General features: G+C 51.3%; 39 protein-coding genes and 1 non-coding gene across 44 annotated transcripts in view; 17 read left to right on the top strand and 23 right to left on the bottom strand.

Moving 5' to 3' along the window:
* Window positions 1–2,487: 2,487 nt before the first annotated feature.
* PV06_02748 lies at window positions 2,488–6,265 on the bottom strand. 2 transcript variants are annotated; one of them, XM_016403470.1, is made up of 4 exons: window positions 4,801–6,265; window positions 4,537–4,746; window positions 4,069–4,482; window positions 2,488–4,005 (listed from the first exon to the last, which is right to left on the bottom strand). In XM_016403470.1, the coding sequence occupies exons 1-4, from the start codon at window positions 5,050–5,052 to the stop codon at window positions 3,583–3,585; spliced, it is 1,299 nt and encodes a 432-aa protein (XP_016267367.1). In that variant the 5' UTR covers window positions 5,053–6,265; the 3' UTR covers window positions 2,488–3,582. The 2 variants fall into 2 exon arrangements, with proteins under 2 accessions (XP_016267367.1, XP_016267366.1); XM_016403469.1 differs by having other exon boundaries at window positions 2,488–4,482.
* Window positions 6,266–11,482: 5,217 nt separating this feature from the next.
* Window positions 11,483–14,705, bottom strand: PV06_02747. Of its 2 annotated transcripts, XM_016403468.1 has the most exons (9): window positions 13,996–14,705; window positions 13,826–13,941; window positions 13,718–13,771; window positions 13,638–13,657; window positions 13,511–13,584; window positions 13,256–13,458; window positions 12,485–12,625; window positions 12,007–12,171; window positions 11,483–11,948 (listed from the first exon to the last, which is right to left on the bottom strand). In XM_016403468.1, the coding sequence occupies exons 1-8, from the start codon at window positions 14,579–14,581 to the stop codon at window positions 12,103–12,105; spliced, it is 1,263 nt and encodes a 420-aa protein (XP_016267365.1). In that variant the 5' UTR covers window positions 14,582–14,705; the 3' UTR covers window positions 11,483–11,948; window positions 12,007–12,102. The 2 variants fall into 2 exon arrangements, with proteins under 2 accessions (XP_016267365.1, XP_016267364.1); XM_016403467.1 differs by having other exon boundaries at window positions 11,483–12,171.
* Window positions 14,706–15,053: 348 nt separating this feature from the next.
* On the top strand, window positions 15,054–16,405 carry PV06_02746 (uncharacterized protein). The gene has a single exon (XM_016403466.1). It carries the CDS (start codon window positions 15,223–15,225, stop codon window positions 16,141–16,143), a length of 921 nt encoding a protein of 306 aa, XP_016267363.1. The 5' UTR covers window positions 15,054–15,222; the 3' UTR covers window positions 16,144–16,405.
* On the bottom strand, window positions 16,339–17,754 carry PV06_02745 (uncharacterized protein; the record flags this gene model as incomplete). The annotated part of the gene is made up of 2 exons (XM_016403465.1): window positions 16,339–16,613; window positions 16,746–17,754. The coding sequence occupies 2 exons, from the start codon at window positions 17,752–17,754 to the stop codon at window positions 16,588–16,590; spliced, it is 1,035 nt and encodes a 344-aa protein (XP_016267362.1). The 3' UTR covers window positions 16,339–16,587.
* Window positions 17,755–18,765: 1,011 nt separating this feature from the next.
* PV06_02744 (uncharacterized protein) lies at window positions 18,766–20,651 on the bottom strand (the record flags this gene model as incomplete). Its single annotated transcript, XM_016403464.1, has 5 exons — window positions 18,766–19,030; window positions 19,102–19,841; window positions 19,897–20,299; window positions 20,346–20,508; window positions 20,555–20,651. The coding sequence occupies 5 exons, from the start codon at window positions 20,649–20,651 to the stop codon at window positions 18,766–18,768; spliced, it is 1,668 nt and encodes a 555-aa protein (XP_016267361.1).
* A 1,738-nt stretch (window positions 20,652–22,389) lies between these two features.
* On the top strand, window positions 22,390–24,839 carry PV06_02743 (uncharacterized protein). Its single transcript, XM_016403463.1, has one exon. The coding sequence runs from the start codon at window positions 22,494–22,496 to the stop codon at window positions 24,270–24,272; it is 1,779 nt and encodes a 592-aa protein (XP_016267360.1). The 5' UTR covers window positions 22,390–22,493; the 3' UTR covers window positions 24,273–24,839.
* A 13-nt stretch (window positions 24,840–24,852) lies between these two features.
* On the bottom strand, window positions 24,853–27,734 carry PV06_02742 (uncharacterized protein). The gene is made up of 2 exons (XM_016403462.1): window positions 25,652–27,734; window positions 24,853–25,552 (listed from the first exon to the last, which is right to left on the bottom strand). The coding sequence occupies exons 1-2, from the start codon at window positions 27,543–27,545 to the stop codon at window positions 25,521–25,523; spliced, it is 1,926 nt and encodes a 641-aa protein (XP_016267359.1). The 5' UTR covers window positions 27,546–27,734; the 3' UTR covers window positions 24,853–25,520.
* Window positions 27,735–28,287: 553 nt separating this feature from the next.
* On the top strand, window positions 28,288–29,529 carry PV06_02741 (uncharacterized protein). The gene is made up of 2 exons (XM_016403461.1): window positions 28,288–28,739; window positions 28,808–29,529. The coding sequence occupies exons 1-2, from the start codon at window positions 28,565–28,567 to the stop codon at window positions 28,867–28,869; spliced, it is 237 nt and encodes a 78-aa protein (XP_016267358.1). The 5' UTR covers window positions 28,288–28,564; the 3' UTR covers window positions 28,870–29,529.
* Window positions 29,530–31,193: 1,664 nt separating this feature from the next.
* On the top strand, window positions 31,194–32,177 carry PV06_02740 (uncharacterized protein; the record flags this gene model as incomplete). The annotated part of the gene is made up of 2 exons (XM_016403460.1): window positions 31,194–31,464; window positions 31,600–32,177. The coding sequence occupies 2 exons, from the start codon at window positions 31,194–31,196 to the stop codon at window positions 32,175–32,177; spliced, it is 849 nt and encodes a 282-aa protein (XP_016267357.1).
* A 227-nt stretch (window positions 32,178–32,404) lies between these two features.
* Window positions 32,405–32,851, top strand: PV06_02739 (uncharacterized protein; the record flags this gene model as incomplete). Its single annotated transcript, XM_016403459.1, has 1 exon — window positions 32,405–32,851. One exon carries the CDS (start codon window positions 32,405–32,407, stop codon window positions 32,849–32,851), a length of 447 nt encoding a protein of 148 aa, XP_016267356.1.
* Window positions 32,852–34,114: 1,263 nt separating this feature from the next.
* Window positions 34,115–34,260, bottom strand: PV06_02738. Its single transcript has one exon. It is a non-coding gene; the product is annotated as a tRNA-Val (tRNA).
* Window positions 34,261–35,171: 911 nt separating this feature from the next.
* Window positions 35,172–37,263, bottom strand: PV06_02737 (uncharacterized protein). The gene is made up of 2 exons (XM_016403458.1): window positions 36,196–37,263; window positions 35,172–36,143 (listed from the first exon to the last, which is right to left on the bottom strand). The coding sequence occupies exons 1-2, from the start codon at window positions 36,787–36,789 to the stop codon at window positions 35,388–35,390; spliced, it is 1,350 nt and encodes a 449-aa protein (XP_016267355.1). The 5' UTR covers window positions 36,790–37,263; the 3' UTR covers window positions 35,172–35,387.
* An 897-nt stretch (window positions 37,264–38,160) lies between these two features.
* On the bottom strand, window positions 38,161–38,993 carry PV06_02736 (uncharacterized protein; the record flags this gene model as incomplete). Its single annotated transcript, XM_016403457.1, has 1 exon — window positions 38,161–38,993. One exon carries the CDS (start codon window positions 38,991–38,993, stop codon window positions 38,196–38,198), a length of 798 nt encoding a protein of 265 aa, XP_016267354.1. The 3' UTR covers window positions 38,161–38,195.
* A 48-nt stretch (window positions 38,994–39,041) lies between these two features.
* On the bottom strand, window positions 39,042–39,997 carry PV06_02735 (homoaconitase, mitochondrial; the record flags this gene model as incomplete). Its single annotated transcript, XM_016403456.1, has 2 exons — window positions 39,042–39,938; window positions 39,971–39,997. The coding sequence occupies 2 exons, from the start codon at window positions 39,995–39,997 to the stop codon at window positions 39,042–39,044; spliced, it is 924 nt and encodes a 307-aa protein (XP_016267353.1).
* A 540-nt stretch (window positions 39,998–40,537) lies between these two features.
* On the bottom strand, window positions 40,538–42,795 carry PV06_02734 (uncharacterized protein). The gene has a single exon (XM_016403455.1). The coding sequence runs from the start codon at window positions 42,436–42,438 to the stop codon at window positions 41,005–41,007; it is 1,434 nt and encodes a 477-aa protein (XP_016267352.1). The 5' UTR covers window positions 42,439–42,795; the 3' UTR covers window positions 40,538–41,004.
* Window positions 42,796–44,373: 1,578 nt separating this feature from the next.
* Window positions 44,374–46,092, top strand: PV06_02733 (uncharacterized protein). The gene is made up of 2 exons (XM_016403454.1): window positions 44,374–44,980; window positions 45,195–46,092. The coding sequence occupies exons 1-2, from the start codon at window positions 44,477–44,479 to the stop codon at window positions 45,870–45,872; spliced, it is 1,182 nt and encodes a 393-aa protein (XP_016267351.1). The 5' UTR covers window positions 44,374–44,476; the 3' UTR covers window positions 45,873–46,092.
* Window positions 46,093–46,136: 44 nt separating this feature from the next.
* On the bottom strand, window positions 46,137–48,522 carry PV06_02732 (uncharacterized protein). The gene is made up of 2 exons (XM_016403453.1): window positions 47,632–48,522; window positions 46,137–47,583 (listed from the first exon to the last, which is right to left on the bottom strand). Exons 1-2 carry the CDS (start codon window positions 48,335–48,337, stop codon window positions 46,634–46,636), a joined length of 1,656 nt encoding a protein of 551 aa, XP_016267350.1. The 5' UTR covers window positions 48,338–48,522; the 3' UTR covers window positions 46,137–46,633.
* A 613-nt stretch (window positions 48,523–49,135) lies between these two features.
* Window positions 49,136–50,691, top strand: PV06_02731 (uncharacterized protein). Its single transcript, XM_016403452.1, has 2 exons — window positions 49,136–49,655; window positions 49,716–50,691. The coding sequence occupies exons 1-2, from the start codon at window positions 49,403–49,405 to the stop codon at window positions 50,126–50,128; spliced, it is 666 nt and encodes a 221-aa protein (XP_016267349.1). The 5' UTR covers window positions 49,136–49,402; the 3' UTR covers window positions 50,129–50,691.
* Window positions 50,692–51,253: 562 nt separating this feature from the next.
* On the top strand, window positions 51,254–53,667 carry PV06_02730 (uncharacterized protein). Its single transcript, XM_016403451.1, has 4 exons — window positions 51,254–51,983; window positions 52,040–52,195; window positions 52,247–52,369; window positions 52,420–53,667. The coding sequence occupies exons 1-4, from the start codon at window positions 51,849–51,851 to the stop codon at window positions 52,915–52,917; spliced, it is 912 nt and encodes a 303-aa protein (XP_016267348.1). The 5' UTR covers window positions 51,254–51,848; the 3' UTR covers window positions 52,918–53,667.
* A 9-nt stretch (window positions 53,668–53,676) lies between these two features.
* On the bottom strand, window positions 53,677–55,401 carry PV06_02729 (uncharacterized protein). The gene is made up of 2 exons (XM_016403450.1): window positions 54,708–55,401; window positions 53,677–54,603 (listed from the first exon to the last, which is right to left on the bottom strand). Exons 1-2 carry the CDS (start codon window positions 54,855–54,857, stop codon window positions 53,932–53,934), a joined length of 822 nt encoding a protein of 273 aa, XP_016267347.1. The 5' UTR covers window positions 54,858–55,401; the 3' UTR covers window positions 53,677–53,931.
* Window positions 55,402–56,788: 1,387 nt separating this feature from the next.
* Window positions 56,789–58,466, top strand: PV06_02728 (uncharacterized protein). Its single transcript, XM_016403449.1, has 4 exons — window positions 56,789–57,202; window positions 57,260–57,548; window positions 57,603–57,812; window positions 57,866–58,466. Exons 1-4 carry the CDS (start codon window positions 57,021–57,023, stop codon window positions 58,169–58,171), a joined length of 987 nt encoding a protein of 328 aa, XP_016267346.1. The 5' UTR covers window positions 56,789–57,020; the 3' UTR covers window positions 58,172–58,466.
* A 736-nt stretch (window positions 58,467–59,202) lies between these two features.
* Window positions 59,203–60,871, top strand: PV06_02727 (uncharacterized protein). The gene has a single exon (XM_016403448.1). The coding sequence runs from the start codon at window positions 59,322–59,324 to the stop codon at window positions 60,546–60,548; it is 1,227 nt and encodes a 408-aa protein (XP_016267345.1). The 5' UTR covers window positions 59,203–59,321; the 3' UTR covers window positions 60,549–60,871.
* Window positions 60,872–61,398: 527 nt separating this feature from the next.
* Window positions 61,399–64,324, top strand: PV06_02726 (uncharacterized protein; the record flags this gene model as incomplete). The annotated part of the gene is made up of 16 exons (XM_016403447.1): window positions 61,399–61,548; window positions 61,613–61,666; window positions 61,722–61,916; window positions 61,976–62,029; window positions 62,090–62,164; window positions 62,219–62,299; window positions 62,361–62,477; window positions 62,542–62,620; window positions 62,676–62,796; window positions 62,851–62,903; window positions 62,965–62,972; window positions 63,034–63,104; window positions 63,177–63,431; window positions 63,515–63,579; window positions 63,674–63,937; window positions 64,010–64,324. 16 exons carry the CDS (start codon window positions 61,399–61,401, stop codon window positions 64,099–64,101), a joined length of 1,734 nt encoding a protein of 577 aa, XP_016267344.1. The 3' UTR covers window positions 64,102–64,324.
* A 5,026-nt stretch (window positions 64,325–69,350) lies between these two features.
* PV06_02725 (uncharacterized protein) lies at window positions 69,351–72,097 on the bottom strand (the record flags this gene model as incomplete). The annotated part of the gene is made up of 2 exons (XM_016403446.1): window positions 69,351–70,670; window positions 70,739–72,097. 2 exons carry the CDS (start codon window positions 72,095–72,097, stop codon window positions 69,351–69,353), a joined length of 2,679 nt encoding a protein of 892 aa, XP_016267343.1.
* A 5,700-nt stretch (window positions 72,098–77,797) lies between these two features.
* On the top strand, window positions 77,798–78,218 carry PV06_02724 (uncharacterized protein; the record flags this gene model as incomplete). Its single annotated transcript, XM_016403445.1, has 2 exons — window positions 77,798–78,100; window positions 78,153–78,218. 2 exons carry the CDS (start codon window positions 77,798–77,800, stop codon window positions 78,216–78,218), a joined length of 369 nt encoding a protein of 122 aa, XP_016267342.1.
* Window positions 78,219–85,314: 7,096 nt separating this feature from the next.
* Window positions 85,315–88,004, bottom strand: PV06_02723. Of its 2 annotated transcripts, XM_016403444.1 has the most exons (3): window positions 87,210–88,004; window positions 85,652–87,136; window positions 85,315–85,549 (listed from the first exon to the last, which is right to left on the bottom strand). In XM_016403444.1, exons 2-3 carry the CDS (start codon window positions 86,977–86,979, stop codon window positions 85,453–85,455), a joined length of 1,425 nt encoding a protein of 474 aa, XP_016267341.1. In that variant the 5' UTR covers window positions 86,980–87,136; window positions 87,210–88,004; the 3' UTR covers window positions 85,315–85,452. The 2 variants fall into 2 exon arrangements, with proteins under 2 accessions (XP_016267341.1, XP_016267340.1); XM_016403443.1 differs by having other exon boundaries at window positions 85,652–88,004.
* A 141-nt stretch (window positions 88,005–88,145) lies between these two features.
* PV06_02722 (uncharacterized protein) lies at window positions 88,146–89,128 on the top strand. The gene is made up of 2 exons (XM_016403442.1): window positions 88,146–88,428; window positions 88,522–89,128. Exons 1-2 carry the CDS (start codon window positions 88,377–88,379, stop codon window positions 88,857–88,859), a joined length of 390 nt encoding a protein of 129 aa, XP_016267339.1. The 5' UTR covers window positions 88,146–88,376; the 3' UTR covers window positions 88,860–89,128.
* Window positions 88,970–90,900, bottom strand: PV06_02721 (uncharacterized protein). Its single transcript, XM_016403441.1, has 3 exons — window positions 90,456–90,900; window positions 89,822–90,400; window positions 88,970–89,766 (listed from the first exon to the last, which is right to left on the bottom strand). Exons 1-3 carry the CDS (start codon window positions 90,737–90,739, stop codon window positions 89,550–89,552), a joined length of 1,080 nt encoding a protein of 359 aa, XP_016267338.1. The 5' UTR covers window positions 90,740–90,900; the 3' UTR covers window positions 88,970–89,549.
* Window positions 90,901–91,265: 365 nt separating this feature from the next.
* PV06_02720 (uncharacterized protein) lies at window positions 91,266–93,432 on the top strand. Its single transcript, XM_016403440.1, has 2 exons — window positions 91,266–91,567; window positions 91,621–93,432. Exons 1-2 carry the CDS (start codon window positions 91,444–91,446, stop codon window positions 92,469–92,471), a joined length of 975 nt encoding a protein of 324 aa, XP_016267337.1. The 5' UTR covers window positions 91,266–91,443; the 3' UTR covers window positions 92,472–93,432.
* An 840-nt stretch (window positions 93,433–94,272) lies between these two features.
* Window positions 94,273–96,388, bottom strand: PV06_02719 (uncharacterized protein). Its single transcript, XM_016403439.1, has one exon. It carries the CDS (start codon window positions 95,926–95,928, stop codon window positions 94,846–94,848), a length of 1,083 nt encoding a protein of 360 aa, XP_016267336.1. The 5' UTR covers window positions 95,929–96,388; the 3' UTR covers window positions 94,273–94,845.
* A 1,703-nt stretch (window positions 96,389–98,091) lies between these two features.
* PV06_02718 lies at window positions 98,092–100,862 on the bottom strand. 2 transcript variants are annotated; one of them, XM_016403437.1, is made up of 3 exons: window positions 100,615–100,862; window positions 98,840–100,538; window positions 98,092–98,784 (listed from the first exon to the last, which is right to left on the bottom strand). In XM_016403437.1, the coding sequence occupies exons 2-3, from the start codon at window positions 100,466–100,468 to the stop codon at window positions 98,539–98,541; spliced, it is 1,875 nt and encodes a 624-aa protein (XP_016267334.1). In that variant the 5' UTR covers window positions 100,469–100,538; window positions 100,615–100,862; the 3' UTR covers window positions 98,092–98,538. The 2 variants fall into 2 exon arrangements, with proteins under 2 accessions (XP_016267334.1, XP_016267335.1); XM_016403438.1 differs by lacking the exon at window positions 100,615–100,862 and having other exon boundaries at window positions 98,840–100,567.
* A 2,212-nt stretch (window positions 100,863–103,074) lies between these two features.
* Window positions 103,075–105,207, top strand: PV06_02717 (uncharacterized protein). The gene is made up of 2 exons (XM_016403436.1): window positions 103,075–103,582; window positions 103,657–105,207. Exons 1-2 carry the CDS (start codon window positions 103,187–103,189, stop codon window positions 104,323–104,325), a joined length of 1,065 nt encoding a protein of 354 aa, XP_016267333.1. The 5' UTR covers window positions 103,075–103,186; the 3' UTR covers window positions 104,326–105,207.
* Window positions 105,190–108,467, bottom strand: PV06_02716 (uncharacterized protein). The gene is made up of 6 exons (XM_016403435.1): window positions 108,294–108,467; window positions 108,139–108,233; window positions 107,981–108,087; window positions 107,666–107,933; window positions 106,719–107,611; window positions 105,190–106,668 (listed from the first exon to the last, which is right to left on the bottom strand). The coding sequence occupies exons 1-6, from the start codon at window positions 108,376–108,378 to the stop codon at window positions 105,606–105,608; spliced, it is 2,511 nt and encodes an 836-aa protein (XP_016267332.1). The 5' UTR covers window positions 108,379–108,467; the 3' UTR covers window positions 105,190–105,605.
* Window positions 108,468–108,671: 204 nt separating this feature from the next.
* Window positions 108,672–111,389, bottom strand: PV06_02715 (uncharacterized protein). Its single transcript, XM_016403434.1, has 6 exons — window positions 110,623–111,389; window positions 110,368–110,540; window positions 110,234–110,317; window positions 109,832–110,180; window positions 109,384–109,782; window positions 108,672–109,334 (listed from the first exon to the last, which is right to left on the bottom strand). The coding sequence occupies exons 1-6, from the start codon at window positions 110,669–110,671 to the stop codon at window positions 109,201–109,203; spliced, it is 1,188 nt and encodes a 395-aa protein (XP_016267331.1). The 5' UTR covers window positions 110,672–111,389; the 3' UTR covers window positions 108,672–109,200.
* A 4,191-nt stretch (window positions 111,390–115,580) lies between these two features.
* Window positions 115,581–117,456, bottom strand: PV06_02714 (uncharacterized protein). The gene is made up of 3 exons (XM_016403433.1): window positions 116,932–117,456; window positions 116,225–116,875; window positions 115,581–116,168 (listed from the first exon to the last, which is right to left on the bottom strand). The coding sequence occupies exons 1-3, from the start codon at window positions 117,256–117,258 to the stop codon at window positions 116,061–116,063; spliced, it is 1,086 nt and encodes a 361-aa protein (XP_016267330.1). The 5' UTR covers window positions 117,259–117,456; the 3' UTR covers window positions 115,581–116,060.
* Window positions 117,457–117,674: 218 nt separating this feature from the next.
* Window positions 117,675–119,835, top strand: PV06_02713 (uncharacterized protein). Its single transcript, XM_016403432.1, has 3 exons — window positions 117,675–119,137; window positions 119,184–119,360; window positions 119,415–119,835. Exons 1-3 carry the CDS (start codon window positions 117,947–117,949, stop codon window positions 119,679–119,681), a joined length of 1,635 nt encoding a protein of 544 aa, XP_016267329.1. The 5' UTR covers window positions 117,675–117,946; the 3' UTR covers window positions 119,682–119,835.
* On the bottom strand, window positions 119,495–120,209 carry PV06_02712 (uncharacterized protein; the record flags this gene model as incomplete). The annotated part of the gene is made up of 3 exons (XM_016403431.1): window positions 119,495–119,905; window positions 119,962–120,126; window positions 120,175–120,209. The coding sequence occupies 3 exons, from the start codon at window positions 120,207–120,209 to the stop codon at window positions 119,788–119,790; spliced, it is 318 nt and encodes a 105-aa protein (XP_016267328.1). The 3' UTR covers window positions 119,495–119,787.
* A 290-nt stretch (window positions 120,210–120,499) lies between these two features.
* Window positions 120,500–122,947, top strand: PV06_02711 (uncharacterized protein; the record flags this gene model as incomplete). The annotated part of the gene is made up of 1 exon (XM_016403430.1): window positions 120,500–122,947. One exon carries the CDS (start codon window positions 120,500–120,502, stop codon window positions 122,945–122,947), a length of 2,448 nt encoding a protein of 815 aa, XP_016267327.1.
* PV06_02710 (uncharacterized protein) lies at window positions 122,884–124,024 on the bottom strand (the record flags this gene model as incomplete). Its single annotated transcript, XM_016403429.1, has 1 exon — window positions 122,884–124,024. One exon carries the CDS (start codon window positions 124,022–124,024, stop codon window positions 123,164–123,166), a length of 861 nt encoding a protein of 286 aa, XP_016267326.1. The 3' UTR covers window positions 122,884–123,163.
* Window positions 124,025–127,803: 3,779 nt separating this feature from the next.
* Window positions 127,804–128,481, bottom strand: part of PV06_02709 (uncharacterized protein) — a 2,298-nt gene continuing 1,620 nt past the window's right edge. Inside the window, exon 1 of the mRNA XM_016403428.1 lies at window positions 127,804–128,481. This exon is cut by the window's right edge and continues 1,620 nt beyond it. Coding sequence (XP_016267325.1) covers window positions 127,942–128,481 — 540 coding nt within the window. The 3' untranslated portion in view covers window positions 127,804–127,941.

Below are 128,481 nucleotides of genomic sequence, written 5' to 3'. Positions count from 1 at the left end.
ATGAGTCTTACACAGCTGGGGTCTCATCGCTGACTTGGCCATTGTCAAATCTTCCTGTGAAGATGAGGATCTGAAGACAAGAGGGCAAAGGCAAATGGTCTCGATTTACCGATGGATTCCTGTACTCGACACCTTTCATCCCTAGCGCCTTCTTGATCAAGCAGTCAAGTTCTGTGTGGGCGTGGGTATAGGGCTTGCCTATACAGCAATAGGAAAGTCACTCGCAACATACTCACGCGGCGAATTTGGGCAACTTCCATCGGCCACAAAAGACCAGAAGAAATGCTGGAAACCCTCTGATCAGATCTGTCATACCAGATGTGTCCACAGTGCTTCTAATCCACCAGCCCATCACTCCACCACTACCACCCAAGGAGCTCCGACAAGATTCCCAGAAGAAACAAGACCCAGGCGACAGAGGAGGACGTTTGCTCTTGCAGGAAGTTGACCAAAGGGTTGGGATCAAGGCGGGTATTTATACCTAAAAATATTCCATGCTGGCTCATCAAAATCGTTCTGTTTTGGTATGTGAGCTACTCCCTACGGGGGCGATAACGTGGAATAGTGTCGTACGGAACCTAAAACACGATAGGCGGTTGGTTTTCGATTTCATGTACGCCGACCCCTTTCGATTCTAGCTGAAGAAACCCAGCCATCCCTTGTCAGCATCAGGCCTGGCTCCTGCCCTATTCCAGAACAACGACATGGGCTTCATGGACGGGACGTGGATGAAACAACGAAGGAAGAAACGGCAGCAAAGAGTTGGTGACCTCATAACTATACGCCCTGAACATGTTCGGTTTTGGCGGATCAAAATCGCTTTGCTTATGGTGGTGAGGTATGTGAAGGTACTCTCCAATGAACGATGGCGCGTGCAGAGTACAAAGTGTGCAGGCAGACGCGAGAGAAGGCAGAAGAGAAGGTAGTAAACGAAAAGCGAGGATTCGTGGGGAATGCCTGCAGATATACGTACTCCCAGGCCTTGCTCGATGCTGGCTCATCAAAACGCCCGAACAAGCATACCCAACTACCGTCTGTATGACGATGACACCTGATGTGTTTCGACAAGTACCGGCGACGCGGAATCAACAGCAAGCAAGAAGTGCAAGAAAGGAGGGGGTGGGCGATTGTTTCCACTCCAGGCCTCATAGCATTGAATTTCTTTTGCAGATCCTGGCGCATCAAAACACCTAGCCCGGCTTACCATGTAAGCATGAGACCTGCTCTTCACGGTCCAAAGAATGTGGCTCTGCGTGGGAGTATGCTGGATATTGCCCCTCTCAGGTGGACGGGTATCTTGATGCAATGTGAGTTATTTTTTCCCGGTGGCTTTGAGGTGCCCGGAGGCGTTTACACCATACAGGGATACCACAACCAGAAGAATGTATACTCTTGCAGACAAATGTTCCCCACGATCATGTCCAAAGCTCTGCCAGCCACATCAGTGCTAACAACAACGTTGCTGTTCGATGACTCTGTGCGGCATTTAGACAGATGGAGCCCTGTGCACTTGAGATTGAGGTCGTTGATCAGACGACTCTGGCACCATTCGTGCCTCCATCCACTATTGGTCTTTCAGTCCCATTCGCATTACACTACATTCAGGAAGAGCTAATAAGAAGGAAACTACCGTATCATTGAAATCAAAGGATCTGGCTGTTCCAAATCGATCACGAACGAAGCCTCCCTTTTTACCTGTGGGTATCCAGGATGACAATTCGACAAGCCTCCGAGGTCAAAGATCTGTGATTGATCGTTCTCTCTTTCAGTGCGTGTGGGATTCCTGGTTTTGTGTGGTCTCCTTACCTTTGGACCAATAACAAACACGCTTCATGTCTGGTCCTCTCTCTCTCTCACGACGACAACGACGACATCACAGTAGAAGGAGTTCTTTTCCGTGATGGCGGACCGCACTCAGTACGACACACGAGATCGCAGTTTGAGGAGCTTTCTGCAAAACTCTTGGAGGACCTTTCTCATTCGTATTTTTTTGTCTCGGTCGAAGTTGAACGAAGTTCCGAAAAAAGCCGCGTCAGATCAGAGAAGCCGCGCGCAAACAGTACCTTCTTTCGGTCTTGTTCAAAACAGCAGATATATTTTCCGGGAGGGTTGGGTTTCAAAAGCAGCGGACCAAAATTGATTCAGCTCGATTGAGGTCCTCCTAGGATAAAGGGAGAAAAGGCAAAGGCATTCGATGCGAACCGAAGCCATCGTCGTCTGTGGTGTGACCCAGTCAGTACCGCTCTCCACAAGATGATACACACTCGCTGTTGTGGATATGTTCCTAATTCGCAAAAAGATTGGGGTTTTCTTTTTGACGAGATAGAGAGAGAGAGAGAGAGATGGTATTCCAGGCAGTAAGATTACCAAGTCAGTCTGGCGGAAAGCATATAGCGGTGCTTTCAACCTTTGCGAACCTTTTATTCAAGTTCTCTAATACGGCATTCACCCAAAATCGACATTTTTCGTTTTTCCAAAGTCACATCCCTTTTCTCATATATAGATACTGACAGTGGTCCACGATTGATCATTGATTGGATGCATCATCTCAAGTCATCATCACCTCGATACCTACCGCCTCGGGTATTCATCGATGAAGATCAAGATTTACACGGAAAAGGTTGATGCAAATTCAAAAGAACCGTACACATTCAACTATTACTTTAGACAGCTCAAAACGGACCCTGTGATATGTGCGCGCGCAAGCGTTTGCTTCTTGTTGGTATCGCGTCCTTCGTTGCCCGTGCAAATCCCCAGGGGCCTACAAAGTCCAGTCTGATAAACTTGATGGCAGCTCGTACTGTCCCGCCCTTCATGGACTTGTAGACCCATCGCTCTGTCTGTCTCTCCGTCTTGGTCACTCCCTATTCTCTTTTGCCATTAACTCCCTTCCAACTCCATCTCGCATCTCCCCAACCTCGACTGATGAGCTTTCTGACCACCTCTCCACCTGAAAATCTTCTGGAACAGAGAAAAAAGTCCTTCTAGAACCTCAGCTGTACAGGAGGGGGAAAGGAAATGAAGTGGTAACTATGAATACAGCGAAAGTGACCTGATCCCACCATGATATGCGCAGGCTCGAAAGGACCGTTGACAAAAAACCTCCCATAGTACACAAAAACAAAAACATTCAATCGCATAAAAACAGGCAGCCACCCGAGTTACATTTCATTCCACCGTTCGCAGTTCAAAAGAGAGGGCTCTGATTGCCTGGACCACTGCAGCTTTGCCCCGCCGCAACCGATCGAAAAAGATTTTGCTCAAACAGCCACCCAGTGGGTATCCATTGAAAATCTAGCCTCCCATAAGATTCGCTGGCGAATTTCGAGTAAAGACCGATTGTTGTGGGGGATACAAGAACAAGGAAATAAAGGAAATGTTGGGTTGCCCCGAAAGTTGTATCTTTTTGGAATCGATAAGAAAATAAGGTTGACAAAAGTGTTGGTTGGCGTATGATGATGACCATACGGGAAGATCATAGCAAATTCATTGCTTGCCGGTTTCTGAGTTGATCAACCCTCGTGTGTTGAAGATGCTCCATGCATCTGGGAATTCGTTCGACTTCGAACTCGATTAGACCGCTTACTTCTTGCCGTCGAGTTTGCTCAGCATTTCATTGTCGTTTCTGGCCCGTTGTTCAGGAGGCACTCCTGCCGCCGAAGGGTTGCCAAGCATATCGTGCACCTTCATGCTCCGGTTGTTAACCAAACTGTTAGACTGACCTGGTGGCGGAGTTCTACCGTCATCGTGAACTGGTGCATGATGAGGCGAGTTGAAACTATGTGCTGATTGTGGCGTCAACCCCTGTGACGGTGAACCTGTGCCCTTTTGAGACTGGGTGCCGTTGGCGTAATGAGTTTGCGGCTGAGGGTGAGATTGATAGCTCATGTTGGAGGTAGCAGGTGACGTCGGGGCACCACTGTTGGGAGCATACTCGTAGCTACCGCTGCTGTTGGCACGAGAATCATATGTGCTATGACGAGGACGAGAGTTGGGATGAGGAGACTGAGACGAATGAGTGTTCTCGTTATGCGGGTCATCATCAGGAGGGGGACGCTTATGACTGACACGATCATCATGTTGGGCCGGTTGAGCCTGCCCCTGAGGGTCATACGGGGATCCAGCCGGGGGGTAGGGAGCCATGCCGGGAGGAGGGTAGGAGGAGTAGGGCTGCGGAGGAGGATATCCATGGGATTGAGGTGGAGGATAATTGTACGTGGGTTGTCCATGAGGTCCGGCAGGTCCTAGGGGTTGTCCGTGGGCACCATACAGCATTGGTTGCTCTCCTTCACGGGGATAGTGTCCATTACGGGCGTCCGCGGAGCCGGCCACAGGCGCGCGAGCAGCATTGGGTCCGTAGACGGCGTTGGCAGGTACAAAGGCGGCTTGTGAGGACACCGGGTGGAACAGACATTGCTGATTGAAGCGCACGCAATTCTGACAGCGGCCATCGGGTGAGCTATCGTAGCCTGAGCAGCGAATCTATCCTCCGTTAGCCGGTCATACTTTTCACATCGTCGTCCCTGGAATGCTCACCTTTCTCTTTCGGCAATATTTGCAGGCTATCGCGGTACGTTGCCGCGGTGCCGCCGCTGCGGGAGGTGGTGGCGGAGCATAGTGCTGCGGAGGATAATAGCCTGGGGGAGGATATGGAGGGGGAAGGCGATAGGCGTCGGGGTGCATTGGCTGAGGCGGCTGTCCGACATCAGACCTGGGCGGATAGCCATAACCTTGATGTTGAGGATCCTTGACAACGTTAGCGGTGTGTTTGGTGCCCCGTTCTGATCGATCTCGACTTACCGGATAGTGAGAAGGAGGCGGATACGCAGCATGCTGAGGCGCCCACGACTGAGGAGGAGGATATGAATGTGCGGCTCTTGGATCCGGATACTGGCCTGGACGCGCTGGGTCTGGCGGAGGATACGAGCTGCGGTCGTCCCTCACCGGCGGTCTCGAGGGAGACTGCGCGGCGTAATAACTACCTTGACTCGGGTCGTCCGGAGGGGGGTACTGAGGACGTTGGGCATCCCTGGGATCGGCCATTTGCGCCATGATCAACGATGGTGATGGGTGAATAGAAGAATCCCAAAGGAAAGGTTACACAAGGCCAGGAAGGAACCGAGGCTAACGAAAACCGGCAAAGAAAGGACCGTCGAGGCGTGGGGTGAAAGAGTCGGCTCCCAGAGCGTTTCGCAAGGAAAGGTTCGAAGGGATATCGACCGCAGAACCAGCTTGAGGTCGACAGCAGAGGAGAGACGCGCAGTCGCAAGCACTGCACGGCAAGGAAACAAAAGGTGAGGAAGAAGAGAGTGCTGCTAGGGAGCGTGCGAGGCGATCGACCCCCAGATATTATTTGCTGAAAGGGCGAAAAAGTTTTGGTCCCAAGTCGCGGCCCTGGCAGGAGAGATGATCAGGTGTTCGTGGGAGGGCGGATGACGGGAGGGGAGAGGTTGGCTGAAGAGCCGTCTTGGTGGTGGTGGTGGTGGTGAGGGAGGAGGAAGGGCGAGGGAGGAGCGGTAGCGGTGGTCTTGAAGATGCGGTGCGTGCGTGAGAAGAGGTGAGAAGTCGAGGTGAGAGTGGACGGGTCGGTGAGAAAGTGACAAGCTGAAGGATGACGATGATGGGAAGGAGAAGCGGTCGAGGAGGGATGATTGGAGGTGTGATGAAAGGCGGCGGGTGGATTGTTAAGCTGCGTGGCAAGGTGTCCGGCGCGGCTTATAGGCTGCTGGGTCGCCTCAGGCACCGTCCAGGGAGGCCAGGGAGGGCCAGGGAGGGCCAGGGAGTGTCCAAGGAGGGGACCCTAGGTGTCCCCGGTAGCCTGTGGGAAACTTTGGGTCCTCTGACCGAGAGGGGGGACGCTAGGCTGTTGGCGAAAAGCTGCTGTACGTCGGCAGCCGTCTTCTGGAAAGGCTAAACGCGTTGGAGGGAGTGCGAGTCCTTCGTCAGAATGCTACGAATAATAGCTCGTACTGCACAGTAGGGCTTTCCCGGCGAGTCGGGAAGGGAGGGCGGTAGCGCAAGCAGGCGTGTGCCTAAGCAAGGGGTTTATCTGCACTGCCAAAGCGGCACGGCACAGCGGAGGCGATGATGTGACCTCTGCTGCGACCACCGTAGCGTAGCAAGTCTGTGCTCGTCCCAACCAAGACTACTGCTAATAGCGGCGCGCACTGGGCACGGAGGAGAGACAGGAAATTGCTGGTCTGGTGTGTCTTGCGCGAAGCGATTGAATAATGGTGGTGTTGAGGGTGGTGATGGTGATGGTGATGATTGTCCTTGTGATGAGCCTAAAATTTTCGATAGGCGGATAGAGCCAAAAACTAGGCGTGGGCCAGCGCTGGCGAAAAGTGTGTGGCCCCGGGATGCCGCAAAAATGATTCCCACTCTAGCCACTAAAATCTGCTCCACCGAAAAATCAATGACTTGAGTGGCACCTGCTTAGGCTCACTAGTGGTCGTTACTTCTGGGCTGAGGTGAATGCCCCGAAAGAACACGTTCAGAAAAGAGGGGGAGAGAGGGCGCGTTGAGGGTGCCTGGCTAGAGACGCAGCTTGCCTTGACCGGACTGATGCTCTCTCCTCTCCTCGAGGTTTGATGAATACTTGGCTTGTACTCGTCGGTAGCTGCTGGTACCTCGTACAGCGACGAGGTACTCTTACGGAAATCTCTCCCTTTCCCTGCCCTTGTGCTGCGGATGTGTCACTTGTCAACCCCGGCTTGTGTTCGGCATGGATCGCGCCCTGTGCAACGATGATTTGTCTTTCTGCCCCTCTTTCCCTCTTGATCTGGAAAATTCGGCGACGAATCTGGCGAAAATGGCAAAGGGGACCCCCTTGTGGCACGATTGATACTTTATCTCTGACAGCGACACTAGCTGCTAGATGTACGCCTGGCAGCTGAAGCCGTAGAGTAGGTCGCAAGCCAAGATGGGAAGTCAAAAGGAGGACGCTTTGGCACCTTCTGATCCGGCGGTCCACAGACCAATGCAGTACGACAATTGGATCCGGGCGTCGAGAAGGAGGGTGTGTCCGTAACGGGAACGGCAGAGAATAATTGGAAGCTGTGTCGGTGCTGGCAGGTAAGCTGGCAGATACAAAGCGCGCAGGGTCCACTTCGGGACCAGGCGAGGGCGCAAGGGCGGATGCTGGGCGTGGAAGCAGGTTCAGAGGACGAGGGGTTCCGGATGTCAGTGAGGGTCGGAGCTGGAACGCTGCAGTTGTCCAGGATATGGTGGGAAGATTTGTGTACGAGTGCGTGCCCTGGGGCCCCGAAGGCAAGATGTTGTACTGTACGAGTGGGATTCGAGTAACGAGCAGCAGCTCAATGGCTTCTCAGCTCACTTCGGTCGCTCTCCGTCGCCAACGTGCGAGGCGCATTGCCGTGTCCTCCACTGCGTAGGGTACCGTCTGGATGGCAACGCACTAGGTTCGTCCCTATGCTGGATCCCTGATGCAGTGCAAGTGCGTGCTGAAGAAGGCGGGACGCCCGTGTTCGCGGCGGCTGCTTCTACAATCGATAATTGGCCGGTGCTGGCAGTCGCTAGTCTCACCTAACAAGACGCTGAGGGGTAAATTCAGGTCGTATACGGAGCATGCGGTCGCAATAATACCAGCTTCAGTCGCTCTATTGGTTCGCATCAATTTTTCTCGACGTCTTGCTGTTCGTGTAACTTCCCTTTAGGACAACCAGAAAGCCAGTCGTGCTCCGGGCTTTGAGAAGAAAATGTCTGTTCGTCCGGAGATGAGTGCTCTTGTGGCGGACAATGCTGGTTCCAGAGTTACAAGCACACTTTTTGCAGATCGCATAAACCTGCTCCGCCAAAGGATCTACCTTCCTTGCTACCGAGTAGGCCGTGTTGAGAAGAATGTTGAGTGCCCGCAAAATTGCCGTGAGGTTGTTGATGGTTGTTTTGCTTCGGTTAACTGCTACGAGGACAATCCTGGCTACGATACGGAGTAAATGAGACAATATCCTCTTCTTATGCAGTCAGCGGACAGGATACGGGGGTCATCGCTAGCAGACTGACTACCACAGATTAGATAGGTAGGCATTATTGTACCATATAGTACTAGGTACACCCTGGTTCGGTGGTTTCTACACTTACATTCGTAGTTTCTGTACGAAAGATGCGGATCTCGCCTATAATTCAGCGGTCGGCGTTTTGTCGACGCCTCACAAAAAGACACTCTCACCAGAGACGAATAACACCGAGGATATCGTTTCCTACTGGAGTTCATGGATGCAAAATCAAACGATAGGTAGGTGGTTTGAGTTCGCTTCTGAAGGGCAGGGAAGGAGGGAGGAGCGGCCCTTTCAGAACGTGCAGCATGCATATCCTGGATATGCAAGTACTAAGGCATCGTAGGTCAGGCAGTTAGGGGGTAATGATGGGCCACCAGACGAAGTACCCTCTCCATTTCTGCACGCATCATGCACGCTGGGCCGGGCTCCGCAGGGCCTTACGGTCTGGCAGAAGTCTCCAGTGGCCGACGAGAAGACGCGTGACGGGGTTTTCTTTGCTGGCTCCATATTACGGATCGAGATTCCACGCCGTCTTCCATGCTGGCCCAAGCGAGATAATAGGCGGCGCCAGTCTCTTGGGTCACCCGAAACAGTATCGGGGAACCCAAATGTCAGTTGGTCTGTAACCTTCGCGCGCAAAAAATCCACGAAGTATGGGCGACTATCATCTAGCACTGCTGATCCCTCTCACTTACAAAGTCTGTCTTGCTAGCCGACAACGGCCGGCTTCGCGCCCGTGGAGAAGCCCATCAGCAAAACTGTACTCGTACGGAACCTCACACTCTCATTGGGATGGATTGCGAATGCGATGAAGGCTTTGATGCGGGTCGAGCTTTGAGGTACTTTGAAACTCAATGGCAGTCGTCATGACTTCTCGGCTCCTCAAAGGTGTGCGAGTATTGGCCCAGAAGGCCACCCACATCGAATGGGCAGATTCTCTTTCCGTAGGGGCTGCCGGCAACGATGAAAGTGTGTGTCGTGTCAGCTTGCACCATCCCTCAGAAAGGCAATTTTGTCGCTTGCCTTTCAGCGCCGGCTCCGTTCACTTGTGACCTACCTCTTTCGACGTAGGACAAACCAGATATCACTCGCACCTTGTCACTTGTAGATTGTGCCCCGACCCAGCCTTGATCATTCTAGCCGCTTCCTCAACTAGACTGGCTTGGGCCGCAATGGACTAGTTAATACAATCTGCACTGTAAGGTGGGCGCCTCAGGATGCAATTGGCGGTGTGCCGAGATGAGGTTAGAAGGCTGCGCCATTTGACTCAAATCCCCAAACACTGCAATAATAAACGGCGAAGAGTAGCGCGCTTCACGCGAATGATGTCCAAGTCCAGTGGCCCGACTCCATGTAACCACGCATCATTGTCACTTGACCATCAGGCCGCTGTCGACTCTTGCATATGCATGCATGGATGTAGCCGCTCGAGAGCTGCGATATCTCATACCCCAGTCGACCAGCTGCCACTTAGACCCGCCTTAAGAGCTGGTTGTGTTGAGAGGAGGGGTTCATCTGCAACTGTCTGCAAATGTTGTGGGATTGGACGGGCGGATGCGGGATTGTCCCTTGCAAGCAGTGATCCTAGTCTCCTCTCTGCGAGCTTGCGTCTGATCACTGAAGGACCGGTCAGAGGATGCCGCGTAATCCTCGGTTCCCCCATTCAATCGCATGCCTTCAAACTCAACTTGCGAGTGTCGGGTGCTTGAAGGGTCTATTGTGCATCACTGCTGGAAACCTCTTGGTGCACTGGGTGTAGCCAAGGTGTGATATGGTAGCACAAGTCGGTGTTCTCTTGAATTTGGCTTGGAGACGGCCCGCTGGCGGCTGGCAGGTTCGTCGTTAGGTGTTGATTAAAGGATCGCGGAGGGCCTCTGGCTGTGAAGCTAGCCCAAGGGAGAAATTGACGAGGCAGTGCCTCCCACCGCGCAGGCGAGGGTGAGGGTCGGCTCTAGCCGCAAGCCCGCTGGGCCATCGCCCGCCTAGGAAATCTCCCCTTTGCAGCATCACACCAGCAGTCCTCCTTGCATTTCTCGTCTCTCCAGTCCCGCTAGTCCCGCAAGGAGCGCCGACAAACTCACAGTAAGTTGGACATTTGAGTCATGATCGCCTTCCTGAGGCCAGCCAGCGATGGCAATGTAGGACAAGGTTAGCCGGCGCGTGTCTACGCATTAGCCCACTGCAATGTGGCAGAATGTCATCTAGTTTGAGGGCATGAGACGGACGATCTTTGGTACAAGCCACATGCTTGATGGTTGCACCCGTAGCAGCAACGGCGGTCAAGAGTCTGAGAAAAGGCGTGCACGTCGTTCATGCGTCCAGGGCGAAGCGCCCCTTCGACACCTGTCGGCTATGCACGGAGAAACGGTAGCCAAAATGTTGAGATGGTGTGTACAACATCGGCTGCCTACAGTACAGAGTTGACCCATCCTCAATCATGCCATGTCTTTCCTGCGCTTTTACTGGCCAAAGAATGTGGCTTTCGCCATGAGGGTGTGCCCTATCGCTTTACGAAACCCAAGGTGTTCATGAGAGTGTTTGCAGGTGGGGCGGTAGACTTCCTGCTGTCGTCGAGTTGGAAGTGTAGTGCGCCCTGTTCGGGCTGCTCGCAGGGTTTGGAGGCACCGCCATTGGCACTTGGGGGCGAGGCGACGGGTGTCACAGCAAGGCACCCTGGCGGGACAGTTTGGGCGGTCTGTGGAACATCAATCGGATCGCATCTCCAGCGGGCCGGCGCCGGCGCTTCGATTTCGTGCAGTTGATGATACAGTAGCCTTTGAAGTTGGCCCAGCTGACCTCAAGGGCTACAGCAGTGATCATCCCCCTCGAAGTCTCAACGCGCTGGACCAAACTGCACCCCGTAATGATTAGCTGAGGCACGCTCTTGTAAATCCCAGTCAAATGAAGATCATTCGAGCCAACGGAGATGCTCAGTCTGTTGCTTACTGCATGTCCCTTGCTGGGTTAAGAGTTCCCTTCGAATCCAATTTGTCAATACTGGGAGTTCTTTGACGTATTGAATTCGTTCAGAATTGTGTAGATGGTACTCCCTACAGGTACTCCGTGCATACCTAGTCTGTCCCTTGCTTTCAAGAACAAAACCTCCCTGGGCTCCCTGGAGGCGGCTCGGTTCGGCCAGGCACTAGTCCAATTCGAATGAAAATCACGGCCACTTTTGTCAGCCTATCAGCATATGTCACATGACAACTCGTTCATGTCAAGCTAATGTAGGAGAAAGGGAGTGTGGTGAGCATCTGCAGATGATGGACAGTAAGGTACCTTCAGGGATGTACAGTGCAAGATGCAAGGGCGGAACCGCCCCGCGAGACCAGGGCAGAGAGAACGATCCTTTTGTTGGTGGGCTTGCTTAATGCTCACCGCTCGCCGCTCACCCGCTCACACCGCCTGGGGGAGCGAGGGGACAGTCATCATATGGTTGGGGGACTGGTGCACTAATAGTATCCCTGTTATTGGTGTGGTGAATTTTGTCCTTTGGAGCTGCTGACTCGGTACATTTTCTGCTGATATGACACGAGCTGTGCTACTCTTACTCGTATATTGTGCAAAGTGCGCTACTGACAATCATTGGTTGCGTTCCGCATGTGCATTCCTTGTTGACGCCCGACAAGAACCGCATCGGTGTGGCCATTGATAGATGTCACTTTCACTAGCAGTACAGTAGACCAGATTTACCATCACGCTGTCAATCGCTAACAGAGATTCTCACTTCTAGGTACCTTGGCGTTGCAACAACACTCCAATGCAGACATTCTTCACAATTGACATCATTGACGACAGTGCTAAAGCACGGAGCAACCTCCTGAATCCAGCATCGTGCGTACAACATATTTCTCTTGCTCCACCAGCCATGTACAAACAGTACAAGTACAAGGAGGTGTGGAGCTGGAACGTGCGCCCTGCACCGGAGGACTGCCAATATAGTACTTCAGCACGAGCCTGCCTGTGCTCAAGGATACACCCTCCTCACCTACAGTACATATTCCCCAAACGGACACCCATCTCTTTTTGGGGTCAAGGTGAGCCTCGCAGTAATGCTACATCATCGAGTCGATATATCGCCCTGTCACTCATCTGTACCATCGCTGCCTGTATCATGGCTGTCGGGCATGACAACACTATTGAGATATGTGACCTGTCGAGAGAATGTAAGCCAAAGCACCGTCACCAGTCATGGAAAAGTCTCCTGAAATAGGCCTGCAGAGATGATCATGGTGGGGGACATTCTGCTCGTCCAGAAACGCCGCCTAGAACCTATTCCGGGTCATTTTTGTCGCAAAGTCGAACCACCGGCTCAGCTGGCCCGGGTCATAAATGGGGCGCTTCCCGACAAAGGAGGGAACCGTGTTCCATGTCTATTCAGTCTTTGATGGAGACGGAAGCCACCCTCCTGGTGACCTGCGGGAATTTCTGGACGAAGACGAATGAGGAATTGAGGGTGGGCTCACAAATGGTTCCAGCACTCCAATCAAGTCGAGGATTGTTTGCAACCCTTGTTCCCCAGTGATCTTTTCGTCTGGTATTGACTTGCCGAGCGTGAAATTACGCAAGCGAAGCAATTCTATGTTAGGATGGTCTGCCTCGTATCCCTGCAGAAAGCAATGGTCAGCGAAGCTCGACAAGCCGGACACTTGCGAATGAAGGCCACAGAATCTGGGCCAAGAGTACCCTCTTTCACGAGATTGGTACTGAGAGCTGCGCAGTTAGGTATGAGGGCAAAGCCATCAGCCGCCCGAAACGCGGCTGGGAGGGGTACGCTGCACTTCTGCCCGCCTCTTAACTCTTCCCGATTGATGATCCTTCGGTAAGTTCGGTGACTGTGCTTCCACGTGTGAAATGCAACCTGACGCCACCGCCTCCGGACGGGGAGAGCTGGGTCCGGTTGGACTAGGGGGTGCGATGACTCGGAAAACTTCGCTAGAGCAGGCTCCCTTTCTGGCGGTACACCCCTGCTCTGAGGGTCATGTGGCTCTACTCGTCCCGAATGGAACCTCTGCTCTCCTCTAAGAGTATTGTCCAGGCGTCGAGATTTGTGTTTTTACGTAGGCGACCCAACAGCACTGTTTTCCAGGCCTGGCCCCGAAGAACACAGCCTCTGCATCCGAAGTCGCCGTGCAGCGAAACGGAGTACAAGGGATGCACAGACCTCGTGGACCAGTCGCTACTGCAGCCACCACGTTGCAAGCGAATATGGAGTTTTGAACTGACTGTTGACGTACCTTTGGCTTCGTTTTCAAAGCATTTTCCGAATTCTGAGACGCAAAAGCTTTCAACACCTTTTTCTCGTCATTCGGCGCCCCCGCCAATATTTGCTTTCGCATTTGAGGGTCCATCAGAATCCGCTTGAGTTTGTGAGGCTTATTATTTATGTCAGTCCTCAGGAGAGCCAAAGGCTGTGCTTCTGGATGCCAGAGTCCAGATCCTGCAAGGACAGCAAGTCAGCGCGAGTTTGTGATCCAGGTTAATTGCCATACCGACGATGCTTCTCCCTCCAGGCTGGATCTGTACGTAGTAGCATGCATAGGGCCCCTTTCGTCCTGTTCGAGACCTTTAAAAATTAGTATCTGCCTCATTCAAGCCCGCAGATCCAGTTCAGATTACCATGCTGCCGAAAAGTGTGGCTAGAAGCAATGTCAATTACACAAGGCACGTAGAGAGACAGGCTTCGCGACCAGTCGTACCTTGTAAGGGGTGGGATCAGATGAGAATCTAATATCTCGATATATTCTGAAGACCTGGCACAGACTTGTGAGTGGAAGCGACATGGAATGGGTTCGTGTCAGCCTCACAATGTCCTTAGGGGGCAGTTCAGGGATTGTCTCGTCAATTTCTGCAATCCTTTCCGTCAAAGTTTCTACAAAGCTTTCCCAATCTTTCCATGATTGCCGGTAATCGGGGTCATGCACTGGCAATCGTTGTTAGCATGAACAGACCCTTTTAAAATGGAGGCATCCTTTACTCTTGAGCCATTCTCGGTCATTGTTGTTCTTGAGATCTTTCAAGAATGCCATTGTGTTGGGGTGAATTCTCTCAGGCACATATTTGATGCCCCCGTCTCCTCTGGGTTTCGGCTTTTCGATAAACACTTGCTTCCCTGGCCCGAGGCCGGTCGACACTCCAGGCCTCCAGAGCTCAGTGTCCTTTTTGAGAGCCGGCGAAACAGACGACCCGACACCAGCGCTGGGCCTCTTGTTAGTCTTTCGCTTTGTCCGTTGCTTTCGTTGATCCTCCTCCGAGTCTGAAGCATCCTCAGATTCAGGTTCGCTTTCACTGGCGTCCTCTGCGGCCGATGTGTCGTGGTCCTCATAACCAGAGTCCTCGGCTTCCTCGGGGGACAGTGCTCCAGCATGGTCAGAATCGCCATCAGTCTCCTCGAAGTATTTACTCTTGGTCGGCGTCGACTTTGTCTTGGATGCCGACTCCTTGAGCCTTTTTGAGGTTCTGCTGCCAGGCGTTGCGGAAATAGGTGTGTCGGACAAGTGTCGTTTGTGGGAAGTTCTGGAGCTTGGGGTGGCCCCAGAATCCCTGGGTTTCCGAGGAGGCATGTTGAAGGTCCTACAATATTCCCAAGGTGTTCCGGAGGTGCGACACCAATGCTTGTGTTAGATGTTTGAAGATTTGAGTCAGCGATGAATGTTGATTGATAACGAGGGTCGTGGTCGTGGCCATAGGCACCTACTCTACTCCGTACCTCGGGCGACCAAAAACGCGTCTCGACAGGGCGTCGTGCCTTGATGACGTCAGCATATTCAATTGCACTATTCTTTCGCAGTATCTACGAATACCCAGACAAGTCTGCTGGGAGAGTTGTAGCAGTATATTTGGTGTTTGATGGTACTACTCTGGTAAACTCACCTCCTTAACTTGTCAAACATTGTCTGAACGGCACCTTTCTCAGGTCGAACCAAACGAACACAGCAGCGAGGAACCGAGTGCTCACGTGACTGCGCGTTAAAGTGGTGGCATATCCGATGCTCGTCCCACAGTTCGAGTAGAATGTAGAGTGATTGCTCCGTCCCCAGTTCTCTTCTGGATCCTGCCGTAATGCCATTGATCCTGGGCAGGTCCGAGCGAACCATAACTTTACCCTGTAACATCACATCGGCGGCTTCACTTTGCACTTTCTCAATGTCCTTTCCTCATGGCGGCGAGGAGGCAGAAACCCTCACAACCTTGACGAACAAACATGGGAGGATCTCATCCCAACCTACCATCTGCCCCTCAACCAAGTCGAGTATTCTTTGACCCATTCAACTCGTCCTCCACCGGGCACCAACGGGCGGAAAATCGACTTTCGGGGAGCACCTCATGGCGTAAATCGCGGTCATACAAACTCAGTCACCAGTTTCGAGACACGAGTGGACGAGGTGGCGAACAGCACCTGTCCGACCTCGTCGGCGCAGGGAGTGAAAACTTTGGCAAAGATGGGAGAAAAGAGAATGGAGACTGGGAACCCGGTGCCCCTGGACTGAGAGAACAAGGGTGGCAAGACATTCGTGGGCTTTGGGGAAGCAGTGGAAGAAAACGACCCGACAGGAATGTGGAAGACGAAGGACATGAGGAAGAAGATACTGTTCAGGCTCAGAAGAAACTTCGGACGCCAATACCTCACCTGGAGGACCCATCTCAAGGTTATGCAGATGACGATGATGATGTACCGAGCGACATTCCCTCCTCCACGGCGAGGCGGCGAACACCCAAGGGAGAGACTGAAGAGTTGTCCCTGCAAACACCACAGATCTTCCGCAATCTCAACATGTACCTCAATGGGTCAACGGCGCCCTTGATCTCGGACCACAGGCTCAAACAACTCTTCTCGCAGCATGGTGGGAACACATCTATTGCGCTTGGGCGTAGGACCGTCACACATGTGATCATCGGTGCCGACTATGGGGGTGGGCTTGCTTCGGGAAAGATACAAAAGGAAGCAACACTCGTGCGGGGCAAAGGGATCAAATATGTCACTGCGCGATGGGTGCTTGATAGCGTTGAGAAGGGGATAAGACAGCCCGAGGCGAGGTATGCGCCGAAGAATCTCGACGGAAAGATCGGAGGGAGTGGGCAAGTAAGCGTGAGGAATATGTTTCTGAAGGGAACGACGAAATGACTCTTAGTCAGGCAGCCGAAACGCATGGTAAGGGATGGAGACACCTCTCTCATACACAGACCTTCACGGTCTACGGTTTAAGCAGGATAGTTCACGTTTCACGTTTCACGAATGAGGTACAACAGGACTCTAGCGTCACGATATATGTACGAGACATGGATTAGAACGGAGTATTCAGTATTGAGACATGGGTCAGAATAGAATATCCAGTTCTTAAGACGGAGATTCAGATACAGAACAATGACCGAAAAGATGATTGGCAATGTTTTGACAAATCCAAGGCGAAACAAATCTGTAGATCTTGAACATCAAAGGTTACAAACCGCGATAAAACTCCACACCGTCGTGACGCGAAATCTACCAGTTCCAAGTCGAATGTGGTACTCGTAGTGGATAGATACAATTCGAAAAGCCCTGTAGTCGTGGAGAAAAGGTATTCTGATATCAATTCGTGCTCAAGTTTGGCCATTCTGTAAAAGAAGATCAATCAAAGGTCAGTCAGTCATCAGCGATTTGAAATTTTGACCAGGGAGGTCCCGGGTATGATTTTTCTCCCCCGACTTTGTGACTGGTAGAGAAATTTAAAAAAAAAAAAGACTTACCAAACCTCGTACGCTCACCGTTCCTCTTGAGGACCGTGACTCGATCACCGACCTTGATCTCCGCCGCACTTTTACCCTCGGGTACCTTTGCCAGGAAACCGTACCGTCCAAAGACGGGTGACCACTTGGCTCCCGGGTCGACCCGTCTGTCCTTTTGTAATTTCTTGAGGATCTTGCCCGCCTCCCCGGCGCCGACCTTGCCCGTGGCGTAGTCCACGTTCAAACTGTTGCACCGGGCACAGTTTTGGGTGAGGACGAGTTTTGCCGCGGCGGCGTCGTCGCCGACCCGCAACTCGGCCCAAAAGTCTTCCTCCCACTCACCCTCGGCACCCGAGACGATGATGTTGGGTCGGAACTTGGATATGTCCATGACCTCTCCTTCGGGGAGGCGGCGTTGAGCATCCTCCCAGCTCTTCTCGCTGACCACCAGGTAAGGGGCCACGTCGGCGAAGGAGATGCCTTGGTCGACCCCGTCGTACATTTTGTTGGAACCGGTGATGGAACTCACCAGAGAAGTCGCCGTCGAGGTCAGACTTCCCAACCATCCCCTACCGCCATTGCCGTTACCATCGGCAGGGTCGTTGTCTCGTCGTTGTTGTCGTTGCTGTCCCGCCACGTTCGGTGGCATGTTTCCCAACACTTTTCTGCTGTTGGACCCGATGTACAGAAATTTCACCTCGTATCCGAACCTGTCGCTGAACCATTTGTTGTAGTCACCTCCCAGGTCGAAACCGACGCAGGGGGACGAGTGCATGGTGATCTCGACCTGGTCCAGACCCGCCGTGTCGGGAGTCAAGGAGACACTAAGTTCTTCGGAGCCAACCTTCTGTCCGGGTTTGTCGAACGCGTGGTCCAGAGAATACTCGACAATCACTTTGGTGGGGTTCTCGGGGTCGTCAAAGGCCGTGGTGAATAGGCACATCTCGGTCTGGTGCGCGATGTGCATGTTGACTCCTTCGTCTACCTTGTAGAGCATAAAGCGACGGTCGTGCGGGAAACCGGTGTACATGGCCGAGAAAGACGGGAGAGATATCCCTCGAAGTGACTTTATAGGATATGTATAAAGCTGGTTCCATATGGAATGGTCAGTCCAGAAAGATTACAAGCCACAACAGACTAGGGTATCTAGGTAAGTGAAATGCGAAGGTAGATCTCGAATCGAGAGACCATCATAGAAAAATATGATAAACATGGAAGCAATGAGATGGGACGAGGAGTATTGCAGGGTCAGGTCGTTTGAGGCATAGTCTGTATATCCAAGAGACCGAGGAAGTATTAATAAAAGATTCATACCTGCTTGACGTGCATCTTGGTCGTCGCTGTGTCTGCCATGATGAGTTGCTTTATCGTTTGGAGGGATTATATCCGAGTCCGTCTTATCTCCAGTCTAGAGAAACAATCGAGGCAACTTCGCTTTTCGCAGTCTTTCATCAGAAGAAGAGCGTCAACAAGTGTGACTGCCGGGATGCAGCAGGCTCGTCGTTGTCTTCGATGTCTACTTCGTATCTCAAATGTCTTTTGCGGAGATGCGCGAGGCTTCGCGAGGGGCAAAGTTTCTGGGTTTGCTGCGAGTATTCGTACCCTACGGCGCTGGTGAAAGGCGAAAAAGGCAGGATCTGTAATGTTTATTTGTTACGAGAGTATACAAGTGAAATGAGATGTAGTTGGAATACAGAGCATGGAGGAGAGTGAGTTGTTGGACGGAGTAAATAGTTACGGACTGTTCAAGCGTCAGCTCATCAGAATACGATCTCGACCCCGCACAACAAGGGCACATTAACCTAGGTTACGACTTGGAGGCTGGAAGCGTATAAGATCTTATCAGACAGTAAACAATAAAACGTCAGAGAAGAATGCTTTGATGGTTTTCTATTCAAAGTACTATTTCAGTCTAGCTGCAGAATCTGTCCAAGCATTGCTACCAGTACTGCCTTTCACATGAAAAGCCACTTCAAAATCTCGTTGAGAGATCAGTCTCGAGAGCTAGGTTGACCAGGTGCCTTGGATCTAGTACTGCTTTTCATGACTCTTGAATCTTGCGGAAGAGTGGATTGCGGGCAGTGAAACTTCGGCAGCGCTTCCCAAAGATCCACATGGGGATCGTGAGAAGGAGAATGAAGATGTGGACACCGCCAATGATCGAAAAGACTTCCAAGGGCCCTTGATTCGAGATCCAACTAGAGATGAAATAATTCATTCCGAACGAGTAGATGTTTCGTAGATTGATCGAGGCAAATGCTTCTGGAGCCTTGTTTCGGTGGCACTCGGTGATGTAGCCATAGATACTGGATCACGTTAGCATATCAAGCCGGGTTTGATTTTTTATTGAAAAAAACAGAGAATGATCAAAACATACCCAATGTTCAAGAACGACATGGAGAAGTAGATGATGCCGTAGAGCACGACTGGACCCGCCCATGGAGCTTCATTCTGCAACGTAGCACCGAACCCAAAGAACCCTACCACACCCAAAACGAGAGTGAGGACGTTCAAGGCAAGACGGAATTCGGGCTCGTAAATGCCGTTGTTCATTCTGGCAAGCTTCTTGACAGTCCAGTCGTTGAGAGGACCGGCCATAAACCCAAGTAGGGAAGCGATCAATGCAGCAATACTGATCAGTCCGACGTCCGAGACCGAAAAATTGTACGGAGGCCCGGTGAACAGTTGTGCCAACACACTGATCATGACCACGAGCCAGGACGTCGAGAGACCGTAAGTGATGAATCCGTAGAGCACTTGAGGGAAGAGAAGCATGCCAAACGGACGGAAAATGATCACAAGCAGATTCTCATCCGATTCGATGCCTCGCACGGGTCTCAGTTCTTCCCAGAATGTGTAGGGCTTCTCGTCGGCACCGGTGTAGATGACCTCGGTGTGAACTTTGTTGCCAGTCTTGGTCTTTTCCAAGTGTTCGGGATGCCCGCCCTTGACGACCTGAGCGTCAATAGCATCGAAGGTGTGGTCGTGTGTGCCCAGGTCCAAGTTGTATGCCGGGTCACGCTGGTAAACGGTCTCGGGAACGAAAAAGAAGATCAAGATGATGAATGCGCCGTAGAAGCATGCGCAGATGCCATATGTCCAATTCCAGCCAATGTCCTATATGACATTAGCATGCGAGCGCCGATGGGTGTGGGATGAGTCAAGACTTTACCTGAATAATGTAGCCAGAAATAATGCTAGCGCCGCCTACACCGATGCTGAGACAGAGGCCCCAGAAAGCGAGCCGCAGACCGCGTTCGTGGACAAAGTACATATCTCCGATTATTGCCGTCGTGAGAACTTCAAACGGACTCATACCAATGGCACCAAAGATACGACTTGCCAGGAGAGAGTGATAGCTGTGTGCAAAGTAACCCCAAACTGAGGAGATGAAAAGAATCAAATTTCCCAGGATCATGACGGGTCGACGACCAAACTTGACAGAAAGTGCGTTGGTCACAAAGCAACTGATGCCAATCGCAAAAATGGCCCAGCCGAGGCCTCCATTGAGCGTGTTGTAGGACATGTGCCATTGCTCGGCCATTTCAGCAAATCCTGGAGAAATCATAGGTCCCCTGAGCATTGTCAGAAAGGATCATCATGAAACCAGACATGACTTACCAAGCACCGACAACAGCCGTGTCAACAGAAATGATCAGCAAGGCGAGGTCTTTCTTCCATCTTGGCCAGTTGAGAGGATCTCTCGGCGAGTCACTTGGCTGAGGGACAAGAACAATATCCGCGTTACGACCAGTGCCGTGTTTCAGGTTGCTGGTGTCACGACCTCGGACAATCAGCAAATATCCTAGCAAAACCCTCAAACAGCTTACCATGAAATTGATGATGCTGAGTGTCCAGCATGTCAGCCAGCAAGGCTGTGCCGGGGACATGCTCGAGTTTGTTGTCATCTAAGACACCGAGTCCCATGTTGTCTGATTGTCGTTGTGCTTTTCGATTGGCAGCCCAGAGACTAATTGTCGAAGTGATCGTCTCAAGTCAGACGATTTCGAATGAAGCCAGATCTGAGCTCTTTATAGAACCTGCACCCGATTGTTGCGGGGAGGTCGGCAATGTACAAAGGCGCGAATTGCCGCCAACAAAATCCCGAAATTGAGGGAAGACGCGATGAATGAGATCTGCCGTTCAACCTGGCTGGGACAACTCCGTATCCCCAGATGCTTTCCCCGGGCACAGTTGGGGGCAGGTGGACCGTAGCCATAGATGGTAGGTGAGGGTTGTAAGGCGGGCACTTGTGTCCCGTGCAATAAGATCCCCGGTGGCAGGGTAAGTAGCAAATGCCGGGGTCTGAAGTCTGACCAACTAGAGTCGTTTTGACTGCATATGGGACCTCCTTGAACAACCCCATGTTCGGAGGGTCCTGCAAGTCTGGTTGAGATTGATAGTTGCTCCTGTGCATGATTGGGTAGAAACTAATCTGATATTGGAAAATGCGTGGCAGAAGTCACAACAAGCGTGGATGCACAATGAGCTAGACCATTTCCAGACAATGGATATAGACGTATCAACGTTGGCAATTCTTCAGCTCCACAAAGCCCCTGCCCTGCCATAGTCTGGGGATTTGGGGTGTCAGAATAATGACCGAAGGGAGAGGTGGGAATTTCCCAAGCGTTTATACAATAGTTTGTGTATGCACAAGGGGTGCACTCCATTGCAGCCATACGATGATCCGAGGTTCGCATCGTCGCCTGTAATTCGAGAACGTATCTGGAGAAGTGCAGAGTGATGAGGGCAGGGATGAAGGATTGACAAGACTCGTGTTTAGTCACCGGCATTATTTCACACCTTCATTCCCTGTCTAACACTCGTGGTGTCCTGGACAAACCCTACCTGAGATCGGGAAGCACTGAGGCGAACCGCACCTGCATCGTTATAGGCCAGGCGATGCCTGATGGACACACGTGGTCTTTTGTGATCAATCTTGTATAGTTGAGTGGAATATTGGATGCCGGAGGATAACCATCCGCTGTCCACCTCCAACATATAGGGTCAGCACAAGGGGCTTGTCTTGTCGTCCTGAGCAAGTGACGTTGGAAGCAGTAGAAAGTGCCCGGTCAAAGAAAATGAAGCATTCTGCCACTTAGATGGGAGGCAGGACCGCCTGCCCGTGTTCGAGACCAAAGGCAACGCTTCCTGTTGTGAAAGTCCATGGAAGGTTTAGACGCAGCGTGGATTTCAGGGACCAGATACGCGTAAGCTGGTGCTTCGTTTAGTACAATCGGCAATACACGTAAGACTTTGCCATTGATGAGGTGGCTGTCGCTGTTCGAGCTGATTCTGCCTTCCTCATCTCACCAGCTTGACAGAAAAGCAAACACTGTTTTGCAAATCCATACGGGGAGGTGGTCATTTACTTCCAGAGTCCCAAATGATCCTGATTTACCCTTCACCATTGTCAGGCATGTATGTCGTGCGTGTTAGACTGACATATGATGGACTGGCATCTATTGAGCATACACTTGAATGTGAGTTCCAGATATGTTCGAGCGTGGGAGGAATACAGTGAGATGAACGTGTTGAAGGGGCGAAGTAAGGCTCAATACGAGAACAGATCCACTGATAACGATAACCCGAGTCACGTGGGTTGCCATTAATCCGGTCAGCGACATTTTCCGTTTTCGCATCGGTGACAAAAGTTGAAGAATCTCAAACCGCACGCGCAAATTCCACCTTGTTCTGACCTTTCCTCTCTGTACTGCACTGTGTTTAACTTGCAGTACTGTGCTTCATTCCACAGGCCTGCAGCAGGCAATGAAGACGCCCTGGGCGCCTTCCCGAGACCTGCTCCGCTTCCTGCGTACTCAGGCAAATTCAGTCTTCATCACTCCCGTCGCGCCAACACGGCCTCCCCATTCCCGGGCCTTGTCCACCTCTTCCTCGCGATGCTCTCGCTTGCAGACATCTTCGGTTGACGATATATGGCAGCGTCAACGCGATCCTTGTAAAGCCCTACCTGCACCAAGATGCGCTCCCCCGGGTCCTCTGCAATCTCGAAATGCCAGCTCTGGCAGCCACAGCCCAGGGTTCTGGTTACGCTGGTTCCGTCGGAGGCAAGCGGCCGTGAGATCGAAATTACCACCAGACCCTCCAGGAAACAGTTCAAACTACGACGAGACCTCAGCTCAACTCTTCAATCTTTCACGAGCCTTGTCCAGAAACCAAACCGGGGCAGATCTGAAACTGCGATGCACCGAATTCGATGCGAATGGTTCTGTCACTATGGTCGCGGGAGAATTCAGGAAATCTGAGCTAATCGCAAAATACGGCCTCTTGCCTCGCGATCTTCGCAAGATTGACTCGTCCGTCCTCCCACACATCCTTGTTCGCCCTACCGCAATACTCATAAACCTTCTACATCTTCGAGTCTTGATCCAGTCCGATCGTGTTCTTGTCTTCGACGCATATGGCAGCACAGACTCATATACCCAGTCGTTGTTCATGTATGACCTGGAAGGCAAATTGAGACAAAAGGCGGATCCCAGAAATGGGTCTACGTACCTTCCCTACGAGTTCAGAGCTCTGGAAGCGGTGCTCATATCCGTCACTTCGGGCCTCGAAGCTGAGTTCGCTCTGGTCCGTGATCCCGTGGTTCATATTCTACGCGAGCTTGAAGAAGACATCGATCGAGATAAACTGAGACACTTGCTCATTCATTCCAAAAAGCTGGGTACTTTTGAGCAAAAGGCCAGGCTTGTGCGAGATGCAATTGATGATCTTCTGGAAGCAGATGACGATCTCTCGGCTATGTACTTGACGGAGCGGAAAGCTTCCAAGACTTCTCGGCCGGAGCATGACCATCAAGAGGTGGAAATGCTGTTGGAATCTTACCATAAAATCTGTGACGAGATTGTCGAGATTTCTGGTAATTTGATCAACAACATCCGCAATACAGAAGAGGTTGTCAAAGCGATCCTCGATGCAAATCGTAATCAGCTCATGCTGCTCGAGATCAAGTTCAGCGTCGGCACTCTGGGATTGGCCGGTGGTACACTGATTGCTGGACTCTATGGCATGAACCTGAACAACTTCATTGAAGAGACCGATTGGGGGTTCGGGACAGTCAGTGTGGTGTGCTTTGCCCTGTCCGCTGTCATTTGCGTCTATGGAATGCGCAAGCTCCGAAAGGTGCAGAAAGTCCGCATGTGGGGCGAAGGATTGGACACAATGGGCCATCGTGCTCGCATTGGTAGTCGTGGCAATTGGCATAACGAAGCCTTCGAAAGTCAAGCCCATCGCGCCGGCAGGTTGAAAGGGGGTGGCATCAACCTCGGTGGCAAACAATCCGGTCCCGTCTACTGGCCAGGCATGGAAGGACTGGGCGCACACCGGCTACATGCTACAGGGACGAACCCTTTCGGATCCGGAGATGCCGCCGACACCACCGGCACGAGCCATGAGCCTCAAATGACGATTCAGGATGATGTGGAAGACGTCGAGGCAAAATGGAGGGAAGATTCGAAGAAGCAGAAAGGTTTAATGACGAAGGATCATCACCATCCCACGACTCACCACACACCCGGAAAGAAATAGACCTCTGTTGGTCCTTTCTTTCGTACTTCGTACACAAGAGGCGTTCTTCTGACATCTGAGGATCCTTGCCCACGGGACGAATACTCACACGACACGAGAACGGCGAATGGCAAACGAGTGATTCCTCCATCCCCTGCTCTTGTACATTCGATGCACTTTTTTCTCCCCTCTTGAGCGTTTTTAGCGTTTTTGTGACGAGATGATGGGGTTCTGTGGAAGGGGGCTAGCATTTGGACTCTTGTACATTTTTTTTATTCCAAAGAGTCATGCCTTTGCCATCAAAAGGCAGGTCAGATACGGAGCACCATTTGACTCGCTCCCATACACAGACTGTGTACTCACACATGTACATAGATATACCACCACCACCAACTTGATGCAAAAGTCTTGCTGGCGTTGTCTATATCGCCACTCGAGACTCTCTCTTTCACCCCGCTCTCTTTATCAGAGGCTTTTACATACTCGGCACCCGTTGACGGTAGATATATATCTAGTACAGTGAAACAAAGCAATTTACGGAGTACACTTTTCCCTTGAATTATCCTTCTACAAAACAAAAAGCGGAAGAAACTCTTGTATGCCTAGGCAAGGGTAATGGAATACTGGGAATATCTTGTATCAGGCATTGTATATTAGACTGACCGGTCGCTCTGCTTTTTTGTTCATCTGTTTTTTCAACAACGCTCGCTGAGATGCTTTACCTCTGTTTTTGGGGGTACCTAGCTAGGTGCCACAACAACAACAAACCACCTAATTACCTTACCTGGGTACCCAACAACGCAAACAACCCCACGATACCATCACCACAGGTACCATGGTATCCAAGTCCACGCATCGACCACGCAAAGTGTAAAAACCGGTTTGGTTTGGGTCTGGCAACCCTGCCGCGCGTTGTCGTTCATCCCACACTACCCCCAGTGTTGGATTTGCCTGGTAATGGTGTGTTTGCCCATACCTGCTTTGGACGTCCAGGGGGGCAGAGACAACTTGGCATTCGTGTTTTTCCGCGTCGTACCCGGGCCCTCCTTTCCTCTTTCCCTCTCTGTCTCTGTACGACGAACATCCCCCGAGTCACATTGGAAAAGTAGGCCGAGTTGAAAAGGTCCACGCTTCGTGCAATGGAGCGGAGCCAGAAGATCCTCGACACGTGTGCCAACTTTATAAGGAGGTGGGGATGATCCCAAAAACCCATCGCACTTTCGCACCATCAAAGTCATCTTGTCCCCGTCCTCGTTCTCGTCCAACGGTTCACCAGTCGTCGTCGTCGTCCTTTTCATCGTCTATGCAAAGTGAGAATGTCAGCGAAGATCTCATATCGTGTATACATACAAAAGCAATAAAATGTATCCAGGACAAAAAAAATCGGACAGGCAACTTACCACTACCGCTGACTTTCTTCTTCCTCTGACTAAGGGCCGCCGCAAGTGCACCGGCAAGGCCACCCTGGCCACCATCACCTGCACCAACTGGACTTCCTGGACCAGCTCCCGGTGGAGGTGGAGCGGCCGATTCGGAGCCTGGAACCATGGCGGAAGAACGGTCTCGTTTCTCGTTGTCCTTAACTTTGCGTAGGCCACCGCCTCCACTTCCACCGGAACCTCGAATCGCTGCGAGCAGTGAATCCCGTCCGTCGCCGCCGCCAGATGGAAGAGATGGTGGAGGCGGGCCTGAACTTGCACCTGGCATCGGCGGCGGAGGAGGTGGCGGACCACCAGACGACGGCATGGGTGGTGGTGGAGGAGGAGGAGGCGGTCCGGACGACGAGGGCATGGGCGGCGGAGGAGGAGGACCAGAGGACGATGGCATTGGAGGTGGGGGAGGGGGTCCCGCCGAGGATGGCGGAGGAGGCACAGCTCGTGTGTTCGGAGGTGGTAGGGGCGGCGCACCACCGCGAGCTGGGGGCGGAGGAGGTGGTGGAGGGATAAACGCCGGGGATGGTGCGGGTCCTGGCGCTTTGGGGGGCAGCGGAGGTGGCATCGACTGCGGCATCGATGTATCCCTACTTGGTGGAGGCGGAGGCACTGGACCACGGCTCGGCGGTGGTGGAGGAGCGGAAGATTTGCGATCGCCCATGAAGGGAGGAGGTACTCTAAACATCCCCTGTGGCTCTTCATCGATCGGCGTCTTGGGCGGGCGGGGAGGCGGTGGAGGGCCTGGGTTTGCTACAGAGCCCGAAGAGGCTCGAGCTCGTCTTGGGGTGTATACTTCTGGACCTTCCTTGACGGCATATTTGCCTGCGTCTGCAATAGGTGGAGGTGCACGGAACCTGGGTTGAGGGCTGGCGACCGGAGAGGGCGTCCTTGGTGGAGGTGATGGTGACCGTGGAGGCGATGGCGCTCTGCCACCGACGGGCCTTCTGGACGGCGGTGGGGCCGGAGGAGGGCCGCGTTTGCTAGAAGATGAGGCACCCGTATTCTCTGGACTTATGCGTGATGGTGGTGCCGAGGGCGGCGGTGGTGGAGGAGGCGCGCGCGACCTTGTTTCGGAGACGGACGGTAAAGCCTGGGCAATTCCGTTGGCCATCTCCTCGGCCTGTTTCTGTTGGACATATTTCTTGATAAAGTCGGCATTGGCTGCAATCTGGTCCTCGGTGATGCCCATCTGGAGCAGCTCGTCCAGGATGGGCCGCCAGGTGGGATCGGCCAAATCGATACCTCCGGCGCCGGCACTGCTCTGCGGGCGGCTGCTGCTCGCGGGAGCAGGACTGTACATCGGCTGAGGAATGATGGATTGAGGCTGGGCCGCCTGTGGTATAGGGTTGGAACTGTGCCTGTGCCCTCGCAAGAAGTTGCCGACCCGACTGTGGTGTTTATGCGATGACCCAGAGATATGGACCTGGCCTCCTCCAGCACTCGAGGCAAAGGGTTGTGCTTTCGTCTGCTTGCTTGCATTCTTCTCCCGCTCGTCCATCTTCTTCTTGAAGGTCCTCGCCTCCTTCTCGTCGACAAACGACAGTCCGGCCAGACATTGTTCGAGTTCGAAGGAATGGAAAAAGGTTCGATCTTGATTGTATTGAAAGGTGTCGTAGATCTCCTGATCCCATATCACACCCCGATTCGCGGGGGAGACATCCACCAATTTGATCCAAAAGGTGTTTCCGACAAGATCATTGCAAAGGACGGCGGCGCCTTGTAGACCGGTATAGGTCCATCGGTTTCGATGGGGATAAGCGACGTAGAGTCGAGCGACCGCGACAGCTTGGATCTTGTTGGCAGCCTTGGGGACGGTCCGTTTCACGGTTTCTTTGTCAGCATCGGAGAGGATCGATGGCATTATGAAAAAAAAAAAGAGGTGGAGGAAGGATACGTAGTTGGTATGGTATGGCTGTTGATACAAGACCTCCAAAGTGTTGAAAGTAGCAAGTTGAAGTCGCGCAGCCCTGACTCTCACAAAGTAATAATCAAGGACCCTGTCACTCCAAAGGACTCACTTATTAGCTTAGCGTTGAGTTGGGCACTTCCGGTGGCCGAGCTGCGGGCGGCTGTGATTGCCCAGGAATTTAGGTATTTAATAAAGGCTCAGCCACTACGGGTTCGGTGACCTTTGATGGGTGCTTGGAATTTCCACTTGCCGCGTGGCTTACCAGGCTGCTTCCGCTCTTTACCTATTGTACTCCGTACATGTATGACCTTCTACGCCTCCCAAGAATGCCACTCAATAGGTGGCGACTCGAGGTATTTGCACTTTACAGAGAGTATCTTCCTCGGTATTTATGCTTTACATACGGAGGACAAGTACAATATTACGATGCGACTGTCGTACTGAATCGATCCCTTAGATGTCGATTTGATATCCTCATCCCGATTACAAGGAGCTCGACTTTGGGCACCTCTAGGGACGAACAGAGGGACGAACAGTGGGCATTTCCTCCCGGTCTCAGCTGCGAATAGGCATCTTAGGTCAAACAAAATAAACAGTTTAGGCTACCCCCAGTCACTCCATTTTTAATCAGGCTCACCAAGCACCTACAATAACTTAAATTACTTGTGGCTAAACAGTTGCTTTCCGTCTCCAAGTTCGTCATTGCTGCGTTCCCCCCCCGCACTCGATACGAACGAGGTCTTTGCATTTCACAAACGTCATAGCAAAAGAGTGACACAATGCTCAAACCCCATCATCATCATCGTCGTCACCATATATGTATTGTGCTCGTACCCAGACATGTCAAGAGAATCTTACTTGTTTTGAATATTTATCATCTCTGAAACAAACACCTGACGCATTTTACCGGAACAGACTTCGACGTCTTCCTTCTCACTGAATACTCCTCAAATCCCTCGAATCAAATCAACATGCCTCAACACCCGGCAGAAGAGACCGCTCCCTCCCACATCTTTGACAAGGTGGCCAAAGAATCTTCCGACTCAACCGCTTCTGATGCCCCTCTGCACAAGGAGAATGAGCAACCCGTCAAGCAGGCCGCTTCGGCTCAAGACCACAAGGGCCACGGTCCTCAACTTTCCGACAGTATGCATGCACATCCCCCCCCCAAGGGCACTTGCATGGGATAACCCACACTGACGGTGCCACTGCAGACTTGCCAGAAGCGAAATCGAAAGACGAGTTAAAGGCAAAAGCGGCCGAGATGAACAAATAAGTGGTTCTTGGGTGTGATGCACTCATTACTGTAAAATAGCATGAAATGTCAGAACAAGCGCGGCGGAGCATAGCCCAGACCACGGCTGCAGCATGACCGTAGGAAGGGTGGCAGGAAAATATATACACAGGTTCTAATGACCAAAAGAAATTCATCATTGACCCTTGGTTCCCTGTTTGACCCATCTTTGATGAAGCGGAAAGTACAGAGGCACGACGAACAATATCCAAGGCCGGGGGCATCACTCCGCTATAACTGCCGAGTCAGCAAGTCGAACAAGGCATCTGAACGTCAACGCAGGACGCAATACGAGTAGTACAATGTCCAAGATATGTGGGAGTGTCAACTACAGTAAACGAACGAACCATGAAAGCAGACCGACATGCGCCCAGTGGACCTGATCAAATGTGCTGCTTGATCAAAATAGCCACTGCGATTGACTGTTCAGTAGACACTACACTCTCACTCTCATACGTCCTATCTTCGCACAAGTATTGTATCCTGCATCGCCAGATTCTGACCGTCATTGTCTCTTGGACCAACGAGCGAGCTCACCCATCGTGCCGACTGTATTCTTTTTGTGCTTTAGAAATACTAAGCATTTCCTTAGCATCAAGTGTTCAGAGCACTTGGAAAAGGTTCTGGGTTCTCGTCCCAGCTACTCCAATTTTTTTCCCTTCGTTTTTTGAGTTCTCTCGGTCGAAGAGACAATTTACTTGACTTTTCTGGGTTCTCGATTGTCACGAGTCTCTCACCCATCGCCGGGATTTTTTTTGATCCTCTCCCAGGCGATAATGAGTAATGACCATGTCAAATGCTATTCTATATCTCTATATGCGAAGTATTGTGCTAAAGTTCTACATATCTATCTATTGTGTCTTTTTCCATTCCGGAGCCTGTGCATGGCTCGATAGATGTACCTTTGGCAAAGGCATTATGTTCTCTTCACCACATTTCTTTTGACGGGCCACAGAAGATCACGTTGTAGACAGGACCAGGTAATTTGCCAGGAACAACTTGAGTATCTTTGAGTTCAAGTCTTCTTGTCTATATGTCAAGAACAGAAACCCGAAAATGTGCATCGACAATGGGACAGAAGCTGCTGCGCTCGGAATCGGCAAAGGAATTCTTCTTGACCATGTGGGCGGTTCTGAAGCGGCAATGGGGAAAAGAGCAGACGATCATCGTGAAGCTGATCGATTCAATTGAAAGACGCACCGGTTGGAATGTTCAATGGCAGATCAAAGACTTCGAATGTACCTGATTCTCCAGGCACACATCTTCACAGCACTGAAACGTTGGTTAAGCTGAATCACCAGTCAATGAGGAACTCTCTCGATTCAGCTACTATGCGTCAAGCTTCAGCTTCAATAACATCGCCGAGGACACTGAGTTGCGTGTAGGCAGTGAGACCTCGAGACTCAAAGAGCTCGCCTTGACACGACACCGTTTGATTCTGAGTGAAGCATCCCTTTCATACCTGACTCGCAACAGTCACTGTGGTTGTTCGCGCCAAGCCATCAGGCATTTGCAAAAACTACTTAAGGCTGGCCCATACCCAAACCTCGCACTTTTCTCATTCCTCAGCTCAATCATCCTCTCTCAACCAAACATCCTCTCCTTCCCCTCCGCAATGGAGTGGATGATGAGGCCGAAGAGGTTGACACTCAGCACCATGAAACCAGACCTTCCAGTTTCACGAAGACAAAAGCGCCTCCTCCGCTACCTCACAAGAATGGAGGATTCAACTCAGTATATATAATTAATTCTCACAGTCAGTATGCCCTGGAGGTTTTGCCTGCGCTTGTGGAAAGCTAAATTGTCCAAAAGCATACTTGAGCACCTCTGGTCGAAGAACTCCAGAACACTCTGAAGTCAGAAGCAGTCATCGATTTCGCAAAGGAATTCGATATGAATGTCGATAATTTCTTCGACTTCCAATTCCTCACATTCGTTGTCAACGACTGGTCGAAGACCCGCAAGGCAAAAGAACTGCAAGTCAACATGCAGCTCGGTCTGATCATAAGATATCACCTTCAGCAGTTCGACCCTGCCCATCAAACTCTCTGGATCCATTTGGATGAGAATCTTTTGAGACAGAAGAAAGCCATCACCATTCTGGAGATTAATATCTTGGGTTTCAATATTTTGGATTTGAACCATGGTTTGCAAGAATGATGCCAAATCTACCATATGTTCCAGAGAACTACTGCACCCTCTTGGTCAGCAGAAAGTGGTACGCAAAGCGTAGGGAAGACGGCGACTGGGATAGCAGAGTGGTCAATCTCATCAATTCAGATGGTTAAAACGAGTTCGACGTCGCCATGCTGATCGAAGCACACTCTGGTACGAAAGTCAAGCTCCAACATGTCGCCGACCCGCATCCATCGAGAAGAGCGACGCAAGGTGCAGAGAGCCTTGCGGTCCAGGCAAAAGGTAGCCCATGGATGCTGTTCAACAAGCAAGCCAGAATCTGGTACACTGACAACAACTTGCACCACTTGGAGTCTTTTGATATCTTCGAAGCAGTCTTTGCCGATGGAGATCACACTGCCAAGATGAGACTGAATGCTGTCCAACAGAGGATCCTTCCTGGTATTGAAAACACTCATGGAAAGGGAGTACTTGCATTATTCTGGACGAAGCAGTGACTTCATCCTCTCCGTCCATCTAATCGGATAAGGAGAACCGCAGCCCAATCAATCCTATGCCCCTGAAACGCAAGCGAAGTGCTATCTCAGAATGTCATTGCCACCATAGGCATACCAAGAACAAGTGGATTGGTGCTAGACAAGGCGTCTATTAAACATCTCCAGAACCGGAGTACGGGCCTTGCTCGCTTTGGACTCGATCTCCATCGAGCTTCTCATCCCAAATGTGTCTGCGAACCTATAATGCACGGGTTCTTCTTGAATCAACTGAGCTCAAACGCCTCTGCAGTACAAGACACGAAGTATTTCCATATCGTTAAGCGAGTTGTCGAAGCACTCAATGAGTTGAAGCAAAAACAAAAGCAGGGCGAGATTCGGTTTGTCGCCAGCACCTCTGATGGCTTCCTCACGAATCCAAAAGGCTTTTTCGGCTTCTTCGAACCTTATCGATCTCTCAACATCACCTATACTGTTTACGAGGGAGAGTTCGATCGTCCTCGAATCATGAAAGTTTTGAATATCCTTCGAGCGATTCAGGAAATCGACCAAGGAACAAAAACAAAGAGAACGATGAGCGTAACCTTGTCAGCCACACCATTGCTCACCTCTTTTGAAAAGCTCACGTGTGCCTTTTATCTGGCGTCTGAGCCAGTTTGAATCAAGATGATTCAAACTATATATATATATATATATATGTATTCGCTCGAGGCAACTTGATTACCGCGTGGCGTCTCAGCTCGCCGAAAGGTTGTTTACTCGGCTTATCGAGGTCCAGTCTCCAGTAGGAGAAGTCTACAAACAGTCAAGAATGGAGCCATATATCTGCCAGTTGGTCAGCGGAATGGCTTACTCGTCCAGGCTCAGCTCGACACCGAAAGCAGCATATGAGACTCGGAAAAATTTCGCCATACAGTTTCAAAAAACTGTCCAGAGTCACTATTCGTTCACGAAGGCAAGCAGTGTCGATGGTTCGATGGTCACACACCAAAGTCACCGGTACTGGGTCCAAGTACAACCATTTCTACACCATGACAACAAGCAGATTGGTCCAAGAGTTGCTCAAGAGCAAGAGTCCAGTACCCACTGCAGCGCACCCAACAATTGCCATCAGTCCCGCATATGCTGCCCAACGAGACCACTGCACGTCAATGCTCGCTTCCGTGGAGCTTCAGCAGCTGGGAGGTTGGGATCGTGAAACTGTCGGATGCATTGACGCCATGCAGAGAAAACTGTTCAACTTTGATATTGTCATCCTACCAAATTTTGAGGCGCCTCGGCCCAGGTTTCTTGGAGGATCTGCGACGTCTCACCGTCGACTGCTCGAGAGCTAGCAATGGCCTCCTCCTCGTCTCTTCCAGAGAGGAGATCAATAATGCGCGTAGAACCATCGACCATCGAGACGAAAAAATGTAAAGGCGACGTCGACGACCGAGCGACGGAGTACAGATGCAAAGTGATGTTCGAAAATGTCGGACCCAACTACCCACAGATCTCGACTATCTGAAAAGCTACGCCGGAGGAAGAAATGAGTAGGAAGGCAGTACTATCTAGTGAGGAGGATCATGGGATGCAATGGATTCAATGAACCCAAGGGATCCTTTGTTGTCATGGAGAGAGAGAGAGAGAGAGCCTACTCGAAGTACTGCTCGACGGTGTACACGGAGGCATTGGAATCGGTTGCTAGTCCACAGTGCGTTCTCGTGGATGTCGATTCGGTCTCAACCGCCAGATCAGAGAATGTAATATTGCTTTTTTGCGTTGCAATGAGAGACTCGGTATTGAGTATCAAAACCAAAATCAAATGGTCCAATTTCAAAGATTTTGCCTGTTGATAAGAGGAACCTCTTTTTTTTGCAAAAAAAAAAAAAAGCTCGGCTGTACTGCAAAGAATGAATGAAATCGGCAGGGGCTTGCCGTAAGGGTCGACCTGTAAGAAGGCTTGCTGGGCTGCAGTTGTAGCGAATGATCTCGTGTGTGCTCTATGCTGTCACGGCGCATCTGGCGGAAGAGTGGAATCGAGATGTCGACCAGGTAGGTGCATCTGGCAGGTGGTGCTCATGACGAACATCTTTCGAATTGGGCAGGGAGAGGTCTTTTGGATGAAAATGGTAGAGCAGTCGTCCATGAGCAGACATTATGCGCTGGTGTACAACTCACGGCGAAGTCCGAGGCCTGTCGTCCGGCATCGATGGACCGCCGTGGTGGTTGTTCTACCGAACGACAATGTGGTATTAGTTGTCCTCTGGGTGTATGCATCTAGGATAGGCACCCTACCCCAGATATTGACGACCTCTCTGTCATTTGGGCGTGGTGTCCCTCGAAGCATCATCGAGAGTACCGTTGGAATGATTGTGTATTCTGAAACTTTTCTGGCCGTGACAACCTAATATTATTTTACACCCAATTTAAAAAAAGAATCAGCTTAGAGTAGTACTCAATGTGACTAGTCATTACTCCTCCCTCATCGTCTACGGAGAGAATCAAAAAGAACCGGCGGTGGGTGAGAGAGAGACTCGTGACAATCTAGATCCCAGAAAAGTCAAGTAAATTGTCTCTTCGACCGAGAGAGCTCAAAAACTAAGGGAAAAAAAAACTGGAGTAGCTGGGAATCGAACCCAGAACCTTTTCCAAGCGCTTTGAACACTTGATGCTAAGGAACTGTTTTGAGGATTAGCTGTTGCTCTTGAGGTGGTCGAGATGGTGTTAATGCTTACACGTCATACCACTAGACCACAACCCCTGTGATCTCGAAGCTGTGATGGCTTGAGAGGACTTGTTGGAAGAAAATTCGCGACTTTGAAATATGATCATATTTTTGTGGTTTGTGTGTGGAGACTGAGACGAGATGAAAAGTGGGGATCAACTACAGTATCAAGTTAGACCGCTCGGGCCCTCGCTACTTGCAGCTATGGTGCTCCGTAGGTATTGTATAGTACACATGGGATATTGCTCAAGCATGGCAATATTAGTAGAATACGAAATCATAGTAAGACTACAGAGTACGTAATTGTAGAGCTTGCCAGTCCCGTGATGGTAAAAGCCCTAGAAAAGAGTCGCAAATACAAATATAGTACGGAGAAGGGGTGAGCAATGGCCGATTGAAACTACTGTCACTTACAAACAAAAATATAATTAAGTAAATATATTCGTGACAATCTTGCAAAGTACCTAGTTGACTCACCACCCGACAAAAAATACTTTTCAGTGGCCATGGTCCCCCCTCAAATTTTCCACTCCTCAATATCAATATTGAGTTGAATAGTAATCGACACCAACAAGGACAGTGACAACGCCTAAATCGAGTTACCTTGCAAAGAAGACAGTCTCTGCGTTTTATATCAATCGCCCCCACGTTGACGTGAATGTCCATCAAAGGCACGAATAGTAAAGACTTCCACATTTGCCACGGCGTGCACACCAAACAGATCCTTCACTACGGAATAGGTAATCAAGCACTTTTGGATGTTGCCGATTGCCTCGACGATGACCCGTGTGTCGATTTGCATGTGTGTGTCAACGGCGGCATTCGGTGTACAGAGCACGCCTATCCAAATGTCGAATGATGGTTTTACCAAACTACGTGCTAGAATCTCGGGTCCGCGATCGTGTCACTTTTCTAAATGTGACGAGACAAATCAATTCTGAACAAGGTACAATGTACAAAGTAGTATTACAGTGTATATAGATATATATATATCATCATCTCTAAGATCATCGCTTCATAACCAAGTCTTGAAACAGACACCAACAACTTTACAAAGATTCCCAAAAATCAGAGCCACTCCAAAAGCTGTTGCTGAAATGCAGATAAAAACTCGCTAAAACGCAGGACGAAAAATGTCACAAAAAGAACAAAACAGCTACAAATTACCCCAAACTGATGCTCGTCCCGGAGAACGTTGCGGTGCCGGACCACATGCCTCGTATCAGAGGTAGATTGACGTCCTTGACGGGTTTGCCGGTGGATGCGGAAATGGCTTGAGCCTTCTTCAGCTGCGCAGGGTCGTTGTTGATGGTCATGTGCCCGTGAAAGACGACCAGGTCGCCTCCGATGAGGATGTCGAGGCCGCCAGGGCCGACGAGATCGGCGTCACTGGTGACGAGGAGAGGCCGGTTGCATCGCGTGTACGGTCCGTGGATGTCACTGGCGGTGGCATATGAGACGTCGTACTTGGGCGTCGTGAAGCAGTTGCTACTGAAAAAGAGAAAGTATACGCCCTCGTCGGAACGATGGAGCGTGGGGGCCTCGATCAGTGGGCCGTCGTACACGTCCCGGTCGAGGATGGCGACGGGGTCACCAATGTGGGAAATACCGTCGGGGCCGACTTCCTGTAGCATGAGCGGCGTCGGCACGATGGGTTCGACGGTGTTGCCACACGAGCCGCCGTGGCCGATGGAGTTCCCGTCGACCTTGTACACGACGTACCGTTTGTTCGTCGACACGTCCAGAAAGCCGTCGGGGTCGATGGCACCGCCCTGGGTGGTGACGTCCGGACAGGCGAAGGGCTGGTCCTGAGGGATGTAGGGTCCCAGGACATCCTTCGACACCGCCGCGCCGACGCAGTGGTGCGCGGTACTCCAGGTGACCTCGTCAGCGTAGTACAACACGAACGAACCGTCGTCCTGGTCACACGTTAGAATCTGGGTTTTGACGTGGCCGGAAATTAAAACGCACCACCTGAACGACGTCTGGCGCCCACACACGAGCGCCCGTCTGCCACGCGCCTACATCGGGCAACGCATCATGGTGCTCCAACAGCGACCACGTTTGATTGTCTTGGGACGTGGCAACTTGAACATGTACCATGTCCGAACCGACACCTCTGTTGTTGGTCGCAAAGGCATACGAGACGCCGTCCACGACGATGATGGCGGGGTCCGGAAAGTTCGACGAGACCAGGGGGCCCATGACTGAGGCGAACGGACCTGACGCGGGGTCTGTCTGTGCGCCGGTGAGTTGTGGTTCCGGTGCTGGGTCGGGAGACCGAATGACCGCGTCGCGCGGCCACAACGGCCCCAGAGAAGTGACGGCCGACGAGGCCAACAAGTACGCGGGTATAGCGACCATGGCGAGTATGATAATCTTGGTGCGTGTTGAAAGTGTAGATTGCCGTCGCTGCTCAGTATATGCGTGTGGAATGACCGACTCTTTGTGTAAAGAATGTGTTCCAAAGCCCTGACCCGGGCGACTGGGGTGAGGAAGCAAAGGCTGTTTTTCCAAAATCCCTTCCGTGGCCGCCGCCATGGTGAAGGGTGGGCGGTTGGCCATGTTATAATGCCCAGGGGTGGATCTGAAGTGGTGTTTGTCGCGCCAGGCCGTGAACAGCCTCAATCGTGTGGTAGTGTTGGCGGGTTGTAGACCTCAGGGGTCAAACATGTGTCAGGACGCAGGCTAGAGGAGGAGGCTCGATTGGGTGCGTCAGGGTTGCCTAGAACCAAATGGGCCGGGTAACCCTCTTTTGGACGCCACGATGGTCTCTTTGGCACGGTGTAGATTGTACCGGAGATGGCGACAGGACTAAAAATCGATCGTGAGGCCAGACTTGTAAAGGTTGAAATGGTGAGACGCGACACATGACGGCGCTGAGATGAGGTGAGTGTGGATTCGAGCTCGGATGAGATTGCTGAGGATGAGGGGTTTTGGTCGGTAATAGGCTCTTGTATTGGGCAAACATAGCCTCACATCGGGCTACCACACGCAACGTACGGATAGGGATACCTAAGTAGGTACCTAGACAACTCGACACCATGACCATCCCAAGAACTTCAGAAAGTCTACAGGGTATCACGAAGAGAAAAATTTGCCATCCTACAGTCACTCTACGCTTGACAACTGCGGGCCTGGGAAAAATGGCTGGACACAGCCTCAACTATACACACGCACCCCCGGGGGCTGAACCCTTGGCATGAGAGTACTTCGTATGTACTCTGTACGAGCATGACCTTGGGTAATAGACTCTAGGTACGAGTTACATTGGTACTATTTCGCATCCGTACCATGTGCGAGGCTCTCTTACAGTAGTTAATCTCTTCAAGCGAGTCGACTTTGAAGTCTAGACTTCATGTTGACAGTTCTTCTTCCTCGTAGTGACAGCGGTTGTTGTCACGGACGCTCCTCTTCTCTGCTTGGGCACCTCAGCTCGAATCAAGGGCCTATTCTTGTCCTCAACGACGGTACGGATAGAATCACATACTGACTGCACTCTACAACACCAAATACCCCTGCATCGACAACGCTGACTGTGACACGAAGATACCCCCGCCTACGACTTGCCAAACACATTGACCCTTTTAACACTTCACAAACGTAGGATAATTTTTCTTCTTATCATCACACATCCTTTTTATCTCGTTTCCTGTTTAAGAAGGACAACGATCGGGATATTTTAATATATTGCCCTGTCGCTTGAACTTTTTCATCTTCTACCTCTACACGATATATCTTCCTAGTTCCTACACCCGCCAGATGAGATCTCCTAATTCTACCATAGCCCAATCCATGAGCACAACATACGCAACCGTAAAACTGCAAATATATCCTGACGTGGACAATTGGCGGGTGATTTTTTTAACCGGCTAGCCTTTTACTTTGTATCGTCCTTTAATTCTCTCCTCGTCAATCCTTAATGAATGGATGACCCTATGACCTCCCAAACATCACAGACCATAGTGTGTCTAAGCTGCAGCAATCTCAATCTGAACCCATCTCTCAAGGCGACCTTTTGGCAATGATCTCTTGGACGTTGGGAGGTAGTTCACCAACCTTTTCTGTCCACTTTTCCCCCCTGGGCCTTCGGTGGCTTCGATTTGAGATTCCTTCACATCCCAGACCAAAGTCCAGCCAGTCCTACGACTCAATTGTTTCTCACGTGGTGTTGGGGGATTCGGCGGAGGAGAATCCAAGCTCTGTTGATTCTCTTTGTTCCCAGTTGGCTCAGTAACCTCTCCACCGACTTTGGATCCCGGGAGATCCGAGAATGTTTCACGAAGTCGAGTGACCAGCTTCGGCATCTCCAAGCCCATCAGAGCGTTGTTGACACTGTTTCGAGAAAAGATGTTGCCAAAGCTACCGGCAACAACCAAAGGAATTTCCTTGGCCAGGATCGCCGTGGCAGCTTGCTCACGAGAACTGCCGCAGCCAAAGTTGAATCCCGAAACCAGATCGTCGCCGGTTTTCGAGAGGGATGACAATTTGGGATCATAATTCTCCATGCAAACCTCGGCCATCTTCTCGACAGGAACATTGTCCTGGTAAGTGTTTTTACCCGGGTAGATGCCGTCAGTGTTGATATTATCGGCATCGCAAAAGACGATATCTCCTTCGACACGTTGGGGGAACCCAGGATGAACCTCGGTCGAGGAGCCTGGCGCGACTTCAATGCCTTGTTCACTGCCGAAATTTTGTTTACCGGCTTCGATCATGGCATCTAGCTGGTCAATGATTTTCTGGAAAGCCTCATCCGCGGTGATCATTCGATCCTCCTCTTTGATGCCGTCGCCTTCACCTCTGGCCACACCAGTCTAGCCCTCGGGCCGTTCGTACCAACCTGGGCCGCTGAGCTTGCCCGTCAAAGCACTGGCCGCGACCACCTCGGGACTGGCCAGATATGCCTTGGCATCGGTGCTAACCATGCGGCCTTTGAAGTTGCGATTCGTGGCACTGATGCCGACCTCGCCGGGCTCGAGAAGTCCGGTCTCGAGGCCTATACATGGACCACAACCCGCAGAGAGAGTGATGGCACCGGCACCAAGGAGAGTCTGCCAGTCGCCGGCCTCCTCGGCTAGTTGCTGTTCAGGGAGCGAGGCTGCCGCAATGTAGAACTTGACCCCTTCCGCGATCTTGGGTACCTTGCCCCCGTTGTTTTCGGCGGCGTCCTTGAAGACCTTGGCAGCCGCAGCCAGGTCGGAAGCCCGTGAATTGGTGCAAGACACGAGATATGCTTTGTTGATCTTGATGTTCTGGTCTTCCAAGACGTTGAGAGGTGTGGCCACCTTGAGCGGATTGGGTCCAGACACGTAAGGTGAGAGAGTGTTCAGGTCGAGATAGAGTGATTTTGCGTATTGAGCGCCTTTTTCAGCAGTAAGCTGGTTCTCAAACAGCTGATCGAGTCTCGGGTGCGAGAAACGCGGATTACCTGCGCGTCCTTCGGACGTATCTAACGCGGACATTGTAGCTTTTGCCCTCAACCAACCTTGTAGGACCGAATCCATAGGGAATAGTCCGGTGAGTGCACCCCATTCGGTAGTCATGTTTGCAATCGTCAGTCGGGCAGCAACAGGCAGACTTTGTAGGGTTTGTTCTGACCCGGCGAACTCAATGGCATGGTTGAGATTATCGTCCTTGTCGAACAAACCACAAAGTGCCACGATCACGTCTTTGCCCGTGACACCCTTTGGCAAGGTGCCTTTGAACGTCACCTTGGCTACTGGAGGGATTTGCCACCACGTACGTCCGGTGGCCCAAATGCTGGCGGCATCTGTGCGCACGATGAATCGCAAACTTTGAAGCGAGAATGCGCTGGGAATGAAGACCACCACCGGTTTATGCGCCGACCATAGCGAGATCCTTTAGTTTCTTTCGCCTGCTCGTCGGCAGGACAGCTTTGGTGTGTCTTTCTCACCGACTACCACACGGGAGACGTCTTCTGCCTCCTCTTGTTCGTTGACAGAGGTAGCATGCGCGGCGCTCAAAAAAATCCTTGGGCGGCCTCTAATAGTATACTACAAGTGAGCTCCGATTGGTGTTTGGTTGTCCCTGATCCGATCTCGCGGCATCACGTGCCGGCACCATGACTTGGGGGAATAGGGGCGGCCCAGCCTTGCAGAACAATGTGGCTTTTGTGGAATTGATTGAGATATCTTGGGTTGCCTGTTTACTGCACGAGGCTACTTGCCGCATCTGTGGAAATCTTACGCTTTGATATTTGTTGCAGATCTTGTAATATTTCCCCCCTGCAACGAGTAGCCAATATGCGCCCCGATCAGTTGATACAATGACGCTGTACGTTAAGCACCGACGTGGTCAAGTTTCGCATTCAAGGTTTGCCTCACATGCCGACAAGGTTGGGACTTGATACTGGAAGGGCAATTGGGTCTTTCGTCAAGAGTTGACATTCATAAGTCCTGGAAATGACTATCTGCTGCTGGGGTATAATATGCAAGAGTAATTGTTGGGCATACTCATTTTGTGTTGTTCTGACCCAACGTCTCTCATTCGGGTTCTCAGTGACTCTTCATCAACTCGCGGATATTTCCGACGTAGTTGAAAGACTCTGAATTGACCCATATCGAACAACGACAAGATTGCAATGCTAGTGCGCAAGAAACGAAATTTCAAGCTATATGCAAGATTTCTAGGATCACCACACTGACTTCCTCCGCGAAATATAGTGAAAGTCTTCACACTCGCATCTTTGGTGATTCCGATGACGGGGCAGAACAACCAGACAAACCCCTGGTTGGTCTCGAAGTGCAAACTTCAAGATCATATACGACCAGGCATATCTCCACCCCAAGCACTGCCGAAATTCATGGTATGCTTGATCTTTAATCTGGGTTCGTCATCTGGGTCTTGCGTGTGTGGCTTTTCTGACGCCTCTGCACTTTTCATTTCGTCATTGTCATCAGACAAAGCCGTTTCGTATCTTGAACGCACAGCCGCTTCTTCTGAAAGCATGGCATCGACTTTTTCGAGGAACGCATTTGCCGCCTCTGACTTGGCACTGGAGTCGAGCATGAGCGGACCTTGAAGACTGGGATCATCCTCTGCTTCATGTTGCGGTTCGGGCTCAACTTGTTCAGGGATCGCTTCTTGAGCCTTTTCCACTGGATCGGGAATGGCCGAGGAAAAGGAAAAGTAAGAGTCGGAATTTTCTGCAGGCCGAAGAGGCGGTCTTTTCGTGGGTGCTGGCTCTACAGGGTTTTCTTGCTTGGGAGTCAAGTTGTTCGTACTGTCAGTGCCCGAAGACAATGTGCCATCGAAAGCCATCGGAGTGTGACCGGCATTTCTTTTCAATTTCTCATCTAGTGGCGAGAGCAGAGACTTGACATCAACCTGCAATATTTCGTCGAGAGGTCTCTTTGGTTGCGGGGAGGGCGTATGAGCAGGCGAAGCAAACTGTGGACTGGTGATTCCCGTGTCGAATGTTGAGGCCAAACCAGCCGACTTTAGAGTGATGCCGTCGAGAGTCTTGTCTACCTGCTCAACGGGTACAGGGACGTTCTCAACCTCCTTCTGAGTGGTTGGAGAAATTTCCTTGGACAGTGATGGGAACTGTTCGTTCTCTGAGATGCTCGGTAGGTGTCCGGCAGTGTCTTCGTGCGAGAAGACTCTTGTTACGGGAGGAAGAACCTCAGGGCCTTGCCAGATTGGAGGTGCTCCACCGCTTGAGTCTGACGAGGCTCTAGCTCGATTGCTGGTGCGTGACAAAGGCTTGATCTCTGCTCTGAATGACCGTAGGCTTGCGTCCGAAGAGTCATTGCTCGACCTCCTCTTGGAATCCCGGCTTCTTGACAGACGTCTTTCCAATTCAGAAATACGAGCCTTGAGTGCAGTCCGCTCTATATCCCACGCTCTTCGTTCACAGTCGTGCGCCTCTCTCAACTGATTGTTCAACATTCGACACTGCTCCATGTACGCGGTAATGTCGACTTCTGGAGTTGGATTCGTCATCTGAAAACCATGCTTCGGTATTTGACTCGCGGAGGGAACAGGGGGTAGTAATGGGACGGTCGTGGTGGCTATAGAATGACGGCCTTGAGGAAGGAGTGACGGCGTTTCCGAGAAGCGAACACCTTTGGAGGTGCCATTTTTCAATGGGTCCATCGAGCCCGAGAGATTTACAGGGGAGAAATTGTACGGGTCGTGTTCAAGAGCGGGCGTTGGGTCGAAGGCGTGCGTTGGTGAGCGTGGTGCCATGTGTTCGGGACGTTCCCAGACCGGCGAAAGGTTAAAATTGTATAATTTCGAGTCTAGAATGGTTGGCACAATTCGACGACCTGTAATGAAAAGAGCGTGTGTTTCAATGAAGAGGAAACGTCGACATTCGAGACGTGATGAGTGGTTAATTGCCGAGGTACTGAATAGAATTATACAGATGGCAAGAAAGAAGTAATCAGAATTGCTAGACGAGATAAATGATGCTGTTCATGATCGATGTAGATTAACTGGTATGGCCAGGACGATGAGGTAGACGTAGAGAAGGGAGCGAGTGAAGAGAAAGTGTGTGGTGGTGCGTTGTGCGTGTGGCAGGCGCAGTTTCGGCGATGTAGCAATTGGAGTAAAAAGATTGGAAGTGACGATGCCTTTGTCAGTGGTCAACTTGCCTTCCTTAGGTACCAATCTCATCGAGAAACCCAATGACGTCGGTGCGAGTGATACTAAGCCATGGACAAGCCCGGCTAAGGCATGCAGGGTCTTCTTCGGGGGCGTTTGTTGGCTGTGGGTATTTAGGGGCCCAATGCCTGAGTGATGACCCCCGAACAGAAGCCTAAGCAGCCTCCCAGAGGAAAACGAACCCGGAAAAGAAGCCTCTAGTTGGTAGAAGGCTGCTGCAGGGGCCGAGGCTGGTCTCCGCCCGGGACAACACTTACTGAGATACGGCAGTACTGTATTTATTGATTCCAGGCACGGCAGGAAATTATTGCTGGGAAATCCCTGGTCTCTACGGCTGATCTTCCGGGAGATCTAAGTTAACTTCTTAGCAGGCATCTCACACGCTGTCGAAAAATACACGACTCAAATATCACTTCTTTATTCGGGTCTGAGAGCCTCGCCAACATTGTCTACACCGCACATACCAGCAAACCCGCGCGTCTTTTGACACGTGGGACTCCCCTTGCATATATTGGAGCATCGTACGAGGACGGAGGATGCCTTGATGCCCCTGCTGACGACATAAACCCATTATCTGCAGATTGTGCCACCAGGGAAGAGGCCCACTAGAGATACAGACATCCCTTGTCGATGGCTGATATGTTGCACGTCCCAGTCTCGCGGTGAAAATTTCCTCGCGTACAAGGTTCCATCACATACCGCACATGTCTTTACTGATTTTGTTGATATCTACCTTGTCGGGCCCGCTGCGAAATGCAAGCCGAAATTTTCTGTCCCTGGCACCGAGTTGGGTATCCTCGCAGTGTCCAGCAATGGCTGTTCGACCCTGGATGGATGGTTTGTTCCACAGATCTTGATCTTCAGGAACAGCCAAGGCCAATCATGAGGGTTGCTACTAAACAAACATCCATACTCCGTAGTTGCCGCATATCACGAGCCCAGACTGAAAATTCATCCTCTCAAGCGGCAGACTGGGTTTTCTCTGCTTTCGAGCGTGTGTGATTTCTCCGCAACACTACTGAAGTATCTGGAGGAGTTTCTCGAGTCGCAGTAAGACAGTGATGCGTCGCGGCCTGAGAAGATGAATACCACAATAAAAACCTGTAAGAATGTCACATGTGATGGTTCAAAGGCGAGCAGAACTGTAGACCTCGCAGTCAGCCACACAAATGCTGATTCCTGAAACAATATCCCAGGACTAGGATGGTAATCGCTCTTCGAATTCACCCAGGCTTATTTGCCTAGCAACATCTATGGGGGGGCGGCACCCATGCTGCAGAAAAAAACACAAGGACTACGCACAGCATGTGCATGTGAGAACTATCTCAGATATAGGCCCAATAAATGTCGCCAGCTACGGTTTCATTGCACACGAGGCTCGACAAGGTGAGGAAGGAGACTGAAAGAAAATAAGTATCCACGTGATCACCTTGTATCCGGTAGGTTTGCCGGACCCTGAGTTTCTCAAGCTCCATGAAATTTGTCCGACACCTTCTGTAGAACGCACCCAACAAGAAACCCATACTAAACAGCTTTCCTCCGTCAAAAGAAAGAACAACAAGGAGAGGTGCAATGTTATGATAAGTCGTTACTGTACATTAGACTCAGACAAAGATTAGCCATGCCTCCTCGAATACCTCCCTCGACCGCATCGATTGCTATCCCTATACCCTCCGTCCACACACACTGCAAATCATGTTTCAATCGCGCCTTTTCCTCCACTCCAACTTCCCAAACACGGCTCCGAGCTGAAATGTTTGCATGGCTGCAGGGTCCCGGCGCAGTCTTTAAACGGCCTCTTCCCGGGTCAACAAACTACCTGTCGGCTTATGACAGACGAGGAAATCTCTTGCGAGATCGCGATGGACAATCTGGTGCCTCACCAGACGGATCTTCTGAAAATACTACCCGCGCCGAGTCGGAAGAAGATCTGAGGCCGTTCCCACGAAACTCGCATTTCATCTCACAGAGTGTATTATCAGAGGAACTACAGCACGAAATATGGCACCGTGTACAAGTGCTGCAGAAATCTGTTCGACAGGTGTCGGTGGAGATGGGGGTAGATATGCGCAGAGTTGCTGCCGTCGTGCGGCTGATAGAAGTCGAGAAGAAGATGCAAGCAGAGGTACGTTTGACAAGCTCTTTCTCATTTTTCTTATTGCCTGCGTCCGACCTTCTATGATGAACAACCAAATCGATTAGTCTTCCAGACTTCCAAACATGGTGATCTAAACAAAAACAAATTACAACTCTCTGAGAAAGAAACAAATCAATCAGCCCATTACATGACAAACGCTGCTGTCTGATACCGAAGCTGACCTGATCTCTTCGATTTCCAGGGCCAAGAACTCGCAATACCGTATGCCAAAGCCGTTCACTCAATGGTGCCAGTCAACAGACTCAACCAGACGACGCGGAAGCCGATGGAGCCACACGAGTCCATCAACGACCTCGAACAACATCCCCTCACTTTCCCCCAGCTCTTCCACCCTACCTCTGAATCTCGCGCGTTTAACCGTACCGATGCGGGTCGGGTCTTCAGTGGTGCGCCTCGATTGCCGGACGATCAGGACGCCGGACAAGGAGGCAAACCTGCTCGAGAGCCCTGGGAGGACACGAAGCCAGAGTACGTCGGCAAAGCAGGCCACTCTCACCCCATTTTGAAACCGGCCGATGCGCGTATCCCCCACCCTCAAATGATCGCATACGAAATAGACAGGCAAAATCCCGAGCTTGCCGATGAGCACCGGGAGCGCCAACGGCTACACGCCCAGCGTCTCGAGGAAGACGCCCGCAAGAGAAAGGAAGCCAAGGAGTTGAAGGCCCGATTGGAAGAAGAGAACAGGACTCGCGTCGACACGGGCCGATGGCAATTCATCTTCACCAACGTCGCCGCCACGAGGGAGGGCACCAAACTGGACGGCCGTGGCACCAAAAGTCCCGGATTTCGATACGGTGTGCCATCCCAGGAAAGGAAGAAGGGACAAGTCAAGATACCAACAAAGGTGGAGGTCTAGAGTTGTCAGTTGCACTCTTGACTTCATTTCCACTTTGTCTGCATATACTATTATACACCACTGGGCAAATCTGTATATTTTGTACTGTATTGTATCGTCAGGTGAGAATTAGCACTACCATATCCTGTCCATGTACATCAACTACAACGATGCAAGAGAATGTATCAAAATTCCATATGCGTCGACTGTAGTCGAGACTCCCAGTGCCTTCTGAAGGTCCGATATTTCAAACTTTGTAAAGTCTTGAATTAATTAGTATTCATTTTGCTTGGTATTTATTTCGTATATCTATGCGAGGACTTTGTTCCATTTCATGAGGACCTCGCATGCCTTGCATCATGGGCCGTAGCTGTAACGCATACCCCAAAAATGGATTGTTCATTCATCCCACCAGGTTTCATGGTTCGTGGGCGCATTTGCAAAAAGGTGAAAAAAGTAGCCAGCCAACCACCGGATCCATCCATCCATGAGGGTATGCACGGAAAAGCCCTCCCCTCTTGCCCAAAATCATAGCATCGTGTCCGTATTGACTCCTCAAGAGTCAGGATGTGCCAACTCTGAATATGAAAGTACCCTAGGGTGTTCCCACCATCAAAAGTGTCATGACGCAACTGGCGAGAGACAAGAAGATGGGATAAGTCTGACTGGTTCTTGATTGTCAAATAACTTCACGAAAAGCGAAAACGAAAACAAGAGGGAAAGTGTTCTCGAGACGCCCTAGACGCCGATCGGTGACACACGGCTCCCATCCCATCCAAATGTCATACCTCCTCGACGTACTTTTCGCTCTGTGATGACGGGGTCGTGCCCTTGTTACCACCCGGCTTCGCGAGCAATCTCTTCTTGGTCAGGCCTCCGCACAGGGAGGCCTTGATGATCGGAAGCGGATCTCGCGCCTCCGGCAAGACGAGAAGGATGAACACGACGGCCACGCCCGCCGTGGCGGGCAGGAAGCCGTACAGGTAGTGCGCGGCCGGCGCAAAGTCGTGGGGCAGGCTGAAGATGGCGCACGCCAAGGCAAAGGGCACGTATATCAGGGCGATGATGGTCAAGTACCGCGAGTAGTCGGCTTGCCTGGTGGATTCGAACTCGATGGACGCCAGGGACGTCGTATCCTGCACCTGTGAGACCGCGAGGATGTGCTGCATTTGGCTGTCGCACTCGGCGCGGTAGTGGTGTAGGTCGATCAGCAAAGCGCGGTAGTCGTCGTTGAGGTCCGAGTCGGCGCCGACGAAGGACTTGATGCGGGTGAGGATGGGTTTGTACCGGCTCAGCATCGAGTCCAGGGAGATGACCTTGTCGAGGATCCTCTTGGCCCTCTGTGGCTCGAGCGCGAGCGCCGTCGAGATGGGCTGGCTTTCGAGCGTCGACCGGATGTACTCGAAAAAGTTTGTGCATTCGCTGGCGGCGATCTGAAAGGCCGGCCGCATCAGGTTGAGCATGTTTCTGTCGGAGGGGTTGAGGAGTCCGTCCCGGGCCATGATGTGCCAATGTCGACAGAGATCGTCGAACGGGTTTGGGCACATGGGACGAGAGCCACACGCGCGGAAGTCGTGAGAGTCCTTGCTGCCCGGGCGGCGCATCTCGATAAAGTCGAGATATCCACCCTGGTATCCGGATATGTCCATGCGTTGGGTGTGGGAGTACGCCCCGAAGCTCGTCTCAGCACCGAGGGTGAAGTGTGTCATGGGCGGGTCCACGAGGACGACGCCTGAAAAGGTTAGAGACGACCAAAGAGGCAAGACAGAATGGTACTTACATAGCCACGGTTCCAGTGATTTCTTCATGTAGAATGATATCTTCCTTCGAGCAAGAGCGACCTTGTGTTTGCCGTATTTCGAGCACACCTCCACTCGTCTCCGGTAGTTGCCCTTGCAGTAGAGCTTATCGATATCCACATCCTTGCCGCAATTGTGCGCAACAAAGGCACATGGGTATTCGATGGTGAAGAAATGTTTTTGATGTCGTTGATTCTGTGAGGCCAATGGTGAGGACGTGTTGACTTCCCCTGTGCTTCCAATTCCATGATCTGCAAGGTGAGAGGCAAAGAATGCCGGTTCAATGTTGAGGAGGCCGCCGAGCGTATCGACCATTTCGGGGCTGATGTTGTTGACCATGACGATGCGTCCTTGTACATTGGACGGTGTGGTGGACGTGGGCGTGGATGGGGTCTTCTTCGTCCATTCTTTCAGCAAAACCCTGAGTTTCGTGGTGTCGGTCAAATCTGAGGTCCGAAAACTTGATGTTCCAAACTCCAACAAGATTGTGGTTGCTCGTTGGGGTCGTGGAACTGCTGGATTTCGAGCTGCTTCCACCCCCCACCGAAGATAGTCGTCCAGGCACGCGAGGTTGTGGAAGCCGTGACTTCGTAAAAAGCATACATAGTCTGTGTAAGTCCAGCGATGCGGATCTGGTGGTGCCATGGTACACGTGTTACAGCCTACGGCGGCATGGTCCGAGGGCATCGAACTTGAGCTCGGTGCGGCCAGAGAACAATGCGGGTACCTTGACGCTTCGACGAAGTGCGATGTGCTTTGGGCTTGCTAGTCTGAGATGAACGACTTGCAGCAATAACAATGACAATTCTGCACAATTGGGACTATATGCGAGAACAACAAAGCCAGACAAGAGGAGGTAAAACCGGTTCCTTACGGAAGAGACGAACCCTCAAAGCTGCTTTCTCGAGAGCTGGACGAAGAAGTACCTCGAATACGGACGGCTGGGAAACATGGTGTGTCGTCGGGCCTGAGAACAAGCCATGATTGGTCAGCCTTGACAAGGGTTCCTTGTATTAGTGGTTTGTAGCTCCCACGAGCATCAACTGAGGGAGAAGACAGCTGCGATCCATCAAAGGGCCCATTTGTCGCTGGAACGTCATCTTCGATCAGTCCTAACTTGGAGAGCGGGCAACGAAGAAGCTTTGGCTATCCTGTCAGAAGCTCTTGATAGTCCTGGAGTAGCTCCGACGTAGCGAGAACGCTTCCTTTGCAGTAGTTGGCAGATTCGCCCTTTGGCTCCGACAGGTTTCGCTCTTTGGTCAGCATACAGAGCTGTTTCCTGCCACCAGGAACGGCATTCATGGCGCCACTCGCCTAATTACGACAAATGAGGGCGTTGAAATCAGAGGGCGGGGTTATGCACAGTGCGACAGCCCCAGCCACCGAAGTAGCATGTCATCAGCTTGCGTACGACGGAACAGACTGAGACATACGTTCATCGCTCCAGTCTGCATACGTATTCGAGAAGGAGAGGGTAATCGATGGATCTGAAACTCGCACAGGCGAGCATGGTTTCGCATTGATGCAAGGCGAATGTCAGGTTCTTATTTGATTGTCACGGAATACAACAGGGAATTATTTATGGAGATGGAGAAAAGTCCGACGCCCAGAATGGAGAAGTTCGGGGCGTGTCTCCGATGCCTCACTGGGACGAAATAACGGTTGCCGTGTTTGATGTGTTTGCACTCCTACGCCGTCCTTCCCACCAAACATTTCTCCTGCGTTGGATTCAGAATTGTTGGCGAAACATAAATGGCTACCGACACAAAAGATCCAGAGGCTGCGGCCCGCGCCACACTCGCACTCCTGGAGACGCGCCTTCGTCATCTGGAATTCTTACTAAAGGGTACCACTGATCAAGATGGCATCCCAGAGCCAGCGACAAGCCCAGCCCACGGAAAAGACACGGTTTGGTCTAGGCTCGATCATCTCGAAGGCGAATTCGAACGACTAAAGAAACACAGTGGGGCTGCAAGCACTATGATTCGTGATATTGAGCACTTGTGTAGGTGGCAGCAACAATGCGAGTTGCGCAATCAACAAGTCGGCTAACATCACGCTTTAGCATTCGTCTATCCAGACTTGTTTGCTTCCACATTGTCGGCCAGCGAAGTGCCCCCCAAATCCCAAGATCTAAGCACCCTTGCCTCGATTGTCCTTGCGCATGCGACCTTGTTTCCCGAGACAGCCTCGAGACTCTCCTCCTTGCAGACCTTGCAAATTCCTCCCGCCGAACAAAGCTCGGAATTACTGTCTCTGGTCCCACGCCTCGAACAGTGCAACCGAACCGAGGAAGAACTGGCGAATGAAGTACAGGTGCTACGTGAACGGAGTGCTCGTTGCCTCGAATGGTGGATCAAAGTGGGCGTTGTAGGAATGGGTGACTTGTGGGAAGACTGGGAAAGAAGAGTAGGCGAAGTCGAGAAACACCTGATCCGCTGGGAACGGCGAGCCAAAGAGGAACAAGGATATCTCTGATCGACGAGCTATGATCTGTTCACGAGATATTTTTAGTGATCCGGGCATCTTGAGGCCCTGGTGGCATGATTCGGGCAAACACAGAAGAATTGTTCTTTCGCCATCAACAGACTGCATCTGGGTCTGATGACAGGCTTTAGTGGGTGTCGAGCGATAGCACATCAGGAAGGATAATCCGGCAGTCTGCCAGTCGATATAGGTGTTGCTTCGTTAAACCAGCATAGCCATCGTGAGTGCATGGCTAGCCCGCCAATGGGAACATCTGTGCCGGGCGCAGATCATGCATTCGCATTGGAGTGAGCAACAGAATGATGGGGGGCGTGCAACAGCTACTGTAGGGCTCTTCGGAGGATTTAATAAATGCACTTCGAGGAGTCGTTGTTGATGATCGATGGCTGGACCACAATCTGTCCTGGGGTTCTACAATATGGATAGCTTGGGTTAGCGTTCCAGTGCAGGATTGCGAGAATACTGTACATACGGAGTACAGGACTGTGAGCACGGGCTGGTGGCGCCCTGCCAGGGGGTATTTGGGTGGAGATGCGAAGATTGGTCGAGAACCATGTATCGACGGTGTCCACAGCCATCAGGGGGCCATGTCGCGTCGTGTCCAATGGGTGGTGTCAGGACGCAGCCCAGTTTCATTAATGAGGACAGCTCCGTCTCGCCAACGGAAAATTAGCCATCCGAAGGTGAGGAGGCGTCGACAGCGTCTGGAGGTCAATCCTCAACGGGCATCTGGAAATGGAGATCTATTCTATGTAAGCATCCGTCGAGGTGAATGAGCATTGTCGAGTGTGTATGGCAGCCCTTTGCACAGCCGTGGTGCCACCCAGCGCTTGCTGGGCGCATGGCCTGTGCTACTGCGGAACAAGCGCCGGGGACATGCGACATGCCATTGAGCGAACAGGGAGATTGAATTGATGTGAGCGGACCTGGAAAACACTACACTTCTTTCTCGCGGGCATATTCGCATGGTGTGAGTACGAGTACTCCGTAGAATACTCCGTAGGTGTGTTGAAATTGTAAATCTGGAGACAACGATCTCCCGCTTGAGGGGATGAAACGTGCATGTTGCAAGGCTCCTTAAGGCTTAAGTTTTTAGTGGCCCCCGACACGTCTTGGGCAGGCGTGTTTAGGGTTGAATCCCCTGCCCTGGGCGCCCTTTTTTCCCTCGTACAGGTGGGTGGGTTGGCCTCCGTCCTCTCTCGCATCCAGTCGCACCAGTCTGCGTCTCTTTCCGTGCCAGACTTTCTCGCTCCCATTATTCCCAGTCCTGTTCCTCCTCCTGAATACGAATCCTCATTCCTCAAACCCTTCAACCTCCATATCCACGCTCTTTCAGGCACCACTATTTGTCAAACAACACACTTTTTTCTTTATTCTTGTCGATCGTTACCACTCTCTTTGTCGTCATTCTACGCCTCTTCTACCTTGGATCGGCGACTGTGTCGTTGGCATCTTTATTTCCTTAGCTGACTCCAAAGAAAGTCGACTTCGACCAGCCAGCCCACGCCCTCACAGACAGCACTGCACACGGACACAGCCCTCCAGCGCCCGGTCCTCGCGCCACCCAGCCTGCGCCTAGCCATCACCAAACCTCGTCCTAGTCTTCTTCGATCAACACTCTTCTTTACTTCTCGAACCTATCTTGACAAAGAAACAAAAGTACCTAGTGTAATCGACCGCGACGAGAAACCGCCGACCTCGTCGACCCTTCATGCCCTCCTACGGATCACTGCATTCTCCCTCCTTGAAGAAACACAACATGTTGGAAGCTCGAAGAGGAGGCAGAATCGACTTCGGTCATATCATTGGCGACCCTTTTGCGCTGGCCACGATTTCCATCAGCTTGGTAGGTCTCCTTTTCCGCTCTCGTGTCGAACGCGAAGCTGACCACTTCTCTACCAGCTCGCTTGGCTCATTGCCTTCATTTCCTCCATAATTGCGAACGTGCAAGATCCGTTCCCAAAATATGCTTGGTGGACGGTTGCCTACATGTTGTGCTGCATCCTAGGTGTCGCGTTTGTCTTCGCAACGAACTCCAGCAATATCTATAGCATGGCTGTATGTACCCTATTTTCTCTTTCCTGGTGGAAAGGTATTGACGTGTTTTAGGTTGTTGGATATCTCGCAGCTGGTCTCGTCATGACGACCTCGGCCGTCAACTCGCTCGTCTATCAGCCTCAAGGTGCCATGGAAGCTGCAGCTGCAGGCCACATCTTGCTTTCAATGGTAGCTGTAAGTCACCCTCCCGCGTCAATATTGACTCACGACTAATCGTGACCCAGATCATTTGGATATTCTATTTCGGCTCCGCGCCTCAAGCCGCCCACCGCGAATTCATTGACCAATTTGCTCTGCATAAAGAGGCGAATGGGTTCCGAGGCCCTGCTCAGAACATGACGAATGCTTATGACCGCCCACAGACGACAGCATCGGCACAGCCGCCTCAGATGTACACGTCCGCCCAGTTGAATGGCTTTGAGACATCATCCCCAGTGTCAGGATACCCTGGCGGACCGGCAGGCGCAACGCGAGCTTCAGCACAACCCATGAACACGAGCAGCACCCCTGCTCCAACATCCGAAGTCGCGCCTCCAACGGAATACCCCTACCGTGCAAAGGCCATCTATAGCTACGAAGCCAACCCAGACGACGCCAATGAGATCAGCTTCAGCAAACACGAAATCCTCGAGGTCTCGGATGTCAGTGGAAGATGGTGGCAGGCAAAGAAAGAGAATGGCGAAACAGGCATAGCCCCTAGCAATTACTTGATCCTGTTATGAGGTCATGCATGTCGACTTTGAAACACTTCTTACAAGAGATGGACACGACAGGTGTCGGGCACCATAATGCAGGACCCTGCACCTTCTAACGACTTCCTTTGATGATATTGCACTTCTCTTCTTTTGCACAAGGTCTTCCCGAAATAAGTCACCCCTGTTGCTTTGTTGTGTTCCGACATGTCTGGATTCACCTCCACCGCGACGAGATACAACGATGCTGGGGGGCCGCCATATTAGGCAGGGACAGCATTGATTATTTCCTTTTCTGGCTGAACTACGATGAAATGGGTGTGAAATTATCCATGGACCTGTACAGGCGTCCCGGCGCAGCCAAGCCGGCGGCAGGCAGGCAGGCATGGTTTTGTTTGAGGTTACACAGGTTACTGTCGGAGTGATTAAGCGGGTTTTTCTTGGTTGCTTCGGGTTTGGGCATCTCCTCGTCTCCGCTTCTTCTATCCAGGAGATCATCACGGCAACAGTGTAGCAATGATTCAGATTGTTTCCAGGAGCTGGATTTGGTCCCTTTGGAAATATGCGCTTCTCGTGGGAGCAGCTTCTAGGGAGGTCTATCGTGCGGAGCAGTCCGAACAAGGTACACACAGGCGGTATCTAATGGAGTTTCAGTTGGATGAAGGCACTTGAAGGTCGAATATGCTATGATAGTTGAATCATGGGTTTTGAGAATCGAGTCATACAGAGAGAACAAAAGCAGAATACAAAGATCAAATCAGCAATGGATTTCAAACTGAAGTTTTGGTAATTTTTCTCTAGATGACTCCCAATGATGGCCTAAGAGGCCCAAACAAACACAAACTTCTTGACCATAGTACACCCCCAAATCCGAATAGGCCCTCCTTGAGAAAATATTGCATATCGCTGAAAACGCTTCGACAGTTATAAAGGGAGAAGAGGATCAGCCAACAGAAGGTGAAGGGATGGGACCTCGTTTCAAACGACACATGAGACTACCACCACTACTCGGGCACCCGAGATTCCTATTTCCCCCAAAAGGTATCACCGACCGGGCATCTGATGATTCCCGTAACCGGTGTACGCGGTATTGTTGTAGTCTTGTTGTATCCCCAGGCCACTGTGGTTCAGGGGGCTCTGTGGCTGCACGGACGGCATGTGGACAATCTCTTCCTGCTCCTGCTGGTGCAGCGGCGCGTATTGGTCGTCGTACTCGGGCTTCTGGTAACCGTACCCCGGCCGTCGTCCTCCTTCGTCCTCCAGGTCCTCCTCGTCGGTCCGCATGTTGCTCGAAAAGGCGTCCTGGGTCTGTGCGGAAAAGTCGTTTGGTGGTTTCGAGTCGAAGTCGGACCCGGGGAATTGGGCATTGTCGGGCATCATGCCGGTCCTCTTGAAAGTCATGACGGTCCGGAGGGAGAAAAAGGCCGTGGCGACGAAGAGGATCATCTCAAAGACCCCAAAGACTATGATGGTCTCGCTGAGTTTGCAACGGCCGGGGCTCCCGTACTTGAAATTGTCGCAACCCGAGGCGTCCTTCTTGTCCCCTTTGCCCTTGCCCGAGGCCACGTACGAGGCGACGGCCGCCCAGGCACTCAGCCACAACACCACGGCCAGACCGTCGACGCAGGCGAAGGCGTAGACGTTGGCGAACCGTCGAGCTCGAGACCACATTGGTACCATGACTAGGTAGATCAGAATGGGGATCGTGAGCCAGCACTGCCGTCGGAGGGTTTGTCGTTAGTTTTTTTTTGTTCGGGATCGAATTGCTCAATGACCAAACCCGTGTGGAGGGAGGGGGGAGTGTTCACGGCGATACGTACCAGGCCAAAGTACCAGCCTACACGACCGTCGGTCGTTCCAGAACGAGTAAGGAGTGCTATCGTGAGGACCCATGCTAGGAAGAGGACTGCCGTCTGTGCGATGTGGATGTATGTTTTGATCTTGCCATGCTGATCGAGTTGTAGCCTCATGGTGAAAATGGAGGGGAAGGATCAAGGACCGGTGGATGGGAGGTGTAGTAGCTGGTCGGTCAATGGGACCTGCGGAGGCCAAAAAAGGGACGGGAGGTAAGGTCAAGGACAATTGTGGTTGTGGTTGTCCTGTTTACTGTGGGTGCGGTTTGTTTACTCGTGGGGTAGATGGTCGACGTACGTATCTGCGGACTTTTTGGAGGCTCAAACGACAAGTGTGTGGTAGAGAAAAGTGGTAGTGACAGTAGGAAAAGGGAATGGGGGAAGAGACAAGAAACGAGGGAGGACAACGACGCTGTTAGTACACAACAAAAAGCTGACTGCGGCGTCCTGCTGCTTCAGTGAGGCTTTCCGGGAATCTGAGACGCGAAAGGTCTCTCGAGGCTCAGCCGCATCGTGGCGCGGTTTAGCGTCATCAATGCTTGCGAAGGCCACAAGGCTGAAGTTGAGAGGTGGAACCTGTTCCATGACGAATCATGGTTGACGATTGCTGACTTGGAAGCAAGCCACCTTACGGAGTACACAGGACTCTTTTTCAGCTGTCTATAATTGTACTCCATGTTCGGAATGGCAATGATGGAGTTTTGGATGATGTCTGTTCTAGCTCGGTTCATCTGGCACGTTGGCTGCACGGACCTCCTCCTCCTCCGCCGAAAACCCCTTGAGATCGACCACGGGTATTTTTATCGTACCTCGGGAGTATGAATATGACTGCACCTCATCTGTAGAACTCAGGTCACACACCTCCTTCTCCATGATATATAGTGAAACAGTAGAAGTGAAGATACCCCGGATTACCTACCCATCCTAGACATACTCACACTAAGTTCAGATTCAATTCCCATGGGATATATATCTAAACCAGTCAATTTTCCTTCAACAAAGAATCGCCTTGATGGCCACTTGAAAGACTCACCACGTCGAACCGCGACTTTGGCTTAAGTGGTTTGGAGGTGGGCTTATCCTTGGAAACCCAGCTTAGTGGATTAAACTTGGGAGTCGGCTAGGTTTCCATGACTACTGTAGTATCTCTATAAACAGGGTATGAAGGGGTCATAGTCGGGATAAGTATTAGGAGCGCCGACCGTTGGCAGACGGCGGTCGGGGCTTCGAATCTCCAAATAACTTTTTTGTCAAAAATCTTTTTTTCTTGTTTTGCCGGTGGTGAAGAGGGTGAATACAAGTACATCTTGAACCACTGTGTGCGCCTCACCATCTCCGCCTTGAGACTGTGCAACGCGGATGAAGGAGACACAACATGGGTTGCCAGCGTGGTAGTACTCGAAGATGCTCACATGGTAATCATCAGTTGGCATCCTCGAAGTCCATGTATAGACACGTTCGATTGTGCTTTGTGCTTTGTGCTTTACGTTAGGAGGAAACTGGGCGCTAAGGATGGCGAGGCCAGCAAGGCTGAGATGAGATGGACTAGGCTGTGACAGGTTGTCTTGCTGACACATTGGATCAAATGCTATGTGTATTTGCGGTGTCCGCCCTCGATCTTGCATCAATCCAGCTGTGAATATAGCATTACAACAATCAATGAATTCATCCAATTCAAAGTGAATGCGACGCAAAAAGTCATCACTCCGTGATTGGTAGTAATGGCAAGTGAATCTGTCAGGGACAAGATGTGTTCATGCACAGCAATTGTTCCTGCTGTGCTAGGTCTGGCGCTAAGATCAAAAAGGGAAAGTGAATTGTCACTGGCCTTTCGTCACGTTTCTCTTGGCCTGTGCAGCCGGTCAAACAGACATTCCACCGCCGGAGCGTCACCACTTTAACTGTTGAGTAGTGGCTCTTAGTGCCGTAGTTACCGCCTGCCCGTCACTGCTGGTTCGTCACTTCCCCAACGCTAAAAGGAGCGCACCGCAACTGCCGTCTAAAACGAGATTTGTCCTTGTTTGCCCAAATTATTTTCTCAGCCTGCGCAACCCCCTTGGATCTTCTTCCTTCTTTTCTCATCATCAATCTAATCATCCTTTCTGCTGATCAGAAACCCGAGCTCATCTTCATTCAAACCTCTTGAATCTAGGGCACCCAGCTACCCTTCCAACCCCTCGTCAACCTCCGATTCCCCAAGGCAGCCTCTAGCTACCTGAGTTATTTGCAATCCACAAGTCCCAAACACACATCAACAAATCCACTTGTGCCTCAGCCACAATGTCTTCTGCCGTCGACAACCTTGCCGAAAACCTCAAGAACGCCAGCATCGAGGATACCTCTGCGGCCAACAACGAGGCTGTTCTGGCTTCTGCTGCCGAAGGTCGTCGATTGTACATCGGGAATCTCGCTTATGCGACAACTGAGGCGGAACTCAAGCAATTCTTTGCTGGCTACGACGTGTAAGTGGCGAACAAAAACCTTTTTGTCGATCTATGAGTCTAACATTGTGTGCACAGCGAGTCAACTTCCATCCCCGTCAACCCACGCACAAACCGTCCTGTCGGCTATGCCTTTGTCGATCTGAAGACTGCTGAAGAGGCAGAGAAGGCGATCGAAAACCTCTCTGGCAAGGACATCCTGGAGCGCAAGGTCTCTGTCCAGCTTGCTCGCAAGCCAGACCAGACTAGCGGCGAAGGTGCCACCTCCGGTGCTGAGGGTGCTGAGCGCAAGCGATCTGCAGGCCGTGGACGTGGAGGCCGGGGTCGTGGCCGCGGTGGTCGTGCTCCTCGAGGCGCAAGATCCAACGTGAGTTGTCCCAATGGCATCTCGTTCCATACAATCTCTCTAACACATGGACAGGAAAATGCCGGCGCTGAAGGCACTGATCTTGCCGAGAACCCACTTCCTCTGACCGACGTCACCGCTGATGCCAACAAAGGTGAATCTACTGACCCCAAGCAAACCCGTGCTCCTCGCCCACCCAAGCAACGCGGCCCACCAGAGGACGGCATTCCATCCACCACCAAGGTCATGGTTGCCAACCTGCCATACGACCTTAGCGAAGAAAAGGTAGGATTCTCAAAGGTCCTTCTCCAATACGATTTGACTAACCCATTGTGCAGCTCAAGGAATTGTTCGCCGCATACGAACCCAGCTCCGCCAAGATTGCTCTCCGTCCAATCCCTCGCTTCATGGTCAAGAAGCTCCAAGCCCGTGGTGAACCTCGCAAGGGCCGTGGCTTCGGCTTCGTCACTCTTGCCTCGGAAGAGATGCAGAAGAAGGCAGTTGACGAGATGAACGGCAAGCAGATTGAGGGCCGCGAGATCGCAGTCAAGGTCGCCATTGACAGCCCAGGAAAGGAAGATGGCACCGAGATCACTGGTGAGAACGGTACCAACGGAACCACCGAAGAGGTTGCTGCTGCCTAAATGTCAATACATACAGCACTACCAGAGGTTCCAACACAAATGAAGGATCCGATATTCTTTTTAGCAGGGCATCTTCTTACTCAAAGAACACGGAAGGCTTAGTTGCCCTTTCCACCTTTGAAGGGTGAAGCTGGGGCTGAAGTATCGATTAGTCAAGTGAGGTTGATAGATCAGCCCTGACAAAAGTATGATTCTTGCCGACCAGGCTGTATCTTGCAATACCATAATATCACTTCTTGAAAACACTCCACACTCAATGAAATCCATATCTTGCCGGACATGTTGCACCGCTCGGTACTATAATAGTGTCGCCGTTGGTCGCGGCCTTGACTTCCTTGATATTCAAACATCAGGATCATACTTGGTCATTTGTCTTGTTGAGAGCCTCCTCCAGTAAGATTGCCACATCTATACAAGAGAGGGGTCCGTCATGAGAAGAAGAATCCACGCAATGTCCACGTTTTGCGCTTGAGATATCCCAGGCCAGCCAGCTCGGTTACCAATTTCGACATGGCCACTGAAGGTCAATGGGAGATAAGCAAATCGTGTAAAAGGCTAAGGTACTCCGTATTCGCCTGCCGAATGACTTTATTACGAAGACTATGCTCTCTCTCCACGACCACCGGGTGAGTTGCGGCCGAGTTTCTGTACGATGAGAAGACGGTTCATTTGTTTCAACAGGAAGCGCAATAATTTCTTTCTCAAGTCCTCAAACACAAATTGGCTGTCGTGAACCGGTGAACACACGTTGCTTATTATGTAACAGTATATTTCATCTGCTCTAACTATACCAGTGTTGATGGGGGATTTTCTTACCCACTGATTGACGGAGTCCTCCGAGCCACAGCTAAATTAACATTTATTTTAGTTGACGAAAATGAACCAACCACCCAATCGGTACTTCACGATATCAGTGGGTTCAGCCTGGTGGTCTGGGCTGCTCGAGGGTTCGTGCTAACGCAAAGAAATTCCGCTTTTGATGGTTTCACATATATATGAACAGTGGTTGAACCCCGCGATGGGTTCTAGGACTTCTTTTCTGTGTCTCTAAAACCGACTTTCGACACACACTCATCTTATTCAGATCTTTCCACAAAACGAGGTCATCTTGATTCGTATACCACACACATTCAATCCCCGTGCCTTCAAGATGGCGACCTCCACGATCACTCCACAACCAGTGCCGGATCCGTTATCATCGACCTACGTACCGTTCAAGTCACAACCTTCCATTCTCGAGGAGGTTGCTGCAAACCAACAACAACTTCGTGATCGCCTAGCCGGGGCGCTTTTCCGACCACCTCCAGACGTGCCGGCTGAATCGCTCCCCACGGTCCCTTTGATCGACCTTGGGCCATCGTTCGACGGGACTCTCGAATCTCGAAAGGCTGTCGCTGCTCAGATCCGTGAAGCATGCGTCTCGTCTGGCTTCTTCCAGATCAGCAACCACGGCATCACTTCTGAAGCCATGGCCGGTGTTCTCAAGCAAGCAGAACGCTTCTTCAAGGAGATGACCCAGGAACAGAAAGATGCCATGCACGTCAAGCTGTCCCCTTTGTTCCGTGGCTACGAGCCACATGATTTCTCCTATGTCAACCCGGACGACGAAGGCTCCCAACAAGAAACCAAGGAGTGCTTCAACTGGGGTTATGAATCTGCTATGGACCCGACGGGCGGCGACGGCCAGTACCGTGATCTCGACGGCTCCGCGCCCGCCGGTGAGCATTCGGGCAATATTTGGCCTCTCGAGAAAGATCTCCCGGGCTTCTACGATGCCATCAAGACATACTACGGTCAGGTAATGACCTGCTCACGGCATCTGATCCGACTGTTTGCCCTGTCGCTGGGCCTGAACGAGGACTTTTTTGACTCGCTAGTCACTCACCCCGGCGGTGTTGCCAGACTGCTCTACTACCGGGGCATCCCCGAGCCTGAAAATGCGCACCAGAAGTCTGAGGAAGATGTCGAGAACGACGCGAAACTAGGTCTCGGCGCCCACACGGATTACGAATGCTTCACTATGCTTCTCAACTCCGCGAACCCGGGGCTTGAGATCCTGTTTCCGCCCAGCCCTATCACGGGTAACAAGCCCATCTGGCGACCATGTCCGGTCCGTCCCGGTACTCTCACTGTGAACGTTGCAGATTTCTTCATGCGCTGGACGAATGGACTGTACAAGTCGACCATTCATCGTGTGGTGAGCAAGCCCGGTGGTGGCGAGAGATATTCTGTGCCATATTTCTTCAGTATAAACTACGATAGTGAGGTTCAGCCGCTGCCCGAGAAATGCGTGGGCAAGAGCCAGTTTCTGCCGATGAAGGCGGGAGAGTACGTCCTGGAGAGACTGAGAGCCACTGTTCCACAAACGGACAAGTGAACATGACCAGGGTTTCATTCTACGAGGAGGTGGAGATGAGCATGATACTATCGATGTTACTGCACGGCTGAACTGATTACAGCAGGCATTGTTCGCAATTCTACTGAGTGTCTGGCGTAACAACAGCCTTTTAGATCACTGCTGTGATGCACAGCTTCTGTATATATTTGAGAGGTGTAACGTAAAAAGGGTGGACAGTCTTGCCTGGTACGGGAAGGAGAGCTGATATGCCGTCTCAGGGCAGCATGACCAGGGGAAATCCAAGTTGTTTCCATGGGCAATCGTTGCCATTAGAATGAACAAGCGAACAACATGAGCAGTCGGAAATAAGTATTTCCGCTCTCCGAACCTCAGACGTCTAATACTTACACTCGGTAAAAAATCCTTCGTCTGCCCATCTTTCTCGGCTACATCAAGATCGCAGAACTGGCCATAAAAAAACCTGCCGCGCTCGTCTAGCAGCGCTACACTTGCACGAATGCAGCTGAACTACATCGGCTATAGATCGAGGTGCTCCAGGCCATGCCTATGAGATACCTTCGATTATCAATCCGGAGGTGTCTTCCCACCACGCCTAGGCCTCATTCTCTTTGAGAGCCGATGGGCCTCTCGGATGTAGATATCTACGTGCTATTCGGGGCCACTCTTCCGAAGCCCTACCCCGGTCCCCGCCTTCTTGGTTCTGGCCCCTTGGGATCCGGGGTAGAGCATGGCAAACCCCCTGGATAAGGCTGTTGGGGCTAAAAGGAGAAAGTAATATATGTTCGCACTCAAGCCCGGTGAGAGAGGCTTCCCCACCAGCCCTGCCCCGTCACAGCTGCCTTGACACCAGAGTTACTGAACCACCACCATGGAGGCAGACAAAGCAATCGACGTGATCTCTGGCGTAGAGGGACGCGAAGAGTCCAAGACTGACAGTCAAGCAAAGGCAAACACTTTTGAATACATCGAGGAAGAACCCGAACCACACCTCCATTTGAAGACATATTTGATTGTCGTGGTGAGTCCACCCCCCTGCAAGGCAATCCTGGCGCCGCACTCGATCGCTAATTGGTACTATCAAGGCCGTCTCCTTTGTTTCGTTTGCCCAATTGATACAACTGGTTGCAGCAGGCGCAGTAAGAGGAATACCCCAAGAATCAAGGCGAGTATATCACTGATCTTGGTGTGAAGCTTTCCGCCACCGTGGCCGAAGCAGTTGGGGGCGCAGATAAATCCAGCTGGATGCTTTCCTCGCTGACCATCACCTTTGTTGTCTTTGCGCCTCCTGTGAGCCAAGCGGCGGACTACTGGGGACGCCGGTGGTTGTTGATTATCCTTGCATTGACAGGATGTGTCGGAACCATCATCACTTCACGAGCAAAATCCGTAGGTGCTCTCGTTAGCAGGCGACGACCTGGTATGGCAGTTGACCTGATACGTGACAGATTGGCGTGGCCATTTTGGGAGAGGTATTCGTTGGTGCTTGCTATGCGGCCACGGTAAGATTTGAACGGGCAAAACAACAGTTGTCTTTCATGAGTGTTAATCTCTTTTCACAGCCTCTGCAATTTGCCGTTGCCTCTGAAGTTTTGCCTCGCAGACAGAGGCTGGTTGGACAAGCCGCCATCAATGCAGTATGTTCTTTGGGAATCCATCCTCTAAAGATTCTGGACTGACGAAACGACTAGGCCGGTGGTGTTGGGTCAATATTTGCTCTACTATCGGGCGGAAAGCTCGTCGATGTCTATGGCCCTCAAGGATACAGATATGTGAGTTTCCTGGTTGGCCCAAACACATTGGAATGGGCTTTACTGATCAAAAGTACGACAGATCTACTACATCAATGCAGGGATTTTCGCAGTAGCTGCTGCTGTCGTCTTCTTGCTCTATCGACCACCAGTACTCGAGCTCCAGAAGTCATTAACAACCCGTGAGAAGTTGAGTCGTGTGAGTTACTCATTCCACCTTGCTCGCTAATCCTACTTTTTGAACTTATGTTGAATCTTTTTAGCTGGATTGGCCTGGATATGGTATCACAATGTGTGCAGTTGTACTGTTTTCTATGGGTCTCTCTTGGGCCAATAATCCATGTAAGTGTGAAGGTACGAACCTGCAAGGTTCATAATTGCTGACCATGATACAAAGACTCCTGGAGGAACCCACATGTTTTAGCACCGTTCCTAGTCGGTATCGCCATGTTCATCTTGCTTGCGGTATACTGTTGGAAACTCAGAAAGAACAGCTTCATTCCACACGCTCTATTTTCGTGAGTTGATCCGCCGTGGACTCGTCACAACACGGATACTGACTTTGTTTGAAGCCGCGATAGGAACCTTGCTTTGTCACTGTTGGCGATATTCTGTGAAGGTCTGAGTAAGTATCTATCCCCCATAGCGACAAATTGTGCTGTTGATAGACTAATTAAGTCGTTTAGTTTTTGCCGTATGTTTTCGTGGCCAGACTCTCTCTCCAGGGGAGCCTCAGACACTAACTAATAAATCAGGCTGCGAATATCTATGTTCCTACTCAAACTGCTATACTATATACGACGACGACACTAGGCGTCTCCTTGGTGTAAGTTGCTGTCGAACCGCAGTCTGCACATCTCCTTCGATCAGGTGGTTGACTGACACTTTAATTAAAAAGCTTCACGGTATGCCTCGTATGCTATGTCCTTGGTAGCCCCATCACCGCCATAATCAGCTACAAGTTCAAGAATCTCCGCGTCCTAATCATGGCGGGCTTTGTCTTGTTCGTGGTTTGGGCCATTTGCATGGCCACGAGCTCTCTCGGTAGTGCCGGCGCCAATTGGGGCTATCAGGCCATCCTCGGTTGTGCGCTCGCTCTCGTTCTGAACCCGGTCGTGGCCAGCTCACAATTGAGCGCTCCCCCTGAGTTGATGTAAGTCGGAACAAACAAAAGTCACACATTTTTTTCTTCTGCATGTCGGCTGGTGACTGACTAATGGGATCTCAATCTATTAGTTCCATCACAAGCGGTCTCGTCGCTGGTATTAGATCTCTTGGAGTGACAATCGGCGTGGCAATCTGTAAGGATACAAAGATCTCCGGTTTCCCCCATTCTAGGGGAAACTTCTCAAGGACCACTCCGTATGGTACTCGCTAACCACGAGGAATTCACAGATGGCGCAATATTTCATTCCAGGTTCACCAAACTTATGCCAAGCAAGGTGGCAGAGGCTGCTCTGCAGAATGGTCTACCTGAAGCCTCTCTGCCATCGCTGATTCTAGCATTGCTCGGAGGTGACCCGTCCAAATTGACAACCATTCCTGGCATCAACAAGGAGATCATCGGCGCGGCCGCACATGCCTTGAAGGGGGCATACTTGGACTCATTCCATTCGGTGTGGATTGCCACCGCCTGTCTGTCTGCTTGCGGTCTTATAGGTAAGCAAGCTTTACAAATTACCATACATCGCGCGGGGTTGATCAAATGGTGGCTAACACGGAGGAAAACAGCCTCTTGGTTTATCATCAACCCTTCCAAGGATCTCAACAACCACATAGACAACCCTGCGGAATCTGAGGACGCATTATATGGCGACAAATAATGTGTGGCGCGATTGGAAATGCATCGTGAAAATACATCAAGGGACACCAGTGTAACCACGGGCGAAATGTGAGGTGGTGGCTCTTCGATAAATGGGGGACAGAGAGCGTGCTGACGGCTTTTGCACAGCAAGCAACCCGAAGGTCGTTAGGCGCAAGGAGAAGTGACGGTGGAAAGAAATCAGTTTGATGGGCTGCTAGAGCATACATTTAGTTGCCAATGAGATCGTGTGTTCTGTATATCTGGCATCCAAAAGTATCTATCTTCACCTCAACCCTTCCACATCGAAAGCTACGCCAATTTCTAATAGGAAACTATATTCCCCCCAGTTCAAGCATAGTTATCACAGGTCTGAGAGCAAGTTTGAAGGTAAAAGAGTCTCTATTGGGTCCCCTTGAAGGTCTGGAGCGAGGTTATGGTGACTATATCAAAGGCCCTAGAATAAGGAGGTGTCACCATGACCAAGTTTGACAGTTAGTGATAAACATCGCAGGCATGGCGAGAGCAATCCCGGAGAGAAAGCCAACATATCACAGCTTCGAAGTTGGTCCTGTCGTCAAATTTTCATCCTTTGCGAACTGGTAATAGTAACGAAGACTTTGAGGGTTGAGCAGCGTGCCAGAAGGTTCGATGGTCTTGCCGCTGACAATCTGCTTCACAGGTAGTTCCACCTTTTTGAGGTTCACCGTCGTCTATGATATTGTTAACAGCGTGTCAGCAAATAAACAAGCGTATCACACGACGAGGAAGGCATACCGGAATCTCAGGCGTCTCGAAGACGTACTTTGGCACATGCCTCGGGCTGTACTCCTTCCGGATGGCCTCCTTGATCGATTTGGCCAATGTCGACGTAAATCTTTGTCCGGGTTTCATCAACAGAAACAACATCACACTCTCGTCACTGTCCTGCGGTCGACGTTGTCCCACACAGATGGAGTCGGCGACGACGTCTGAAAATTTACCTTCAATGACCGAATAGATCTCGGAGCTTCCGAATCTCACTCCACTGGGGTTGAGTACTCCGTCCGCGCGGCCCAAGAACATGACTTGACCCGTGGTACTGGTGTTGATCTGAATGAAGTCGCCGTGTGTCCAACAATCGTCGAACTTTTCAAAGTAACTCTCGAAATATCTTCGGCCTCCGGACTCGCCCCAGAACGCAACCGGCATGGAAGGCCAAGCTTTGGTACAGACCAACTCCCCAGATTCGCCGTCCTTGACCGGTACACCTTTGACACCTCTACCACCTTCGATCGTCGAATCGAGGACGGAGACGGCCATACCAAGAGACAATGACTGACAACCACCGGTGTAGATTGGCAGGACGGGATTCGAACAGCCAAAGCAGCCACCGACATCTGTGCCCCCTGAAATGTTGTCGAGTTGGATGTGGCGTGGGAACCCGACATCATAGACCCATTCGAAAAGTGCGTTGGATAGAACCATGCCTGTACTCGTCATTACTTTGAGGTTGCTGAAATCGTTCTCTTCTCTCGGTTTGATTTTGTTGGTTTGTAAGGTTTGAAGATATCGAGGGCTGATGCCCAAGTGGGTGACTTTTTCTCGCGCCACCAGGCGTAAAAAGTTCCTTGGATTCGGAACAAAGGGATTGCCGTCATACATGATCATGCGACACCCAGTGAGAAGACCTTGGACGGAACCGAGGTACATGATCCAGCCCGTCGTCGTATACTGAAGTTGGCATGAGTCGTGATCCATGTCTCGATGTAGCCTACATTCCTTGTGGCCGTTGAGGACGATCCCCCCGATACCGTGGACGATACATTTCGGTTGGCCTGTGGTCCCCGACGAGTACACAATGAGGAACGGATCGGAGAAGTCGAGTTGTGCGAATTCGAGCTTCGAGGTTGTCGCTGCCGATAGGAACTGACTCCACGAGATACATCGAGGTATGGCGGTCATGTCGGCCGGTGAATTTGCCCATCGGACTTGAGCAATCACCCCTTTAAACTCCTCGATTTCCTTCATGCCGTTGACGATCTCGGCCATCTTCTGCCGTAGGTCGATCTTCTTCCCGTTGTACAACGCTCCGTCGTCCATGAAGAGCAGCTTCGGTCGAATCTGTGTCAGCCTATCCAGGATCCCTTTCACACCCATATCGGTGCTGGAACTCGAAAAGATTCCACCCAGAGCCGTCACGGCAAGAAAGACCGTGAGAGTGTCAAGCGAAGTGCTCGAGACTACCGCCACGCGATCCCCTTTTGTGATACCGTGTGCCTTCATTGCCTGCTCACAACGGCCAACCTTCTGTCTCAGCTCTTTCCAGGAGATCTGTCGGATCGGCTCCAAAAAGCTGCCCTCGCGAACCTCTGTGCAGGCGATCTTGTCGTCTTCCTTCCCGGGGCTCACCGTAGGCCTTCCTTGAGCGTCTCCACAAAACAAAATGTTCTCGGCAAAGTTCATCTTGACGCCTTGAAACCATCTTGGGATGCTATCTATTCTCGCGGTTTCGTCAACAACGCGATCCGGCACCGTCCCACTGTAGACGATTGGCAAGTAATTGAAGCAGTGCCGCCAAAAGTCCGAGATGTTATCACGGGAGTACTTGTAGAGGTCCTCATAATTCTGTAAAACTCGTCAGTGTAAATGAAACTGAAGACAGGCGTGAGACAGCTTTACCGGAAATTTCGATCCAGTCACCTTCTCCATACTCTTTAGGAACTTCCACATCTGAGTAGACTCGGGGTTGTGGTGCTCCCATAGCTTTCTCGGTATAACTTCTCCAGAGGCCATTCTGTATTCTTCTTGTTTATCACATGGACCGCAGTTAGTAATTCTATGCTCTGACACTGGACGAATCGACAGGCTTGCAAATGAAGCTTTCTCTCATCCTTTGTGGTGGCAACCCTGGGCCTAGGGTCGTTACTCGAAATGGACGCTAGTGGCATACCGACATCAACCTTCCCCTGAAAAAGCCTCTCGTGGCCCGATCTCCTGGAGCAGATGGAACTTCATGCTGGCTTGAGGGCATCCGAGAGGGTTGCCGAGCGAGCAAATTCACAGGTCAGAGCATCCAGGTCTCGGGAGGGTGGTCGGGCTCGGGACAGTGGAGAAAAAGACCCACCGAATGACCATGCGACTTTTGCGTCTTCAAAGCGCACCAACTAGTTTTGGTGATTGGCATGCTCTTGCAATGGCTCTACGAGCTCTGACAAAAAGCACTGGTCGTCTCACACGAAGCAATCAATTGCTTAACAGGAACAATTCTACTCACGGATGATGGTGTTGTGTCCCCGTTGACAACAAGGATGTTTTTCACTTTACTTGCCGCCACAGGCCTGGTCCTCCTCGCGGTCGTTGTCAGGCGGATTTGGTTCCATCCTCTGTCATCATGTCCCGGCCCATGGATCGCGAGGTTTACGGATTTTTTGGACCTTTATGCCATCGTCAAGGGTTCGAGGACGTTCAGGCATCATGACATGCTACTGCGCTACGGGAGCCCCGTACGCGCCGGCACAAATCACCTCATATTTTCGGATCTTCAGTCGTGGACGGACATCTACGGGCCCAGTTCGAATCCGTGCCTGAAAGATCCAACGGTCTACGAAGGTTTCAGCGTGCTCGGAAACCCAAACCTTTTGAGCACCACCGACCGCGCCATCCATGGCCGTCTCCGGCGTCTGTTGTCCCACAGCTTCTCGCTGCGAGGGTTGGCCGATTCGGAACCACTCATCGCCGAAAAAGTGCAACAATACGTCGACCGCACCGTGGCCGGCAACCGCGGCAAAGAGGTCGACATGCTATCCAGGACTTACGAGCTGTACCTCGACATTGTCAGTTGGCTGAGCTTCGGTCGGTCTTTTGATTGTCTAAAAGGTCAAAACCTGACGGCGCGTCGAGACATTTCACATTATTTCAGCGTCGTCCCCTTGGTCGCTTTCGTGCCTATCGCACGCTACGTTCCTCTGCGAGGGATCCAAGAAGGCCTCGCGGGCTTGAACAGACTGATCGAGTTCGCCTCTGTAAACGTCGATGCGTTCCTTGAGAAGAGTAATTATCGATCATCATCGTCATCATCAGGGAATATCGTCGACAAGACCGACAGCAGCAGCCAGGAAGGGACTCTTCTCAACAACTTGGCCAAAGCCGTCGACCCCGATACAGGGTCCAAGTTGACCAGAGAGGACTTGATCGAGCACAGCATTCTGTTTCTCGCCGCGGGCTCGGGCACGACCTCTGCGACATTGACATTCTTACTGTGGGAGTGTGGGAGGAACGAAAAGATCAGAGGTCAATTGGTCCAGGAGATCCGGGAAGCCTTCCCCGACCCGGAGGTGATGCCAAACTATGAGAGAGCATCTCAATTGGTAAGTATCCAGTAAAACACACAGACCCGAACCAATTTCTGTCCCTATTGCTTGAAAAAAAAACACATTGCATCTCTACTGACACTAAAATTCGTCGACAATACAGGTATACCTCAAGTGTGCCATCTCCGAAACCCTCAGGCTATGGGGCCCCCTCAACGCCTCGGGACCGCGCCTGTCTCCCGGAAAGATGATCAGCGGCCGTTTCGTCCCCAAGGGGGTCCTCGTCGAGACGTGTACCTACACGACAGCTCGAGATCCGGCTGTCTTTCCCAACCCACTCACCTTCGACCCGTCACGCTGGGAATCCCCGACCCCCGAGATGAAAAAGATGTCTCGCCCCTTCAGTTACGGTCCTCGAAATTGTATCGGACAGCACTTGGCGGAGATGGCCTTGACGCTGACGGTGTGTCGGCTGTATCAGCTCTACGATGTCATTCCTACCCCCGCCATGGACACCGATTTCATGCGGCAGGAAGACAACGGCGTCCTGGAACCCAAGAACAAGACTTTCTACGTGACGCCGTACGAGGCTGACCGGAAACGTTAATTGGAAACCTCTAAATTGATACTTGTTCACACATTTTGATATAGAGGAGCGAGCCTGTTTCCTTTTGTTTTCACTCAAAAGTTGTGTCTTGGACACTCCCAATCACACCTAACTGGGGAACGCTATTTCAAAAGCGATAGGCCACCGGTTACCACGGATGCATGAATCTGGGTGTCTATACGTGTGTAGATTAGGGAGTAGTCTGGAACACTGACCCACCACAAGAAGAGTCCTGAACCTATCTGTGCGCGAGGAAACCGAAGATACATCTCCTCTCCAACCATATACATGTACTATACTCCGTACTAAACATTGATATAATTCTTGCATACATACTCATTCATACATGCACATTCCCGCATACCTACCTACCTAATCTTCGGTGAGTTTCCGGCGGCAAATTTTCGAAAATCCCTGCACGAGTCGAGACACCTCGCTTGTCGTCCAGGGAAGAATCTGAGAGCCCCAGTTACCCTTGATGAGGTCGTTTGCGAGATCAGACACCGAGGCTGGCTCGATGAGAGGTACAAAGTGGTTGGCCAAACTCGTCACACCTGGTTGGCCGCGCGACAACCTCAAAAATCTGGTGACAACAGAAGTCTCTTCTCCGTCCAGCACGACCGAAGACGACACGATGCTGGTGTTACTGTTGGTTCCTCCTCTTGCATCTAGTGATAATCCGGCATGCTGTTGCTGCTGCTGCTGACGAACAGTCCTTTGCATCAAACCCCACACCCACATGGTTTCGGTGGCATGGTAAAGGGCAATGACGGAAATGTCGGACAGCATCCCCGGTCTGAGACTTTTTGTGAAGCGAAAGATTTGTCCCGCGTGCCAAATGGCATGTTGGGCTTGCTGGCTCTCGAACCACCACTGGACATAGGGTTTCGCGGCTTGGGCGTCTTCCATCGTCCCACGACCTGAATACGCCGAGATGTCATAGTAGGCCGCGTTGAGGTGCAACAGAATCAGCTCCTGCAGGAGCACAATCTCCGTGCGCAGGTGTTCTACCTCGGCGAGCTCCATTTTCAACTGCTCCAGCAGGGAAGTCAATTCTGCGTGTCGAGATTTCAGCACGAAATTGTTCCAGTCCTCCACACCGGATTGAAGAGCTTCCATCTGGCGATATTCGTAGACCAGACCCCAATACCCGGCCAACAAGGCCGCGGCCGCCGCGGAAGTGTCGACGATGTTTCGCTCGGCTTGATGGATCAGCTTCGGTTCGCGCAGGACACGTTTGATGGCGTGTGGCTGATGGAGTCTGAGCTGGTCATCTCGCATCAAGACACCGTGCCATTCGTCGGCCGTGGCGGCGTCCCACAGCTTGCCGCTCGCCGGAAGCGGGGTGGCAATCTCTGAGTACGCGAACAGAGGGTTGAGTTTTCTGGAGAGGGACACCTCGGCGTCGTGTAGCATGGCAAAGTAGACCAGCCTCGTCCACGACTCTTGCGCCGCCCACCTCAACCATTGCTGCTGGAGAGAGAGCCCCTCAAGTGACAAGAACGCCTCCGGTGGCTGGTAGTTCCCAGCTTGAAACATTTTCCCCCTACGAAGGATCGTGGCCCCAAGCATCGAACTGCTCTCTGCCACTTCGATTTTTGCGCTGATGCCGCTCCAATACCCTAAGTACAGTTGAATGTAATAAGCTTGTGCCATGCCAAGCTCGCGTACCGAAGCACGCTCATCTTCGAGCTGGAAAGTTGTTGTTAATACATAAAGACATTGATGGACGGAGAGAAATACACTACCTTTTGGTTTACAGCGAGCCTAACAAGTTCTTGCATGGCGTATCCGAATTTCCGCATAGTAGCTGACGGCAAACTGACCGCACCGTACGCCAAGAGAGCACCTAGGAGCTCGGGGCATTGTTCATTGATATCGAAAGAGGCCAGGTGTATGAAGGGAATCATCTGTTGCTCTTGTAGATGTAGTAAAGCATGGTGAATCATCGCTTTGAGGACATCGACTGACTCAAATGTCGTGCCCAGGCGCTCCCAAATCGATCTCGAAGTCCTCGAGTAAATCATGGCCAGGATCCTATCCCTCGTACTGAGAGTCATGTCATCCAGTTTCAGTGCCAGGTGACTATCATGTACTGTCGACGACAAGACTTCCGACCTGACATTCGACGGTAGCTGCAGGCTTTCGGTCTCTGAGTTGGTGTCCCCAGGCGTCGGATTCCATCCCCTCCGGACGTTAGACCCTTGGTATGCTTCTGTGCCCATTCCCATCACAGGCGATTCAAGGGTTGTAGAGTTGGACGAATCGTGGTTGTTGATGGACTGGGCCGCAGGTGTCATGGCGAAATCCGGGTAAAGAGCCAAATCGAGGTCTCCGAAATTCGAGTCTATATCTTGCTGGATGAAATCCCCGAAGCTTGGTAGATCGAACGTGCAGCCCAAGACGTCGAGAGACACGACATCGTGTGATGAGCTCAGATTTTCCATGTGATTCATCGGATGATTCAAATCACGAGGATCGAACGTACAGTCCAGGACGTCGAGGGACATGGCATCATTGGATGAGCTCAGATTTCCCTCCGTTCGAGGCACCGGTAGGCCGAACATCGGTTGGGAAGAGGTCGACGCTTCAACATGATGTTCGACACTTGGTTGTCGCTGTACCCAATTCCTCTCCGGACTCACAGGAGTGTGGTGAGAATCTGAGCCTGCGACCGGGACTGATAAATTATCCGCCGTGTTCTCTTCAACCACCATTTGCGACTGGTCTTGCAGAGGCTCCGGTTCTGGACTCTGGTCGTATTCGCATGCGATGTTTTTGGCTGAGCACCTCCGGCAGGGTTTGCTGTCTGTACACTTGAGTTTCTTCAGAGCACACGCCCGGCATGCCTGTCGGACTCTTGGAGCGTATCTTCCAGAGGCCTGCGAACCATCTTGAATCTGAGACGTACTTGCACCATAGTCCGTACTGTGATGAGCTAAAGAATGTCGTTTCAGCAAGTCTTGCCTGGCGAACGCCTTGCTGCACACGGCACAGACAAACGGCCGCTGTTTTGTGTGCGTTCTTACATGGCGTATAAGGTGGTCTGGGCGGCTGTAATGCTCCTGACATATGCCGCATTGATACGCACTGGTTCTTGGGGGTGATAGAGTCGTCATTGTAGTTGATCAATTTCAATCGGACAGTGATACCGTGGCAATAGCGCCCCTCTCTGTTCGCATCCGAATGTTGAAAGAGTGAAGTTGCGAGAGCTCGCTCCAGTGTCTCAAGGCTTTTCCCCACGATGGTCCCCGTTCCCCAATAAAGACTAGGCCCTTCATGATTTGAGTGGGTCAGCTGCTCTTGAAGGATTTCTGAGTGCGAAATTCTCCGCATCTAGACCATACGAGTGGCGAGAGCCATGTAGAGGATTGGTAACTACTGTATGTACGCGTCTTCTCGATTGCGACACTAAGCCATGACACGGTGGAAGGAAACAGTATTGACAGGTCTACTCATAAGAGGGCAGCGACAGAAGCCTCCGTGTTCCTTGCAACGATACCTAACACTTGCAATACTCATAAGAAGATACCAAAGCTGTCAGTGAGCCAAACACCGAAGTGACATCTACATTTCTGCTGAACCGCACAGCACTCCCTTGGTGAGATATGGCTATTCAGTTCAGTAGGAATGACGCTCAGTGTGACCACGCTTGACAACTGGGCCTTCCTACCGCTCGGTAACGAGCGGATGGCATCGTCGGAATGATGGGCCACTTCCCGAATGTCAGGTCATCTCCAAATCATGGAAAGTATCGAGACGGCCCTAATAGGCTGGCACATTGCTTTCAGGCAGCAATATTGTTTACTAAGTATCTCGACAGAATTCATTGTCTGAGCAACAACAAAGTTGGCACAAAGCCATCTGAGCACTCAATAAAAGATGGCGCCAAGCGACATGTGTATCACGAGTGTCGAACCTCTCCATGTAGGCCAATTTATGTTTGTGCGGATTGTCACCGACCAGGGTGTCGTCGGATACGGCGAGGCAGGTATATGGGGTCACATCACTACCGCTGCAACTGCCATATCCAGGTTTGCCGAGTATCTGGTCGGGAAGAGAGCTTTCGACATTGAACATCACTGGAATGTCATGCACCGCTTCAGCTATTTCCAAGGACTGGCCATCAATGCCGCCATTTCGGCAATCGACATTGCGCTGTGGGACATCAAGGGGAAGGCTCTCGGGGTGCCCATCTACGAGCTGCTCGGAGGGAAATGTCGTACCAAGGCTCGAGTGTACGGACACATTTATGAAAATTCAATCGAAAAGGTACTCGCCGAATGCAAACGGAAAATGGACTGTGGCTTCACGGCATTCGGTCACATCAACCCCTTTCTGGACGAGGGTACGGATAAAGTCTGGTTCAAGACCCACATCAAGAAGATGAAGGACGCCGAGGAAAACGTCAGGCGGATGCGCGAAGTGGTGGGCGACAAGGTCGATTTGCTCATTGAATTGCACCGTCGTCTCACCCCCGCGGAAGCAATCACCTTTTGCAACAATATCAAAGATACCTATCCCATGTTCGTCGAGGACCCTATCAGACCGGAGAGCGCCGAGGCCATGGCACGCGTGGCTGATAAATTGTCAGTCCCAATCGCGACGGGCGAGCGGTTTGGTACCATCTATGAGTTTCAGAGTCACTTGTCACTAAACGCGTTGGAGTTTGCCCGCGTGGATGTGGCCCTCTGCGGCGGCATCACAGGCGCGAAAAAAGTCGCGGCCATCGCCGAAGCTCACAACGTCCAGATTGTTCCTCACAATCCCCTTTCACCCATTGGCCTGGCTGCCTGTCTGCAGGTGGCCGCCTCGGTGCCAAACTTTGCTATCCAAGAGTACGCGACGGGCTTCGAGGCCGGAGCCTTCACGTCGACGATGCAACACCTCGGCAGTGACATTGTCGACCATTGCCCTCCCGTCATAGAAGGGTTCGTCGACATTCCTACTGGACCGGGACTTGGAGTCAACTTGCGAGAGGATGCGACCAAGATCCGTCCTCCACTGACACAACCTATCAAAATGAGACCGCACAGAGATGGCTTTGTAGTCGACCAGTAGGAAGTAAATAGATCTCTCAGAGAGTCTCAGATGGCATATACCTATGACTATACAAAAGTATGTTCTCTTCTTCTCGGTCTTCTCGCATTAGGCTTCTTTCCTCCTCTATGTGTCGCTACGCAATGCTTGATCAAGTCCCTCTAGCAACACATAAAGTGTTTCAAGCCGGGGAATGTGTATGCCTTTTTCTCCTGCAATCTTGACAATCTCCCCTACTATTGCTTGGACTTCCATCGGCCGCTCCTCCAGGGCGTCAGACATCATACTCGGCTGGACTCCTGGTGGTGGCCTTGACAAGGTCCTCGACAGCTGCGCTTCTACCACGTCCGACGTCACAACATGCGAGTAGCCTGCACTTGCTGCGACAGCCGCGATCTCTAGCATGACCTCTCTGAAAATGGATATTGCCAACGATGACATCTCCACGAGCTTACGATCTCGACACCTGGACAAGGCACAGATGGGATTCACCGTGCCGTTGGCCACAATCTTGCACCATCTTTCGGCCTGGACATCGTCATGAATTCTGGCTGTGGCTCCTCCTTGACGGACGAGCTCGGCAAAATTCACCAGTGGTGGTGGTTTCGACGACGAAGATGGTGCTGCTAATGATGATGATGATGATGATGATGGATATAGACCGAGATGTAGGATCTCCACTTCCGAGTGCACAAATACACCCGGGGAAACCTGAGTAGTTGGCAAATATGTAACCCCAGAAATTATGGTGGTTTCTGGAAATGCCTTGTGGAACGGCTTTTCGACACCCAATCCATTCTGGATGAGGACTATCGACGTCTGCTTCGATGTAAGAACAGACTTGATTTGCTGAATTACCGATTTGGTGACCGAATCCGTTGCCTTTGTAGATACAACCACGAAATCAAAAGGCTCGTCCGCTTTTGAAACGGCTTCCTCCACGTTTCGAACCACCATCGGTCGGGCTTGCAGATCGCCGAAAATGGACGACGAGATCTTCAACCCGCGCGTCTTGACTGAGTCATAGTTGGACCTGCATACGCAAGTAACTCGAGCCTGATCTACTCGGGACAACAGGCAGGCGTAGACCGCCCCGATACACCCAGTTCCCAACACCAGAACCTTCGACATTTGGAACGAAATTCGAGTGGTGTCGGCTCTGGGCGAAAGACGGACTAATTCAAAAGAGCTAAGAAGGCTGTGAAGATATGCTCAGACAGGGCTGAATTTGTCGAAGGTAGCGGACTGTACAAAACAGAGCTCAAGCTTGCTCAGCAAACTCTGCTGCTTTCTGTGTCCTCGGGGTTCATGCTCTCAGCCTATGCCGGAGACTGCACAATTCGTCCCAACAGAAGCGCGATCTGGCCTTGCAATTCAGACAAGGCTTGTACAACATCGACTCGCACATAGACTTACCAAATCGGCTTTGCGCTGGAGCCGCCCGCAAACCCGAAGCCGACGACACAGTTTCATGACTAGGTGAGTCCCAGAAGTTTGGCTCACAATTGTGACAAAGTAGTAAAACGCTAGAGTCAGTAGCACATGTCTCGTCCTGGATGCGGTTTTATGGCGGCTCACACTTGAAAGACATTTAAAATCCTCTGTGCGAGTCCCCGAGCGTCAATAATGAAAAACCTTAAAGGCACGCAGCGACGAACAACTGGCCCCTTTTTGGAGAGACATGTGTGAAGTATTCTCACAGCAGGACAATTCGAAGTTGTACATGTTATGATCTCCCCTGAAGTAGCTAAGCAAATGATTTCCAACCTAGTCCTCAAATCTTCTTCGACTTCCAGAGATGTTTCATCAAGACCACAGAGCCACCTGCTGCCACGGCGACAATTGGGAGGAGGTAGAATACGGCGCCTACTAGCAGACCTTGTGTAAAGAAGTTCATGCTGCTGGGATTGGGTTGACCAGTAGATTTCAGTGGCCGTAGCGAGGACTGGTACAGTCGGTCCAAGCTTCTTCGAGAGGAGTCACCTGTCAGAAGATCCGCTAACATTAACCCATCTTCCTTTGGGTGAACGAACTGAGGGCTCGGAGATTCAATCATGACGCGGGTGTAAAGGGATTCTGGGGAGACTGGATGTCCGATAGGGGCACCAGGCCAAACTATATGGATATGTTAGTAGCGAAAGCAGTTGAGAAGTCTGCTTCACAGTCAAGGGGCGTACCTAGAATGTTGGTCGGAATGTGGTTCACAAAGCTGACTCTGGTGCGGATGAATTGACTCAAATATTTGGCCGCCGATGGATCTGCAAAGACATAGAGAGCGAGTAGTGCCTTTTGATTCGTACCGTTTATTGCATCGATTGCATCGTCGAGGCTGCTGGTTGCTAATAACTTTCCCGACCGAGCCCCTGAGACTTGGTGGACAGGTTTCCAAAGCTCGTCCCTAGAAATGGATTTCCATTATCAGTGTATGCAATTTTGGGTATGATGGGAGAGCCATCATACCTATTAGAGATCTTTATCAGTTGAAAGCCAGGAGCCTCCAACACAATCTCATCAGCTAATGCTGGAATGTCTTCCTTTGTAACACATTGGGCAGTGTGTGTCTTGTCGCTGGAGTCTACTTTCTTGATGGAACTTCTGTACTGTCGCGAAGCGTACCTGCGGAGTTTATCCAGGAATTCGGTTTCCACAAACTCGTTGACGAGAATATAGCTCGGCGCGTATGGGCTTCTACCGGAGAAGGCTATTCTGGACTTGAGAATCTCTTGTGCAGCTTGATCAACATTCGCTGTTCGGTCCACGATCGCAACGGCGGCGGCTCCGGTCTCGCTGCTTATCAATCTTTGCATACCAGCAGCTGAGAAAGTGCCGGTCTGGTCAACGACTATGCAGCGAGAGAGAATATCGACGGGAGGTCGTCTGCTGACAGTGGCGAAGGCAGTGTTGTCTAGCGCTTCCCGAAGAGCACTCCGTAAAAGACGTGTGCTCGCTCGTAGATCATTCGGAAGCTATGAAACGGTGAGCCGAACTTCCTTCGATGATACTCCACGGATTTCCCTAACCTCGACCAGACAGCATGCGCCAGCAGCTATGCAAGCATGCAGGATACTGAAAACGTTGGGGACAACGACCCATCTCTCCGGAATCACATAAACTAGATCTTCTGAAACCATTCGTGCTGCGTTGTCTCGACCAGTTTTGATGCTATACTCGTTATCAAGCTCACTTTTCAAGTCAAGCGAGTCATAGAACTCCCTCAACTTATTTGACATCAGGATGATGAGAAATTGAGCTTCGAGCTCTGATAACCCGTCGTCTGTCTGCAGTGCGACTTGTATCTCGGAAGAGTGCTGTATAATCCATCCGTGTAGTGCTTGAAACTGTCTCTGTCGGTATCGCAAGTCTTTTGTGCGCCCATCCTGGGTAGTACTCAAGACAAGTTGGATGTTTTCTGTGCTCATGCCTCCTGATCCACTACAGGGTGTTTCTGAGTTCTTCTGATAGTGTGCACTGAGAATCTAGCCGATGTTCTCCTCACAACTCATTTGTATCTTATAGTAATGTCTTGCCGGGTATTGAAATCTCATAGCGGCAGGATGGAGGCGTGAGGGCGCCATTGTTATGTCACATGAAGTAGGAACGGCCCTCCTGCCGAGCCCCTCCACCTGGCCCGGAGCGCAGTAATGATCGGGTCAGTACTTGCAGGCTGGATAGTAAAGGACACTAATCGAGAAATAGAAAGTCGACATAGACGCCATCGTCATCTCAGTCCTTCAGTTGAGACTTCATCAAGCATTGTTTGCGAGGTACTGCGCAACAAAATGTCTGTGACCAGCTCGAGTCAAACTGCAGCGCAACAGGCGATTACGGCTTCAGCAAGACTCGTTGGCGGAGATACGGCAGCAAGTGCGATTGAAACTGGCGAGCTCCCTTCCACGCCGCAGACAGACACTCACAGCACTCGAAGCTCTGCTGAGAATCCCGCTTGGTGGCCGACAGACCACCGCCACATACCCAGCTACTTACCCGTTCGGTACCACCCAGAGTGGCACGCACTTTCGGGGGGTAGCAGAGCGGCAGACTTGTTCATTATTGTACTATTCAAAGGTTGTGGATACATAGCGGTACGCAACGACTCCGAAATCTCACAATCTTCATGGACTAACGGCTCTTAAGATGGTCGATGCCATCAAGAGAAAACTCGGCTTCGGCAACAGCTTCAAAATTTCTGGGGAATGGTAGAATCGGTTCGCCGAATTTGGAGTCCTGAACATTGTAAAGCTGCATGTGCAGGCAGAAGCAGGAGTGGAAGGACGAGAATAAGACGCCGACAGAGTGAATTCACATTCCAGCCCAAGAAACAATTTTGTCTCCCAACGCTCATGGCGGCTTCACTGAGCGTAATCTATGGTTATCCTAACGCCTTGAGAGCCCCTGGGAGAGCCCCTGCTCTTCTCATCTCATCGCCAAAATCTCGTATTTTTCAGGTATCAGAGGACTCTTCTGCCCTCCACTTCGTAAACCTACCTATGTACTTGCATCGGCACCTGTTCGCAGACATAATAAGCAATTGCTATATTCGCTCTCCATTGCATAAGCCTACTGAACCACACCTAGCTCTAAGTCATCGTACACTCTGTCATGTGGTGACGAACCCCTCCAACATGGATCACACCAGGATAGTCAACGCCACCCCCAGTGTGGGTATCCGAGACCGATATGTCGGCCCCAATAATCGCCCACCTAGAGTGTTCCGGCTTCGAACCGAACTTGACACACTGACGTGCGGGATAAGGGAGTAGCTTCAAGTTGATTTTTATAACCCTTGAGCCAGCTTCTGCTTCGCCTTTCGGAGCTTAAAGCCTGGGTGGAGAATTCCTCTCGCTGTCCCTCTACTTGCTTATGTTGTCCAGCAGAGAATCCGATAATCATGAATGAGTCCCCATTGTTTCCACCAGTTCTACTATTGTCCCATGGGACTACGATGCTCGCTGGAGAGCAGTCCAATGTGCGCGATTACTGGCAATATCACGGTCGGAAGGCCGTTCAACACCCCGTCAAAGGGGTCATTATGATGGTGAGTCCAATTGAGAATGACCAGAGCCTACTTTGAATTGATACTGGGGAACAGGGTGCTCATTGGGACGTTGGCGGACGTAAAGTTCACATTGCAGCCAATCCCAACCCAAAACCAGAACCGGTTGGATTGGTCATACAATCAGAATGGACTCGGCAAAAGGCGAATACAGATGTACAAACGGCGCAGCGGTGCGTCAACATGCTCAAGGACGCTGGGTTCGAGGCGGTGCTAGACACTGAATTCAATTGGCTCATTGACACCTTTCCTCTGCTGTCACGGATGTTCCCTGATGGGATACCACCAGTTACCATTATCTCACTCAATTCCTACTTCGAGCCACACTTCCACCTCGAGATCGGACGCGTTTTGCGTCCCTTGCGCAGGGAAGGTTATCTATTCATCGGCTCAGGCGGTGGCGTTCACAATTTGTATCGCACGGAGTGGAAATACAATGCCATATACAGGGATAACTTTGCTCAAGATCTTCCCCCAGATGCCACCCATCTCGAATTCAGACAGGCTCTGGAAGATGCTATCTGCAAGAATGGAGGAGGACCAAAGCTGAAGAGAGCTGTTATACGTCTCATGAAGCATCCAAACTATCGAGATGCCCACGGCACCGATGATCATTACATGGCTACTTGCTTCGTGGCTGGAGTTGTCGGCGAGGAGGAAGATCGAAGAGACAAAGCCGTCTTGGGGGCGGAGGTGTGGGAACTCGTAAGTTTTTCCGCAATGTCTACACACTGATTAAGATTCCTGAATGTATGCTGACGATGTAAATGTAGCGAAATCAAGCCGAAACCCAGTTTTGTATAGGTGAATGGCCTCAGGGGATCGAGTCGTAGTTGCTGTATAGCCCCACTTTTCTACTCACATACCTTTCGTAGGGACTTCGTTCCCATTGTAACGCAGGTCTAATGAGAGCAGAATAGCTAGAAAATAACTTCAGCCTTCCAGACAACGTCCTGGGGGGCGTATTCGATCAATTCCGGACAAGAAGCCCAGGATTGGATCGAAGTTCGGGAGCTGGCCCAATCTCTCCGCTGGGGGAGTTTGTAACCCGAGCAAGTCTTGCTCTCATTGACGTGTCCAAAGCTCGGAACCCCACCTCTCAGTCGGGAATCTCGTTAATCCTACTCAAACTCATGGCTCGTGGCATCAATCCCATGCTCAATCGTGTTTCATTCACATGATTCGGGCCGACGGACCCCCTTTGCCTGAATAAGTGTCGGCTCGTTGGGGTATCCAAGATTCAACGGACGATCTGTTGATATGTATTGAGGGCTCAACGAGGCCTCGACAGGTGAAGGAGTATATGGTGTTATACATCCTTCTGCTTTCTGAAACTTGTGAACCTATCAAAGCACAAAAAACCCGACCCTCGTCTAGCCATTGAGTCAGCATCATCATGTCTTCTTCTCAAGACGCCGCCTCGAATCCTCCCGAGAGGAGCGGAGGCCTTCCCCCACCAGCCAGATACATCACGACCCACCGAGCCGATGGCAAGTCAATCTTCCAGACAGATATCCCCGACGCCGTCCCTGCTCAGGCTATCAGGCCGGAAGTAGATTTTCGCCTGGTGTACACGACTTCGGAATCTCCGGTATCTCTGCAAGGCGATGGCGACATTCAGAAATACCGGGCCTTTCTCGAGGGGGAGAAGCCAGGTCTTATTATCAAGGGAGGTACGGTTGTGAGGATATGTGACTATGCCCCCGGCGGCCCCCCAGCGATCATGCACAGGACGATGAGTTTGGACTATGGAGTCGTGCTCGTGGGCGAGGTGGACGCCATACTCGACTCCGGCGAGGTGAGGCATTTGAAGGCCGGCGATATCGTGGTTCAAAGGCAGACCAATCATGCGTGGGTCAACGCGAGCAAGGACAAATGGGCGAGAATGCTGTTCATCCTACAAGAAGCGGTACCTCTGACCATTGGCTCAGAGACCCTGGCTGAGGATTATGGAGAGATCAAGGGAGTCGCACCAAGCACTTGAGGGATAGCGTGAGGACATGAGCTGCAAACCAAAGACCTAGGCTCTAGCTTTTCGTCTTCGGAGGTCGAAATGCAGGCAGAAGACTACTGCAATAAAAATCCCCGTACCCAGCACAGTCTTCCTTAGTGAGAAACCCCAGACCATCACATGAGATAGGTCTGTGATAGCTAGTAGATTTGCGTTGGAAGGACATTGGAGCTAGGTCATGGCTGTTTATGTCACTATGGCCACTTTCTGTCTACCTGTAACAAATATCCTTCTTCTTTTAACCGGAGAGCAACACCGTCCCACCCCGTCCAGGCGAGCGGAAGAGGCGTACGGCCTCAGTGATTGATGACATGGGAAACTCCCCGGCGACCTTGAAGAAGTCTCGATTGTCTCTGACCATTTGAATGAGCCTGGGTACGTCGGCAGACCGGGTTTCGTAAGGCAATTGCGTCCAGTGGACCATGCCGATGCCACACACCGTCTTGGCCGTCATACAAAGATGGACGTGATCGACTGGGATCGGTTCTGCTGTGAGCGATCCATAGCTGACGAGGGTTCCTCCCGGTGACAAGAGACCCAACACATCCTCTCCAATCTTGCCACCCACCGCGTCGAGGCCCACGAAGATTTTGCGACCGGCGGCAGCCTTGCGCACTTCTTCCTGCCAATTCTCGTCGTCGTAACCGATCACGGGGTTGCCGGTGGCTTGTTGTAGTGCCGCCGCCTTGGAGGAAGAGCGAACCAGGCCGATGATGCTGAAACCTTTCGCCTTGAGGGTTGTTGCGGCCAATCTGGCGACCGTCGAACCGGCGACGGACACCAGGATTACCCCTGGCTCGGTCTTGGCGATCCTCAAATCTTCGACAACATCCTCAAGAGCACCGATGCGAAGCACGTCGGTCTTTTGATTCGCGGCAATCTTCTCGACGAGCCGCACGAGGGCCATAGCGGCGATGGGGTTGATGAATATCTGGGCGGCGAGATCATCTTCCAAGTCCATGGGGACCGGTGTCACAAAGTCCGCAGACACCAGGATCAGTTCCTGCCAGGTCCCCACCGCGAAGAAAGACACTCTGTCTCCGACGCGCAACCCTCTGGAATCGTCGACGCCAGGTCCGATGGCCTCGATCGTGCCAACACCTTCACACCCAGCGCTGAATCCTGACGCGGGAATCGGCCGCTTGATTGGATCGTGGCCTCCATCGACCATGAGCAGATCCCCGTTGTGAATCGGCCGTTTATTGACTCTGACGAGAACCTGTCCGGAACCCGGTTCTGCCGGCTCTGGGCTCCTCTCCAGCTTCAGAACGTCCAAAGGATTGCCATACTTGCGGAAAACGACCCTGTCCATCATCTTGACTCCCGACAATACTCCAGGCATTATTGTGCTGCAACGACCTGAGGGCACAATTGTCTGTGAGATGAATGTCTGTTTACAATTTGGTCGGCTTTAGCCCAGTCAAACCACCTTTAACGTGATACTCGAGAACCTTGACCCTCTCGTCGGCCAGTCACCTTAGGTACCCCTACCATTTCGGTGCCTCGGGCAGAGGATGATGTCGCAGGCCATGAATGTTATGTGGGGCCGAGCCCGATACCCCGGACCAAAGCTAAGCTAAGAGCCGCTGCGGCCATCCTTCCGAGGTGAATCATCATGCCCGGGTTGTCGACAGTCTTTTCACACCATTCTTTGTCTACAGAGGATGGGCGAGCTAGCTGTAGGTCCACAAATTTTGGTATAGGAATGTTTACATTCATGCCCTGGATTCCGCTCGAATGTGTTTTGCGGTCTTCATTCGTGCGTCAATTCATTGCTAACCTTTGAGACTTGAGAGTATGGGCAATTCCACGCAGCACTCCGCTTCAGGCGCAAACGGCGCTGGCCATTTTGAGACGGATGATTACTACAAACCGTTTCCCCCCAACTATTTCGCCCCAAAGGCTGGCGATCAACAGTTGAACATTGGCATCGTCGGAGCCGGGATAGCAGGATTGACAGCTGCTGTTGCTTTGGTACAATCAGGTCACAACGTGGAGGCATGTTCATCAACACCGTGAGAGAGTGAGAGAGAGAATGTGAACTAACAGTTCGACCATATGTAGATCTTCGAACGGTCCAAGTTTGCAAATGAAATTGGAGCAGCAATTCACATGTGTCCGAACGCGACGAGAATATTGTCCTATTACGAATTTGATTATGAAGGCGGACTGGCAACTCCTCTTCAAAAAGTGAAGATAACCACCTACACCCTACCTCGCCTCCCCCTTTCCCCTGTTATGCATGTGTGTGTGTGTATGTGTGTGTTGCAGCGGCGCTGACTCAACCATATACTCAGATGTCCTTACTTGATGCTCATACACTTGATGTCTTGAGGAGTGTCGCTGTACCAGACACTAGACAACGCTACGGCGCCCCATGGTTTCTCTTTCATCGAGTAGATCTACACTTGCAACTCAAGAAGCTGGCCACCGAGCCTCGACCCAACACCAAATCTGTCGCCAAGATCAATTTGTCGTCCGAAGTTGCAGACATAGACCTTGAAGGGGCCGTTAGTCTCACAAATGGTGAATGCGTGAAGAAAGATCTGGTCGTCGTTGCAGACGGCGTGCGAGTGAGTGGCACTATTCTTCATTACCCCCGGCTACGGAAGGTGTAAAGTTGTCAAACATCAAGGCATACACAATGCTAAACAATACCTCCCAAAACTGTGTAGAGCAAATTCCCATCAAAAGTCGTGGGCGAAGGAGTTCCAACACAAGCCAGTCCTACTGGGACAGCAGTTTATCGCTTCTTAATTCCGACAGAGAAGCTCCTACAAGATCCCGAAACCCGTCCTTATTTCGAAGGAGGGGGGTTTCACGGCAGTATCGCAAGACTGAAAGATGCCAGACTCGTGTGGTATCCATGCCGCCGGTATGATCTGATATTACCCTTCGGTTCCTTCATTGACAAGTGCTCCTCTCGGGACACATCGAAGAAGACCCTTTTTTATTGACTCGACATTATCTTTTGTAGGGGTGCATTACAGAACTTTGGGTTCTTCGTCCCGGATACAATCACCGGATTCGACGATGAAGGTATGTTTAAAAAAACCAGTTAGGGACCGCACCAATCCATTTTCCTGTTTACAACACAACGTTCATTGAACTAACTGACTGACTCTTGTGTTGTTGTTGTTGCCGTTCGTGTATAGTTTGGAACATTCCTGCATCGAGGGATGAATTCCTCAAGAGTGTCAGCCAACTTCACCCTGACCTACAAGCCATCTGCTCGTAAGTGACGCTATCCATGGGCCATTATGTGATATCTCAGATCTCAGAGTAATAAGTATCTGACACAAAGGCCACAGGAAAGCCGAAGATCTCAAACTCTTTCGGTTGTGTATGAGAAAGAAACCTATACCGTCGCTGACAAAAGGCAATGTCGTTCTTATCGGTGACGCATCTCACCCGATGTTACCTCGTAAGTTGTACCTACGATCCTGTTCTTTTCTTCGAATCCGCTAACCAATCTTCTACCCGTTTAAGATCAAGCCCAAGGAGGTGCGACGTCCGTAGAGGACGGGGCCGCTCTGGGGGTCTTGTTTTCCCACCTCGGTTCCAAAGACGAGGTTCATCGTCGACTGGAGCTCTTCCAGAAATTGCGATTCGACCGAGTCAGCGCCATTCAACTCCTGTCCAGCGTCGGGCAAGACGAGATACACAAAGTCGTCGAAAGTGCCCAACCTTACTTTCACCACGGTCCAGTCCCGAGTAAGTTTCTTCATCTTTTGTCCCTCCCCCGCTCCCCCTTGGTATACTGTGGCAGTTTTACAACAATCCCTCCTGCAAGGCCGTCCGGGCTTGAGAGAAAAGGGACATACAAGGACATCCGAAACTTTCGTTCCTTGCTGACACAGTCCTGGAACACAGCTACTCTAGATGGACTCAACGAGTATAATTTCACTCCAAACGTAATGCGAGATGCCTTGGAGTTACTACAGCAGGATTGCAAAACGGATCTATGAACAGATGTCGTTGTTGAGGATGATGCTCTGTACACTATAGGTAGCTTGATTACTGCGGAGGAGGTCCTCGCCGCTGTTTTGTAGAATGTCTCTCGACTCTTGTTCAAAAGTTGGAAAACACTTTACAACTTTAGGTCTCACGCTTCCTCATGATCAATAGAAACTACAAGTGCTGAATCTATGAATCGAATTGATGGAAAGTAGGTCTGATTGAAGTCATATCTTTCTTTGAAGAGATTCTTTCGAACTCAAGTCATTGTCCATTCTCGAGAATAACGAGGTAGCCTGGCCTCCTCTTTCTCCGTTCGTTTTGCGCTCAGACCTTTGATAGATTTTTCGTGTCCCAAGTCAACGGACTCTGTTGGCTACATAGGCAAGACAAATCCATTCAAATCCAGTACTTTAGACTCCTTCTGCCGGAATGATGGGCAAGGTTATGCAGTTGATGTAGCTAGGGCCGAAATGAATATGATTCTGGCCTGCGAGCAACTCAGCAGAACTAAACAGCATCGGAGAGGTTAGCTTTCCTGTCCCAGATTGTTCGGATGGGGGAGAGAGAACAAAGAAAGGCGAAGCTGCGGTGGAAAGACTAAGGACATACCGCTCGAGTGTTTGGTGGCCAAATAGGCCTGCGCCCTGCGTATCACCACTCGAGACTTCAAACACAAAACGGTCCCCTTTCTCGGCGACGACAGAAGTGACCCAGACCTCAATGTCCACGGGATATATCTCCCCGGGAATGACGGGCAAGACATCCGATGAGAAGTAATCTCTGTGCGGGAGCCAGTCACGGTGTCGCGGATGTTCCTTGTTTACTCGTCTGAAGCTCATCCTCTGCCAACCTTTGCAAAGTGGCACTGCCTCTCCGGTGATTCCAGTGTAATAAACCTCGGTGCCGTCGGCGGAGAAATGGCGAAGTGTCAGGAACACGTCCATGTCTCTTGGGGTTTTACCCCCGGGATGTGGTGTGACCGAGAGATTCAGATGAGCAACGATATATCCCGTAACTTCAGTCTCCGTCGCGAGGGGATCTGTGGAAAATGTGATTGCCTGCGGATCATCTAGGTTTCCGAGAGCTCGATAAGATAGCCTGTCGTATCTCAGTGTCGGTATGTCTCGGACAAGGCGACGATCTGGCGTGAGATAAAATTTGGTATACTGCGTTCGAGTAAGCGGCCACTCGAGTTCGAACCTTCGTTTGAAGGCCCTTTCTGCCTCTGGATTGTTATAGCCGACATTGCCCCTCCGCAGTACCAAGTCCACGGGTGGCCGTGATCCATCCGTCCAACCGCCACGATCTTCGCCTTTGCAGAAGGCATCGAGGAAGCTTTTCTGTACTTCGACGTGCTCGTCGTCATAGAAGGGCAAGTCGTGTCGTCCGGTAATAAAGCGGATGAATTTACGCTGAGAGCTTGCCAGCCGAAATCCCTCGTAGTTTCCGCGGAAATGAATCATGATACTTCCCAAATTGGCAAATGAGAGAATGGGAACTTCGATGTCCTCCAAGTTATAGTCGCGTGATGCGTAGTACAAGTCATCGCGATAGAAGTTTTTTGCAGTGTCAACAACTTGATCGTGGCGGTTTTGAGAGAGCTCTGCTTCAGGTAGATCTCCCTCGAGGGTGTCAGGACCCCAGTTACGTTCTGCCTTTCCCGCGAGTCCATACTGGTTCGAAAGCACCTGTCTACTGAACCAACGGTCCAGGAAACCGGTCAGGATACCACCATGGCGGCACCGATCTCGATAATAGTCGGCCATTCCGTCAGTGGGAGAGATAGCTACCAAGCCTCGTGGACGCCTGGCTGCAACCCTCCACTGACTGCCCCCAAAATAGCTGATGCCTGTTAACGCAACCTTGCCGTTGCTCCATGGCTGATCTGCAGCCCACTCGATCACATCGGCGAAGGCGTCCGATGTCGATTGAGACATTGTGTCCAGAACCCCTGGAGATTGGCCCAATCCAACCTCGTCAGCTCGAAGCACTGCATATCCGCTGGCAGTCCAGAACCCCGGATCTGGGGTCTCGAACGAAGTATGTGCGGACTTGTGCTTCGGGTTGAGCTCTGCAAACGAGGCTGGATAGAAACTAGCTCTTACTGTCAATCCGCATTCCTATGAAGGCACCGCGATTCAGTGCAGCGCCCTCTGAGACAACTCACTCGTTCAGGTGGATATCCTTCCCGTAAGGACCATATGTCACAAGGACCGGCACTTTCTCGTCGGTTTTTGGCCTATAGATATTGCACCTTACTAGTCCTTTGAAAACTCTTCAATTCAATGGTCGCATTCTCTTCGTAAATGTAGGGAAATGAAGTCGAATCCACTTTGTGGAGATCGTGCCTGACCTTGTTCGGCATCTTGCGACTCGACACGGATCGATCTGAAGCTTTTGATGCTGAGGTAAACCCTCAGGTGTAGAGCGTTGATGCCTTTTCATGGATATGAATACTCATGTTGAATGTGCCCGGCCAACCATGTGATCGACCGTACACCTACCCTATCGACCACCCTCCGAGACTCAGACATGCTCTGGCCTCTCGGTTCGGCATCGGGTTGGATGGTCAAACTCGGGAAGCGGCCTTCGGCAAGTTGTTACCCACATTGAGGACAATTGTAACAAAGGTAGTAGGCTTTGGTCAAGGGAAGACTTCAAGCAGGTGTGAACATTTGATCCTCATCGAAGTATATCTAGTGAGAAAACTAACTACATAGCTGTGGCGCCTCCTCAACCTCTTTCCAGGTCAGGTCCCAGTTCAGGGGTTGAGTAGGAGGTTTAGCGACGCGGTGAGTAGTCCTGAAAGCAGCGTGGGCTTGATGAGTGCAAAAGGCGACGCACTGCGAGTAGTATTCAAACACGGCTGAAAGGCTTCATGTCACTGGAAGTGTTAGGAGTCAGCCTGTGGCATAAGCAGGATGTAGCAACGCGGGAAACTGTGACGGTGACCGCTTCTTCAATAAGATATGTTGATGCACAAATATTGGAGGCATAGTCATAATGGAGGTTGTAAAAGCGGCGCAGTCGTGGCTGATTGAGTCGCCGATTCCGTAGTTCCGCGTCCCGCCGCAGCACCCAAGGCTGACGACAACTTGCTTGGTGTTATTGACCTCCCAGTAGGATACCGTTTTGTGTATTCATTTCTCTTCACGAGACATTTGAGATATTTCTCAAAGGCTACAACACTTCGTCGTAGCGAAAACAAGATGTGTCTTCATCGTCACTGACCCCTCCTCTATAAGTTTTTCAATACACGCGAATACCACATCCGACCGTCCGTCCGAATCGCTCGGTGTCCTTGCGAAAAAGGCAGAAACGAGGGACATCCACGATGGGATACATTCTCTACTCGATCTTCTTGGTCTCTATAATCCTCGGGACAGGTACGTTTTTTTCTTCAATCATTCCGTCCCTTGTACGTGTGTTTGTGTGTGTACATGAGTCTGACCGCGCGCGACCCTGTCCGCCATTAACAGCGCTCTACCTAACCCGTGCCCGATGGGTTCCTTACCTCCCGGACCGTATGCAGGACGCCATCTCCGGACTGTCGTACACCCGCGTCCCGACCACCTTCATGGGCGATGTCGAGTCGGGCCTGACGTCGGCCGATTTCGATCTGTCGAGTAACATTGTCGAAGGGGATTCTCGGTCCGGGCTGGACCAGAAAGCCAAGCGAGACGTTCAGCGGATCATGAAGTTGAGGGGCATCAATTTCGACGAGGCGCGGAGGGTATACATGGAACAACGATTCAAGAAGAACGGCATCAGTGAGGATGGCATTCCGCGAGATCCGAAGTTTGTGTCGTTTTCATGAGAAACCGGAGAAAGAAGTCGTGGGCAGTCCAAGCCAGCAGACAGACAGACAAGGCGGGCGGGTGTGCTACAAGTCGTCAGGATACACTCCGTCCAGGACGGATAGAGAGATGTCGGCAGGCAGGAGTCTTTCCTGTACAAAGTTTCCACCTCCCCCCGGGATTGATGCGAGCGTATGGTGTTATATAGGCGCTTGTAATGTGGATCGTCATCACAGTCGAAGCACTGGGACGAGGGCGTTAATGGCAATGCATTCTTTGTAACATCAGACCTCATGTTGGCTTCGCCTTAACCGCAATCGTAGCATAGTCTCGCCTGCTAGACATCATTTCTACAAACTTGACTTTGAACAACACCTCATCAATCACAGGTTGTGTTAGAGATGTCGACAAGCGACGAATTTCATTCTTCTCATTAAAAAGGTTGCCATCTTTCGGCACCCTGTTTCTGGGTATTAATGCTGCTCACAAGTACGCCAACTGACCCCAGAATTCCCAACTTCCACCCATAAAACTCCAGTCACCTCCGCCATGATCTATGTACAATCCTGTTCCAAGACAAAGAGTCGGTCCAGGACTAAGGAGTGTGCGTAAGCCACTTTTTTCCCGTCTCTGAAGTCGTCAAGGATAAATAACTTGATCGCTCAAATTCAACAAATAATATGTGCAAATGGCTTGAATTATAATCGCAATCACTGGACCTTCTTAGCCGTAGATGTGCCGTCGGCGAGATAGCCACGGTCGTCATCTCCTTCGACTTCCTGCACGATCTTTTCCATTTCCTTGGTCTGCTTAGCCCACTCGGCTTTGCCCATCTTGGTTTCTCTGTTGAAAAGCTCTTCGTTCGGCTTACGGTAGCTTCCGCCCATGCGGTCCCACAACGTAGTGAATTGACCGTAGTTGTAGTTGCTAGAGAGATGAAGTTAGTATGAAGAGGAGTCTAAATGGGCCGAACCAGACTTACAAATACAAATGGTGCATGGTATGGCAAGCAGCACCATTGATCAGTGGGGAGTTGGCATAGTATTCACCGTCGTGGATGAAGATGGTCCAGAAATTGATAAAAGCGAAGAGAGCAATGTATGCAAACTTCTGCAGGGGAAACAGGAAGGGAAACAAATGGTAAGGGATCGACTGAGCGAAGCCGTCGACTGGGTGGAAGGCATGCGAAGCGAAAGGGGTCGGCATGATCCATTTGTGGTGTGGCTTGTGGAGAGTCTTGTAGACACGCGGATGGTGCAGACCGCGGTGTATCCAGTAGATCAGAAAGTCCGTGAACAGGACGAAGAATGGAAATTGGATAATGTTGTAAAGCGAGAAGGGTGCCTCGGAGAGACTATCGTACATCTTCGAGTATCCACGGACTTCGGCCAGCATACATGCAGCCGTGAGTACGGCCATAACTGGGATGGCCTGCACTGCTTGGGCAATCTCGAGGCGGACTTGGTTCTTGAGATATTTCGGGTGTTGAGAAGTGGTCTTGTCAAAGACAAAGACATACGATAACGAAGCGAACACAAAGTAGAGGAGGAGACCGAAGATCCTAGGATAATTCATCAGAACAGCCAAAAGTCGGGAGGCGAGTAGGATAATCTTACCATACTATGAAGAACAAGCTGATTCCTTGCCGATAGACATTGTCGCGAGGCAAGGAACTGCTATATGTCCATTCAGTGGGCGGGAGGCTGAGGTACTGCGAAGCTGGCTCATAAACATAGCTGAACTGTGGCGCTCCGGTGCTGGTCTCTCGAATGCTAGACCAGGTCGTTGTCGTGACATTCTTCAGGTTGTGGTAGAGGTATTGAGACGGGCTCGCAGGCGCGACAAAGGAGTAGACTCGATCAAGGAGGAGGGTGTCGGCAATCTCGAGGACGATATCCATGGTGTACGTATGTGCGCGGATGCGCTGCTGTGTGCCGGTTCACTCGAGGATTGATCAGACAGAGACACTGGACAGCTTTAGACGAGTGCTGAGGCCTGTGAAAGACGCCTGTTGAAGTGAATGGTCGGTCTACGGAGACAGATGAAGAAACTCGGCTCTAGTTATTTTCATGGTAAAAAGAGTGGCGTGAACATGGATTTGGGCGCATCCGAAGCCGATAACGCTCAGAGTGGCACTTAAGTGGGTTGGCAATCACAAATTGATGGGCGTGGAGAGGCCACCAGCACCACCTATTGGACCCCGATGGTCCCTGGATGAACAAGCTTCCAGGGACACGCTCAGGTGTTTAACGCCGAAAAGAGCGAGCCCGGGAAAAAAATACAATCGGCTGATGGCTGTCATACACGTGATGAATGGTCTGCCCATATTGATATACTTTCGTGGTCACGTTTTCGTCCTTCTCTCCTCGGCTTAGTCATTCACCTCCAAAATGCGGGCTCGCCGTTATTTGTGACTTTCTGCGCGTCATTGCGATAAAAACGATAAAATTGCTTAGTACTTCGCCATTTACCTCGCAACACTTTGTTCGAGACCACGGTCGTGATGACCTGATCATCGGAATGCCGTCGACATGATATTCGACCTCGGGCGTACCACTTACAGTCGTTTCTCTGTCCCTTGAATCCTCAATCTCGCAGAGGGTCATGACTTCGTCCCAGAGTCATGGCATCTCCCCTGCGACTGTGGAAACCATCGCTGGCCTCTCGGCCGGTTTAGTGTCCACCATCATCGTGCATCCTCTGGATATCATAAAGACAAGACTTCAAGGTAGACTAGGATCCCCACCGAGCTTGTACTTTCCGCTGACAGTGTCCGACCAGTCGACACATCTGCCCATCCTCTCCTCAATTCCTCCCGGTCTGTCCTGCACGATATTTTGCGAAACGAGGGTCCGACTCGAATTGCAGCCTTGTACCGTGGTCTCACTCCGAACCTTGTGGGTAATTCTGCTGGGTGGGCATTGTACTTCTTGTGGTATCGGGAGGGTCAAGATGTCATCCGCAAAATCCGAGGTTATTCACCTGGTCATCAGCTTACATCTCTTGACTACCTCTCCGCTTCTGCAGGTGCCGGAATGCTGTCTGCAATTTTGACGAATCCGATATGGGTGATCAAGACACGAATGTTGTCTACATCAGCATCTCAAACTGGAGCGTACACCGGCATGGTGTCAGGTCTTCGATCCATTCTCAAAAAAGAAGGCATTCGCGGGTTCTTTCATGGAATGACTCCTTCACTCTTTGGTGTCAGCCACGGAGCGCTATATTTCGTGGCTTACGAGAGGCTGAAGCAATGGCGCAGACGGGTCAAGAAAGATCAGCCATTGTCCAATACCGATACCTTGATCACATCCTCGCTTTCCAAGGTGTTTGCTGGCGTCGTAACCTACCCGCATCAAGTAGTGCGTGCGAGGTTACAAACGCATCGTCCCAGTGCTGTCACGCATACGGCAAGACCAGGCGTGATTGGTCTGATCAAACAAGTTTGGCACAATGAAGGCCTGGTCGGCTTCTATAAGGGCCTTTTCCCTAACCTCCTACGAGTGGTGCCGAGCACTTGCGTCACTTTTTTGGTGTACGAGAATGCTCGGTGGAGCATCCCAAGGATGTTTGGGTCACGAGAAGATGCTTCTGAGATGGGAGGCGCAAGAAACAAGAAAGGATCCTTGTAATTGCGATCCAAGTTGGACCGGCCTGCAGCACATCACATGCAGGTCACCAAGGCAACTGACTCTGTTGCTCACTGTGAGGGATTTAGATGGTCGATGGCTTCCTGCGAAGGAGTCAAGGAGAGACGCGATCCTACTGCAAGCTGGGTACCATTCGACGTCTCTGTGACGCCTCGCCGGGGCTTTAGTCCCCCGCTATGGTGGCTGGCGGAGATCGACATCTCGAGTTTTCGACAGCATTCCTGCCAATAGTATGCACGATGCACAGATAGGAGTCTCCGGGTATCCCTTGTTGAGTCGGGGATCCCTACCCCCTCATCATTTCTGAGCAGCCAACATTGATACTTTTGTAGATAAAGCCACACCCAGAGCCGAGCATAGTCTTCATTGTGCCGTATGAAAGCTGATCTCATGAGCACTCGGTGGGCAAGAATTCGAAGCTAGCTGGGGGCCCGGCACAAAGTGTGTGGATCTTTGCGTGCCGTTCCTGCAGGACGCCCGAAGCGCCCAATGGTCTTGGACACTGTGATGAAATAATGTGGCAGAAGAAAATTCAGGCGCATATCTGGTCGGACTACGGCTGATTTCATTTCCCATCCCATGGTCCGCAAGTCAGCCTGGTTGTCAGAGAGAGAGAGTTGTTGATTGGACGGTCGTCGCTCTCACACACTGCACACCCCTGTTCACGCTCAGACTTGCCCCCAAGCGACATTCCCCTTCTAGCGTTCTTCTAGCGTTCTTCTAGCGCTTGTGGATGAGTCTCCACAATGGGAGGAGCATGCTTGCACAAGTACGGAGTACGAAGTGATTGTTAACTCGAGAAGAAAAGAAAAAAATATGGAGTCAAATGCAGCAACGGTCATCCATCATCATCATCGTCACCCGTCACCTTTTGGAGCCTTCCATTAGTATCATTCTCACCAGACTTCCAACATCCTCTGCGTCGCTCCCCAGCATCTTTTGATACTAACTACAGTATGTAGTGACTCGGTGTGTGAGTCCCCTCTCTCTCTCCACAGTCCAAATTTCGGCCCCCTTTGCGTGTCTAGACGATCGGCAAACTTTTAATATCCCTCAAGCCCGACCCTGGAGATGTGAACGACCACACCAACAAACAAAGATTCCATCCGTCTCCTCCTCCAAGGTTGCCTTTTTTTTCTTTCTGGTCCCCCTCAGTCTCTTGTTACTCGTACGAGGTATTTTTGAAAGGCAACTTTGTCCACTTTAATACTCGTTATCGTATCGAACGTCGACTTCCCATGTTGCCGCTATCCCCCCCCCACCTTAGGGAGTGATTTGTAGAGAGAGAGAGGGAAGAGAGAGAGAAAAAAAAACGCCTCGTCGGTAAGCCAGTCAATCTGGTACCTTCACCTGTCCACATGACATGACGTGACTCCGGAACGATTCTCGTAGAGGTGGAACTATATACTCGTACTCGTCGTATACTCCGTACGGGGATTGCATGCGTTGGATCTTTTATGAGTACATGAATTCTTCAAGGATGATGTATGCGGTGAGACCAAAAAACAAGGTACAACTACAAACGGCCATCGGAACTCCCCGGGACATGGACGAGATGAGAGATTTGCAAAAAAAAAACCCACAAACACCGCAAGACAGAACATTTTCCTTTTCTACGAGTAATTACGACAAAGTACGAGTTTGACGACGAATCACTACGAGTAAAGATGTCCAATTCCCAACCGCAGATGCACGGCCAAGTGGCAGAAGAAGAGGGTAGGGGCATATGCACACAGACATGACAAGATAGATCATCATCGTTTGTAGTGACAGTATCCAGTGTCCCATATCCAGCATCACGTATCTCACATCCAACATCCTCTACACCAAGTTACTACAAGTACGTACATTTGAAAAACAAACCCCCAGGGACGCCTTCCTATCGTGAGACTTCAGCCTTCTTCATCGTTCGACATAAATCAGGTCGACATTTTGATCTCCATGTCCCCTGGGACATGATACCGATTTCGTAATTTGGTTTATCCTCTCATCATACATTCATAAATTCCCAACCTTTCATCAGACAAAATTACCCCTCGAATTCAAACAAGGCTCAAAGACCGAGAGCGACAGGGTTGCAGTTGTATATAGAAAAAAACCGCCAATGAGGCCAGTAAAGAAAAGGACACAAAGTGTAACACTTTTGTAGTATCGCTCAATAGCTGATCCGTGTCGGAAGTTGTGAGAGTCGTGCCCACATAGTCATATAATCCCCTCTGATAGACGCCTCAAAGTTAGAGCTCACGACAAAATACAGCGTCGAGATTGGGTTTTTTTCCCCAACCAAGAAATCTCGGCGACTGACGTGAGGAAGCGGTCAATTCGTAAAGTCAATCTTCCCCAAGTCCGCCATGGCTCAGTCTGTGACAATAACTTCGACCCTTCTCCCCTTTCCTCTGCCTTTGATGCCCTTGTTGCTGTGCTTGTATAGATCTTGAAAGTATTCCCTTAGCTCCTTTTCGTGAGGAAGAACGGCTTCGTTGGTGGAGAATTGTTGGGCGAGTTTGGCCAGTGTCTCCTTGTGGAACTTATTCATGTGGGCCTTGAGGTTGCCAAGTTGTGTAAAGACCTTGCCTCCTTGTGAGTCCCTGCATGTGTCAAGCTTGCATTCATACTTGCGACCATTGGCACCAGGGTCGGATGACGACCTCTTTCGGTTTGGTCGTTGCCCGATGTGTCGGCGTTCGTGGGTTCGTAGATTACCTAGTTGAGAAAAGGTCTGCCGGCATGATGAGACGGAACAAATATACGGCTTCTCCCCGGTATGAGATCGGAGGTGGATCTTGAGGTGGGTGGGCTGGGAGAATGACTTTCCGCAATTTGCATAAGAGCAGATATACTTCCTGACTTTGCCTCTAGGGTCGGCTTTGGACAGATGTGGTTGTTGCATCATCTGGCTAGGCTGAAGTGTCTTCATGAGCGAGTCGACCTCAGATGTCTGTTCGGGCAGTGATGATGAAACTGGAAAACTTGTGGGAGGAGTAGTTTGACCGGAAGAGATGATCGACTCGAGGCGAGGCAGCTCCGAGAGGTCGGATGAGAAGTAGCTCGATGGGGTCTCCGAGTAGACAGAGACTACATCGTCAAAGTTCTCTTGATCATCTGCCATCCAGCTCGGGTCTGTCGTGGAGCCTTGATCCGGGGTGAGATAGTCCAAGGGCATGTCGTAGTCGCAGAGAGGAGGGAAGGACTGAGTCCGTCGTTGTATAGGAACTGGAGGTGTATGGGTAACTGGTGGCGTCGCAAGAGGCGGAGTGTACGCATTGTAGTTATACACCTCGTGACAAGGAATGTTTTGAGGATAAAAATCTTGCGGAAAGGCTCGTGGATTGACCATGGCAGAGGAGGTGGATGGAATAGGGATGGAAGTAGGCACCATCCATTGCCTCATTTGTTGCATGTGCCAGTCAATTTGCTCTGATGTTGGGTTGTAGGCCATCTTCTTCTTTCCAGAGTCTGGACTGTATCTTGATGAGAGAGTAAAGACACTTTCTGGTTGCCGTGGAAGAATGGTATCGTCACAGGGAAGCCCCGAAATCCTAGAGGTCTTCTGCGAAGTAGGGAGGAGATGATCAAAGGAAGACTACATAACAAGCAGGAACTGGTTGTCGGCTCGAGTAGAATAGTCTCGGGAGAGGTAGCAACGGAGCAAGGGTAGCGTAGTCGCAGATCGTTGATTGGCGGAAAGGTGGAGTAGGTATGGAGTGACACTGGAAGATCTTGAGAACCAAGGGAGTACTTATGCTATAGGAACAGGAGACACAAAGATGCAAGCAATATATGAACAGCCGACCTTGGGTTCCGGACGAGGTCAAACGAGGAACGGGGACGATGAGATCAGAATTGGGGGTTTATACCTTTGCATTGCGAGTGAAAATATCTTCAATAGATTCGACGACTGGTAAGTCAGCGTGGGCATGTCAAGCTCGAACCAAGTATAGTCAGGGATCAATCTGCAGGTGAAGAGATTGCAAGACCCCATCCCTCAATCGGACGAGGGTGGCTGTCGCGGCTAAGATACTAACATGATGCAGCCTTGTTGGAAAATGGAGTTTAGGGCAGACGCCGTAAGGCATCATGGCGCATCCGCTTACCGTGTTCAGGGAGGGCCAGGTGACAGTGGAAAAATTTTTCATGATCCGAAGCGTTGTTAGTGGCTGATCAAGAGAAAACCGACAGCCTCAAGCCAGTCAGAAGCCTCGAAGAGACAAGATGCAGGTGCGAGAGAGGGAGTGTCCGGCCGCGGGAGGCAGCGACATGGTTGGCACAAAAGTGCCAGGGGGTTCGAGATAGCGTCAGCGATCGCGCTCGAAGCAAAGTACCAAAAAATCGAGAAGCGACATGGGGGCGGGATCTCTCGACGAAGGGGAGGTACAGCAAATGTTGCTTCTCCGTATGGACGATGATGATGGAGGGTGGTGGAAGTGCATTAGGCCGGCATGATCGCTGATAAAGGCCCGCTGGGTTGGAGACGTCTTGGACAGCCAGACCATACCTGAACAGGAGAGTCGTTGCATTAGGAAGGCGCGTGGCTTTCGTGATGACCAGGATTAAGCGAAGTTGCCCTGCAATAAGAGCTGAAGTTGGCCGGGACCGGTGCCCGGGTGCTTGTACGGAGTACGGGAGGACACTCTTTCTCCGCTGCTTCTCAGTGCCAACGAACAGACACTCGGCCCCAGGCGGATACTTGACTCTCTGTCATAGGGTCGCTAGGTCGAGTGAGGATAGAGACATGTCCAGGCACGTAATCTTCGAGGTGGTGGCTTGGGAGGCTATGTTATCTTGCAGCGGCTGATAAGTCAATTTTTCTGTGTCCATGCTTTCTTGGTCCATTCCAGCACTTGTCGTCCTCCCCCCTGTCAGGCTTGCAGATTGAAAATTTTTCCTCGGCTGCAGACATGGCCTGATGACGAAGGGTAGCTGGGCCCATGCCTGACCAGCGTTGGCACCCCTTGTATCTGGGGATCAATAGACAGATCGAGAGCGAGATAGGACGGGATAGCCAAAGCCAGGGATTGGTAGTGATTGCTCGGCTCCTTGGGGACACATCCCACGCGCCCTTCGCCTGGAGGAGGGCCATTTACGCAAAATGTTCCGTGAAGAAAATGCACGCTGCGATACGCGATGCGGAGTAGAATCAGGAATCCCCTGGTTGACCTGAAGGGGGGGAGTAGAGAAAATTCTGCCCATACGCCCATTTGCTGTAGATACGAGCACATACTCGCACAGTTGGTCATGGCAGCGGCCAGCGGTACACCAGTGCCGCTAAATGGTCACCACGCGTACCGACCTCGACAGATGAAACGACCGTGGGAAGAGCGTAGCGAGCAACAGTAGCAACCGTCCTTCGAGGCGGATGGGCCCGGCCGGTAGAGGCCGGCGTGGGAGGCTGTCAAACACATGCTCTCTGTACTGTAGCCGTAGCAAGGTCGACGTGACCGACATTGACTTGGCTTCAATCTCGCATGGACTTCTGATATCTGATAGTGACATCTTCATCTCCTTCCTGCTCCCACGTCAGTTGTCGTATATTTTCTGTTGTGAGTCTCTAAACAATTAGCACCGCAGGGAAAAAACACCACAGATCAAGAGGCCAACGGGATCGTCAAGGATACTATTTGAATTTTTTGTCTCTACGAAAACCTCAATGCATGGGCAATCATGTCCATGCGCTAGTCAAAAGCCCCCAAAATCCCTCATGGATGTTCTCCTGCGAAATCAAGGGTTACCAAAACGAAACTGCACTGAGCGCACTCCTACCAGGGCTCCCATTCTGTTGCCCACTAATGCACTCGTCCCACGCCCCCAAGTTACATGATACCTGAAACCGAAAATTCGACGAAGCATCACATTCCATGCCAACATACCACTGACTTTGCCTGTGTTGCAATGTTCCCATCCGTTGGCCAGCCTTCTTGGTAGTACCCATCATCACCATAAACAACATATCTCACAGAGAGGTGCACAACAGATTTTTCCTCCGACCAGAGAAGTCCATGGAATTACGATTCCAATGGTTTCTCCTTGTCAGGAATTTTTCAGTATCGCTTTAGATACCTTGATGGGCTCCACGCCAACTTGTGTACTGCCAGATACGGGCCTTCATGTCTCCTGAGCCCGTGGCGAACAAATGTCCAGTCGGGCAGGGTGCCACCGAGATGACCGAGTTCTTGTGTCCTTGGAGCATCATCTGGGCGTTACCAGTATTTGGATCCCAGAATTGTACTCCACGATCCTTGGATCCTGACATGACCCATTCTCCGCCAGGGGTGAGACAGACCGAGAGAACATAATCCTGAAAAGCAACAGTTAGTCTCGTTTTCATGCGTCGAAAGAATGTCAGAACTTACCTTGTGTCCTTCGAATGTTCGGATGCACTTGCCGTCCTTACCGTTGGATGCGGATGGGACGAGGCCGCGCTGAGGAGAAAGCTCCCACATCTTGATCGTCTTGTCCAAGCTGCCGCTGACCAGTTCTCGGCCACTGGGGGAAAAGGCAACCGAGTAGACACTGTCTTTGTGGCCCTGTGGTCCTTCCAGACGCTCGATCAGATAACCACTGGAGCAGTCCCAGACTCGCACACTCTTGTCGAGCGAACCGGCCGCGACGAAGCGACCATCAGGAGACATGGCCACAGTGGTCACACCGTCTTCAATGGACAGGACCATAACTTGCTGGTTGGATTCAATATCCCAGAGGCGCACCGTCTTGTCGCCGGAGCCCGAGGCAATCAGTCGTCCGGTGCGGGAGAAATCCAAAGAGTAGATATCTTGCTCGTGACCATCGAAGATGGTTCGGATGCGCTTGCTTTCGATGTCCCAGACCCTGATCTTTTTGTCTTCGGCACCTGTGGCCAAGAGCTTTCCGTCAGGAGAAAAGCAGACTGATCGGATATACAAGTCACCGTCCTTGTCTTGGACGTTGTCATCGAGCAGCTCGCAGACCTTGCGCCCATCTCGAGCGTCGAAGATCTGTGCACTGCGGTTGCAGCCAGTGGCGATGTACTTGCCATCGTTGGAGAAGCGGACGCAGCAGACCACGGACTCGTGGACGAGGTTGTGCAAAAGTGTAATGTCCAGCACGCGTGGCACGTTGGGGTTGAATACGGCGTGCCATTCGCCATTAGCACCCATCCGCTTCAAATGGTCTGGTAGATCGTCTGGGTTGAGGTCTGCGAGAACATTGCCGACATTGGGGTATTGTCCTTGACCTGGCATCTGATGGCGCGGGCCAAGTTGCATGTCGCTTCCCGGAGGAGTCGGTCTAGGAATTTGAGGAGACGCTCTTGGGTCGTTTTGGTAAGGCATTGGCTGTGGTTGGCCCGGGTGTTGCTGAGGCGTAGCTGGTCCGGGGCCGCCCCTAGTTGTCATATTACGATTCTTGCCTAGTCCCGGGGAGCTGGTAGGAGGCTGTCCTTGCGGTCCGTAGCCATTCAGGGCAGGCGCCTGCTGATAGCCGGGAAAGGCATTTGGGCCCTGGGGTGGACCTTGAGGCTGGCCTGCTGGTGGCGGTGGCTGAAGGGGATGCTGTTGAGGAGCTGCCTGTTCTGGTGGAGGAGCGAGTCCGGGACCGCCTTGACCTTGGTTGGCCATGATGCCACTGAAGAGGCCGCCCTGACCGTGACCAAGGGAGGGAGGAGCCTGCACAGGAGGGCCGCTATGCTGAGGAGGTCCGCCGATGTGGGATTGAACCTGGGCGCCGCCGCGCACTTCGAGTTCGTGTCTGAGAACGCGGATCTCAGACTCGTATTCCTGCTTCATCTTCAATTGATTCTGTTCGAGTTGATAGACCTTGTTTCGGATCAACTCCATCTCCTGAATTTGCTGAGCAACTTGGTTCTCAACCTGCTCACTTGACCGAGTCTGGTTCTCAAATTCCGAGCGCAATGATTCGAAGATTTCGTTCAGCCGATGGTTCGGCGGCCCAGGAGGCGCGGGCCCCAAATTAGGGTTGCCGCGATGCTGGGTCGCGTTGAACATGGTGAAGAGATGGAGGGGGGGAAAGAGTTGCAAGAAAGAAGTTCTGGGTGAGAGAATCGAAGATTCAAGTCTGAGGATGAATTAGCACCAGGGTGGAAGATAATCGGGGGATGAGGGTTGCGATTGAGCGCAGCTATTAATTGTACCTTCTTTTTGGGTGGAAACGGCGCTAGTGGTAGGGGGAAAAAAGCAAATAAGCACTCGGTGTGCCAACGCCTGAGGTCCGACGAGATAGAGCCAATACGCGCAAGGATATCGCCACTGGGCCTACGTCCGAGCTCGAGGATGACGACAAGATTAAAGGTTGCGGGACAAGGTGAGTAGGGTGAGGCTGAAGGGGAGAAGATGAGAGATGGGAGAAGAGGCAAAGAAAATTGCGGGCTGAAAGAGTAGAAGATGTGACGGCAAGCCTCAGAAGAGGAGCGAGTTGAAGCACGAGGTGCTGGGACGAGGGAGACGGACCAGCAGCAACCCGGGGGGGGGAGGAAGAGACAAGCCAAAACAGCCAGAGGGACCAGAGGAACCACAGGAACAACCCTGGTGGCAGGTGTGCCTAGCAAGGCCGTGTGACATACAACTCCGTACTCCGTAACGAACCAAGCAGAAACCCTGGACAAAAAAGGCTTGCGGGCAACTAAGTTGGGCAGACGCTCCATCGAGCTTCCAGCCGAAAGCCGCAAGGGGGATTCGAACCCACCTAGCGCCGGGCCAGATACAAGTCAGTGGTGAGCCTATGTGGTGAGGGCTGTGGGTGCCTGTTTAGTGGGGACCCAAGCCTAATCAGTCAGTCGTTAGAGCCTGGGTGCGCCATGCATGCATGCGCTGTGCAGACCGCCCCCAGGCCCCAGGAAAATGACCCAAAGGTGGTTGTCGGTGTAGGGGGGAGATCGCTTGGGAGACGGGCGAACAGGCGACGCTAGGGCCAAGTTCCATCAGATACAATACTCCACCCTTATTATTGGAAGATCCTTGTCCGCGCGAATCATCGCGTGCTATCACTTCGTATATGTGCAGTACAGTATCCGTACCAGGTAGGTTACCTGCCAGATATTTCCAGACGCGAGACTTTGATTACAGTACTCGTACGATTACAATACGCCTGGATTCAGTTCTCGATGCAACCCGGTCTCGACTTTCTGATAGGTCACCTGCAGGTATCTAGAGACCAAGGGATGAACTGGTGGGCAAGGGACTTCAGCGAGTAGCATCAGCCCTGGTCGTTTGCTTCCGTAGGTAGTTAGCCACGGGGAGTCCGGCGACATGTTCAGCTGAAAGTCCATTTCGGATATGCAGAGAGTATTGATTAATCCCTGCTATGCCAAAGAGGATAGCTCCGCCATTTTTGCAGCCAGCTTGACTCATCGAAGACGTGCGAGGCTGTCGACCTCATGACCTCAAAATCAGGCGGAGTTCCATCTCAACTGCACTCTGCGCCTCGGGAACATCACGCGTAGCCCTCGCTGTTGTATCTCAAACCTGCAACAAGCTTCACCGTTGAAAGTGCCATGTGTCATAGCAATGCGCTGTTAGACAAACCTCAGGGTGCTCGTAGAGATCTGCCCCAATCTAATCACTGGAAATCATACGGCATTGGCAAAATTCAGGCATACCAGCCTTCCAGAGGACTCAAAGTGACCACAATAATACATTTTTGATCGTCAGCATGTAAATCTGGAATCTTTAGCATATCTTGCAGAGTTAAGATTATTCTGTTCAGGGTGCATCAAGGACCTCAAGGCTGTTATACAGAAGCTGCCATGCGCGAGCACACAATGGTTCTGACTTCTTCTCCCAACATCGGCTCACCAGCCTGCGGCCAACCCAAAGCCTCGCCGTCGGAGAGAGTCGAGTTCGTCACCAATTACTTTGCTCGCGGATTTGACCACAATCTAGCATGTTGTTGCGCCTGTTTCCGCTTCAGATTTCGCGAAGCTGTTCTCCTCCGGCCCCAATTTCCAACACTCTCACGGCTCTCCGTCATCAATGGTAATTTACAGTGCGTGGGTCTTTAGGAAGATCTCGTAGGATTTCAGTTCGCAAAAGGTGATATTAAGCTGCGGAAATGTCAACACTGCCCTTGGACACGACCTCTTGTGGGAAGAAGCGTACCTGATGAGAGCTGGTTTGGGTTCGCTCCGTGTGTAGCCTGCCTCCGTCAGTTGGCGTGTCATGTTCGAAGATCTCCGATCATACCAAGGTAGAGTATCAAAGGTAGATAGCCATAGTGAACCACTTCCTTGGTGATGTCAATGACCTTTGAGATGCGTTCCTAAAAAAGTCAACTTAGTTTGGGACGATATATGGCGGCCAGGGAAAAAAAGCCATACCTTGGTTTCTTCGGAAAATTGAATCATCTTGGCGAATCTCTGACCGACTGGTGAATGATAGATTTGCCGTTTCGAAACTCGATATCTTCTGAAATAGACCGTTGTACTTGTGATGCCAGCGCAATTGATTTGAAGCTGCGAGAATGATTTGGAGAAATCAGAAAATCCTGGTCACGTGGAATACGCACTAGACCCAAGATGGATAAGCTCTCTCGCTTTTCACGATAGGCTTCTTTGCCCTCGCAAGAACTTTTGTTTGGATGATTCGAGAGAATTATTCCCAGGTCGATAACTTGCCTTGCAGCACTTCACGTCGTCAACAACCCTAATAACGACTTTTCCAGACACTTTGACAATCTTGAGGTTAAGCTGAGAGACCTAGTCTGAAAAGATGTCTGCCGCTCGACACTGGGAGCAAGACAAAGATTCGACCATATACATTGGCAATCTCGACGAGCGAGTCACCGATGCCTTGGTTTGGGAGCTCTTCCTACAGGCCGGCCGCATCGCCAACGTCCACTTGCCCAAGGACCGAGTCACCCAGACGCACCAAGGCTATGGCTTCGTCGAGTTCAACTCGGAGGAGGATGCAGAGTATGCTGCCCGAATCATGAACCAGGTCAGATTATACGGGAAACCCATCAGAGTCAACAAGGCCAGTGCGGACAAGCAGAAGTCTGTCGAGGTCGGTGCCGAGCTATTTGTAGGAAACTTGGATCCTATGGTCGATGAGAGAATGCTGTACGACACTTTCGGACGATTCGGTACTTTGGTCGCGGCTCCAAAGGTGTGTATAATCTACTCTTAATAAGCCTTCAGCAGTCATGAATTTTTCTTCTCCTATTCTAACCTCGCTCCTAGGTTGCTCGCGACGAAAACAACTTGTCCAAGGGTTATGGATTTGTCTCTTTCTCCAACTTTGAGTCTTCTGACGACGCCATCGCCAATATGAATGGTCAATATCTCATGAACAAAGAAGTCTCGGTTCAATACGCCTACAAAAAGGACGGCAAGGGCGAGAGACACGGTGACCAAGCCGAACGTATGCTAGCTGCTCAGGCCAAAGCTCACGGCGTTCAACCCACCCCCGCCACCATCCCAGTCGGCGGCCCGCCAATGTTTGGTGCCATGCCTCAGACTCCTGCCACCCCCGTCGGCTTCGGACCACCGAACGGAAACTACCAGGCCGTCCCTCCTCCAATTCAGGCAAGACCTCCTCCGCCACAGAGTGCGCCACTGCCTGCACCACCTGGTGGCCTCCCAGCACGTCCTCCTCCGAGTCAAGCAGGATATGGCGGACCGCAGGGCTTCATGCCACCAGGTTTCAACCAGATGCCCGCAGGCTTTCCACAGCAACAACAACAACAACAACAACAACAACAACAACAACAACAACATGCGCCGCCGCCGCCTCCTCCTCCTGGGTTCGCCCCTCCCCCTGGCTTTGGAGGTCCACAGCCTGGTGCTATGCCTCCAGCTCCTCCCGCCGGACCGCCCGGCGGTTTCCAAGGATACGGGATTCGAAAATGAGAGAAGCCCTTGGTCGTACGGTACAGCTGCGAACACATCGAGTATCTATCCGCTAAAGATTGTCACTTAATTTTTGCGAAATGCAAGACCTTATCCAGGATTCGGGCGGCTCCAATGAACTCCCTCACACTATCACGATGTCGTTGTATGGAACGGCACTCTTTCTGTCACTTTGGCCGACCTTGCTACCTACCTGCACACAAGCAAACAGGACGCATCGTGTCACTTTTACAAGGCTAACAAGCAAAGTGCATGTGCATCCGATCAACCACTTTTGGCTGGCAACCGTACGTGCTATACAAACCAAAGGCTCAGTGAAAAAGTTGCTTTCGGTCGCGTCGGACTCTGTTGTTCGAATGAGGTCTCGATGATAAGTCCGGTGCAGCAGCCACCAACCAAGGCCGACTCGAACTTCTTTCACGGCTTTAACGAGTTCAACTCCTTGACGAACACCACGTGGGGGGAGAAAAGCCCCGATGGACAACCTCCGGATCCCGGAATGGCAGGGAAAAGGAATTCTGAAAACCTCTCTACGACCGGCATGTATATCGGCTAGACAATCGGCCAGACACATCACATCACCTCACACCGCCAGTGATTCCCATAGCCTAGCGTGTGCTGCGAATTCAGACACCACGTCGCCGGGACCATTACTAATGTGTCCGGATGTCTATCGATTGGGGTGGGTCAGTGGGTGTACTCTATTCGAGGCTCTCTCGCGAGAATGTGATTGCAGACCTCTCTCTCTCTCTCTTGGAGACTCAAACCCACTGTGTCCGTCTCTAACGACTCGGGTTGATGATGATGGCCTGTTCGAGACGCGCGATTTGATGGAGAAAATAGATAGAAATTTCCATTACAAGAGGTCAAGAACTATCTCTTTAAATCCTTCGACTCTTTTCCACATTCACGTTCCTAAATATTCTTTCCTCATCGTAGCCGATCAGAGAATATACCGCCTCTCCATGACCCTGCAATAAATGACAAGAGGATATGAAATTGACCGGCAATTGCTGCATTGCAGTCCAGCCATCCCGACAACCATTTGTAGCATAATATGGCAGTAAAATCTCAATGAAATGGGGCAAAGTAAAGACGTGAGTTTTGCTTGTCCCCCGTGTATTGTACAAGAGAGGCGGTTGCTTATTACAAAAACCTCCCAAGGCTCTCGATCCGAAGCTCCAGCACTGTACAGTCAACACCATGCCGATATGGCCGGATCTTTGGCCGCACCGTCCTCGCCGGGTGTCTCATGTCGTATTACTCGTACAAAACACAATCTACTCGATCCCATCCACGTCCGCGTCGGCGTTACCATTCTCGCCAGCACCGTTGAGGCCAGAGTCGACACTGTCCATGGTCATCGTCTGCTCCTTGACTTCAGGCTCAGGAATTGGTCTGGCCAATTCTTCTCGAACCCAATTCTCTTCCACCGCACACTTGCGCTGAAACGTCTTTGCCCATTTTCCACCCCATGACTTGAGTAATTCTTCATCCTCTGCACGAAGCGCATCGCTGCTCTCCATCATCTCGTCCTGGTTGCCGTCGCGAATACTCACGACCGCATCCTGAATGCTCTCATAAAGCGTCTTCATACTCTCCAACTCTTTCGTCAACGTCTGTTGCAGCTCACTCTTCTGATCATCTGTGAGCCCAAGCTGTCGAATTGCGTGCACAATGCTGTGAACCCGTGACCCCACCTTCTTGGTGGTCTTTTCCACAAGTTCGTAACACCAGGCACTCGCGAGTAGCGTGCCTCGAGCTACGTGGTCGACAAGTGCCCATTCAACAATACTGCTGGGCGTTAGGATTTGGTAGTTCAGCAATTTGTCCAGGATGATGACGCCGACTCCCGTCTGGGACTTCCAGTAATTCATGACTGATGTCATGATTTGTTTTCTGCAGGCGGGACTTTTAGAACTGATGGCCAGCAGTCGCTCCTTGCACCGCTCGATGCAGGCAAGTACGTGCGATAATGATTTGGAGCCGATCCAACATATCGAGGTGACGAAAGCGTCGGTGGATGCCAATTCAGGATCAGCCATCCCCGACGCCATGGCTTCCTGCTCAATGGTCTCCAGGAGGGGCGAAAACTCTTCGTTCGCAGCTTTGGTGCGGACGAGTTGTGCAATCGCTTTACCTTGTGTAGCGAACGGAGTTGAATCGTCATTATACTTGAAATCGGGTGAGTCTTTCTCCTTTTCTTCGGAAATCAAAGCTTGGTAGGGTTCAGGTAGTGTGTTCTTGATCCGCTTAGAAAAGCTCAATCGGATTTCCTTGTCTAGGGCATCTATGATGAATGCCTTCTTCGGGTGAACATTGAGAAGTTGAACGTCGTCGACCCTGTGCTAGTTAGCGACATTGAGAAACTGTGTATGCAGAAAAGGCCTTACCACTCCGTCCATTTCCAAGTGAAACCAAAATTACTCAGATGATGGGCAAACCAATCCAGAAACCGTTGAGACAGTTCGAAATCCATTCGATCAACGTTACGGTACAGGAACCGGATCGCCCTACCCAGACTGGGTGCGACTGCAGCTGGCGCCAGCTTACAAGCTTCCGTCAGAACCGAGTGATAGTAAATCAACTTGTGCTCCGGGGCAGGAAGCTGCATCAACTGGGAAAAGCATGCATCGACGATGACATCCTCGGGTTTCCAGGTGGCCTTGTCCCCAGCGACCTCTCGGAGCTTGTCAAATTGCGTGGCTCGCTTCACAAACGTGCCTGGGGCGAAATAGCAGTCAACGTCGATGAGGAACCTTGCCGCCGCCATTCGATTGAAATCAAGACCATTGATCGTGTCTGACAGGGCATCCCGGATCAGAATCGACGCCGAATCAGAAGGCCGTGGGACCGTTTCGATATCTTGTTCACCGTAGACTGAGAAATATACCTCGGGGAAGATAGATCTCGGCCCAATCTGCATTTCCTCAGGAATTTTGATTGCAGGGAATTGATGTGTCTGTGCAGCAGCCAATGCTTCCTCCTCTTCTGAAGATCGGTCTCCCTTCCACGGTCGAGGCAAACACGCCAATTCCCAGCCATTCCGAGATTCTTCTTGCATGTGCTTCTGGAGAAGAGCAAGAGCGCTTTCCGAAGAGGTCGGCGCGCCTCCCTCTGGGCTTGGGTATGGATCGACTATGACTTCCAGAGGGTGGGCTGTCGAGGCAATAATGTCGGTCTTCTCCAAAAGACTCAGTGCTTGGGCTTCGAGTCCTGTTGCACTAGAGGACATGGCGTACGGGATGGTCAACAGAATGATCTTGACAATTTCCAACCCGAGTGACTGCGAACAGGTTAACAATGCTATTCCGGCCTAGGAAGGATCTTGGGGACTTACGTCTTCAGAGGATTTCATTTGCAGGTCGGCAGCCTTTGAGAAGAGCTCCTCGAGGATTGTAAAGACACCACCTTCTGAGAATATACCTTGTAGACAACCAAGAAAACGCAGGTACAGCTTGGCTTCTCTCCATAGTCCGAGATCCAGGCGTTTCTGCAGTGCTTCGCTGATCTTACGCAGGACGTCCGTGACGAGCTCTGGTTTCTGAGCGTTCGTGAGGTAGACGATAGCGGCTAGGAAGGGCGTCTTAAGAGGTTGCTCGATAACCCTATTGGATTCAGCAGCCGTCAACGGGTCGAAATAAGAACGTCTTACATTTGAGTGACAAGGTCCACAAAGCTCGTGGACACCTCATTGTCGAAGTAATTGTCGGCAAGTGTTTTCGCAATCGTCGCAACGTCTTCTTCTGCTTTTCGGACAGGCTATAGCCGGGTCAGTGTCTAGGTTGACTGAATGGTAGAGCTCGACCTTACACTCTCAGCGATCGAAAGGACTTGTTTGCGTACTGTGACGGCCAGAGGTTCCTCGTAGCGACGTCGCTGTGGCCGTCGATCTTCAAAATCATCATCTGTACATCGATCAGAACGCCTGAAACATTGAGACCTTGGTCCAGCATCAGGCATCGTACCTCTATATCTCCTCTTGCGATTGTTAAAGTGACCTCCACCTCCTCCACCTCCACCTCGTCGCGGGCGTCGATTGTAGTCCGCCATTCTGGGAAGCGAGTGCCTGGTTTTGTTGGAAATTAAATATGGTGCGCTCGTCAATGGAAGAGTGAACTTCGTGTTAAGGACAAGGGAAGCCAAAAGTTCGCGTTGAGGTGAAACTTGTCCGCAGACGCGCATCTGCTTTAGCGGAAAATCGTCATTCTTGGCGCCAGAATATAGTAAGGCATTCAAAGGGCGGGACGCACTTCGTACCTCACTGGGTCATGGAGTCAACCACCACTACAAGTCCAGAACGGCACGACCAAAGGTACAATCTGCTTAGTCTATAGGGATAAAGATAATTGTAATGAGGTTTCAGGCCCTCAAGCTTCTGTGGTTCGAGTTCTCTAATAAGGTCCATCCAGTCATATGCAGATGAACGCACTATCAATATACGAACAGCAGCATATGGTCTGTTGCATATTCCTGAGCACAAGCCCGTTTGCCCAAGACGGCCGAGCATTCCCTTCACTTTCTTTCCTTCCCATTCATAACTCAAACACACTGCTGCCATGACCCGATGATGAGAGCAATCTTTCCCTGCCGGACCAATGAAAGGTCAATTTTTCATAAACGCTCAGCCCTATTTTGTATCAAGGTCGTTTTGTCGCGAGGCTACAGCCTGTATTTCTGACCAGCACGAATAAGCCGTTGTTGTTCGCGACAGATACCTTGTTGAATGCTAAGATATCCATCTAGAAGCGTGATGGCTGGTTGCCCCGCTGTAGTAGTAGGCCAACGCACTTCGCATGACGCCCAAACATGCTCGCATTGGTGAAGCAAAATTTCCTCTCGGCATGACTTCGTAACGTTGTCGGCAACTCTGACTCAGTCAAGGCGAGCCATCATCTCGTCTTTGGTAAGAGGAGTAAAGTTGTCCACATCAAGACCCCTGCTGGCCAGAAGTGATCGTGCGTGTGCAGGGACGAGCTTGTTGTTGAGGTGAGGTGCGATGGAAAGTTCTGTGAAATGTCAGCGAGAAATCAAGATGAGGAGGCGCCTGCCACCTACCATGACGAGAGAAATCAAAAAGAGGTGGAAGTTCGCGTGAAGCACCACCAGCATGTCGAGAGTCAGGAAGACGTGTGCTAGGGTCTCGCAATTCGTCGAAAAAAGGTTGAACCATTGCGTCGATGGCAGACAACCGTTGGGTGGGTGTGTACTCCAGAAGAGCGGAGATCAATTCAATAGCATCAGGGGATGCCTTCCGAAAAACCTTATTAAACGGATGAGGCTTGATCTGAGGAAATTTATGCTCCATGTAATTGGGATTCATAGTACGAATCTGGTCCCGCGTTGGCGTCCCGAGGACTTTGATGATCTCGACAAGCTGATCGATACCCGACTCGCCAGGGAAAAGAGGTTGACCGAGCATAAGCTCCGCCATCACACAGCCAGTAGACCAGACGTCTGCTACATGTTAGCAGCAATTACAAAAAATTGCAACGTGGGTACATACCGATCTTGGTGGTGTAGTTTGTGGCACCAAAAATCAACTCTGGGGCTCGGTAGTATCTAGAACAGATGTAGGACACATTCGGTTCATTTTCAACGAGAATCTTTGCGCTTCCAAAATCGCACAACTTCAACACGCCAGTCGAAGGATCGAGTAGGAGATTCTGCGGCTTGATGTCTCGATGGCATATCCCTTGCGAGTGAATGTAGGCCAGGGACCGGAAGAGCTGGTAAATGTACAATTTGACCTCAAGAATTGGCATGGTTGTCTTCATTTTATTGAAGTAGCGCGAGGCTCGGTAGACTGTCTCCGGCACGTACTCGAGGACGAGATTTAGGTAGACTTCATCCTTCTATCATATTGTTAGCATTCGCAGCAGAAGACAAACTTTGAAGGTCCGCATACCCGTTCACCGTTAGAATAGTAAAAGGCCTTCAACTCAACGATATTGGGATGTCGGACGATTCGCATGATCTGTAATTCGCGGTTCTGCCAGCGGTTAGTCACAAGTGTCAACGAATGAGGCGTCCACAATTCACCTTGAATCGTTTGTCCTGAAGAACTCGCTTGATGGCAGCATCTTCCCCGCTGGGAGACAATTTGGTCTGAAAGACGACGCCAAAGGAGCCATTGCCAACGATCTTGCACTGGGTGTATTGCATCTCCCTCGTTTCCCCAGTGAGGCCATCCTGCACCTTTTCCCGTACCACCTCTGTATGTGTATGTCAGCGCACGTGCCAAACACCAGCCAACACTGTTTTTCTTGTTATTATCAAGGGAGTCGAAAAACGTACCGCCCATGCGCAAGCCAGAGAACACTCCGCCAGGCCTGTTTTGCGACATTGTCAATTTCTAGGGAGGTGTGGGAGCCACTTTGGCGACGAAGCAGTCGGCTAGGGAGAAGGCGCTCGGGGAACGTCCAAGGAGGAGACGAGACGCGCGGAAGCCGAAGTGGGAAGACTGAGAGCGTTGACTTGCGACACAGTCGACTGCGAATCTCTCGGCCAAAAATTCGATGGATGGCGACGAGCTCAAAGTGCGGACGACCGTTGAGACTCGAGTCGAAAAGAGAGGGTCGAGGATTGGGTATGCAGCAGCAGAGAGAGTGCGGGAACAGAGTGAGGGTTGGCGGAAGAAGCGCTAATTTCCCCACTTTGCGTAGGTGAGGCTTTCGAAATGAGGTGTGGGAACTTTGAGCGGTCGATGATGAAACCGGGGGGTCTGACGAGGGCCGCGGTAGGGCGCGCGGACGTGCAGAGGGTTAAGAATTGTAGGATCCGAAGAGTTGGAACAAGACAACGGATGTCGAGATGGTTAAGGATGCAGGATGCTGGAGCACACTCGAGGAAACAGAGATTCACGGGGGGTGAAGAAGAATCAGGATCAGGTGGATGAAGCAGGGACGAGGAAGTGAAGTGGTGTTTCTCGCATGCGAAAAACAAATCAAGTGTTGGCAATTCAGTTGGGACTCCCGGGCCTGAGCGTCGATTGGCAGGAGAGAAGGAAAGTGCAGCGCAGGCAGTTCAACAAGCCTTTGAAGGAGAAAGAGAGAGGGAGAAACGCTCCGTAATAATAGTGGTGGTAGGCGGTGGTAGTAATAATAATAACATTAAAAGCTGCTTGACTGACAGGCGCAAAAAAAAAACAGCCTCCCTGCGGCCAGCCTGCCAGGGTTGCTTGGATTATTGTTTTGGGGTCTGCTTAGCGCATGCAACAGGCATCCCAGGCATGCCTCCTCGCTGGGTGCTGCACCAGTTGATGCACTTGTTCATTGACCGATTGATTACGGTGCCTTGGACTACCGGATATCTACCTGAATGCAGTGTTGCTCCATCTACAGCTCAAGGTAGAAATGTCCTCTTTCTATACGACTTGTTGATGCCCATCTGTCCATGCCCGACGAAGACAGCGGCAACAGGGCCTCCCGGTCAGCCCAACCACAGCATGGCTAAGCACACACCATTGACACATACAGGTCTGAGCTGACCAACAGGTCGACATCATCGCCCAGGGGCAACAGCGACGACAGTACGAGTAGGAGATCAGAAGCACACCAGGTATGACCAGCAACAGGGAGCCAAACAACGAAAGCAAACGATGCAGGTCAGATGATGGAGTGCCCCTCAATCACAGCCCGCTGCGGGTTGCATGATGTCTCCATTATGCTGGGTCCATTGTAGCTAACAAAAACACAGTTTTCCATCTGGGAATCCATTCACCTCGCCTATTATTGTCCATATGATCCACCACGCGTCAAGCGGCTTGGTGATGCTCTGACCAGCCCTGGCTTGAGGATTGACAGTACGAAAAGCCAGCGACGAGTATCTTTCTTCCAGGCTCCGGACTGGATGAGATGATGTTGAGCCATGTAAAAGCGTTCTGGGTCAAACACTCCCCTTCCACGTGCTGTGCGTAGCCCTGACAGACAATACGATACCTTGACTAAATACGAAATAGACTCTCAGATCGTGTGCTTTGGCCATGCCTTTGTACGCCTTTGAGGTCTCGACTAACCCCGCCAGACTAAACTATGCTACTTGTACTTCACGACTATCGAAAGACTCAGAAATCAAAATTCTGCATTCGAGATCTCGACCCTCGACGCCCAGACCTTTTTCATCGAGACCTGACTTCAAGGCCTGCAGAAAACCCGTATAAGTGAGAGAGACGCTTTCAGGGTTCGTAGGACGAATATCAAGCATCAAGCTGAGCCCGCAGAAATGGCACGGGCACCTTTGCATCAGGCATAGGCGGTGGGTCGAAAATTGGACGAACCACAAGCATCAGTAACGAGCTTAGGTAGCCTACCGGTCTTCCCTCAACGTCATCCGGCATCCGCTAGATGTATTTCGGCACCTCGGATTCGATCATCGCAGCAACCAGTGAAAAAAAACCACACACAGTTATGCGAGGAGAAATTCTGAGCCCAAATGGACTTCTCCATCCTGCTCCAGTTGCATACTCAGAGAGCCTGGACGTCGAATCATCATACGAGAACTCGAACCCAGACCGAACGAGCAAGAGAGGCCGAGCGGGCCGCCTACCTGACACGAACAGTGAGTCTATGTACGGACTCGTCCTGTGCTCGTAACAGGCATCAACAGCCCGGAATGACATTTCCAGGTTGGCCCCAGAGTATGACATGGACGACCAACTAGGTAAGGTAGCTAATGAGTAGGCACATTTTGCCGCCGCCAGCGAGGATCTCTGACACACAGCCCTCCGGGCGGCTTACAGGACGAAACGAGGCTCTGGCAATAAAGTCACGAGGCGAAATGTCCGCAAGGCCAAAGAAAGGCACAAGATGAACATGATCGGTCACTGCACTCGAACGGGCTGATCCAGGCCAACCATCATCCTAGCATCCATCTTTCGCTTCATGACGCCTACACAGCCATTTTTCCCCTGCACATGTAGGAGCGAGTCAAAATCCTCGTTCACGGGCTACGGATTCGCCGTCTCGCAGACGCACTTGGCACGATCAACGTATGGTATCGATGGCTGAATACGAGGTCATTATTATTATTGATCTACCTTGCCATTGAGGAAGCGCCAGTTGACACCCTGGTTCCCATATCCACCCAGGACCAAAAAATGATGTGCATGACGGCCCAAACCCAGGCCAGAAGTTACATACACAACATGTGCCACTGAACAAGTCAACACTGTGCCCTGCTTCTTCCCACCGTTTACCCTCTTCCCCTTTCTCGTTCTCTCTCTCTTTTGGATGAGAGCCGAGTTTGAGAATGTTATGCTGGTTTTCTCATGCCGTAGTAAGCAGGCTGGATTTCCAATCCCTCCGGCTCATGTACCTCGTATGATGCATATGCATGTAGGCACAATGTCCAGTGCAGCAGCTTTTCTTTGACTTGGCTAGTGAGTGGCCCGCATCATCTTCATCATCCCTGTCGGACTACCTAGTCTAGTGCGCCGCCGGATGTTCACTACATGGCTCTCAATCTTTCATCTTTCCACACCATCGTTCGCCGAGTCGCCTCACTTTTTTGTTCTATCTCTTTATGCATCCTGCAAGGTCGGGAGCCCGTGCCATTTGCGTATGCAAGTAGAAGGAAAGGAGGGAGGGAGGGAGGGACAGGCACACCACCACCCTCCCCTGCCCCTTGGTCCTGGTGAGCCCAGCCATCCCTCCCTTCCTCAACCCCCTTTCCGCTCCCAACACTCTTGACTACCTAACTTAGGTAGACTTTCGTTGGCTTTACTTTGCTTTGTGTTTGATTGCTGTATTCAACAAATCGCTCTCCTGCACGGGTATTCCCATTTTTATTATTATTACGGAGTACTAAAACTAAAACTAAAAACAACCACTTTGGGTTGGGTCGGGTGGGAAAGAACAACAAAAAGGCAGCACCCGACGTTCCTGACAACCTTAAATCCATTTGCACTGAGCCTTGCTTACCCTGTACTGCACTCACTGTACCTAAACCTGCCTGTTCTCTATACCAAAAACAAAGTACTATACCTCATCTTTATCGCTCTGCACCTTTGAATTACGCGGTATGAAAATGAGCCAACTTACACTACCGCGTCTCCCTCTTACCATGGTCCTTTCATTCGTTTCATGACAGCAAGAGAAGAAAAACGGGCCAGGTGGTTCCCTGTTGCAAAACCCCCCCCTTGACCGACCTCTCTTTCCATCTCAGATCTCAAATGATCCCGGTCAGTTTTTTTTACCTACCTAGGTACGGAGTAGGTAGGGGGCTTATGTAGGTCGACAAGTATCCCTGTCTGTGTGTCATGGGGTCCGATCCCTGGCCCTCCTTTGACCGTACATACGGAGTACAGCTTTCGTCTCTCTCTGTCTTTCTCAGCAAGCCACCACCCAGCCTTTTGTTTTTTGGGGGGGGGGGGGGTCATTGCTTTCTTTTCTGCCGGCCCTCCTGCTTGTATGGTCCATGATGCATCACTCCGTATCGAGTTGCTTTCCGAACCTTTTTCTGCCTCCCCCCGTACCTTTTGAGGCACCAACACGGATGTGAGATGTAAAGCACCGGCACCAAAAAAAAGGCAAACGCGTGTGCTCAGATTTTGACGGTTCTATCCGAGACGGAGATACTTTTGGTAAAAGTTGGGTTTTGTTTTGTGGGTGTAGTGTCCCTGGTCGCCTGGCCCCTGCAGGAGCACTCATCTGGACAAACAACCAGGCTGAACGAAGCTACTGTAGGTCATCTCTTTTTTTTCTTTTGATGTGTGTGCGTGTGTGCTTGACATGCATGTCGCGTGTCGGTCGAAGATTTCCTGGAACTATTCCTCCTCCCCCGTTTCCCCCTTGTCGTTGCTTTCCCCTGTTGTCCCCTCCTCCTGGGTATTGGGTTTGGGTTTACAGAGTGTAGACATCGCGCTCTGGTGAGAGCCTGGCCTACCTGCTGCAGGATGGGAGGAAGGACCTGGGAGAAGTGGTTGGTTTCACGAGAGAAATCGCTCACCGGGCCAGGGTTTTTCGGGGCTGATTGACTGGTTAGTTGGCCTGGCGGACCCAACTACCAAACCGATCATATGTATCGTCCCCCTTCGTCATGGCTACGCCCAAGTTGCAACACCTTGTTGAGGTCAGTCGTTTGGCGAGCTCTCGAGAGCTTTCGCTGATGAGCAGTGGCAACATGGGCCTCCCCCTCTCCCCTTGGTGTGCGCCCTTTCTTTCTATTGCTAGTCCTTACCTTTTAGCTAAAGAGATGTGCATCAATCTACCAATGCATGCATCTTTACGCGAGGGTCATTCATCAAGCGCGCAAGGCGATGGCGATGGCGATCTGTGCAACGATAGATCCCCCGTCGTCATGTATCAGCAGATCGAGAAAGAAAGAAGCACACAAGATAAAGCTGATCGTGTGTTCTTTTGTTGTTACAAGCCTTCTATTATGCAATATGTTTTGAATCTCCGCCGAGTCCGCAAGGCGCTACCATGTCAAGCACACCTTCAAGTCTCGTCATGATCCATCCCATGTACAGAAGAATTTTTTACCGGGCATGATCAAATGCCAACCACAGATCGTCACTACTTTCCCGGCCTTCCATGGCTATGCCAATGTCGCGACAAAGGTCAAAACGCCTGCAAGAAATTTCCTGTTCCAGTAGACTTTCCGCTGACTTGAGGGTGAGTACTCTGTACAGGGAAAGCGATTTCTCGCCCGGGCTTGCTCAGGAGTGAAGAGTACTAAAACAAGGTCAAGAATTCTTCGGTGAATGCTGCTGTCGAATCCCCAAGACCTCTAGATTAGATGGGAGGTGGCATGACCTGAGCGTTCTCAGGCCTCTCGGCAATTTCTTGAAGTTCCTCTGGCGCTCCTTCCAGAGACACAGCGAGACCGAGCTTGTGAGTATTCTGTAATTCCGTCAGTATTGTGGAAATGGCTGGAGAAGGAAATCAAAAGGACTTACCTTCCATTGGTCAATTTCAGCAGCAAAGGTCAGAGTGACTGGAGGCGCGACGCGCTTTTCCAAGACGACGCCGAACTTGCCCGCACTGTCGACCTGTGCACGATAGACCGAGGTGGTGAAGTTGTACTTGACGCCGACCGTGGTTGTTCCTTCTCGTCGAACGCCTCCAAACATGCCGGCGCCACCCATCCCCGGCGCAAACTGCAATTGACAATCAACACCAGCTTCCACCTTATCCGTCAATCTTCGCCAGTAAGACGCTCCCAGTGAACCTTGAGCCAAATATTGTGCACTAGCAATCCAATCTGTTCCCTTGTATCTTGCGCAGTAGGACACGGCTGTCTCAGGCCGCGAGTTCAATGCAGCGCGCTGCCATACACCTTCCAAACCCAAAGCGAGTCGAGGCGTGAGAGACTGCAGATAGCTTCCAATAACGATACCGGTGAGCCCACCTTCGAGGATCGAGGGACTGATTGCCTTGACGGAGGCCGAGAAATCTTCGCCAGTGTATTCGTTGTCAAATTGCACCATAGTCTGAGCCTGTCGTGGGTCGATCGAAGTTTGGGTTTTGGTAACAAATCGTGGTGACCACCTCAGGTTACCCCACGCCGTCAACGACTTGTCACTCGAATAAGCAGCTTGCATAAAAACCTGAGCTAGCTGTTAGCTTTGGTACACATTGAATAGAGATTGCAGGGAGATCAGACATTTGAATTGCCATACAAAGCCATCAACTGCCACGGTGGCAGAGCCTGCGAGCCCATCGCAAAGCCATGTTGTAATCGAAACAGTGGGTTGACGCTGAAAATCTTCTGCAAGTCACATCGCAGGCCGGAGAACATGAAGTTCGTTAGGAGAACATCTTTCTGCACCTCGCGTGCAATCCCATCGACTGTTCCAGGGTTCTCGAGACCCAATAGCCTTCGTCGTTCTTGCAGGCTAGAATATGTGTCTGTAATGGCCAATGCGATGGCATTGTCTGTGAGGAAGGATAGCGGAGATGAGGCCGATTTCTCTTCTATTGCAACGGCCATGTTGAAGGGATTGGGTATGGTTATCCTGTACACAGCGACCTTCAGGTGCGAAGTCTGGACCTTTGACGACGAGGGTCCCTAGAAGAGAGAATGAGGAGGCTTAGTGGATTGATGGACTGGAGGAGCCCTTGTGACTTGCGGAATTGCTGGCTTCTTTTGAGGAGCTTCACTTTTGTCTGCGCAGGGAAATCTGAGAATCATTTGCTTTGCTAGCTTGCCAAGCACCACGCGGATCCTCGCTCGCTGCCTTTTCCAACTCCGCAAGGCGGATGACATATTTGAAGGCTGTCTGACAGACTCCGTACACTATAATTTCAACCAACTCCATCTGTCAGACGATTCCATTCTTATGTGTCCCGAGTTTACCTCTTATCATCCCGCTTGACGTTCTCGTTAGCACAGGAAGGTCAAGTCGACGTAGGTTGGTACGGAAGTCGTCATCGCCCAAAGAGCTCTATATTATCTGGCCGATTGCTGTGCAACAACAGCTAATGATCAATCGTGGCAAGGTCGACCGCTGCTGATGTCTCTTTGCTACACATATCACAGCCGCACGGTGATCATAAAACCTTCCGGACGCCCGCTCGGCTGAACGACGATAGCCGACCAGCCTTTTAAATAAAACCTGCCTATTTACGCTTATATTTCTTATCTTCTACCACTTCATACTGATCTTACACAACACGCCATGGATACGCTTCTGACGGTAGACTCGGCGGTCAATGCGCCACGATATCGGCGCAAGTCGAGTACCTTCGTGGACGCGATCCATGACTTACCCCAGAAGGAAGAATTGGCACCGGCCCAACTCTACAGCACCGAATCAGGGCGTTTGTTCCACGCTGGTCGAATCGCAATCGCTACAGTAGGTCTGCCAGCTCGTGGGAAAACACACATCTCAGTGGCGTTGGCACGATATCTACGTTGGCTAGGAGTCAAAACTCGAATCTTCCATCTTGGGGATTATCGGAGAGCCATCATCGGACAGGGCAAGGATGTGCCTGATGACTACTTCTTCGTCAACGCTTCGGCTTCGTCAGTGCTTCTACGGCAAAAGATACTTAAGAAGTGCAGGGAGGACATCTACCATTTCCTGAATCATGAAAATGGCCAGATTGCCATCTATGACGCCGTCAATCCACTCGCAGCGGGACGAAGATCCCTTGCGAAGGAGTTTGCAAAGCACGACATCAAGTGCCTCTTCATCGAATCAAGTTGCGACGACCAGCGTATCATCGAGGAGAACGTCAGGAGCGTCAAAATCTCCTCGCCAGACTATGTTGGCTGGTCCGAGAGCGATGCGGTTAAGCACTACTTGAGTCGAATGTCAGCTAAAATTCCGCACTTTGAGACTATGGAGGAGCCAGATCTCGACTGGATCAAGATGATCAATGCCGGGGAGAGATTGGTGGTCAACAATACCAGTTTCGGCTACATATCTCACCGAATTGTATTCTACTTACTCAACCTACACATCAAATCCCGACACACATATTTTGCACGGGCTGGGGTGACGCTAGAAGAAGAATCATTCAAAGCAGATGCGCCTCTGTCTCCTGCTGGCCGAGACTATGCAAAGAAGATGACAAACACTCTACTTCAACATCGAGAGGAAGAGAGACGCACCATCATTGAGAAAGGAGGGCTAGAAGCGCCCCTTAAGCCGCTCATCGTTTGGACATCCACCCGTAGAAGGACGGTAGAGACATCAGCCTTCCTTGAAGGAAGCGGGTTCAAGGTTAGACAGCGGTCGCAGATGAGTCAACTAAACCCTGGTGTCTGCGAAAAGAAGTCCGAGAGGAGAATCCGACAGGACTATCCCGACGAAGTACTAAAGCATGACCTCGACCCATATCACCACAGATTCCCAAGAGCCGAGGTATGGCCGACTTCTTCGAGGTCTCTTGCATCGCTAACTTGACTAGTCATATCACGATGTTGCTGTCCGATTGGAGCCGATCATTCTAGAATTGGAAAGAGAACAGAACGACTTGCTCATCATTGCTCATGAGAGTGTCCTTCGCGTGCTATACGGTTATCTAATGGCCTGCAATGCGGCCGACATCCCTTTCCTGTCTTTTCCCCGTGACGAGATAATTGAGGTGCGTCTCCGGAGGAACGGCAAACGCTAGAGAACTCTACTGACCATGGCTTAGATTATCCCTGCAAGCTACAACAACGAAGCCAAGCGCATCAAAATACCAGACCTCCCACCAGAAATCATACCAGCATCACCTGAAGGTATCAAAGCGCCTGCTCCTCCAAGCGGTTTTGCAACCCCAATTCCTGGCCTGGGCAGCGGCATTGCAAGCCCTCGCATCGGTATCAGCCGGGGACCTGGGACACCAGAGCCACAAGCATCTGGGTCCAAAACGCCAGAAGACTCTGAGATTCTGGCTCACCGAATGCACGACGTCGTATGATAATATCCTGTGGTAAACTTGCTTGTACTGGCAATGCACGATGAGATGCGTGATGAGTATGTCGACCAAATCTTTGAAATAGTAGTGTTTGAATAAAGATAACGGCTTAGCCGCCGTGCAATGTTGAGACAAATAGGATATTATCCTTGTTGGCCAGTTCGTATTTGTCTTCGCCTTCGAGTTCCCAATCTGAATCGTTGATCAGAACTAGAACGCCGGGCCGTCTGATACATACATGTCAGGAAAGATCCTCGTAATAACTTTGGGATCGTCGACTTACACGGCGCCGTCAAGAACAAATAACTCCTTCCGGCTATCCTTCATCAGGTGGTCGCAAATATAGCTGACAAGATAGCCAACGGTTGGAGGTTTTCCACCATCAGCGTCTTTTGTCAGCGACACCTGATGTTTAGTCTCGTTGTCAAACAACACCTCCAGACCTCCGCTGAACTCGCATTAGGATTCCACAATCCAGGGATAGGTCAGGACATACCTAAACTCGACAGTGATGTTGATTTTTTCCTCCATCGTCAATGGAAAACTTATTGCCAGCCCGCACTATAAGCACTCGGGAGATAAAAGTGAGCTTGTTACTAGAGACTGGATAGAAACAATAATCTCTACAAAGAGCCGCTCTGGGTGTTACACATGAAGTTAGGACGAAGGTGAGAGAGGGCACAATGGAGTGAGTAACGAATGTCTCTTATTCACCAATCAGATCCTGCGAAATCGCCCGTATAAATTTCTGTCTTGGCGGAGTTGTTTTTCCTTCGAGGAATTGCTTTGCATTGATTCCTCAAATAGAGACAATACAGTCAATGAATTCTGTCATCGAGGACGAGTACTACGCTGTCGGCGGCAATAGGCATAGTGCAGCGGCCGACTGGTCACTCGCCTCTGGGCTTCTTGCCTTTGGCGCAGATCAAAATGTGGCCATCTGGTCACCATTGAATAATGATTCGAGTCGTGGCATCTCAGCGCTGCTGTCCGGACACACCTCGAAAATTACAACGATCAAATTCATATCGTCCAAGAGTGGTGGCTCGGATGAATTAATAGTGACTGGTTCCGCTGATGGAGAGATCCTGCTGTGGCAACATGGTAAAACCTGCTGGACACATGCCGACAAGGCTGCAGCTCATCGAGGGTCCGTCAACACCATTGCAGTTCTGGAAAACAGCAATATGTTCGTGACTGGAGGAGCGGATGCAAAAGTCAAGCTGTGGAAAGTCCAGGATGGTACATTGGAAACACTCTCGACGCTCGAATTGAAGCCAAAGTTCATGCCGCTTGCTCTGGCACTTGGACCCTTTCAAGCGACTTCCATCGATTCAGCATTCTTGGTGGTTGGAGGTACACGCAATGAAATACAAGTCTATTCGATTGAATCATTGTCCTCAACTCCTAAATATAACCTGTGTGCGACCTTGACTGGACACGAGGCTTGGGTCAGGTCTTTAGCTTTGACTGCGGCCCCGGATGGTGAGTTTCTCCTGGCCTCCGCAGCCCAAGACAAGTATGTCCGGCTTTGGCGCTTTCAGCCTGGGCTTGCTGCTGCTGCTGCTACTAAAGTGGCACCACCTGTTGATCCGAAACACAACTCCACCATCAACGATGCATTGACCGCGAAAGTCCAAAGTGTTTCTGCTGCTGATAGCAAGTACTCAATAACATTTGAGGCTCTATTGTTGGGTCATGAGGACTGGGTGTACTCGGCGGCATGGAGTCCAAACGAATCGAATCAGCGCCTACTAACAGCCTCGGCCGACGGATCGCTGTCGATATGGGAGTCTGATCCAGGCTCTGGGATATGGGTCAGCGTGTCTCGGCTGGGCGAAATCAGTGGTCAGAAAGGAGCAACCACCGCTACGGGATCCTCGGGAGGATTCTGGACGGGTCTCTGGTCCCCTGATGGACTGATGGTGACGTCTTTGGGCAGGACTGGAAGCTGGCGGTTGTGGCAATACAATACAGACTCACAATTCTGGACCCAGAAACACGGAATCAGTGGTCATATCAGTTCAGTAAATGGACTATGCTGGTCACCGGACGGCGGCTATCTGCTCTCCACGAGCTCGGATCAAACGACCAGGCTCCATGCTGAGTGGAAAAGGGGAGTGAAGCGGACGTGGCACGAGTTCGCCCGACCACAAATTCATGGGTACGATCTCAACTGTATAGCAAGCACGACACCTCACCAATTCTCATCGGGCGCAGATGAGAAGCTGCTCCGTGTCTTCAATGAGCCGAAAGACATTGCGTCAATGTTGCACAAATTGTGCCAGATCGGCTTGCCCCCAAATGACGAGATCTTACCAGACACCGCTGCTATTCCGGTATTGGGTCTGTCCAACAAAACCATGGACGATGCCAAGGATATGGAAGACGGCGATGCAGCTGAAGAACTCGATCCGGGCCTAGCAAATGACGGGTTGGGCACTTCGCTGCCTCATCTTGAAGAGCCACCCCACGAAGACCTGCTATCTCGCCACACTTTGTGGCCCGAGCACGAAAAGTTGTATGGCCACGGCTATGAAATATCAGAGGCCGCCACGCCTGTGGATGGCCGCGTGCTTGCTACCGCGTGCAAGGCAAGCTCGATTGACCATGCTGTGATTCGTCTGTATGACACAGAAACATGGAACGAGATCAAACCTCCGCTACCAGCCCACTCGCTCACGGTCACGAGACTGGCGTTTTCGGAGCAGCCAGGTGAATTCTTACTCAGCGTTGGACGTGATCGACAGTTTGCAGTGTTTCAGAATTCAGCAAGCGGCGATGTCAAGTCCTGGACCCGTGTTGCAATAAATGCCAAAGCTCATTCTCGGATGATCCTGGATGGAACGTGGCTACGAAATGCTCGCCGTCCGACCTTTGCGACGGCAGGGAGAGATAAAGTGGTTAGAATATGGGGCGGTGCATTGAAGGACGGACGACTCGAATTTAGCTGTCAAATTTCGATTGCTCGCAAAGTCTCGGTGACTGCCATTTCGGCCGCTGCCAGTGGAGATACAAACCTGCTGGCTTTGGGCGAGGATGATGGCGCAATATCATTGCATCTTGTCAAATGTACTGATGAGATAGAGCTCGTCAAAAGCGGTGACATCAACAAACATCTCTGCCCCTCGAAAACAGTCAACAGATTGGCTTGGAGACCGAACAAGGAGTCTTCATGTGATAGAGACCAAGGTCATCTTGCTATTGCTTCCTCTGACAGCTCTGTGCGCATCTGGAAGGTTGATTGGAGAAGTTGGGCCGAGTCATGATATATATATTCATTTCCGTACCGCCATTCCCAACGCTGAAAAGCCAACCTCTACCGTCGACGTGTATGGTGTTAAGACCAAATTCTAGCTTCTACCTCAGCACCGTCAATGCCAAAATTTGCTCATGATGGATCGATCTTGTTGAAGATCCGACGGGTATCATCACACAATGCATCAAAAGAAACCCCCCGGAAAAACAGTTCTAGCATCTAATCCTCACGCTTTCTCTTGTCCGTAACCGCCTTCTCCCTCGTGCGTGTCATAGGTCTTTGCCTGGCCCATCTGATCGCGAGGGCCTCTCTCCCTCAGGTCGTCCTTGAGCCACTTCAGGACCAGCTCGCCCAGTTTGCTGTTGCCGGTGTTGTTGTAAAAGTCCGTCTCCGCGTCGAATTTCGCCATGGCGCCCCACTCCTTGACTTTCCCCAGGTGCATGTGCACGAGGTGCGTGGGCCAGCCGACCAGGTTGTCGAGGATGTGGGTGGCGTAGACGATGGTGGCCCCTCGTCGTTCTGTTTCTCCCCGCAACCAGTTCAAGAAGTTGCTCCGGCTCAAGAGGTCCAGGTCGACGGTGATCTCGTCCAGCAGGAGCACGTCCCAGGGGCGTATCAGGCCCATGGCGAGCTGGACCCGCCGCCTCTCCCCGTCGCTGACGGCGTGCATCCTCCACCGGAGGTCGATGTCGAGGATCCGGACCAGTTCGTCCCGCCGCTCCGGGTAGTACGAGCCCCCCACGGAGTCGAGCAGGACCGGCACAGCGATGTCGGTCCTCACGATCGGGTTCAGCACCCACTCCAAACCCAGATACGTGACTCCCTCCAAACCGGCGGCGAACGGATCGACCCCTCCGATCGAGATGGTGTCCGCGGGTGCCAACCTCTTGCCCGACAGCAGCCTGAGCAACGTCGTTTTACCCGCGCCGTTGGCTCCGATCAGCAACGTGCGGCTTCCGGTAGGGAGGTCCAGGTTGATCTTCGATAAACCCGTCGAGCCGTCCGGAAATAGATAACTGAGGTTGGAGACCTTGATGTCCGGGCTCGCCACGTGGCCCGGAGGCACGTCGTACTGGTCTGCTGGCATCGTGTCCCTTGAGAAGCAAAAACCACCCCTGTAATTAAATCCCCGCGTATATTGACAGATTGAGGGCACACGCGCGAGTGAAACTGTGTGGTATCTCTCTTAGAAGTTCATGATGGCGAGGTTTTACAGTGAAAAAAAGTGGACCAATAGTAGTCGTAATAGAAAAAGCTGCTCGGTTGCCAGAAGCGGACACAACGAGTCCAGGGCACATATTTTTGGGCTGCGACCGACAAATCCCGAACCAAATATTGTTTACATGGCTTTCTAATAAGACAAGCGGCGCGCTCCTAGAAGCTCGGTAGAAGTTCACGATATATCTGAGATGCACAACAAGATCTGGGGTATGTACAGTATGTCCTAGTGCCATCGCGCAGGTTGTTTCATCGCGTATGGGTAGTAAACTCTCGGCGTCTCGGGGGCCACGCGCGTCCACTCATCCCTGGCGTACATAAAAAGTTCCTTAAGCACTTCTTATCTAGATCTCGACTAGTTGTGTTGTACTGGATACGATGTTCTTCTGTACAGTATCCCTTGTGTCTGGGCCTTTCTGCCACTTGGGGGGCTTCGCCGGTGATACACGGCCCTATAACCGATGCCAGGGAAAGGGCTTCGTGATGCCAAGATTACTGACCCCGGTCCCTAATCCCGCCCTCCTCACAACATACCTTATACTCCTGTTTCTTCTCCTTTAAGCTGAGAAGAGATTCCGATTGTTACAGCGCTCAAAAATCTGTCGAGGCGCATGGAAGGAAACCCATCATCATCCCGTTATCACCCGGCCTCATCAAGAAACTCCAAAGCATGACAACCACATCAGAGAACTACCGACTCGATGGCATGATGCTGCCCAGAAGTGCCCAGCCTTTTCCGCGTCTTGGTACTCTTGACCTTACAGGCATATATGTCCATGCATGTCCATGCCCTGAGTTCGTTTGATATCCTAATAGGTCGGCGACAAGGGTACTTCTGCTACATTTGCCAGCTTGGGAATGTCAATCTGTGCGACGTAACATCGTCCTTTGCTTTAAAGACCCAATGCTTCCTCCTCCGAACAGCTCATGCAGTACAAAACCGGGGAGATGAGGAGGAAAGATTTCTTGGCCGCCTCCTTATCGGCCTTGGGGCTTGCGTCCAAGTTGCCCTCGACATGCTTCACATGCTTGAGCGGAACAAGATCTACAGCTGTCGCCGGAAGGGACGAGCTTGACGGCTATTGGAAAATCCAAAGCTGGGGGTATCATCATCATGATCCGCTGTAAGAGACGGCTACTGAAGACAAGGTGAGTGCTTCAATTGGTTGTCGCTACGAGATGCTCTTGCTCCTCCTCCAAGGTAAATGCCACATTCTTTTGCTTCCGACCCTCTAAGGACGCCCCCGCCCTTCTGTTATCGCCAATACTGTTTTGTGACTGGAGAGGAGACAGCCTCTTCTGCATGGCATGCATGACACGAAGTTCCTGATACTACCTTGCGCCGATCTTCTGCTCGGAGTGTGTCCGTATGGCCGACTCGTTGTGTGATTGTGGAATATATATCAGGGACATGTAAAGACAACATCGGTCTCTGCCTCTTCTTCGTTATCCTGAATATCTCTCAACACCTCACCTCTGGCTATCATACCCGACTTTCGTACTTTCTCAGATTCAATCCCCTTCTCAGGCCCTTCTTCCTTTCGACGATAAACATGGCCGAGAGTCGCAATGAACCCGCTGACCCCATCGTCAGAGGAACATTCGCGACGGCCAAGCAGTCCTGGGCCGACCTCTTCAAGTGGAAACAACGAGTCGCCGTGACCAACGACTACGGCGAGACGTATTGTGAATGGCAGTCCCCTCGTCCCCTGAGGAACCCCATCAGTCTCTTCGCCCAGCTCAGCGCCCGCGACTGGCTCTTCTTCCTCGTGGGTCTCGCGGCGTGGACCGCCGACGCGTTCGACTTCCACGCCCTGTCGATCCAGACGGTCAAGCTGGCCAAGTACTATGACACCTCTAAGACGAACGTCACCACCGCCATCACCCTAACCCTCCTTTTGCGCTCCATTGGCGCCGCCATGTTCGGCCTGGCCGGTGACAAATTCGGTCGAAAGTACCCCATGGTCGTCAACATGATCGTTTTGGGTCTGTTGCAGGTCGCCACAATCTACAGCTCGACATTCACCCAGTTCCTGGCGGTCCGGTCTCTTTTCGGCTTGTTCATGGGCGGCGTCTACGGCAACGCCATCGCCATGGCCCTGGAGAACTGTCCCGTCGACGCTCGCGGTCTGATGTCCGGTATCTTACAGCAGGGGTATTCCCTGGGCTACGTGATCGCCGCGTCTTGCAACCTCGGCGTCGGTGGGAGCACCGACTCGTGGAAGACCGTCTTCTGGATCGGGACCGGCCTATCGATCGGTGTCGGTCTGATCCGATTGTTGTTTCCCGAGTCCAAACAATTCATCGCCGCAAAGGAAGCCGGTGGAGGCCACACGTCGTCATCACCCCGAGCATTCTGGATCGAGACTCGTAAGATGTTAGCCCAGCAATGGCGCATGTGCATCTACTGTATTATTCTCATGACCTTCTTTAATTACTTTTCGCAGACAAGCCAAGACAGCTATACGACCTTTATGCTCACTCAAAAAGAGCTGAACAACGCCGCGGCCAGTCGAGCCAGTATCATCATGAAGACGGGAGCTTGCGTCGGCGGTACCATCATCGGTTACATCTCTCAATGGTTCGGACGTCGACGTGCGATTATCGTTTCTGCCATTGTTTCGGGACTCTTGATCCCAGCTTGGATATTGCCTACCACCGAACGTAGTTTGTCCGCCACTGGATTTTTTATGCAGTGTGAGTATTCTTTTTGGGTCATCTCACTTCATAATTCTCTCCCCTCTACTGCCATCCTTTTTTTTTCCAATGCATTACCCATTTGAAACCCCGCAAATTTCCTTCCATGTCTTGTGAACTAACACCGGTGACACAATACAGTCTTTGTCCAGGGTGCCTGGGGGGTGATCCCGATCCACCTCAACGAACTCTCCCCTCCCGCCTACCGATCCTCCTTCCCCGGCATCACCTACCAACTGGGCAACATGATTTCGTCGCCGTCGGCCCAGATCGTCAACGCCATAGCGGAACACCGTACGGTCACCGCCGTCGATGGGCAACCCGCTCCCGCCTACGGACCCACCATGGGGGTCGCCACCGCCATCATAGCCTTGGGTATCGCCGTCACGACGGCCCTGGGACCCGAACGCAGAGGCCGACAGTTCGAACTGGCCAAACCGGCGGGGGTCGCCACCGCCGACGAGATCGAGGTCAAGGGAAAGCTGAACGACGTGGAGAGTCAAGTGGCCGTCGACGGAGAAAAACCGGACGTGGGTCAGATGGAGAATGTCGTCGTTGACGACGACGAGAAGAAGCGTTAGGTAAACCGCCAAAAAAAATAGGCAGACAGACACCCCGTTGTTTGTACTCGTACCGAGAATCAGACCCACAACAAGAAGTACTGTACTGTACCTGGTCACCAGTACTTGTGTTACTTGCATTGCTTTTGGGATCTCGACGGAGAGGACTTGTCTGTACTGTACGCCGCGTCATTTACACCTCCGTACAAGTTACTGTAAGTGGGCGCAATGAAATATCTAGGTACGTGGGCTTGTTGGCCGTATCCTTATAGACCGAATCAATAAGTACCAGACACATGACACGATCATGAACAATGGCAAGACCAAACACATAACCTTGCCTTTTACTGTACGGTAGAAACGATAATGGCTTTACGAACCAAGAGAGGTCAATGTACAAGCCCTTGGGGTGGAACAGAGACACAGGTCCAATAACCTCGGTACCAGTATCCCATTTTGAACTGTTCTACACGAAATCATATCTATGATACATCTTTCAGCTGGTTCTTTTCATCAATCATTAGACGGGTCATAACGCATTAGCATCATCACGTAAAAACTGCCTCGCTGTGGTTATCATGCTCGGGTATCCTGATATAGGACCACCCGCTGCTGCAACAGCGACGGGAGCGGATGGCTTTTCAACAGTAGCAGCCCAGTACTCTGGCTTCTCCATCCCAGGTGGCCACCAGTCAAACAACAGGAAAGCTTCGTCGGATGTCCAAGGCCCAGTCTGCCCTTCTTGATCCTGCCCATGTTCTTTGGTGGGAAATTCTTCAATCGGGTCCTTCAATGCGGCAGTGTCGGATGCACAACGTTGGAATTTTTGAGGACTCTTGGATTTCACACTAGTTTGTCTAGTTGACAAATCATTCAGAATCTTCAGCGGGCTTCGGGGCACGAGACTGGTTTGACCTGGGTTTTGAACGGCATCATCTTCCACGACAGCATCGTTTTCCGAAAAGACTCTACGGAAGTCTCGTGTGTGAGGCATCAGAGTAGGACCCGTTAAAACCACGGAGGGTGGCTGGGCTTCCCCTAGAGCTTCAGCCGGTGGAGTACTTGATGA

This window comes from Exophiala oligosperma (genome assembly GCF_000835515.1).
Source record: "Exophiala oligosperma strain CBS 72588 unplaced genomic scaffold supercont1.2, whole genome shotgun sequence".
In the NCBI taxonomy this organism is placed as follows: domain Eukaryota; kingdom Fungi; phylum Ascomycota; class Eurotiomycetes; order Chaetothyriales; family Herpotrichiellaceae; genus Exophiala; species Exophiala oligosperma.
This window is presented reverse-complemented; position numbering and strand designations above follow the sequence as displayed.

What these genes read in the sequence shown, in the direction of transcription:
- PV06_02748 (XM_016403469.1), bottom strand. Translation starts at nt 5,052, where the DNA reads ATGGCGCAAATGGCCGATCCCAGGGATGCCCAACGTCCTCAGTACCCC. An exon ending in CGCCTCCTTCTCACTATCCG is followed by an intron (nt 4,747 to 4,800) that starts GTAAGTCGAGAT and finishes AACGTTGTCAAG; the next exon opens with GATCCTCAACATCAAGGTTA. An exon ending in AATATTGCCGAAAGAGAAAG is followed by an intron (nt 4,483 to 4,536) that starts GTGAGCATTCCA and finishes AACGGAGGATAG; the next exon opens with ATTCGCTGCTCAGGCTACGA.
- PV06_02747 (XM_016403467.1), bottom strand. Translation starts at nt 14,581, where the DNA reads ATGCCTCCTCGGAAACCCAGGGATTCTGGGGCCACCCCAAGCTCCAGA. An exon ending in CTTTGAAAACGAAGCCAAAG is followed by an intron (nt 12,626 to 13,255) that starts GTACGTCAACAG and finishes TGCTTTCTGCAG; the next exon opens with GGATACGAGGCAGACCATCC. An exon ending in TTGGAGTGCTGGAACCATTT is followed by an intron (nt 12,172 to 12,484) that starts GTGAGCCCACCC and finishes TTCTCTCGACAG; the next exon opens with GTCACATATCTCAATAGTGT.
- PV06_02746 (XM_016403466.1), top strand. Translation starts at nt 15,223, where the DNA reads ATGGGAGGATCTCATCCCAACCTACCATCTGCCCCTCAACCAAGTCGA.
- PV06_02743 (XM_016403463.1), top strand. Translation starts at nt 22,494, where the DNA reads ATGAAGACGCCCTGGGCGCCTTCCCGAGACCTGCTCCGCTTCCTGCGT.
- PV06_02742 (XM_016403462.1), bottom strand. Translation starts at nt 27,545, where the DNA reads ATGCCATCGATCCTCTCCGATGCTGACAAAGAAACCGTGAAACGGACC. An exon ending in GAAGAAAGTCAGCGGTAGTG is followed by an intron (nt 25,553 to 25,651) that starts GTAAGTTGCCTG and finishes CACTTTGCATAG; the next exon opens with ACGATGAAAAGGACGACGAC.
- PV06_02741 (XM_016403461.1), top strand. Translation starts at nt 28,565, where the DNA reads ATGCCTCAACACCCGGCAGAAGAGACCGCTCCCTCCCACATCTTTGAC. An exon ending in CGGTCCTCAACTTTCCGACA is followed by an intron (nt 28,740 to 28,807) that starts GTATGCATGCAC and finishes GTGCCACTGCAG; the next exon opens with ACTTGCCAGAAGCGAAATCG.
- PV06_02737 (XM_016403458.1), bottom strand. Translation starts at nt 36,789, where the DNA reads ATGGCCAACCGCCCACCCTTCACCATGGCGGCGGCCACGGAAGGGATT. An exon ending in CGCCAGACGTCGTTCAGGTG is followed by an intron (nt 36,144 to 36,195) that starts GTGCGTTTTAAT and finishes ACGTGTGACCAG; the next exon opens with GACGACGGTTCGTTCGTGTT.
- PV06_02734 (XM_016403455.1), bottom strand. Translation starts at nt 42,438, where the DNA reads ATGGCACCACGCTCACCAACGCACGCCTTCGACCCAACGCCCGCTCTT.
- PV06_02733 (XM_016403454.1), top strand. Translation starts at nt 44,477, where the DNA reads ATGCCTCCTCGAATACCTCCCTCGACCGCATCGATTGCTATCCCTATA. An exon ending in AGAAGAAGATGCAAGCAGAG is followed by an intron (nt 44,981 to 45,194) that starts GTACGTTTGACA and finishes TTCGATTTCCAG; the next exon opens with GGCCAAGAACTCGCAATACC.
- PV06_02732 (XM_016403453.1), bottom strand. Translation starts at nt 48,337, where the DNA reads ATGCCCTCGGACCATGCCGCCGTAGGCTGTAACACGTGTACCATGGCA. An exon ending in ATCACTGGAACCGTGGCTAT is followed by an intron (nt 47,584 to 47,631) that starts GTAAGTACCATT and finishes TAACCTTTTCAG; the next exon opens with GCGTCGTCCTCGTGGACCCG.
- PV06_02731 (XM_016403452.1), top strand. Translation starts at nt 49,403, where the DNA reads ATGGCTACCGACACAAAAGATCCAGAGGCTGCGGCCCGCGCCACACTC. An exon ending in TCGTGATATTGAGCACTTGT is followed by an intron (nt 49,656 to 49,715) that starts GTAGGTGGCAGC and finishes ATCACGCTTTAG; the next exon opens with CATTCGTCTATCCAGACTTG.
- PV06_02730 (XM_016403451.1), top strand. Translation starts at nt 51,849, where the DNA reads ATGCCCTCCTACGGATCACTGCATTCTCCCTCCTTGAAGAAACACAAC. An exon ending in CCACGATTTCCATCAGCTTG is followed by an intron (nt 51,984 to 52,039) that starts GTAGGTCTCCTT and finishes CTTCTCTACCAG; the next exon opens with CTCGCTTGGCTCATTGCCTT. An exon ending in GCAATATCTATAGCATGGCT is followed by an intron (nt 52,196 to 52,246) that starts GTATGTACCCTA and finishes GACGTGTTTTAG; the next exon opens with GTTGTTGGATATCTCGCAGC.
- PV06_02729 (XM_016403450.1), bottom strand. Translation starts at nt 54,857, where the DNA reads ATGAGGCTACAACTCGATCAGCATGGCAAGATCAAAACATACATCCAC. An exon ending in TAGGCTGGTACTTTGGCCTG is followed by an intron (nt 54,604 to 54,707) that starts GTACGTATCGCC and finishes CTCCGACGGCAG; the next exon opens with TGCTGGCTCACGATCCCCAT.
- PV06_02728 (XM_016403449.1), top strand. Translation starts at nt 57,021, where the DNA reads ATGTCTTCTGCCGTCGACAACCTTGCCGAAAACCTCAAGAACGCCAGC. An exon ending in TTCTTTGCTGGCTACGACGT is followed by an intron (nt 57,203 to 57,259) that starts GTAAGTGGCGAA and finishes TTGTGTGCACAG; the next exon opens with CGAGTCAACTTCCATCCCCG. An exon ending in CTCGAGGCGCAAGATCCAAC is followed by an intron (nt 57,549 to 57,602) that starts GTGAGTTGTCCC and finishes ACACATGGACAG; the next exon opens with GAAAATGCCGGCGCTGAAGG.
- PV06_02727 (XM_016403448.1), top strand. Translation starts at nt 59,322, where the DNA reads ATGGCGACCTCCACGATCACTCCACAACCAGTGCCGGATCCGTTATCA.
- PV06_02723 (XM_016403443.1), bottom strand. Translation starts at nt 86,979, where the DNA reads ATGTCTCAATCGACATCGGACGCCTTCGCCGATGTGATCGAGTGGGCT. An exon ending in GGCCACCAAACACTCGAGCG is followed by an intron (nt 85,550 to 85,651) that starts GTATGTCCTTAG and finishes GATGCTGTTTAG; the next exon opens with TTCTGCTGAGTTGCTCGCAG.
- PV06_02722 (XM_016403442.1), top strand. Translation starts at nt 88,377, where the DNA reads ATGGGATACATTCTCTACTCGATCTTCTTGGTCTCTATAATCCTCGGG. An exon ending in CTCTATAATCCTCGGGACAG is followed by an intron (nt 88,429 to 88,521) that starts GTACGTTTTTTT and finishes CGCCATTAACAG; the next exon opens with CGCTCTACCTAACCCGTGCC.
- PV06_02721 (XM_016403441.1), bottom strand. Translation starts at nt 90,739, where the DNA reads ATGGATATCGTCCTCGAGATTGCCGACACCCTCCTCCTTGATCGAGTC. An exon ending in AGCTTGTTCTTCATAGTATG is followed by an intron (nt 90,401 to 90,455) that starts GTAAGATTATCC and finishes GAATTATCCTAG; the next exon opens with GATCTTCGGTCTCCTCCTCT. An exon ending in ACCATGCACCATTTGTATTT is followed by an intron (nt 89,767 to 89,821) that starts GTAAGTCTGGTT and finishes TCATCTCTCTAG; the next exon opens with CAACTACAACTACGGTCAAT.
- PV06_02720 (XM_016403440.1), top strand. Translation starts at nt 91,444, where the DNA reads ATGACTTCGTCCCAGAGTCATGGCATCTCCCCTGCGACTGTGGAAACC. An exon ending in CATAAAGACAAGACTTCAAG is followed by an intron (nt 91,568 to 91,620) that starts GTAGACTAGGAT and finishes GTGTCCGACCAG; the next exon opens with TCGACACATCTGCCCATCCT.
- PV06_02719 (XM_016403439.1), bottom strand. Translation starts at nt 95,928, where the DNA reads ATGGCCTACAACCCAACATCAGAGCAAATTGACTGGCACATGCAACAA.
- PV06_02718 (XM_016403437.1), bottom strand. Translation starts at nt 100,468, where the DNA reads ATGTTCAACGCGACCCAGCATCGCGGCAACCCTAATTTGGGGCCCGCG. An exon ending in GAACATTCGAAGGACACAAG is followed by an intron (nt 98,785 to 98,839) that starts GTAAGTTCTGAC and finishes GTTGCTTTTCAG; the next exon opens with GATTATGTTCTCTCGGTCTG.
- PV06_02717 (XM_016403436.1), top strand. Translation starts at nt 103,187, where the DNA reads ATGTCTGCCGCTCGACACTGGGAGCAAGACAAAGATTCGACCATATAC. An exon ending in CTTTGGTCGCGGCTCCAAAG is followed by an intron (nt 103,583 to 103,656) that starts GTGTGTATAATC and finishes CCTCGCTCCTAG; the next exon opens with GTTGCTCGCGACGAAAACAA.
- PV06_02716 (XM_016403435.1), bottom strand. Translation starts at nt 108,378, where the DNA reads ATGGCGGACTACAATCGACGCCCGCGACGAGGTGGAGGTGGAGGAGGT. An exon ending in GTGGACCTTGTCACTCAAAT is followed by an intron (nt 107,934 to 107,980) that starts GTAAGACGTTCT and finishes TGAATCCAATAG; the next exon opens with GGTTATCGAGCAACCTCTTA. An exon ending in ACTTGGAAATGGACGGAGTG is followed by an intron (nt 106,669 to 106,718) that starts GTAAGGCCTTTT and finishes TAACTAGCACAG; the next exon opens with GGTCGACGACGTTCAACTTC.
- PV06_02715 (XM_016403434.1), bottom strand. Translation starts at nt 110,671, where the DNA reads ATGTCGCAAAACAGGCCTGGCGGAGTGTTCTCTGGCTTGCGCATGGGC. An exon ending in TTCAGGACAAACGATTCAAG is followed by an intron (nt 110,318 to 110,367) that starts GTGAATTGTGGA and finishes AACCGCTGGCAG; the next exon opens with AACCGCGAATTACAGATCAT. An exon ending in AAACTACACCACCAAGATCG is followed by an intron (nt 109,783 to 109,831) that starts GTATGTACCCAC and finishes AACATGTAGCAG; the next exon opens with ACGTCTGGTCTACTGGCTGT.
- PV06_02714 (XM_016403433.1), bottom strand. Translation starts at nt 117,258, where the DNA reads ATGGCCGTTGCAATAGAAGAGAAATCGGCCTCATCTCCGCTATCCTTC. An exon ending in CTTTGTATGGCAATTCAAAT is followed by an intron (nt 116,876 to 116,931) that starts GTCTGATCTCCC and finishes CAGCTAGCTCAG; the next exon opens with GTTTTTATGCAAGCTGCTTA. An exon ending in CTGAAATTGACCAATGGAAG is followed by an intron (nt 116,169 to 116,224) that starts GTAAGTCCTTTT and finishes ACGGAATTACAG; the next exon opens with AATACTCACAAGCTCGGTCT.
- PV06_02713 (XM_016403432.1), top strand. Translation starts at nt 117,947, where the DNA reads ATGGATACGCTTCTGACGGTAGACTCGGCGGTCAATGCGCCACGATAT. An exon ending in ACAGATTCCCAAGAGCCGAG is followed by an intron (nt 119,138 to 119,183) that starts GTATGGCCGACT and finishes TAACTTGACTAG; the next exon opens with TCATATCACGATGTTGCTGT. An exon ending in CCCGTGACGAGATAATTGAG is followed by an intron (nt 119,361 to 119,414) that starts GTGCGTCTCCGG and finishes ACCATGGCTTAG; the next exon opens with ATTATCCCTGCAAGCTACAA.